The sequence below is a fragment of the Lepidochelys kempii genome, chromosome 1, assembly GCF_965140265.1.
Source record: "Lepidochelys kempii isolate rLepKem1 chromosome 1, rLepKem1.hap2, whole genome shotgun sequence".
NCBI lineage: Eukaryota > Metazoa > Chordata > Testudines > Cheloniidae > Lepidochelys > Lepidochelys kempii.
Genome location: NC_133256.1, coordinates 80,403,131 through 80,531,122, shown reverse-complemented (window position 1 = coordinate 80,531,122; position 127,992 = coordinate 80,403,131). Strand labels below are relative to the sequence as shown.

The following is a 127,992-nucleotide window of genomic DNA, read 5'->3' as shown; positions in this document are numbered from 1 at the left end:
TATTCATATTTAAACAGTATGAGAGGGGAAATATTTAGTTTATATTATTCTCACAGCAAAATGACTAATTTTAAGTATTATTATATCAATTACAACTGGTTAATAACATAGGGAAAGCATCCTGATTGGTTAATAATTAAATCACAGTGTTTTAATATCATGTGTGGCAAAGGCACAAATTAAATGTAAGATCATTAGTGCTATTTTATCCTCATCCTTTTTTTTAATATATGTCAACACAATGTTGACTAGTTCTGAATTACACAATATGGTTTATTGGTCCAATAAAACATTACCTCACCACCTTCTCGCTCTAGATCTGAATTCCTGGCTCTGTTAAATAGTTTTATAAATATGTTCTTTAAGAAGACTTTCAGTTTCAGTTTGTGTGTATCTTTCATTTGTAGAGCTTGAAAGATTTGTTGTGACTTAAAGACATCAAATAAAACTAAAGAGTTTGGATAGCCTTTAAACTACTTAAATTGAATGTACCTTCTACTCAGAGGCTACACCTGAATATTTTATTGACTTAATGACTAAAACACTAACCCACAATGTCAAATTATAATAAAGGACAGTAAAAATATCATATGATATTTTAAGTTTTTTCCCATTCCCACAAAGTGTGAATAATTAAACATTTTATTGCAAATAACGGAATATAAATAGTTTACAAAAAATTGAGTATTTTGATATTCATAAATGAAAACTCTAACTGAGATTATGTCCGCCTCTACTTTAAAAAGCTAAATTAATCAACAACATAAAAATGTGCTCTGGATTATTAATGATCAAGAAAATATTGTAGATGTTCAAAGAAAGATACTGCGAAAGAAAAATAGATATAACAATTGTCAGAACAGAATCTCAGGGATCTTACATTGCCAAAACAATCAGTTGGTATGTTTGGATTTCAACTTGACTTTAATTGCAAATGAAAGACTTGAAAACCAGTATGTTCATCCTGATGCAACAGATGCAAACAAGTATAATTGTATTCCAAATCTTTCAGCTCATGCCAAAAAAAAAAATCACAAAATTATTACTTAAAGAATAATTAAATCCTTAATTGGATTTATTTAACATAATTTGGTATATTATAGCTTTAGGGCCAACCTCAGCACAATTACAGCTGCTGTAAAGGTTGTGGATTGATGGACAACTACAACTGATAATTAGGGCTCCGTCACAGATTGCTTGACTTTCCGTGACCTCCGTGACTTCTGCAGCAGCCAGTATGGCTGACCCCAGGGACACCCAAACAGTTGGCTCCAGGGCCAGCTGCTCCAGCCCTGCTGGAGCAGCCCCGCAGCCAGACACTCGGGCAGCCCCATAGCCAGCCACACCGGCCACTGCTGGAGAGGCCCCAGAGCCAGCCACTGCTGAGGCAGCCCCGGGCAGCTGGCCCTAGAGGACCACCCGAGCAGTGGTCCCCAGGGGCAGCCGAAGCAGCTACTGCTCGGTGGCCCCTGCAGCTGGTGCTGCTGGCCCCGGGGCCCCCCCAGCAGCAGCCCCCTGGGGTGCCTCGCCCTGCAGCAGCACCTCCCCACCCCTAAGATTTAGTCAGGGATATTTATAGTATACATTATGGATAGGTCACAGGCAACAAACAAAAAGTCACAGCCTGTGACCTTTACTAAAGATGGAGCCAACTGTTTGGGTGTCCCTGGGGTCAGCCATACTGGCTGCTGCAGAAGTCACGGAGGTCACGGAAAGTCAAGCAATCTGTGACGGAGCCCTAATTATCAGTTGTAGTTGACCATGACTTTTACTAAAAATACCCGTGACTAAATTGTAGCCTTACTGATAATACACTAAAACTATACAGAACAATACTCCTCTGGCAACCAGATTTAAGTCATAACTATTTCTATCAGCTTCCCTGACTTTTCTTTCCTTTGGTCTTGGGGCAAGATCCTCACCCTCGCTCTGGTCCCTTTACACTGGTAAGAGGGGCAGAGTAGTGTAAAGGAGACCTAAAACCTCCAAAGCTAGCTGGGTGAGGATTCCTCCACTACAGGTAGAAGACATCCATAAAGCTGTCCTCTGAGGATAACTTCACAAGCCCTGGCATAGCAGGGCACATCAGGGCAGAGCCACAGCAAACAGCACTGTAGAGATTCTGGGCAGCACTGCAGCTCATACGGCATTTTAAGGTGTCTGCTGTAACGGCTGTCTAAGTTATGCCAGGGGCCTACCTAACTCTCAGAGCAGTCCAGGAGCTGGTGGCTGCAAAGATGGGTTAAAGCCATCATAGACTACTCAGGCTGTGGGTTCTGTGCTGCACCTCTTAATGTCACAGGACAGAATCTCATCTTTATTCAGATCCTTTTCAGCAGTGTTTGTGTAAAGCCGACAGACCCTGGTTGTCGATCAAACCTGGGACTTCTGGAGCTTAATGCATGAGCTTCTACGGCAGGAGAAAACACATGTCACTTAGCCCAGGCTGTATCAGGCTCATCAATCGCTAGCTGGTATACGAGCCACTAGAGGGGGACAGAGTGCCACATCAAACAGGCATGGGTTCCATTTGCTCAGCCATTTTCTACACTGCCCCTGATAATTTCTTTATTTTCCTCTCTTCAGTATGTGCTCAGTGCATTTAGAGCCCATTGCAGGCTGTTGCCCCAAAGTTTTCCCCCCAGTAAGAGCTGTCACATGAAGACATGGAGGCAGGGTTGTCAAGTATTGTAAATCAATGAAGCACCACTGTGTTTATTGACAGGTTTCAGAGTAATAGCCGTGTTAGTCTGTGTTCGCAAAAAGAAAAGGAGTACTTGTGGCACCTTAGAGACTAACCAATAAATTGGTTAGTCTCTAAGGTGCCACAAGTACTCCTTTTCTTTTTGTGTTTATTGAGTTCCACAAACTGAGAATTTGGCCAGGCATTAATGGGATGATGTAAAGCTTCAATCTCATTTTTTCTTGATGACTGACTTCTCGAGAGCTGTACACTGGCATCCCTAAAATAAAGCTGAGATGCTCAAGATATTAGAAATACTGATCCTGTTTATCACCTCACAGGAAATGCTCAGCATTTCGCAGGATCACTCCTCTGTCCTCGTAATGTTCTGTAATTGGTAGAACTGGTCAAAAAAAAAATTTGGCCAAGTAGTTTTCTGTCAGAAAATTCAGTTTTGTCAAAGTCTAAATGTTTCACAGGAAAGTGTCAATTTTAACAAAATTTTAGATGTGAAAAGTTTAAACGATTCTTTTTTTACTTTCTAGTTTAATTTCATTCATGTTGAAATGTTTTGTTTTGATAACATTGAAGCTGTCCTGATTTTATCATGGATTTTGTTTTAACTTTGATAGTATTTTAAAATATTGATGTTAGGTTTATTTCATATTTAATGATAAATATAATCTTTAATACTTTAATGTAAAAGTCAAAACAAAATTAATTGAAATTATCCAAACAAAATGTCAATGGTTCTGAACAAAAAAAAAATTCACAATTTGTGTTCCATAGGAAAATTTTGGCTTATTTGTTCCAATTCAGAACAATTTATTTTCAAAATTTTGGAATTTCCTGTGGAAAGGAAATTCTGGTTTCCAACCAATTCTAGTATGGTGTTAAGGATTCCGATGAGATGGGCTTGTACTATCACCTTTAGTTGCTTGACAGAGTCTGGAAGGGTGGTTATGTGTAACAGGATTGTAAGATACTCAATTATTTTATCTATATCTAAACTATATTTAACTTTCTAAACTGTCTAGATCAGCATGAGCATATGTTTCCTGCATCCTCATATCTGCGCTGGCTGCATGTTGTTTCCAGGTGGAGTGTGTGGTGTTGGGTTAGACACTTTTAAAGCCCTAAATGCTGAGCATCTACAACTCCCAACAGAAGTCAGTGGGAAATGAAAATTAGAGCTAAAGTGTCTGAAGTTGGTACCCCAAAACTGAGGCAACCAAAATTAGTGCCCATGTTGGAAAATGTGGCTCTATATCACTTAGGATCTTTCCTACGTAAAAGACTAACTTGCTCCTGTGTGACACTAGTACAGCTGAAATCAGTGGAGGGGCTTGAAGAGTCTTTTTGGTGTGCAGAAGGAGGAGTCACTGACAAGGGTTTTTTTTTTGTAAAGATCCTTCATGTTTGTACTTTTGTGCAGGTCACTAGGGAAGTTGAGCTGTGGGAGACTTGAGGATTTTGTGAGAGATGAGGTGGAACTGGGAAAGTTTAGTTATATTTCTGCTGACTGTCTTTTGTGTGCCTGTTGGCTATTGTGCTGCAAATTGTTTTTGCTACAGATACTGCTTTTAATGACATCTCAAAACCTTGAGTAGACTTTTAAAAATGTTTAAATAAATAAATAGACAAAGACATCATCTTCTGTTCCCGGGGAGCTTTATCTGTTGCTTCTGATCTACCCTACCACCCGTAAGAAAATCTCCCTGGATTTATGCTTATTACCCGCTGATGATGTTAGTACACAGATAAGTATAGAGCAGGGATCAGCAACCTTTGGCACGCAGCCCATCAGGGACATCCGCTGACGGGCCAGGACGGTTTGTTTACCTGCAGCGTCCGCAGGTTCGGCCGATCACAGGTTCCGCTGGCCCCGGTTCACGGTTCCAGGCCAGTGGGGGCTGCAATCAGCTGAACCTGCGGACACTGCAGGTAAACAAACCGTCCTGGCCCACCAGCGGATGTCCCTGACGGGCTGCGTGCCAAAAGTTGCCAATCCCTGGTATAGAGAGATAATTTAATAAGATTTCATTTATCAAAGGATTTTTTCTGTAATTTAACTTAAATAACATGAACAGAGAAGATATATATTCATAACAGGGAAAACTAGCAAAATAATACATTTGGAAGCAATAAACACCCTCATCTAATAAAGAGATGCAGGCATTTACAGGGACCTTCAAATAATAATTCGAGTGTTTGTAATCCTTTGATTTTACCATACTTCATGAAAAGCAGGACGGCAGCTCTGAGACACATGGTTATACCTACAGATGTCAAAAACAATTAATGGAGATAAGGAAACACATTCTTTACCATCAATTATACAGGTGGAGGGAACAAGTTGTCCATTTTAATTAAGGACTTCCACCTGAAAGCCTCCCTACCTGACAAGTGATATCAATTCCTTCCCCTTCAATGTAGCAGAACTTTTTAACTGTGTCCCTACACATAAGCCACAAAGGAAACAACACCAGCACTCTGTGTGTGTGTAGACTGGCAGTTCCAATGGCAGTTCAAGATCCTTTAAAAGAAGCACATGAATTATTCTGTGGTGTTTGTTTTTATACACACAAATCATGAAAAAATGGGTGTTTATCACTACAAAAGGTTCTCTCTCCCCCCACCCCACTCTCCTGCTGATAATAGCTTATGTAAAGTGATCACTCTCCTTACAATGTGTATGATAATCAAGGTAGGCCATTTCTAGCACCTATCCAGGTTTTCTCCATGGATGTAGAAGCCCTCTACACCAACATTCCACACAAAGATGAACTACAAGCCGTCAAGAACACTATCCCCGATAATGTCACGGCTAACTTGGTGGCTGAACTTTGTGACTTTGTCCTTACCCATAACTATTTTACATTTGGGGACAATGTATACCTCCAAATCAGCGGCACTGCTATGGGTACCCGCATGGCCCCACAGTATACCAACATTTTTATGGCTGACTTAGAACAATGCTTCCTCAGCTCTCGTCCCCTAATGCCCCTACTCTACTTGCGCTATATTGATGACATCTTCATCATCTGGACCCATGGAAAAGAAGCTCTTGAGGAATTCCACCATGATTTCAACAATTTCCATCCCACCAACAACCTCAGCCTGGTCCAGTCCACACAAGAGATCCACTTCCTGGACACTACAGTGCTAATAAATGATGGTCACATAAACACCACCCTATACCGGAAACCTACTGACCGCTATGCCTACCTACATGCCTCCAGCTTTCACCCTGACCACACCACATGATCCATTGTCTACAGCCAAGCTCTGCGATACAACTGCATTTGCTCCAACTCCTCAGACAGAGACAAACACCTACAAGATCTCTATCAAGCATTCTTACAACTACAATACCCACCTGCGGAAGTGAAGAAACAGATTGATAGAGCCAGAAGAGTTCCCAGAAGTCACCTACTACAAGACAGGCCTAACAAATAAAAGAACAGAACGCCACTAGCCGTCACCTTCAGCCCCCAACTAAAACCCCTCCAACATATTATCAAGGATCTACAACCTATCCTGAAGGACGACCCAACACTCTCCCAAATCTTGGGAGACAGGCCAGTCCTTGCCTACAGACAGCCCCCCCCAACCTGAAGCAAATACTCACCAGCAACCACACACCACACAACAGAACCACTAACCCAGGAACCTATCCTTGCAACAAAGCCCGTTGCCAACTGTGCCCACATATCTATTCAGGAGACACCATCACAGGGCCTAATCACATCAGCCACACTATCCGAGGCTCGTTCACCTGCACATCTACTAATGTGATATATGCCATCATGTGCCAGGAATGCCCCTCTGCCATGTACATTGGTCAAACTGGACAGTCTCTACGTAAAAGAATAAATCGACACAAATCAGATGTCAAGAATTATAACATTCATAAACGAGTCAGAGAACACTTCAATCTCTCTGGTCACGCGATTACAGACATGAAAGTTGTGATATTACAACAGAAAAACTTCAAATCCAGACTCCAGCAAGAAACTGTTGAATTGGAATTCATTTGCAAATTGGATACAATTAACTTAGGCTTGAATAGAGACTGGGAGTGGCTAAGTCATTATGCAAGGTAACCTATTTCCCCTTGTTTTTTCCTAATTTCCCCCCCTCCCCCAGACGTTCTTGTTAAACCCTGGATTTGTGCTGGAAATGGCCCACTTTGATTATCATACACATTGTAAGGAGAGTGATCACTTTAGTTAAGCTATTACCAACAGGAGAGTGGGTTGGGGGGTGTGGAGAAAACCTGGATTTGTGCTGGAAATGGCCCACCTTTAGCTTATGTAAAGTGATCACTCTCCTTACAATGTGTATGACATTGTAAGGAGAGTGATCACTTTACATAAGCTATTACAAGCAGGAGAGTGGGGTGGGGGGAGAGAAAACCTTTTGTAGTGATAAACACCCATTTTTTCATGATTTGTGTGTATAAAAACAATCTTCTGTATTTTCCACAGGATGCATCCGATGAAGTGAGCTGTAGCTCACGAAAGCTTATGCTCAAATAAATTGGTTAGTCTCTAAGGTGCCACAAGTACTCCTGTTCTTTATTCTGTGGTGGTTGTCATCTGTCTATACAGAGTGCCTAACAGTCAATACATTATTTGAACACAGTGTAACCCAGGAATTCTCAAAGATGAGTTCTGTGATACCCAGGCAATCATTATCTGTAATTTTAATTATGAGTTTTCATTTTATTTTTATATACTGACTTTTTATGTGGTCCATGTGACTATAACATCTGGAAACCCTGGTTTGGGCAGGCAGAATAAAGTAAGATGAAACCAGAGCATTAGAGCTGGAAAATTCCAAGGAAACCAAAGATACTTAGCAGGATGAGATTCCCATCCTGTAAACAATTCCTTTTATGTTATCCAACTGTGAAGTGGACACAATCAGCTGCTGAAAGGGAATGAGAGAAATATCCTGGTGCAGTCTCTTATCTACAGATGTTTGCTACAGACAACAAATGTGCAAAGGATTTTGTTTTTTTAAACCATTACTCACAAAAGAGTTGGCCATTTACATGACAGTTATTTCCTCTAGAATACAAGTGATGTGGCCCCATCAGCTGCAGTCTCTCTTCAAGTATTTCTCCTAAACTAATACTTCCTGGAAGTAGGAATATCACATTTATCAGAGCCCAAGTGCAATATTCAGCTAAGAAAATTAGAGATAATATATCAAAGTGTAGCTGATGTATGAAGGGAACAATATATGCTCTACTGCTTAAGCCTTCACAAAGCATCAGATACATAAATCACTTCAAAATGCTAAAAGTCAAAATACAGCAAGGAAAATACAGCATCTCAGCAAGGATGAGATTCTCCTTTCCTTAGGAGAATCAATCACTTTGTGGAGTGTCCAATTTATTTTAGAACAAGCAAAAGGCACCTGCACGTGATCTACAGTGAATTGTACATTTGACAATCAATGATAAACCGCAGTGTTTGCACCCAAATAAAACAGAGAAAGCCATGCTACATTTCAAGGGTCATGACTCTCAGATGCATCAGGCATTCTGCCAGTTTCATGATTCTGAAGATGAATGTGCTTTTGCTCAGCCCAATGGGGGCTGAGAAACTGAAAATATCCTATCCACTGTTACTCTGCATAGAAAGGGAAAGCAATAAAAAGAAACATCATTGTCACTAAGCAACGTATCGCACATGCTCTAAACCAGGGGCTCCCCTAACAAATATTTTGGTGGCCTCAGAGTGCGACCACCAATTCTTGCTGGTGGCCACTCTAACAGTTTTTCCAAGCTGGAGTCTCACTGCCCTGGGCTGAAGCCTGGAGCCCCGTAGCTGGAGCCAGGGTGGGAGGAAGATGAAGCCCAGAACCCCAGGACTGAAACTGGAGAGGAAGGGGCTCTGAAGCCAGAAGCCCAACCCAGAAGCCCCTCCACCCTCTGGAAGGTGGGCCAGGAACTCACCTGCTGCCTGCAGAGCTGAGGGTTCCTCCCTCACTGAGCACATACCCTGGCCTCACATGTCTGCAGATGTGCTACCTGGAGCCCACAGTGGGCTGCATGGTGAATGGTGCCGATCCCCTGCTGATGGTGCCAGCAAACATCAAGGCAGCGCATCCAGGACCAACGGTTGGATGCGGCAGGGAGGGGCCACTGCTTTGTCATGGTGGCAGCATTTGAGAAACACTGCTCTAAATAGCCAAAAACTTATGTGAATGTACTGCTAACAATGAGAAATTAAGCCCACAAAAACCCTGGCATTCAAGAGTTGAATTTCTAAATCACCATTAACTAAACGATGTAACACCTATATAGATTAATTTTGTACCTGTTAAAGAAAGGTATATGGGTACCTTAATATATTGTTCAATAATATATCATTTGTGCAGCATGGATGAGTAATCATCGCTGTAAGAAACTTTGGCTTGGGGTGCTTAGTTTCTCAGATCTGATGTTTGATTAAAAAATTTTTTACTCCATTTTCCTAAGTAGCTATGAAGGAATTTGTAAGAAAAGAAGAACAAAATAGGATACCCTTTTGCACCGAAGGACTCAACTATTTTGTGGTGGCCATAAAATGTTGCAGCCTAAAAGAAATGAATAATAAATCTTCTGTTGTAAATGAGCGGACACATAGGGCCAGAATCGGACATCAGTAACATCACCATCAATCTAGAATAACCCCATTTATTTAAATGGCTTTACTCCTGATTTACACTGGTGTAAATGAGATCTGTTGCTAACCCATGATTTCATAATGGTAAAATACAAAACTGATTTTCTTAAATTGTGGCTGGATTTTCATCTCTCAGGGAAGACTACAGTTGTGCTTTGTTCAAACGTTAGAGCTTCAGCAGCTGCAATTTATTCTAAGTCTAAAAGTTTTATTTTTGAGAAAGAGATGAGGACACATATATATATATATACTTTTTCAAGTCTTAGAATACAGTACCTTTAGTAATAAGTGCTACTATTAAGGTAATTGGGCAACTAGCTGATGAGAAGCAGGGGTAAGAGTCAAATTAATATAAAAGCTTGCTCGCCTCCAAACAGTTCAGTTGCAGAAAGCTCAGGAAACCTGGAGAGGAGAGGAGGGGATCTCGGGCAAGTGCCTTCACCATAAGATTATCTTCTCCCTGCAACTGAAACCACCACGGATCTCAGCAGGAACAGTCATGGCACTAATTTAAAGCAGTGGCAGCCTTGGGTTTCTGTCCCGAGATCCAGTTTGGGTCCCTCCTCTGAACATCTCATGTATCCAACTGACTGACAACTGCGTTGTTTCCTGGCTAATAGCCATTGCAATGGGGCACTTCTGTAACACTTCCCTTCTGTTGTCAGAGGCCTTCAGAGCTTGTCATGAAAATTCCTCCACTAAGCCTGGGAGGACGGTTAATATCATTGTTTCATTGCTGCCATACTACTTTTATTGTGTGTGTGTATATATATATTAAAATATTGTGCAGAGCTTTTACAAGTCATCCATAATTTCCACTTCTTCTGTCTTCCTTGTATCTCTATGAACAGACTACATAAATTTGCACTTTTATCCTCCTACAATGCGTCTTTGTTGTATTAAGGTTTCTGTTTATCTGCTGATTTGGGAGCTCATTGGACCTGACAAAACACACACCTGCCTATTTTCAAACTGACTCGGCAGGTATTGTGACAATTGTATTCAATACAGAAGGATTTCAATGTAAAACATGTGTCTGAGAAAGTTTAGAGAATGAAATCAGCCAGTGCTGGAATCTCTCATTGTGGACTTGATAAGCAGACGAATTGTGTGTAATTTGAAATATTTCTGTACTCCTTCCCCTCTTTCAAAAGGGATGAATGTTATTGATACAGGTGACTGGGGACTAAGCAGGGCTTAAAGTCTCCAGATTTCCTTTTGTAAACGAATATACAAAAATCAGAAGTGGCATATTTTTAATAAGAAAGGAATGTATTGCCTGTTATTTTTAAACTTTGTCTTGAAGAGAAAATTTGCCTTCATAAGACTGACCCTTTAAACTGCCCCCAGATACAGCTGAAACATACAAATAGTGTTTTATATGGGAGCAAGATGTCTATGGAAAAACTTCCTTCAGCCTCCGTCAGTTTTTTTTATCAGTCCTACTAACTGCTTTATCTACAATACCTTTAACTTATACTCAGAGATCTTGAACATACATCTATAATATGTTGTGAACTAACTGACTTCTAACACTCCCCACAAACATCTCTTCCCACTCTATAATTCCTGTCACTGATTTCCTCTTATCACACACCAAATTTCAGTTCCTGGTCCCCACATTAAAGACTCTACACAACTCTTTCCCCGCTTACATCTCTGCTTTAATTGTTCCCTACTCCCCTTGTTCCGTGACCCTGCTAAGCTTCCATTCTAGTGTTCTTTACCCAATCTTGTCATCATGCTTCTTCCATACTTAGAACTGTCTTCCACTTCTTGTGTGTCAGGTCAACTTGCGTTCCTTCTTCAAATCCCTTCTTAATTCTGTTCTTCCCAGGTTCTTATAATGCACTAGTCACCATTGTATCCAAGTATACTTATTTTACAATGCCTTCCTATGCTGACCTCTTCAATAACATTTGCATGTCATTGTTTTTGAGCTGTTATCAGTTGTATAGTATACCATAAGAGTTAAGCTGCAAGTTCCTTAGGGCCAGGAACTTGTTACTTATGTTTGTAAAGCCTGTAGTCTATCTATTGATAGCACAAAGTTCCCAACCTTGTTTCACTTGTGGTCTTGAAGCTCATAATATTTTTCTCCACATCCCAGAATCCTTTGCCATTTATTTTAAAAAGATCAGAAAAGCAGCTCTTTTGCTGATCTTTACCCATAAGACCATATCACTGCTGGCTGCTCCCAACATGGTCCCTTTATGACTACAACCAGTCATGGTAGTTTAGAGTCACTGTTAGGCAATGCCAAGACCAGAGACAATGTAGAACCAGCCCTCTCAAAATCAGGAGCTCCGTCTAACTCCTTTGTACCCATACCTTCTTCTCTTCTCCCTCATCACATGCAGCCTGTGGATTCTCTAGTTCAGCATGTATTATCATGGCCATGAATTTGGTGATCAGCTTGTTTTCTTTTAAGATAAAGAAGTCCGGCAGTATTTCAGGCTATATTTGCTACCTAAACAAAGTCTTTTTTTGTTTTTTAATTTGGAACCATATTGTACCATCTTTTTTAAGTCATAGCTTCATCAGGTTCAATTATAATTTTTTTTTCTGCTTAACAAAAAATATTACTTCTTCCTTTAAAAAAAAAAATTAATGGCCTGGTATGCTCCCTTATTTTTTTTTAAAAAATCTCAAAATCTCTGCATTCCCAGCATTCTCTCACCCCACCACTTTCACCACTAGAAAAAAACAAATAAAAAAACCCTGCTTTATGCACAAAGATATGTAAAGGGACATCATTCCAGTTCAATGTAGAGATTTAAATCATTCAAACATCAAGTTTCATACCTGTTTAACTGGATACTGTCATCTCCTGTGTCAAATACAAACAGTGAGATCAGGAGAAATATTTCTCTGTGGGAAGCATTTCTACTGTACAGGCACTTCCAAATGATTAGAATCCCTTTATTACCTTTCTGCAGTCTGTAGATCAGGTCTGGACTTTATAAAGTGCTAGCAGGAGTATTTAATGGCTGGTAGGTATTCAGGGGTCATGCAGCAAAGATAACATGGGGAGCCACTATTTCGTATAGGAAAGTAAATTAATCATTTCTTAATACAGACTGTGGTTAACCATCGCTTGGCTCTAACTTAAAAATAGGATTCATTTGTATTTCTTTAACTTTTTCCATTTTTCTTCCCCTTGGAGAAAACCCAGATGAAAAAAATGTTATTCTGGGAAAGTGACAGGCTCAGTACTGTGTCATCCTTTATAAGATCAAAATTTCTGATAATTATCTCATATGTTCTCTGTGTGTTTCTTTCAAATACACTACAGCAGTATACAAAAGTATGGCTGCAATAATTAGGGCAATATTCTTATATAGAGAAATTATATTTATTATTAATTCATATTTATAGTGCAGTAACCTAGAGGTCCCAGTCTGGGCCCCCGTATGCTATGCACTGTAAAAACGTGCAGAAAGACATAGTCCCTGCCCAAAGATTTTATAATCTAAAAGCCTGACCCTGAAAATACTTATGCATGTGAGTAGTCCCATTTTGTTCAGGGGGACTACCTACATTTTTAAAGGTACTAACAGTTATAAATCTTTGCAGATTGTGACCTGAAAAGATAAATGACAAGTGAGGAGAGAGGGTTATATACAGTTTTATATGCACATATAATTTGTTTTTATTGCTGTTATTATAAATACTTAAAGGAAGTGTCACTCAATAGAGGCACACAAACTGATTTTGATCCAGATTCTGTTTTATCCATTCCATCACTTCTAATTTCTTTACAGTCTACTCAGGGCCATCCTTACCCATATGCAAAGTACGCAGCTGCGTAGGGTACCACGAAATTTGGGGCACCACATTCCCTAGTGCCCTGCGCAGCTGTGTGCTGCTCCAGCTCTTCCCCAGGGCCTCTGCCACTGCTCTGCCCCGCCCCTTACCACCCCAGCCCTGCACTCCTGCTCCCCCAAGCCACCCCCCCCACCACGGAGACCTGGGGCCCACTCTACTCCTTCCCCCGCAGAGGCCTGCGGCCTGGCACCCACTCCCCCCCCCCCCCGCAGAGTTCTGGGGCCTGTTCCCCCCACGGCCCCAGCAGAGGCCGCGGGCCAGCCCACCTGCTCCCCCCCACACACCCCGCCCCTACGGGGGAGCTGCATAGGGCCCCAGAATTGCTAGGGACGGCCCTGAGTTTACTTCATCATTAATATACTATGCTACTCTACTACCTTTAACCTTTATTTTGGTCTTTCCTGAACAGCACATAGTCATGACTGGACTAAGGTACTGAAGAGTATCATTTCACCATGTTTCTGTCACCCTATCTAGTTTCACTTCCTGCCGCAGTATCTAGTTTCACTTCTAGTTTCACTAGTTTCTAGGGTCCTGGTGCCCCGCACAGCTGCGTGCTGCTCCAGCCCCTGCTCTGGCTCTTTCCGAGGGCCCCCTAATATCTAGAATATCTAGTTTCACTTCCTGCACCAGTAGTTCTAGTTCCTCCATTTTGTTACCCAGCTCCTTGCATTGATATACAGCCATCTTAGTGGTTTCTGCTTGGCTTCACCCAGATTCCTTGCCTGATTGGTTACAGTCGTTTTACTGCTTGTATTGCCTACCTGACTGTTACTGTCAGTGGCATTAGCACTATCTTTTCGCTTGTTTTCCATTCTCCTACTTTTTGTGGATCCTTTCTCCATTCCTGTATCCTTTTTTACTTGATTTTCCTCCTGTTCAGTATTAGAATCAAGCGTAAAGATTACAGGAGCGTCTCCCAACCATCTCCTCTAAATTCCTAGTTTAATTTAGGAATGTCAACCTACATCCCAAAAGTCTATTTCCCTTCCCCCTCAGGTGTAGTCTACCACATTAGAACATCCCAAAGACCCTAAAGCACCACTGGAGATCACCTGAGCCTCCATTTATTGAAGCATCTCTGCTAGACTGTTGTAATATTCTTTGATGCATCCCAGCAAGAATCTATCAGTATCATTTGTTTCCACATGAAGATCAAACAGTGAATTCTTTCCTGCTCCCATTATGATACTCTTCAGTCTCAGGTCCACAACCCTTATCTCATCTCCAGGCAGATAGCATATCCTTCTGTTTTTCAGATTAGCTCTGGTTAAAGGCCTGTCTGTTCTTAATAGGAAATCCCCAAACATGTAGACCTGCCCTTTCCTGGTATTGGTGAGATTCTCTGGCCTTCCCCTTATTTTTTTTTGATGGCAAGTCTTCTTGTCTTCTGTTCTTACTTGCAGTCTTCTGCGATTCATCCTCTATCCTGATTGGGCTCTGAATTCTGGGTATTTCCATTATCTCTTCCCCTCTTCTTGTAGGACTAGCCACTCTTCTCTTCTTCCTTCATCTCCCCTTGTCTGTTACAGCCTGCTTCTCCCCTACAGTTTTGAACTCAGTGAAGGTGTTCCAAAGCTCTATTTCTTCTTCACTAGCTGCTCTTTTCCTCTGCCTTGTTCTCAAATTCACATATTTCCACTGGCCACTTTCCTCATCCAAGCAGTCTACCCTCACTGTTCTCTGGTCCGGCATGCATATACAAGTCTGAGGTTTCTCTTCAGCCTCCTCTCTCGTTCCCTCCATCATTTGCTCAAATCCCCTTCAAACATCAACAACAGTTTCTAGCTGCATCTCCAAATCTCAGATCTTCTCTTCCATCAGATCCTACAGGCAGTTCTGTATACACATGAAACACCTTTCAGGTACCCTCTTTGGAATAATGTACATCCCAGAGCTTCTACTTCCAATCATCTTCATTATCTCTCCCATTCTTTGGGTCACTATCACTGTAGCTGTCACAGCCATGCCTTCTAAGGTCTTGTCAAGAATGAAAAGAAAAAAACTAAACACACACCACCACCCCCAACTTTTCTTAGGGCCTGGCTACACTTGCGAGTTAGAGCACATTAAAACAGCCCAGTGCACTCTAACTCATGATGCGTCCTGTCAAGGCACATAGAGCACTCTGACTCCGTGGCTAGAGTGCTCCTGGTACTCCACCTCGGCGAGTGGAATAACATTTTGTGCGCTCCCGCTGGAGAGCCGCAGTGCCCGTGTGGATGCCCTAGTCTATTAATGCACTCTGACTGGCCTCCAGAAGTGTCCCACAATGCCTGTTCTAGCCACTCTGGTCATCACTTTGAACTCTACTGCCCTGCCCTCAGGTGACCAACCGTCAGACCTACCCTTTAAATTCTCTGGGAATTTTGAAAATCCCATGCCTGGCTGAGCAAACAGGAAGGGAGTGCTCTCAACTAACTTTTTCAGGTGACCATGCCTCCATGCGCCAGGCGATACCCGGTATGGAGCAATGGCGAGGTGCTGGACATCATCAGTGTTTGGGGGGGAAGAAGCTGTCCAGTCCCAGCCGTGCTCCAGCCGTAGGAATTACGATACCTTCGGGCAGATATCAAGGGACATGATGGAAAGTGGCCATGACTAGGACGCTCTGCAGAGCAGGGTTAAAGTGAAGGAGCTGTGGAATGCCTACCGCAAAGCCCATGAGGCAAACCGCCGCTCCGGTGCTGCCTCCGCAACCTGCCGTTTTTACAAAGAGCTGGACACGATACTTGGGAGTGACCCCACATCCACTCCGAGTACCACCATGGACACTTCAGAGCCCAGTCCAACAAGGCGGGAGGAGGAGGAGCAAAGCAGGAGCAAGGGTGCTGAGGTGGAGGAAGACACCCTGGAATCCCTAGATGCATGCAGCCAGGAGCTGTTTTCAAGCCAGGAGGAAGATAGCCAGTCATGGTGGCTGGTGCTTGGGGAAGGACAAACACCAGAGCAGGTTCCCAGTAAGTGGCTTTTATTTTGGGAAGGAAGTTATTCGGTGTGGGCTCTTGGGGCGAGGAGGGTTAGGGCTGCATGCATGCCTAGATGCGGAATAGGGCGCTGATGTCCTCTCTCACATCGTGGTAATTGGCCTCAATGATCTCTGCAAAGGTCTCATCCAGAGCTTGGGCAATGCGCTTGCACAGGTTTCATGGGGGAGCCACTGTGGTCCTTGTCCGAGTCAGACTAACATGTCTGCGCCGCTGTGCTGTGAGGGGTGGGGAGACCATTGCTGCACACAGGCAAACTGCATATGGGCCAGTGCGGAAGCCGCATTGTAGTAGAAGACCCTCCCTTGCTTCCCAGTCACCCTCAGCAGCGAGATATCTTCCAGGACGAACTCCTGTGGAAAACATGGGGACAGTGTTCAGCATAGGGGTCCCCTGCAGCTCTTGGGTCTCCCCAAGGCACAGAAACCCAGAGGACAGTACAGCCATGAAAGAATCAGTCCCCCTTCACCCTGTGCTTACTCACCATTTTGGGGCTCCCGGGGGTTATGTGCGCTCGCTTTGGGACACGCAAATTATGCGATTGTGTAGACTGTGCTTGCCTTCCTTAAGTACAGGAGAATCATTGCTCTGTCTGGTGTGAACAATGCTGCCTCTGTTAAGTGTTGCGTTTTGCCTTTACAGATGTAACCTTGAGATCTCAGCCGTCTGTGTTATCACCGGCCAAGAAGCTGCAAAGAATCAGGAATAGGCCACGAAGAAGCAAAGAAGACATGCTGCATGAAGTCATACAGCACTCCCTTAATGAAAATCAAAAAGTGCAGGAGTGGCGGGAGAGTGAAAGGAGGGTCCGCCAGCAGAATGCGGATCGCCAGCATCAAAGCACAGAGCAGCTGATAAGCATCATGGAGCACCAAGCAGACTTGATCCAGGCACTTGTAGCCATGCAGGCGGAGCACCACCCCGCCCACCCCCACCTGCAGCCCTTGTCCCAAAACTCTTTTCCTTGTGCCCTTATGTCACCTCCAACCCACTTTCCCCAACATCCGGATTTTTATCACCACCAGCTGCCTCCAACACCTGTAGCTTCATCACCCAGCCCTGAAAACTATGACCCTTACTCACTGCACTCAACCCCCATCACCATGCTGTATAGCCATCCTGAAGTACAGCACTCATTGCACATCACTCCAGACAGGAAGGCTGAATATGATAACAGGATATATGCAAACCTGTGATTGTACCGTTCACCACCCCACCCACTTGCCCTTTGTGTTTACCAAGCAGTTGTGTTTCTTGTCAATAAATGCATTTTCTTTTCATTAAATGGATTTTTTTTGCTTTGAAAACATTCTTTATTATTGCATAACATAAAACATACCTTAGCCCAGGAAAGCAATAGGCACTGCAAGTCAGTGTATCACATGTAGCAAACACAGATTCCTATTAACATTAGAACCACTGCACTTCACTCCCGTGCAGGGCACCAGACATTACTGTTGGCTTTCAGCCTCAAATTGTTTCCTCAAGGCATCCCTAATCTTAGCAGCCCCACACTGAGCCCCTCTAATAGCCCTGCTCTCTGGCTGTTCAAATTCAGCCTCCAGGGGTTGAACCTCTGAGTTCTATGCCTGAGTGAATCTTTCACCCTTCCCTTCACAAATGTTACGGAGGGTACAGGACACAGATATAACCGCAGGGATGCTGTCATTGGCCAGGTCCAGCTTCCCATACAGAGAGCGCCAGCAGCCCTTTAAACGCCAAAAGCACACTCCACCGTCATTCTGCACCGGCTCAGCCTGTTGTTGAACTGCTCCTTGCTGCTGTCAAGGCTCCCTGTGTAGTGTTTCATGAGCCACTTCCCTTATGGTGATCTTCTGGTCTGGGAAAAAGTCCTGCTTGCAGCTTTCTGAACAGGCCAGTGTTCTGAAAGATGCGTGCATCATGCACCTTTCCAGGCCAGCCTACGTTAATGTCAATGAAACCCCCATGGTGATCCACAAGTGCCTGGAGAACCATAAAGAAATACCCCTTCCGATTAATGTACTCGGAGGCTAGGTGGGCTGGGGCCAGAATTGGAATATGTGTCCCATCTATCACTCCTCCGCAGTTAGGGAAACCCATTTGTGCAAAGCCAGCCACAATGTCATGCCCGTTACGGAGTCACGGTCCTTCTGAGCAGGATGCAATTAATGACCCTGCAAACTTGCATCAACACGATTCCAGCGGTCGACTTCCCCACTCCAAACTGGTTAGCGACCGATTGGTAGCTGTCTGGAGTTGCCAGCTTCCAGATTGCAATAGCCACCCAGTTCTCCACTGTCAGGGCAGCTCTCGTGTCCTTGCACTGCAGAGTGTGGAAGAGCTCCTCACACAGTCCCGTAAAAGTGGCTTTTCTCATCCGAAAGCTCTGCAGCCACTGCTCGTCATCCCAGACTTGCATGACGATGCGATCCCACCACTCAGTGCTTGTTTCCCGAGCCCAGAAGCACCATTCCACAGCGGTGAGCATGTCCATGAATGCCACAAGCGATCTTGTGTCGTATGCATTACTCGCGTCGATATCATCGTCGGAGCCCTCACTGTCACTTGGGATCTTAAGGAGTAACTTGACTGCCAAACATGACATGCTGGTGAGACTCGTCAGCATACTCCTCAGTAATTCAGGCTCCATTCCCGCAGACCGAAAGGGCAGACAGTGCGCAGTACAAAAAACGTTGAAAGATGGCGCCAATTGTGGACGGAAGCAGGAGGATGCTGGGATGCGAACCGATGCATCATGGGCATTGGGACAGGACCCAGAATGCCTCTCACCCCCCACCCCCTTCCCACAAGCCACAGCGCCAGAATGGGAAGAGGTGCTCTGTGGGATAGCTACCCACAATGCACTGCTCCCAATGCCACTACAAGTGCCGCAAACGTGGACATGCCAGTGCGCTTGCAGCTATCAGTATGGACAGACTGCAGCGCTTTCCCTACTGTGCTGTACGAAGGCGGGTTTAACTCAAAGTGCTCTACATCTGCAGGTGTCGCCATGCTCTTACAAACCTCCACTCAAACTCCCCTGTTTTCAATTCTATTTGCTGTCTCCTGCACTGCTGGCTGGCCAGGCAGCTGCCTTCACAGGCCTGCTGATTAGGTTCACCCCCTATCAAGGTTCAGCTGTAATCAAAGGCTCTGCCTCTCACATAGCACACTGCCCCCCGTCAGACTTTGCAAACTGAAAACAAACCAGTAAGCAACACACACACACATACCCAAGAACTCATTGCCCTGAAGGAACAGAGGCTTACCTCCCTTCTCCAGCTGATTGCCACTCAAACACCCCTGGTTTTCAGCTCTTTTTCCTGGTTCCTGTGCCATTGCATTCAGTCAATGGGAGTGTTGCCTGAGTAAGGACTGCAGAAAATGACCTGTTAACAACAGCTGAACATCTGTGCATTATATTTGTTAGAGATTTCCATGTAGTTCAACCACAAATAAATTATAACCAGCAATGCTTTGAAAAACAGTTACATTTCTCTCTCAATTCTAAATATACATGCTTCCTTTTTCACATCACAGCCTTGCTAAAAAATGTTAATGTCCCCTCCATTGTTTGTTTTCACATAATGACTTTAACATTGTTAATTCTCTTCCCTGTTACTGGAAACTACCTTTTATTTTACCCTCTCTTCAAATATCCTCATGTGCAGACCAGCAGGATACAGAAAGAGACACACCTATTTGCTTAATTTAAACATACCAGAGTTATCATCCCATCTTGAAAGTTCTCCTCTTCCTTCCACTCTGCCTCTCCCACCCCTCCTGTCACAAAAAGACTTCTGTTCTGTTCCCTTTGATGTCAGTGCATCTGGATTACTGGTTTTAGTGTCAGCCAGGATCTAGTACATTTAAAAGAAAAATCAGAAGAGGAGCTACTCAAGCTCTCCAAACACTTAAGCACATGCGCGACTTTAAACACATGAATAGTCCACTTGAAACATGCTCTTTTAAATCATTGGGATTATTGTGAGAAAAGTTATGCAGGAGCGGGGACTAAAAACCTCAATCCTGCAAACATTTAAGGATGGGCATAATTTTACCTACCTGATTCAGAACTGGACATGTGAGTCAGGGTTGCCAGGGCAACACTAGGGCAGTTTCATTACAAAGCTTAAATCAGTCGTATCTTCCAATACTCCAGATAGCACGTTACCCGCTTACTAAAAATCATCTCATAGGCCATTCCTATTTCTACACGATACTATGGGAATCTTTTCCTGAACATTTTAAAATCAATTTTTAATATTTTACAAACTTTTTTATATTTTAGAATGTCTCTGAGATGAGAAAAATAATTCATAACAAGAGTAAATAGTACAAAAAACAAATAAAGCTTTGTATTAATTAATGTGTATTTTAATGTTTGCTATAATAATAAGACTACAATCAGAAAATCTTTTCGGACAGTGGAAGCAACTAACAGAAAGGGTATAAATTCTATTTGCACAGCTGACTAATGGGGTTCCTATGTCTCATAGCCTGAAGGTCCTTTTAGCTCCCAGAGACTATCGGGACTCACAGGTCACATAGGGAGGTTATTTTTCTGCATTTGGCAAAATATTCTTTTCTTTTTGATAAAAACTTCACCGTTGTTAACTATACATTTGTCACCTCAAGGTTAGATTTATAGCACTGTTTTGATCCTGCCATTTCGTGAATGTTGAAACTCCTTGCTCCCTCATCAGCCAGTGAAAGTCATATCCCCATTTGCTTCATCATCTTTTATTTAATATTTATATTACAGTACTGCCCAGAGACCATACTTAGGATGGGGCCTCCATTGTGAATGGTGGTGTTCAAACACATATGAGAATAAAGTTCTTGTCTCAAAGAGTTTACAATCTAAACTGACATGAACCAGGATTATCTGATGCAAACATGATTGCCAGCAATAGAACTTCTAATTGGACTAAAGTAATAAATGACATATCAGATTAAATCCATTAAACCAGGGGTTTAAATAATACCACTAGTATTGATTTGAAACGGAATTGTTCATTCCAACTCCTGTTGATAGGAAGAAGCTCCAGAACAACAAAACAAGGAGCAAAATGACATAGAAATAGGCCATTGTGGTCAAGCCTTCCATGACTCCATACTAGTCCCCAAGGGGAAAACAATCATCAGTTTCCAATTAAGTTCATATGACTTGCACCTTGGCCTGAGCAAGATCATACTACAGATTACACTTTATTCACAACTTCTTAGAACTCCTGTTTTTAGAGCTGGTCTGAAAACAAATTTTCTGTTTTACAAAAAGTTTCGAGATTTTGAAAAAAAATTGGCTTGAATGGAGATGAAGCCAAAATTTTAAAATTTTTCACAAAACAAAATACCAAAACAACTTTATTTTGGGTCAACTGAAACTTTTTTTCTTTTGATAAATTTGAAAATTTCATTATAATTTCAGTCTTTTTTATTTTTAATGTTTTTATATAGAATAAAATAAATTTCAAAATAAAAGCCATTTTGAAATGAAAAATCAAAACTAGGGCTGTCAGTTAAGCACAGTTAATACTTGCAATTAACAAAAAACAAATTAACTATTTTAAAAGATATTTGCAATTAATCGCAGTTTTAATTACACTGTTAAACAATAACAGAATACTAATTTAAATTTATTAAAAATATTTTGGATGTTTTTCTACATTTTCAAATATAGTGATTTGAATTACAACACCGAATACAAAGTGTACAGTGCTGTCTTCATATTATTATTTTTTATATTTGCACTGTAAAAAGATAAACAAAAGAAATAGTATATTTCAATTCACCTCACACAAGTCCACTCAGTCCTATTTCTTGTTCAGCCAATCACTAAGACAAATAAGTTTGTCTACATTTATGGGAGATAATGCTGCCCACTTCTTATTTATGTCACCTGAAACTGAAAAGAGGTGTTCTCATGGCACTGTTGTAACCGGCATAGTAAGGGATTTACTTGTCAGATATGCTAAACATTCTTATGCCCTTTCATGCTTTGACTTGTAGGCTCTAAAGTTTTACATTGTTTTGGTTTGGAGTGCAATTATATAAAAAAAATACTAATTCTACATTTGTTAGTTGCACTTCCAGGATAAAGAGATTACATTACAGTATTGTATGATGTGAATTGAAAAATACTATTTCTTTTGTGTATCCTTTTTACAGTGCAAATATTTGTAATAAATATAATCATATAAAGTGAGCACTTTACACTTTGTATACTGTGTTATAATTGAAATCAATATATTGAAAAGGTAGCAAAACATTCATAAATATTTATAATAAATTTAAATTGGTATTTTATTTTTGTTTAAACAGTGCGATTAAAACTGCTATTAATCGCTTCTTTTTTTACTCTCGCAATTAATTGCAATTATATTTTTAATTCTTTGACAGCCCTAATCAAAACCATTTGTTTCAAAAATGTCAAAATGAGACACTGCAACATTTTTGAAATGTGTTTTCCAATTTTTTTCTACACAAAATTTCACCAAAATCGATGTGACTTTTGTGAAAAAAGTTGGTTTTGTCAAAATGTTTGACAAAAGTTTTCCCCCTGGTTCCACCTGTTTTTTCTTTTTTTGCTAAAGGGAACATGCCATCCTGAACAACCATCAAAGTGAGGGAAAGTAGATAATGCAAATATCATCATAACAAACACAGTTTTAAATATCAGATTTAGCAAAAATCAGTACTAGTGCTGCACAAATACATTATTTATGCATCACTGCACACCATGGTGAGGTAAATGACGGATGAAAAATATTTTGATTTAATATGTTGGACTTTGTCTATCGGAAACTCTGTCGTAGGGAAGAGATATAAACAATTCTGGTAACTATGGACCCAATTCCTGTTCCCAGTGTTATCAGTGGCATAACTCCACTGGGAATTGGATCAGGCCCCATTTCATATAATGTTAAGAAGTATTTTTTATACCTCCAGGGTAATAACGGGGAAGAAAACACAGTAAATGTGAACATGACCTCCAGTCCATCAAAACATTTTCCCTCACAAATCATTATGTACCATTAGTCTTGACATTTAGAGCAAGACTGAGCATTTGATTACTCTCATGATTTCCATTTTCTTATTAACTTGTACACTCTAAGCCCTGAATAAAATAAAATAAAAAAGACAATAATTTGGAATACTTCTGTGCAAGAAATACAAAAAGTAATGAAAAAATCAGTTCAGTTTTCAATACCAAAATAGCACCCACTCAAGGATTCATTTAAAAGTAATATAGTAAGGGCATCATTAATCTGTTAAAAACATTTAACTCTGAAATCAATTAATAATCTACTGCTATTGATATTCCTATCCATACATTAATTAGAGCAAACTTCATTAAGTAGCAAAGTGTAAGGCATGATAGAAATGAGTTCTAAATACACATTCTTAATGTGTAACATTTATTTGAGCATAAGCTTTCGTGGGTAAAAACCCCACTTCCTCAGATACTTATGCTCAAATAAATCTGATAGTCTTTAAGGTGCCACCGGACTCCTTGTTGTTTTTGTGGATACAGACTAACACGGCTACCCTGTGATTCTTAATGTTGTGTAGAGAGCAAAAGACTCATGTTCATATCTGGCATCAATCTACGGAGAAAGAGAATTGCTAATGGACAAATTTTCTTTTACTCTCTTTTTTTAATAGATTATAAATGGGACTGAATTCACCAAACGCTAGAATATGCTGTGGGAGGCTGCTTTGAAGTTCGGAATTGTCTGGCTTTAACTACAGCAAAATAAATAGGTGTGATGTAAAGGTCCATTTTATATTTTGTTTTGAGATATTAACATGAACATTCTACAAAAAATGATTTAAACCGGGTTTTTTATTAAGATAGTAAAAAAACGTAACGCTTGAAATGTTTTACCTGCACTTTTGCCAAACTCTATACTCAAAAATGACAAACAAAATATGGATCAAATGTTTTAAGGTAAAATTGCAGGTCCAGGTTGTATTTCATTAGGTTTTAGTATTATGAATGTAACAAAAGGATATGTGTTTGTAAAGAAGCAGATATTTATGTTTGTAAATTAAGAACATATGAATTGCCATAGTGGAATAGATTAATTGCCTAGCTAGACTGGAGTCCTGAATCCAATAGCAGCCAATATCAGACGCTTTAGAGAAAGTGGCCTGAATGTATGATATTATAACTTGGGGGCAAATTTCATAGGCCACCTAGGCAAGAGCAGGGTATTGTGGGATGTGTCGTTACATGACAATATTACAATTCTGTTTTCTGTGTATTGCACTTTTAAAAGAAAGATGTTCCCTTGACTGACTGGCTACCTGCTGGGGCAAGGCTGTGACTGAACTCTAGAGGCCTGGTTCTCTACTCTGTTACACTAGTTTTACGCTAAAAGAAAAGGAGTACTTGTGGCACCTTAGAGACTAACAAATTTATTTGGGCATAAGCTTTTGTGGGCACACACACACTCAGAACATGAAAAGATGAGGGTTGCCATACCAACTCTAATGAGACAAACCAATTAAGGTGGGCTATTATCAGCTGGATTTCAATGGAGTTGCACTGGTATAAAACTGGTATAACTACTGTAATTGTCAATCAGACACCGGTTCAATTTCCAAATTCATATGGAGCCAAAGCCTGCTGCTTGATACTGTTAGCATTTCTGAGATTCCTCATCAACCAGGATTGAAGTTTTTCCCTCTGTGTAGTTTTGGAAAACAAGGCTGTTCTTTCTGCTCATGCTGATTTGATGATTTTCAATAGCTCCATCATTGTGAAGCTAGTGACAGAGTACTTGGTTTCTACAGTTGTACAGGTTTGAAGCACAAACCTACTTTTGACTAAGAATACAGATGTAGCTTTCACAGAGTCTGGATTCTCTCACTGGAAAAAGAACAGGAGTACTTGTGGCACCTTAGAGACTAACAAATTTATTAGAGCATAAGCTTTTGTGGGCTACAACCCACTTCATCGGATGCATAGAATGGAACATATAGTAAGAAGATATATCTATATACACACACACACATACAGAGAAGGTGGAAGTTGCCATACAAACTGTAAGAGGCTAATTAATTAAGATGAGCTATTATCAGCAGGAGAAAAAAAAAACACGTTTGTAGTGATAATCAAGATGGCACATTTAGACAGTTGGCAAGAAGGTGTGAGGATACTTAACATAGGGAAATAGATTCAATGTGTAATGACCCAGACACTCCCAATCTCTATTCAAAGCCAAGTTAATGGTATCTAGTTTGCATATTAATTCAAGCTCAGCAGTTTCTCATTGGAGTCTGTTTTTGAAGCTTTTCTGTTGCAAGATTGCCACCCTTAAATCTTTTACTGAGTGGCCAGAGAGGTTGAAGTGTTCTCCTACCAGTTGTTCAATGTTATGATTCCTGATGTCAGATTTGTGTCCATTTAGTCTTTTGCATAGAGACTGTGCAGATGTCCACATATTTATTCAAGTGAAACCATCGTAGGTCCAAATCACATTAGCCACACCATCAGGGGCTCGTTCACCTGCACATCTACCAATGTTATATATGCCATCATGTGCCAGCAATGCCCCTCTGCCATGTACATTGTCCAAACCGGACAGTCTCTACACAAAAGAATAAATGGACACAAATCTGACATCAGGAATCATAACATTGAACAACCGGTAGGAGAACACTTCAACCTCTCTGGCCACTCAGTAAAAGATTAAAAGCCACGGCCAGGGTCAGGGGAGGCTTAGCCTGCCCTGGCCTTTAATATCCACCACCCATGGAGAGGAGAGGAGACTCTGCTTGCTGGGCCATTTCCTACCCAGGGAAGAAAGGAAACAGAGCCTGCTGCAGGACAAAACTTCAGCCCAGTCCTGGCAACCAAGATGCCAGCTAATGGGAAAAAGAGATGGGTTTAAAGCTGTCAATACCATCAGATGACTGTACCCCTCCTGGGGTGAAGAGAATAAACTGATAGTGTAAAAACTATATTCAACAGCTCTTTTATTATTATTTTTAAATCTAGTCCTCCTCCCGCGCCACCCGCCCCCAAATCAGTTAAAGTTGTCTACATCACTGTTGCTTCAATGCATGTTGAAACATAAGATCTGCATTGCAATTAGTCTTTTGGAACCATTCTGACATAAACCTTTTGACAAAATTTTGGACATTTAGAAGTATTTGCAAATACTCCAATTTATATCTTGAGGTTTTTGTATTATTATTATTATTATTATATTTTGGCATGCTATCTGTGTTTATATGCATTAGTGTAATTTTGGGCATGGTCTTAAGATCTTTCCTTAGGCATAATTACCCACTGATTTTGCTATAACCATATTATAGATATATATTTGGAAATATTATATCATCTAGAAAAGGATGATGCTGAATATTCAACTCTGGGAAGGAAAATTATAAACTGAGATCCTAATCCTGAATTCTTTGGGTAGCCTAAACTCCTTTCAATATGTTTTGCCCAAGTAGGGGCTGCAGGATGGAACTCCAGATGTGCAAATGAGATAGTTATATGACTTGTAGCTAACTGAGGTCAGATAGGGATTAAGTGATGATGTGACTCATATATTGTAAATTGTAAAATGACACACTGAGGAAGTATTACAGTGTTGTTCTTGCATCTGTTCCATATTTGAGGAGAACAACATGTTAAAATAGCATAGAGACAGGTCTGACTTTTCATTAGGTGGTGAAAATGAATGCTACCCAATGTCTTCTTTTGAAAAGTATAATGAAACATGTATCTTGGACTAAATTCCTCTTTGGGTAACCATGCACAGTAGCACCTCTCAGATACTGTAAAGGCCAGACATAAACCTTAGATTCACATAGCAAATGTATGGCTAAGTGTGGTGAAGATTAAAGCTTTTATGTTTTGTAGGTGATAAGTTGATGGTAATATGTATTGACTCAGATGAAAAAAGATTTAGCATGATAGAGAATGCTGAAAAGCTTAGACAATTTTACTGGAAAAAAAATATTTAGACCGATACAAGATGTTGTCTTAATAACACTCAAGTTATCCCAAAAAAGAAAAAGTCACGCAGTAAGGGTGAAGTGACTCTGAATCATGAGGCTAATTTGTTTATGAAGTCATTGGAGCGCTTATGGCTCATCACAGTTATGCTCCTGGCAGATATAACCACAGTGTTGTGTCTTGTCATTACAAAGCTTCCATTTGTTTGATGGCTGCAAACCTTTGACAGTCATTAGAAAGTCACTAGATCCTTGTAGTAGACTATTAACACTGGGCTTTCTCAGTAATTCAGCCTCCATTAGCAAAAGAATGGTTTCTTACAAGCTGCATCTGCCCTTAAGGGTGCTTTAAAATGAGCACAGTAGCTCTTTGTTGTTACTCTTTCACACGTTAACAAAGGTTTAATAGAGATAGGAGTGGCCCTTACATGCCTACTGCAATTTGTCTTTTGTCAGTTAATTCAGATCTTTATCATGTCCAACCAGAAGACGGATTAATCAAGATGCAAATATTGCTTCCCTATGAAATAGATAATGCACTCAGAACCAATACATCTCTACTACAGTAAACCTATTATGGATATTCATTGAACAATATTTTGATAAACCAAAATGCTGTTAAATGACTAAAAACAAACCCCAGAGATACTCCCCATCATACATTTTTATCCTGATAGTTTGATAATTATTTTTGCCAATTGATGAAGAGGTTTCGTGTAATCACTGTTTTTCCCCCACTGCAAGTCTGAGCAGTGATATTCTTCCTACTGTATTTCTTCATCTCTATCCTTGGCCCCATCTACTCAGCCACTTAAACCTAACTGTAACAGTGCTTTACAATTGTTTATTTTAATTTTAATTCTGTTTAGTCATCTAGCTATTGGGCCAGACCCTCAGCTGTCATAAATTGTCATAGGTCTATCGATATCAGTGAGGCTGATTTACACTAGCTGAGGATCTGTCTCACCAACACTATTTCTGGCATAACAGTGTGCCACCTGTGTCCCATATATATTATATATATAGAAATTCTGGGTAGCAATTGAGCAGTGTCTCTGTTGTTCGTATTTGGGGCAGGGGATTGTGGATGTTTTGTGTGTGTCACTTAACATTCTGGGAAAATTAATGCTCATCTCAGAATCTGTCAAGTGATGATAACCATGGAAGGGAATTTCAACATGGAAGCCAATGTAGCAATCATGCTACTGTGCAAAACTTCCCAGAGACTTCTTGAACATATTGTTTAATTGCTTTGTAAGTTAACGATCCTAGGAATAATCATGACCAGCTAACAAGTTTGCAAAAGTGATACATCCTCTCTTACATTAGGTGCCAACACATTTTTAAACACTACTTAATTAAAAAATGGTAGCTAACTCACATTTGTCCTAGTTTAGACAGGACCAAAAAGTGGACAATACACAGTTTTTTAATACAAAGGATTGGCTGGATCAGCAGTGTCAATAGTAGCATCCAGTTCATTATAAAATGAACGATGGTTCATTAATTACCAGGGTTTTGGTCACTGTCCAATGGTGAATGACTATTCACCCATCAGTGAATTTCTCTCCTTACAGATACAGTCCTTATAGAAACATTTTATTAGCCTGGAAGATCTTTTCACCCCAGACCCAATGAGAGGCCTCACACCAGCATGGACTGGATCATAGACATGTTCACAGAATGTTTCATGGATGAGAACTCTTACTAACACAACAGTTCAGCCAGAAGCGGCTGTTGGCAGTGAAGCACATAATAGGTATGTCTACACTGCATTCTAACCCCAGGTGGAACCCAGGCTTGTGGACTCCGCGTTTCCAAGTCCATGCTTGAGCATCCACATTGCCTTGTCCAGCAATTGTAAGCCCAGGTTTACGTCTCAGCCACATTAATGCATCCATACTGCCCTGCACAGACATTCTGACTTGAGTTTGCAGCTTGAGCTGCATCTACATTGTAAAACAACAGGGCTTAGACCCTTGACACATCAGGACTCGAGCACCGACCACCCCCTTAGTGGGGTCCTAGGACCCAGGTCCTGAGTGCTTGCTGATCCAAGTCAGACTGATTTGTGTGTGGAGAGAAGGGAGGCTTGGGGTCAAATTTCAGTCAGAGCCAGGGCTTAGCATGCAGGATATGCATACCCATAGCAGCTAGCTCTAGCTGCAACAAGGAATAGAAAATACAAATTGGCAAAGTCCTATTTGTTTATACAGGCAGAATTCCCTGTGGCATGGCTGACACAGGGGATCGAGTCCTGTGGGAGGACTTGTTTATCAAGCACTCTCCATAAGAAGCATTTCACAGTGCTATGGGATGACCTCTCCTAGAAAGAGAAGGCAATTAGAAAGACCATCTAGCCCTTTTACACAGAAATGGTGTTGCATTCCCATGTACATAGAAGTAATAGAGTACAATAGTAGCACAAAAACTATTGTACAGATCAGAGTTAAAATATTATTTTAATGCATGGAGTGTAACCATAGCAGAACCATGATGTCATAGATTCAACTTATGTTTGTCTGCAACTATGCTCTAACTTGGCTATACCATGGCTAAAGGCTTCTGTGTAGATAAGGCCTGTGATTCCCTTTCTCACATATCTCCAGTCCAATAACTTTTCCACAGCACAATGCCAGCATCTCAACAGTACAACTCCGTTTCTGGAAAACCCACAAATGCATTTTCTTGAATCGCTGACTAAAGTGCAAGTCTCATAAGAAGCAGATTATTTATGTTCAGAAAGTTGCTTTGTATCAATAATACTTTCTATGCTGGAAAAGTACACGCAGGTCAGATTACATCTTTACATCTTTATATTGAACAAAATAAAATGTAATTTTCAATAATCTGGGAAAATGTTGTAGAGTCAGCGAGTATCAACAATATTTTATTGTTACCAATGGTTACAGTTCACATGCAATCGATGTTCATGTGGCTCCCAAGGAGACTCGGATTAGCTGCCCGAGCTCTGGTGCAGAGCGCCACGTGAGCTTGAGAGCCCAAGCTGCTTCCTGAACTGTAACATCCACACTGCTATTGTTAGTGTGCTAGCTAACACCTCGCTACCCAGGCCGGGAGACTCACTCTCAGCTGCACTGTAGACATTCCCACTGAACGCAGCACTGACAATTTGTTAGATGGGGACACAAGTGATCTCAGTCAGCTTCCTCCAGCCAGGAAGCATATGTTTACAAGTTGCAGAGGATATAAGAGATTTATTTTTTTCAGAAACAAAAAAGTTATATTATTCTCCTCTAACTAAAATGAGTTACTTTTTTAAAAATGAAAATAACTGGTCATCTTGTATGCTAACCTCTGTTACCATTTATTTCTATCAACCACCAAACATATCATTACAAATACAGTGAGAGCAGTAAATTACATTAACTAGTCATAATAATCACTTTAAATACAGAAGAAACAACATTTTTTATACAATTGCCTTCTTATATGAACTAAACATATAGGGTCCAGTTTTGCCACCTTGACTCATGCTGAGCAATACCTTACTCCACATGGAGTCTCACTGAAGTCGAGGGGATACTCCCTGGGTAAGGTACTATTCAATATGCATATGCGGGGGGGAGAAGAGACTCATTCCCACAGTGAAAAACAAAACCGTGCAAACACGTGCAGTGTTTGTTATAAGACAGTACGTTGAAAAATAAAAACAGGCCCGCATACCAGGCACCGAATGTACAAACCCTGTAGAATATCTAGAGCACACAGATGTGTAATAAGAGGATTTCTTAAAATAGGAGTTATTCAGTAAATATTGAGTACCATTTCTGCATCTTAACAATATTTCTGGGTTTTTCCCCCTACATTCAGAATTACACAGTTTCCACTTTTCTGCTCTTCACTTAGTAGCCCTTCTTGAACAGCTTACATAAAAGTTTGTATACACTATTTACATTAAATATATGTATATTTATTTATTTTATTATTACCCCTGCAAGAGTAAACATAATGCAAGCAGAAGTCCAGCAGTAGAGTGGGAGCTATCCAGTTTATTGCATTAAATGCAGCATAGGTATGTTTACCTCATCCGTGTGCATTCGGTGCTTACAACTTGTCAAGATTCCTTCTCCACTCTGAACTCTAGGGTACAGATGTGGGGACCTGCATGAAAACCCCCTAAACTTATTTTTACCAGCTTAGTTTAAAACTTCCCCAAGGTGCAAACTATTTTACCTTTTGCCCTTGGACTTTATTGCTGTCACCACCAAGCATCTAACAAATATATAACAGGGAAAGAGCCCGCTTGGAAACATCTTTCCACCCAAAATCCTCCCAAACCTTACACCCCCTTTCCTGGGGAAGGCTTGATAAAAATCCTCACCGATTTGCATAGGTGAACACAGACCCAAACCCTTGGATCTTAAGAACAATGAAAAAGCATTCAGATTCTTAAAAGAAGAATTTTAATAGAAGAAAAAAAGTAAAAGAATCACCTCTGTAAAATCAGGATGCTAAATACCTTACAGGGTAATCAGATTCAAAACATAGAGAATCCCTCTAGGCAAAACCTTAAGTTACAAAAAGACACAAAAACAGGAATATACATTCCATTCAGCACAGCTTATTTTATCAGCCATTTAAACAAAACAGAATCTAATGCATATCTAGCTAGATTACTTACTAAGTTCTAAGACTCCATTCCTGTTCTGTTCCCAGCAAAAGCATCACACAGAGAGAGCCTTTGTTTCTCCCCCCTCCAGCTTTGAAAGTATCTTGTCTCCTCATTGGTCATTTTGGTCAGGTGCCAGCAAGGTTATCCTAGCTTCTTAACCCTTTACATGTGAAAGGGTTTTTCCTCTGGCCACAAGGAATTTTAAAGGTGTTTACCCTTCCCTTTATATTTACGACACAACTCATGGTCTTCAGAGACCAAGTAGCACTCTTAAAACCAGAGTGACTGAACTGGAGAAGCTACAGGAGACAGAGACGGGAACATAGGCGAGACTTTCTGGGACACAGTAGAGGGATCCCACCCACAGTCTGACAGCCTCTGTGCTGTTGAGGAGGAGGAAAGTCTTGGGGAAAGAGAATATCAAGCTGAAGCAGACAGAAATGATTCCATAGTTGGGATCTTCCTTCCAGATGATGTCATGGTTTCCTCTCAAACTGAGGATACCCCTTCAAAAAAGACCCCAAATCCCAGTTATTAGGAAAAGTCAGGTAACAGTAATGGGGGATTCAATTATTAGGAAAATAAATAGTTGGGTTTGTGATGACAAGGAAAATCACATAGTGAATTGCCTGCCAGGTGTGGAGGTTGTGGACCAGTAGAGACATCGAGATAGATTTATGAGCAGTCCTGGAGAAGAGCTGGTGGTCATGGTACATGTAGGTATCAATGGCATATGGATAGGTAGGAGAGAAGTCCTGGAAGCCAAATTTAGGCTCCTAAAAAAGGAGAATACAGTCCAGGATCTCCATGGCAGCATTCTCTGAAATGCTTCCAGTTCCACATGCAGAGCCAATTAGATAGTGTCTCAATGAGTGGACGAGACTATGGTGTTTGGAGCAGGGACTTATGTTTACTAAGAACTGGAGAACCTTCTAGGAAAGTTGGAGCCTATAGAGGAAGGATGGGCTCCACTAAACCAAAATAGAACCAGATTGCTGGTATGTAACATTTAAAAGGTCAAAGAGGAGTTTTAAAACTAAGAACTGGGGGAAAGCTGACAGGTGTAGAGGAGCACATGATTTGGACAACATATCCTCTTGATTAAAGGGAATACTCTATATCCTAGTAAAGAGGAAACAATATAAGTTGATAGAGTACAGGTAGGAACTGAAGAGAAGCAGTCAAATGAAAAAGAGTCCTATTCAGTTATATTACTGAAAGGCAGACTAGTAAATATTCACAAATGTTATGAGAGCTTATATACAAATGCAAGAAGTCTAAATACCAAGATGGGTGAACATGAGTGCCTGATATTAAAAGAGGATATTGATGTAATTAGCATCACGGAAACTTGGTGGAATGATAATAATCAATGGGACACAGTGTGACATACCAGGGTACTATTCAGACTAACAAGCAGCTGTGTCACCCCTACCCTGCAACCTTGGGTGCCTTACAATGCCTTGCTGATGTAGCTTCCACTTGGGTTGCTCACAAACAACCTTCCAGCATGCAAGCCACACCCTGAGTGTGCGTGCGCAACTGCAGCCTGCCAGCCATAGTCATGTTAGACTCAGACTCTCTCCAGCTTCACTTATACTTCAACACACCCCCAGTTTTAGATTTCCCCCCAGAAATGTATGTCCTGTACTGCACAGCCTTCTCCAAGACAATACAAGTTATATTAGGCCCATTATTTCTTTAAAAGAAACAAAATGCACACAACTGGTCACCGCAAATGAAGTTTCCCAGTCAGTTACATTTAAATACAGTGGATTAGATAAAACAATACAACAAGTTTATTACTTACAAAGAGAGAGATTTTAAGTGAGCACAAGTAATGAGGCATAAAAGTCAGAAATGGTTACAAGACTGGTGCCTAACTTAAGAAACAAGGTTAAATTAAAAGCAAAGTTTTCTAACCACATGCTTTTAGCAGTCTTACTGAGAAAAATTCTTAGGTCAGGACCTCTCCCCCAACCTAACCACTGCTTCCTTTTGTCCCTTCAAGTACAGTGAATCGATGGGCAGAAAGAGAGAGAAAATGTCCCTTGGGGTATCTGCCCCTTCTTTTTGTAGTAATTCATAGAATATAGAATATCAGGGTTGGAAGGGACCTCAGGAGGTCATCTAGTCCAACCCTCTGCTCAAAGCAGGACCGGTCCCCAATTAAATCATCCCAGCCAGGGCTTTGTCAAGCCTGACCTTAAAAACTTCTAAGGAAGGAGATTCCACCACCTCCTTAGGTAACGCATTCCAGCGTTTCACCACCCTCCTAGTGAAAAAGTTTTTCCTAATATCCAACCTAAACCTCCCCCACTGCAACTTGAGACCATTACTCCTTGTTCTGTCATCTGCTACCACTGAGAACAGTCTAGATCCATCCTCTTGGGAACCCTCTTTCAGGTAGTTGAAAGCAGCTATCAAATCCCCCCTCATTCTTCTCTTCTGCAGACTAAACATCCCCAGTTCCCTCAGCCTCTCCTCAGAACTCAGTAATTATTATTGATACTGCTCATAATCAATATGAGTAATACAATAATAATCTAGAAACACAAATCCCTTATTACAAGTTAAAGAGCATTTTAAACCATAACAACATACAGCTCAAATGATTCTAAGCTGCACTCTGTCACAGATGGCCAGTCTGTTATAGATCGCTGACAACAATTCTTAAGTATACTTTAAATTTTACATGTATTTTACATTATTTCCCTTTTAACTCATACATCTTTATTAACGCATACATACAAATACTACATTACACTATACCATACTATGCTAGAATTAAAATTATGACTGGCAGGCTTACTCTATCAGCTGACTTCACGTCTGTAGCAGGATTCCCTCCGCTGCAGTTCTAGTCTACTGCTGCTGCTTCTCCTCCATCAGCTTCTGTCAGCTCTCTGACCCTGACTCCAACTTCTCATGGTCAGCTCTGCTTCTCTCCCAATCTTCCTCCAGCTCCTCCTTGGCTTCCCCCCGCCCAGCTACCTCTCAACGTCTGCCCTCCTAACTCTATAGGCTGCCCACTGACTGTCTGCCTTTTACAGTGTACTGTCAGAACCTTCGAGACACCTATCTCTACTGCACATGCTACCAAACATTCCACTGGCTACCTATTTTTATCTTCCAATCATAATCCATTAACAATTATCTGTCAATCATTGTTGACCATTTTCATGACCTTTCCCCTACCTGTGATCTGTAGCTTCCAATCATGGTTTACTTCAGTGTTATGATCTGTTTACTGCAATGCCCTTTAGCCTACGTTCAGTAACTATGTAACCTTTAGCCTATTTTTGACAGTGTAACCTGCAGCTTCCAATAGGGGTGTGACTCTTGCTTATTCAATACGAAGGTCAGGAATACAAAATGGAGGCTGGGGAATTTCTCTGGTATCAGTCCTGTCCCATCTTGAGAAGCATTTCCAGCTGGAAGCAAGGGGTCAGGCAGTTGGAGGCTTTGTCTACACTAGCACTTTTGTCTGCAAAACTTTTGTTGGTCATGGAGTGTGAAAAAAAACACACCCCTGACCAACATAAGTTACACTGAGAGAAGCATGGGTATGGACAGCGCTGTATCAGCAGGAGACACTCTTTCACCGACATAGCTACTGCCACTCATTTGGAGTGATTTAATTATACTGTCAGGAAAATGGCTACACAGGAGACCTGACAGGGGCACAGGTGCAGCGGTACAGCTTTGCCACTGTGACACCCATAGTGTAGACATAGCCTGTGTGGCAGGATGTTCCCTGCTGCTTTTTTCTCAACTGTTTGTGCTTTCTTTGTTTCCCATCCTGCTTGAGGACTCTGTTTACTGCTTAAATGCAAATTAAGCAGTGCATACATTCCTTTGTTTAGGACAGACCGGTTTGCCAACTTTTGTTTGGAACATGTGTTATTATCATCACCACACAGTGAAATCTGATTTCACATACAATGTTGCCACACATATTTTAGAATGACCAGCAAATTACAAGTTTTAAAATCATACCACACAACACGTATTTTGTATAAAGATTATTACAATAGCGGTAGGGTGCGAATACAGGGATACATTCTGTCACACACAGTACAAAAATATACACAAATGACATAGTAGGTCATGCTGTGGAGACGGGGGGGAGTGGCACTATATCCGAAAGAAAGCACAGAATTATATACAGCAAAAATCTTAAAAGATCTCTATGGATAGAAGTTCCATGCTTGAATAAGAAGAGTATAGCAATAAGAACAAACTACCAACTACCTGAGCAGGATGGTGACAGTGATTATGAAATGCGCAGTGAGATTACAGAAGCTGTAAAAACAGAAAACCCTATAATAATGGGGGATTTCAACCATCCCAATATTGACTAGGTACATGCCACCTCAGGACAGAATGTAGAGATAAAATTTCTAGACACCATTAATGACAGCTTCTTGGAGCAGCTAGTCCTGGAACTCACAAGGGGAGAGGCAATTCTTGATTTAGACCTAAGTAGGAGCACAGGATCTAGTCCTAGAAGTGAATATAGCTGCGCCACTTGATAACAGTGACCATAATGTAATTCAATTTAACATCTTTCTAGGGGGCAAAATACCAAAGAAATCCACCACAGTAATAATTACGTTCAAAAAGGGGAACTACACAAAAATGAGGATGCTAATTAAATGGGAGTTAAAAGGAACAGTCACAAGATTAAAGTGCCTGAAACCTGCATAGAAATTCGTTGATGTGAGCTATATCAGAGCTAGCCAAAAAAAAAAAAAAAAAAAAAAAAGGACAAAACTCAGACGTCTGAATTCCCCAAAGCAGAATTTAAAGGTTTATTCTTTGATCTTCTAAAGCAGATTTAGTGCTTAGGAAAAGTGCTGAAAAAATATTGAAAAATGGAATCTTCTGTCCATAGAACAGCTACAGCACGCTCAGTGGCAGTGCAATCTCCCCCGTGCCACTAATGGGTCTCATTTCTGAGGCGGAAGTACCGTTGGGTGTTGGATTGGTGGTTAGCTCATTCCTGTGTCCATTCAATGTATGTCCAATCTACAGAAATTCTGTTTTAGAAGGATGCAGTTTAATGCCATTGTTGATCAAGCACCAATCACCATCTCATGTCACATAGGTCACTGAAAGTCTACCAGATGTCTACCAAAATGCTTTTTGATTTCTTACCAGGCTGGGCCAAGCTTAACCAGAGACCAAGAGGTGAAAGCCACTATGTGCCGTTACTATTTCCCTAAATCCAATTCCTTCTACAAATAATGATTTTATATTATGTATTTACTCAGTAAAACAAAAGATAGTCTATTGTTTGTAGTGTTGGATTAGACAAACTTTGGAGTGAGAGAGAGAGGTCATCCACATGGCGGAATGCAGTACATCACTATGGAAATATAGGGCCAGACCCTCAGCTAATGTAAATCAACATAGCTTCATTGAAGTTAATAGAGCTATGCCAGTCTACAACCACTGAGGATCTGGCCCATACTGTTTAAGAGTTCGCACATTTCAAGGATGGTTGTGGTTACGGCATGGGGCTGGGAAGTGGGAAATGTTCTGTAGGTTCTATTCCTGGCTCTACCACAGACTTCCTGTATAATAATGGACAAATCGTTATGGACTGCGCTATGTCTCAGTTTCTCCACCTTTAACGTAAGGATAGCAATCTCCTGCATTGCAGAGATGTTGTGAGCTCAGTTCATTAACATTGTGATCACTTTGAGATCCTGTGAGGGTAGGTGCTACATACATGCAAAATATTATTGTTAATGAGAACAGACAACCCTTTGTGGTTTCTCACAATGGTGACTCGTATATTGTTGAACTGGCTCATGTGTCCAGAAGTTTCCAGATGGACCTGTCTTCCTCGTCTAACTCTCATTATAGTGTTTTATTATTACTCTTTTATGTTTCATCATTGTGTTTCCCAGCATCTATTTCCCAAGTGAACTTCTTGCAGTGCAATCCAGTCTGATGAGTACCACCTCTACGCAGATTTTTCCCTGCATTTATCATTGCTGATTATTTGGCACACCTCAGATACTACATAGCGAGAGATCTAATCTAATCTTTCTTGAACAAATTTAGTGGATGCGCCTTACTTTAAGTTTCCATTTAGACAGGAAACATGGTGAAATGTTAACAGTTTGTGCTTTTAGAAAACAACCTAAAAGAGCAAGGAAGGTAGAAAGTCAGTCATAAATTGGCAAAGACATATGTTATCCGAAAAGGTTTATATCTAAACCTGGTTGCTAAGTAGATACATAGGTAAAAGCAGATACATAGGTAGCCCAGCTGTCTGTAATAGGACAGCTCCATGACAGTTAAACAGATTGACATAAAAGATGTTTACCTCCTCATCGGCATCCAGGAGCAGCCCATGAGTGCAGTTCACTGTGTCAGCCGGACACACGTCAAATATCTGCTTTTTTTCTAGATTGCAACAAATGTGTGAGAAGAGAGAATATGAACGATATGATGCTACAAAAACATACAGTGTGGAAATATATTTGTAAACATATGGTTTATTTAGCAAAGTCATTTCAGGAGACTTCGAGACATCTGTAATTTCTAGTCTCATATTCAAGGCAAGGAAAATTGTGGGATAACTCAGTCAGTAGCATTTCAGAAAGAAAGCGAGGACCACACACAAACCCTGCCCCATATTCAGGGGGGGAAAAAATCTCTCTCCCTTTCCTCAAAGTGTGGTGTTCACTACAAGAGGGGCACGTGTAAACACAAGATGCTATTGTCCACAATGTCCCTCACAGCCAGTTCTCTGTCTGGAAGAGTTCTTTCACAAGATGCAATTCTATCACAGCATGCAGAAAAGAATCAAGGGAAAAAATGTAATCTATATTACTGCATGGTAATCTAGATACTACAACAATGGATACTTTAAAGGCTTAAAGATAGCAGGATTCCATCTTTTCATTGTAGTTTACATTTCTCACATGAGCTCATTTTATTTTCATGTCAGTTAATTTGACAAAGTTACTTTGGGGAACAATACAAAAATGCGTGTCTTCTTTGTATCATTCCCGCATCCTGAAATGAAATGGCTAATTAAACCTCAAATTACATTTGCAAATTACATTGTTCCCAATCTAGTGGGGAAATGGTTGCAATATTTCATTTCTCTCAGTGTTTGGAGATATTAAACACTGCATATATTAACATAAAAGATGTATTTGTTGACTTTCAACTATTTATTTGCCTGACTACATACAAAGATACAGAGAAATGTAGTTCAAAATCTAGGCAAAATTAATGTGTAATTGGTTTATATGTTTAAATGATGAATGAGCTGAGGGAATGTTGTTAATATTATTGGGAGTAATTCCAAAAGACAGTAGTTGAAAAAGTTGAATGTAAAATGAAAAATTATTTGATTTATGTAGATAAATTAACCCTTTGTTATTCATTAGGATCGGACAGTAAGCTCCCAGCTGCTGTTAGAGCTGATTGATGTGGGAACTCCAGCAACATGGACTGATGGTCATTCAAGGTTGAAATTAATCTCTTGAAATCAGGAATCAATGTTTTTCAGATAAGTAACATGCAGCTACTAAGACCATATTCCTGGCCTGTCACTCTGAGTTTGTCCCAAGCCCCCATTGATTAATCCACTAGGTTCCATTTTTCACAGTATCAAGCACAAGCTTCTCCCCACCTTCAAGACCTTCCACAACTCTGCCCCTATCTATTCCCCTTCTCTTGTCTCTTATCATTAATGCTATTTATTTATTTAGCTGCTCTCTACACTGGCTTCCCATAGAATTTCAAATCAAGTTCAAGAGCTCAGTCCTTATCTTCAAAGCACTCCATGGCCTGGGCCCAGGTCAGGATACCTAAAAGACAGTCTAAAACTACAGGATGAAGACTAAAAGTAAAGGAGTACTTGTGGCACCTTAGAGACTAACCAATTTATCTGAGCATAAGCTTTCGTGAACTACAGCTCACTTCTGCTCACGAAAGCTTATGCTCAAATAAATTGGTTAGTCTCTAAGGTGCCACAAGTACTCCTTTTCTTTTTGCGAATACAGACTAACACGGCTGTTACTCTGAAAACCTGTCAGGATGAAGACTGTGATCCACAACTCCCCTCCTCTGGCACAATGGAACTTTCAACAATAAGAGTTAAACTCATCTGTGCAGGAGGCAGAACTTGCTTTGGGAAAGGCTGTCATTAACTGTAGAATGACCCGGTCCCGCCCCCGCCCCCCCAAAAAAAACCAACTAAGGCCCATCACTAATCTCACCACTTTCTACTCCAAGCGCAAGGTGCATTTCTTTGACCTTTCTTCTCTAACAAACAAATTCTAACAAAACCTTTCTTCTCTAGCAACAGAATACTTAAACAAAGAAAAACCCTACCAAAACAAGACACTCCACTTCACACACTTCTCCCCTTGGGGAGAAGATGAGAAAACAAACAATCCATGACAGATATGAAGTCACGTTGCTTATTGCACTACCAGAAGGCACTCAGATACTCTGATGATGAGCACAGTGTAACAAACTATATAGAACAGAACAGTGTCCACTATTTGCTAGGCACATTTCAAAACATTTAAGAAGGATGATGTCTGTCCAGAGACGCTCACAGCATTATTGTGTTGCCCCCTTTGCCACCAATGATATCAGCCTTGAATGCCCACTTGTCTAATTCTCCCACAAATATGTCTGCACTTGCTTCACTGCTGTTGAAAGGGTCACCAGAGAGGCACTCCCAACACAAAATCAGAACCCCGTGCTCCTCTCTTTTCTCTCTCTTCACTCATGCTTTGTCCAGGCATGGCTACCCAACTGTGCCCAACCACAGTCTCAGGATGACCCCTCATGCTGGGCATATTTGGTGCAGTTTTCTTGTCCTTTCATTTCCCAGTAGGGACAACAGCATTTCATTGCACCCAGACTCACAACTTAACTGTAATTTAACCAAAATACCCAAATTGTCACATAACTGAAATGTGAATGAAGCCAGGCCCATTCAGTCATTTCCCATTGCTCGCCAGCCCCTTCTACTATAGAATCCCGGCCCAACTGGAATGCTCAAGAAACTCTGGGTCACACGTCTCCCATTTCACCAACAGGTGTCAGTAGTGAGCAGAAATCGCTACTCTCTAGGAGGGTTTCAGGTCACAAGATTTACCAAAGTCAATGGAAATCTTTCCATTAATTTCAGTAGGCTTTAAATCATGCCACAGGTATAGAAAAGACAAAAAGCACTCGACTATCACTGCTTTGCAGTCCTCCAGAAGCAGCTGAGATCCAGTAAAGCTCTTACATTATAGATCCAAGTAAAACAAAAGGGTATCAAATCTGCTAGGCAAAGGCAATGGATATAACTTTCAATATTTCATCAGGTTGTTTTCCCCAGCCAACAAGCATAACCCCAGACTTATTATTTAGATTGATTTTTAGCCATTTTACCCTAATCCAAGCCCCAAACTCAGACAGAACAGGGTTTGAAAAGGATTTGTCTGAAAAGATATTCCCCTCCTTTAAGAAAATGTGATTGATTTCAATAAGTGGATATGAAAGCATGCAGCTCACATTGGGCCAAATATAACCCTGCTGCATACTTATTGAAGTTAATGGAATGACACCGTGTCCTTTATGTCTAGAAAAGAACTTTTATTTGACATTATGAGTTTCACTAAAACAAAGAGGAGAGGGAATTTATAGTATAAGTATCAAGTTTGAAATATGCTGGCTTGTTGGAACTATAGGTTAAGATCCTGGCACTGCTAACTTGGCCCTTCATCTTTCTAAGATATACTATAAACTACATAGAACTTTCAGTGTATCTGTTTGAGAGAGTGTGTGAGGTGTCTTGTGCATGAGACATTAAAAACAAGGTCCTGTCTATTCCAAGTGGACTGTAAAGATCCTGTGACACATTTCACAAAAGTAGAGCTTTGTTCTTTTAAGCTTGGCTTGGTAAAATCCTCCCCTTACTGCTCTGCAGCATTGTATACATCAGCTTTGGGATCCTTCAGGATGAAAGTCACTATATAAATGTAAAAAGCATAATGAGGATGAAGAGATTTGGAAGTCCTGCATAAGTTCTCTGGTTTGTGTAAAAGGACAACCATAGCTCAAGTGTGAGCCTGGGAAGCAACTCTGTTTAGAGCAAATCAATTCTAATTAAGAAGCAATACCCAGCTGTTTATATTTTAAGACCATAACAACAAACCTTAGCAGCACAAATACAACAGTAGAAAATGAAGCACTGCAATATCAATGGGTCGTATTTTAGTGTGACAACTCCTGTTTATCTTAACTTTCAGCAGCTTTAAAAATGAAATCTAAAAGGGAGGAAGCAGAAAGACAATTTAGTCATCAAGAGTAACTGGTGTGAAAGGAAGGGAGGTTCCCCTTGCTCTGTGAAAAGATAACTTGCAGTCTTGTTCTCGCTCAAAATGCACTTTAAATCATTGGTGGTAACTTACTAAATACCCTGACCCTGATGTTTTTTAAAAATATATTTATACCAATAAAAAAGTTATGTACAATTTTTTAAGTACCACCACTTTGAATAGCACTGCTGTAGAAGACACTGTCTGTGGGGAGGGAGCTGGAGAATTCCTGGAAGCTGCAGTTCCTGGCACATCCTGGAGGAAGGAGCTGGTGATGTGCAGGAAACTCCACACAAGCCTGGGACCCAGCATCAGGCTCTTTCTCCCTCTAGCTCCCTGGGGGGTGAGGGGTGCAAGTGTCTGGGCTGGGGGGCAGACCCGTAGCTGGGCTCTGAGGGGTAGAGGGTGTGAGTGTTTGGGCTGGGGGGGGGGCGTAGCTGGGCTCGGTGGGGGGAGGAGGGCAGGTGTCTGCCCTCCTCCGCCAACTAGGCTCTGTCAGGGAGGGGGCAGAGAAACAGGAACTGGGTTCTCGTAGGGGTTTCTTTAACTCTCTACTCTTGGGGGAATTTTTGTGTGTGCCTGTATTGTTACAGACATAATTTATTTCAAAGTACTTGTCAGCAACTATCAAAATAATTGAAACTGGCATGATTATATAGTGTTATTTTGCCAAATAAAATATGCAGAATTTTAAAATATTGTGTGCAGAATTTTTAATTTTTTGGTGCAGAATTCACCAAGGAGTGAGTTCAATCCTTGAGGGGGTCATTTAGGGATCTGAAGCAAAAATTGGGGATTGGTCCTGCTTTGAGCAGGGGGTTGGACTAGATGACCTCCTGAGGTCCCTTCCAACCCTGATATTCTATGATTCTATGATTCTTTTAAAGAAGGTGTCCCATGACAATGGGCAATGTTATTGTAGATGGTTCATACAAACATGGAGACAGTTGATTGAGTCACATGCACATGAATTACTTGGTTGCTTTTCTGTCCATTTTATTCCATCATCTGTTTTGTGTGGAAATTTTCAAAAGCCATAGTTTCTATAATGCATCATATTTTCAAACAAAGGAGACAGGCTTGTATTTCTACTTCAAGACTCTTGGATTTAAAGTTTATCATCAATTTCTTAGGGAGCAGATTTTCAAACAGTGTAGAGAGACAATTGTGCATATGGCCAATTCTGGTTATTTCATGCATAATACCAGTAATTATGAGTGCATTTTAGGCATTCAGTTTACCAATCTCATCAACAATATCTAATTAACTAGTACGTAACAGACTCATACACACACAAGTCAAAAGAGTTATCCAAATAATCTTTTCCTTCATTGTAGTAAAAAAAATTGGACATTTGTGCTACAGTTCAACTCAAACATTTATTCTCTTATCAGATCAAAATTAAGCCAACACTTTCATCGCAAACTATTCCTGAAAGAAGATTTGAGGCAACTTTTTAATAGCTTTCCAACAACTTTTCTCAGAGGAGAAGAAACTATTTGGCTACATCAATACCATATTTGTGCCAGGGACACGTTAACATTTCCTGAGAACCTGGCTTTGATTCATGAACAGGAAAACAGGTAGATATTATGCATGCATTTGATCGCAACATATGGTGTGAATACAGCTTTTGCAGGACGCAGAGTGCTCAGCACAGAGCTGGGAGTCATAAGACCAGCATTCTGTTCCTCCCTGTCACTGATTCACAGTATGATGCTGGACAAACCACCTCTGCACCTCTGTCCCCTATCATAAAATGGTAATAATACCCACCTCTGTCACTCAAATGACTGTTGTACACCTTAATTCATTAATGCTTGTAAAGCATTGTGAGGTCCTTCAATGGCATCGGTAGTTCTTTCTTCGTGATAAAAAAACCTCACCAATCAAGTATCATAGAATCATAGAAATGTAGAACTAGAAGGGACCTCAATAGGTCACCTAGTCCAGTCCCCTGCACTGAAGCAGGTCTAAGTATTATCTAGGCCAGGGGTAATCAATTATTTTTTGTCAAGGTCCAAATTTCTTGGTCAAGGTACAGTCACAGTCCAGTCTCCAGAGAAAATAATTTTAAAAAGCAATAATAATAATAAGAGTGGTCTAAAACAATTAGCATCAGCACATTGTTCAAATTTCACCCAACAAAACTAGTGTAATATCATCTGTGCCATAAGTAGGCCTAAAAGCAGATTGAAGGGTGTCAAGAAAATTTGAGGACTCCACTTATTGCCAGAGTTGCTTTGCCACAACCTTCTCCATAATAATAGTGCCAGTTGTGCTGTTATTTTTTGTAATTTGGACACCTGCCCATGGAGAATTAGACTGAGCCCATTACATCAGTTCACAGAGTCCACAGAACATGGTAGTGGCTCTCAGGATTGTTACCAATGTAGGGAAATGCTCCGTAAATACTGAGTTGAATTCACCACATTCACCAAAATCAGGAATGAAGAACCATAAACAATATTTTAGGTCTCAAAAATTCATTCCCATGGAGCAGTAGAAACAGATTTTGTAGATGAAGAGGTATGTTCTTTAGCATGGTTTCCACTTGGATCATCCCATCTCTAGAGTCATGACAGGGTTGTGCAGCAGTGATAATGGTACCATCAAGAATTGATAGAGGACTTTGTGGAGTTCAGTTAAGGTTCAGGAAGTTGAAACATCAAAATCTGGGCAGAGACACAGACGTAGCAAAGAAAATGAGAATTTGGGTTAGGCTCGGTGAGCTCTGAATGCTCAGAAATGAACCATGCCTGCCAATAGTGGGAGGGCAAAGTGAGGGCAGCCAGTTTCAGCAGGTTTATGGCTTCCGTCCATGTGAGCATGCTCAGTACAAGCCAAGCAGCAAAGTGGGGTGGTGGGGGGAAGGAGGAAGACACATGACCTCCCACGCATTGCCTCTGGCTCAGAGACAGGACAATTACATTAGGACTCATCATATTACAGCAGCCACCATTAATTCTTGCTGTGAGCTGAAAATCAGAATTTAGCATATCAATTGACAGTTGCCTGTTTGAATTAGCTAAATATTAACTGACAGTTTACTCATCTAAATTGCAGTTCAGTACCATAACAGCCACTGTGAGTTTTCAACTGAGAACATTTGTCCCCACCATAATTAGTGCTGAAGTCAGAAGACAGCAGTTGTCAGGACTCCTTTGTTCTATTTTTTAAGGCCCATTGAGAAGTGGTAGTGATATGTAGACAGGGCACATTGCTGAGGATAGAAGGCATTAGTGTCTTAGAAGGAAGAGAAAAGTAGAAGAAAGAGCCCTAAAAGGAGAAAAGAATAGCTGGTGGCAGAGACTTCAGAAAAGGGGAGGAGGTTAGTAAAATATGAAAATGTGACAAGTGATATTGTGGATATTGGATATTGTGGATCATGAAAGCTAAAGAGAAACCTAAACAAAGGATGCTGACTATTTAGAATAGACAAAATTCCATTGAGAGAGAAAAGGTGGGTGAGGTAATATCTTTTACTGGACCAACTTCTGTTGGGGAAAGAGACAAGCTTTTGAGCTCCACAAAGCTGAGGAAGTGCTCAAAAGCTCCTCTCTTTCAGAAGTTGGGCCAGTAAAAGATATTACCTCACCCACCTTGTCCCTCTAATATCCTGTGACCAACACAGCTACAACAACTCTGCAAACAATAATGAATGTTCCACTGTCGTGCAATGACTAGAGATAGTGGATCTCCCCAGCTGGGATTCCCAAGACATGAGGGAGGCCCCGACTGGCTTCGTAGAACGGGCAACTAGATCACCCCATGTTTTCAGGAGCTTGTAAAGGGGACTCAAGAGAAGGGTTGTGGCTGGAGTACTGTTATGTTCTAGCAATCCTTGGCTGACTGATAGAACTGATAGGCACCCAGGCTACCAGGCCATAGTTTAACCAGGTGGTTAATTGCCCCTTCACTCACCCCAGAATAAGGAATCTGAATAAGGAAGCTTCTTTGCAGCTCCTAACCTGAGCTGTGCCCTGTGAATACTGGATGCAGCTCATGATTGAGCACAAGTCTTTTAAAAGTACTTTTTTTGAAAAGGCAAGGTTTTTCAGATGATTGTATTTGCATTTTTCTATAGCATTTCAATTGTTTACTATACAGTAGAAAGCAATACAGTCATTTGGCATGCAGATTTAAACATAGCAAAATCAGACCATTAATGCTGTTGTTTAAGACTGTTAATTTTTCCTTTTAAGCCCTATCAATCTTCCCCTCAATCACATGTTGGAAGAATAATTACCATTCCTGTAAAAGGATAAGCCATGTTCAGGACAAGAGACTGGACAGAAGCCACAGAGTCTGTCTCCTGGTGCTAGTTATTAACATCTCTGTAACCTTTCTGTCAGGTGGAGTTGGCAGCAACAAGGGCTGGGGTCAATATCTAGGGAAAGAGTGGGCAAACTTTTTGGCCTGAGGGCCACCTCTGGGTATGGAAATTGTATGGCGGGCCATGCATGCTCAGAAAATTGGGGGTTGGGGTGCAGGAGGGCGTGAGGGCTCTGGCTGGGGATGCAAGCTCTGGGGTGGGGCTGGCGATGAGGAGTTGGGGATGCAGGAGGGTGCTCCAGGCTGGGAGCAAAGGGTTCAGAGGGTGGGAAGGGCATCAGGGCTGGGGCAGAGGCACAGGAGAGGGTAAGGGGAGGAGGCTCCTGGTGGCGCTTACCTCAACCAGTTCCCAGAAACAGCAGCATGTCCCTCTTCCGGCTCCTATGCAGAGGCACGGCCAGCCGACTCTGCGCACTGCCCTGTGTGCAGGCTGTGGTTCCTGGCCAATGAGAGCTGCAGGGGCGGCGCTTGGTTTGGGGGAAGTGTGCAGAGCCCCCTGGCTGCCCCTACACATAGGAGCCGGAGTGGGGATGTGCTGCTGCTTCCAGGAGCCATGCAGAGTGGGGCAAGACCCTGACCCCACTTCCCAGCAGGAGCTCGAGGGCTGGATTAAAACATCTGGAGGGCTGGATGTGGCCCCCGGGCCATAGTTTGCCCACCTCTGATCTAGGGCTCCTCTTAACAATACATAAAAAACCAAACAGCTCACACCCCCGCCTAGAAATCTGGGAAAAAATTAAACATCTCCCCTGGGAGCCTCTAAGAGGCAATGCTTTTACTCCTGGAAGCACTGAGTCTGTGTATCACAAAAGAAAAAAACAACTTTTATTAAAAGGGAAAGAGAACCCAGCCTTAATTTGGGAAAACGTCACAACCACGATTCAAAAGCATCTAGCCATAAACAAACACCCACACCACAGTACATTGGGCAGTGTCCTTTGCCTCAGTTTCCCACCTTGCAGTGTGATAGTCCAGTGAACAGATATCCCTTTAACATACCACTCCCTTTTTCCTCCACTGCACCCCCACTCACAGTTGGTTGTCCTTAATCAGTAAAGACCCAGGGTTCAGAGGCGCATTCACATGGGTTCACCTCCTCCCCCAGAAAGCTGGGGGGCATTGAGCAATGCCTCCTCTGCTGCCACCGCCTCTGCAATTGGCTCAGCGCTGCAGCCACTGTTATTTCTGCTGCTGCTGCTGTTCGCTTGTTACTTCCACTGTTACATTTGCTGCTCACTGCCACCATTACCTCTGCTACTGCTTGCCACTCACTGCCCCATCTGCGACGCTGTAGTCTGAGGTTCCCCCACTTAGCCCAGCGCTTAGTGATTTCAACTTTCAGCAATTTTGCTAGGTTGAAGGGCACCTCTGGGCTACTGCCCCTCTTTGTTGTTTTTCACTGCACTACTCTCTCTACACCAGCTCCAAGGCTTAGCCCACTGCAGCTGCTCATGAGTGACTTCAGCTTTAGTAATCACTGAACAGGAATTCTCAACTGAGTCCAATCAGCTCTATCCTTAAACAGAGAATAGGGTCAAATGGTACCTTGGGCTCAGGGGCAGCAGGTTTGTGTAATTTTTGGTGGTGCCCAGAATGGGTCCAAGTCATGCCCCCACTCCTTAATGGTCTGGGAGGAAGTTTGGGTGTGGGAAGGGGGAGGTGTCGGGCTCTGGGAGGATGTTTGGGTGCAGGCTCTAGGCTGGGACGGGGGTGGGCTCTGGGATAGAGTTTGGGTGAGGGATCTGGGCTGGGACAGGGGTCCAGGAGGGGGCTCAGGGCTAGGGTGCAGGGGGTGAGGGCTCTGGCTGGGGTCACAGGCTCTGGGGTGGGGCAGGGATGCAGACAGGCTGCCCAGGGCTAGGGACAGAAAGGAGGACTCTCCCCAACCCTCTCCCCTACTGCTGCTGCCGCCCCTCACCATAGCCTAACTGGGGGTGGGGGATGGGGCTTCCCCTTGCCCAGCATAGGGCAGAAGCAGTGACTGTGGGCGGGGGTGCAGGGGGTCACTACACTCACCCAAGCCCCAGCTGCTCAGGTCTAGGAAGCCCCCTCACCTCCCCTGTGGTGGGTGGGTGCTGGAGGAGGAGGGGGGCTGCCATCACATGTGGCTTCCTCCCCTGCTGCAGCCTGCTGCCCCACACCGTAGCCTCACGGGGAGGGGCTGTCCCTTGCCCCGTGGCTGTGGGCTCAGGATTACAGGATCAGAGACACTCGAGGAAGCCCCAGCAGCTGCTCAGGTGAGTGAGGTCCAGAGGTGTCTTCCAGCGTCTCCTCCTGGTGGGTGCCAGGGGAGGAGAGGGCTGCCAATCATATGCGCACTTCCTCCGGTGCAGCAGCAGCCAGCTGCCTCACCCTGCTCTCGTGCTGGAGCCGAGCCTTAGGCTGCAGCGCAGGCAAAGGAGAGCAGCATGGAGCTGCAGGGTAGCTGCCCGTGTTTAATCAGGCAGGGACGCTCCGGGGTTGGGAGGAGGCATGCGGCATGGGGGGCCAGGGGAGAGACTTGGCTCCAAACGTTGGGGGAGCTGGGCCTCCAGCCCTGAATATTGCTGGAGCCCGGGCACCACGGGCCCATGTAACTTGCCGCCCCTGCTTGGGCTATGGCTAAATAGCAATGTAAGCCAAGGGCTAGTGGGACTTGAGTCAGCTGACCCATGTCTGGGAGCCCTGGGCTTGAGTGTCTACATGGCATTTTAACCCTAGGTTAGGGCTTTTCTGACCCTTGCTCAAACCTAGGACTCTGGCATCCATGCTGCAGTGCGCAGACCTGAGTCAAAGTAATCCTGTCCCACATTGTCTAGTGCCCGCCCCCCACCTCAAATGTCGACACTCTAGTCCTAGAAATGTGGTGCACTATGGGCAAACTCTAGGGCCCACCCTGTTTCCTAACTGTAGCAGTGCTATTGATGGGACTCGGGCGCCAGAAGGAGCCCACGAGTACACAAGCTGCATAGTTAGCTCCTTTAGTGGCTGTCTCAGTAGAATGAGTGCACTTTGAGATGGCTTTATTCTGCACTACCATCTAATCTGAGAGTTGGGCTCTCCACCTTGAGGCTGAGTCACATGGGCAGGAAAATGCCTCTGTGCACCTGTTCTGAGAATACTTAGGACATCAGTCTCCAGGGCTGTCAAACTACTAAAATGAAACTTTGCGATTCTTAATTTTTCAAATGGGCTGTTCAATGAAGGTGTGTTTGGTTTTATCTGTTTGTTTTGAAGTTTGACATAAAATGAAGGTATCGGAGGGAAAAAACACACACATCCTAGCCTGGCTGCTGCTGACTGCAGAATAGTGGAGTGCATCCTCAGGGCTTTGGGTAAGGGTGCTCCAGCACCCATCAGGGATCCCTTAGTCCTGCCTCTGCTGCACCCCAGGAGGCTGTGGGGGAAGTTCTGGGGCTAGCTCCCACTCACGGCCCTGACAGTGCATGCACATGCAGACCCAGGGCGGGCAGAGGAAGCTTGGGAGTAAGGGCCAGAGATGGGAGCAGGGACCAAGCACTGCCCTGCAGGAAGTGGGAGCAGCAGAGCTCTTAGCTCAGCCTTGCCCATGGAGAGATGATGCCCCAGCAGCCAGGAGTTGCCTCCTGTGTTGCAACTTTGGCAAGCTCCGTGCAGCAGCGAGGAGGAGCCAGAGCTGCTGCCATCACCCCAGGAGGAGCTGGAAGGGAGAGGACGCTCAGCCAGGCAGTAATGGCACTTCCAGCCTACTGCGCTGGCTGCCTGCAGCAGTGCTACTCTGCCGCCAGGAATTGTGGGATTTGCTTGGAGGACTCCCAGGACCAGAGTCAATCTGGGGCCACGTGTACACAGGAAACCAATAGGACTTGGACCCTAGGTGTCGACTTAACATGGGCTTGCACCATCCAGGCCTAAAGGGTCCTGGGACTCTGGGTCTGAGCACAATTGCAGTGTGGATGAAAGGGGGGTGATGCCCTCAGCCCAAGCTCAGATCTAGGTTTAAATTCCTATATGTAGACATACCCGGGGACTCCTTCAGCAGCTACACCCGAGACCATTGCTGGCCCTTGCCTCGGGTACCATTTAATCGAACGCACAAAAATCATGACCTAACACAGAACAAAGCAGGTCCCTTGACTAAAGCAGGCTGCATTCCCCAGTGGCTTTCCACCTTGCCTCTTAGCCCTGGCTGTTTTACCCTGTCACATGTTCCCTAATCTCATTTCCGGAGGTGTAAATCTGAAATAAATCAGCTGAAGTCAGTGGAATTATGCCAGATTTACACCTGCATAACTAAAATCAGAATACGCATCAGCGTACTTTGAAGATCCAAGAGATTATTACAATAGCTAGAGCGTAAACAACTGCTAAATAATTACTACACAGTCCCTCTAGATGGTCCCCAAGTTATGATTTTGGCAGATTACCCTAGAGCTGTTTCGTGTGCGGAGACTACATTGATTTCAATCGGAGTTCTGTAGACAGGCTAGCTCCTATGTGCATAGTCAACAGTTTTAGTGCATTTGCACATGAAGAGAATCAAATTTAATGAGGGCCCATTGTGGGTCTTGAAAAGATAAAGGCCCAATTTTCAGAGTTGCTGAGCACTTACAGCTCCCATTGCATTCAGCTCAGCACCCGTGAAAATTGGAGCCTAACTACTTTTTCTTTTCATGCATTCTGTTACCAGACGTGTAGAGTAAGATCTCAACATGTATTTCACAGCATAATGTTCTGTCAGGGCTGTGACGAAGCAGGACTGTTCTTAATGTTTCCTCTGAATCCTGTAGGGGTGCCTCAGTTTCCCCAATGCATTTCTTTAGTCTCTAGGTGGTGGGATCAGGGGGTGTAATTGTTGCAGAGCAAAGGGCCAGTGTACATAAATGGCCGACACTCTGTCTCTTGGCAACTGATGGCCTGGGCCCTTCCTCCCTGTAAGGTGAGAGCTAAAGGTATTGGAGAACAAAGGAATCAGGTGACCTCCAGGCCTGGGAAAGGGACAAAGCCGCGAGGAGGAGGGGCCGGAGAGTGAGTCAGTTTTGGGCTGGCTGGGGCCGTGGAGTGAAGTGAAGTGAAGATGTGGTGGTCTGGCTCACTGCCCCCCAAAATGGACCTGGCTGAAGGGTCCTGTTCTCTGTACCTACAAGCTCTGTTTTAGACCATGTTCCTGTAATCTAATAAACCACCTGTTTTATTGGCTGGCTGAGAGTTACATCTGACTGCAGAATTGGGGTGCAGGACCCTCTGCAGGACCCTCCCAGGAGCCCCCCCTGTGCAGATTCACTGTGGGAAGCGCACTGTGTGAAAGGGGATGCTGAATGCTCTGAGGTCAGACCCAGGAAGGTGGAAGCTGTGTGAGCTGCTTGCCCTGGAGACAGTCTGCTCACAGAGAGGAGGCTCCCCCAGAGTCCTGATTGGCTTCATAGGGAGCATCGCCCAGTGACTCCATGACAAGGGCTTTGAGTGAAATTATTAGAAACAGCATTCACCATGTGGATAAGGATATTCTTTCCTGAATCAGACTTTTTCTGGAATTCAAAATATTTGTAGTAAAAATTCCAGTGCAGTTATCCTTTCACATTTGGTTTATATTTTCAGTGACATCTTTTCCATGAATGTTAAGACGAATACTTGACTTTTTGACAAGCTATTTCAAGACAGCTAGTATGACAAGTTCCCCCAACACCCTACTGGTCAGAACAAAATTGAGTGTCAGTGCAAATATTCATAAAAGTCCCTGTTAACTATTAACTGTTAACTAGTGAGCTGTAGCTCACGAAAGCTTATGCTCTAATAAATTGGTTAGTCTCTAAGGTGCCACAAGTACTCCTTTTCTTTTTGCGCATACAGACTAACACGGCTGTTACTCTGAAACCTGTTAACTATATAACACAATACCGTTTGCAGGTTGCAGTGGGGCTTACCCTGGTGGGCTGTGTGCCAAAGGTTGCCGATCCCACCAGGGTAAGCCCCACTGGCTGCGATTTGCCTCTCCAGGCCAATGGGGGCTGTGGGTAGTGAACCACGGCCAGTGGGAGCTACAATCAGCCAAACCTGTGGACGCAGCCAGTAAACAAACTGGCCCGTCCCGCCAGGGGGCTTATCCTGGTGGGCTGTGTGCCAAAGGTTGCCGATCCCTGCCCTAAAGTAACATTAGCAGCATTATATTAAGGAAAATTCATTGGTTTAATATTTTTGAGATTGGAGTACCTCAATCTTAAAATCAACAAAGCCTTATACAGAGATTAGTATTCACAAATGATTTTCCTAAAACGGAATTCCAATAATTTTTGTTAGCCCAGAAATATGAAAGTTCAAGTAGGAATAAGTACATCTCAGGAATAAATTGCCAAATGTATTTGAAAACAAAGTCCTTATAACATCCTCTAAGCAAGGCTAGACTAAACAGCGGAGAAAACACCAGGGTGCACTGTCTATACTACAACCTCAGCTACTACAGAAAAACGCTTCCAAACATTCCTATGGTGCAGACATCACAGCACGGATCCAGGTTCAGATCGGTCTTTGCCACTTGAATCTCTTCTCTACATCATGGACTGAATAATGCTAATGCTTTTCTATTTTGGGAAGTTCACTGAGCGTCCAGATCTCAGACTCCCAAGCTTGGGAATATTTGTGGAGCCTCTGACTGAAGTTTGGAGGTGGATCCAGAGTTCCACTCTGGGATTTTGCTTCAGGCCCATCTCTAAAACAAATCCAACAGGGCAGGTTATGAGGTGAAACAATATCACTTTATTTACATATGCCAACGAGAAAAGCTAATGATGAAGTGGGTGGGGAAAGTAAAAAACAGGAACATTATTAAAATAAATTTAAAAATCAAGACCATATGAACAGGAGAAAAAAACCCTTTAAATATGTAAACATGGAGAGTGATCTCTATGAAGTGGAAAGAACAAGTGATTGACGTTGCAGTATGTTATCCTTTGGTTATGACCATGGAAGAAAAACAATATGCTTGAGTTATCTTTATTTAGAAACTTGTTCTCTCTGGCCCCGTAATTAACCCTTTCCTAATTTTCACTTCAGTTTTTACATCATTATTGGGTCTGCTCCTGCAATTGGATCCAGTAGAGAGAGACTGCACTAGTGTGGAGCTTAACTCTCTTTAGTGGAGCTCTCCATAGAACAGGGTCTGAGCTAGTGTATCCAAGTAACTGCTGGATCAGGATCATTATCATCACTTAGATGGTGCTAAGACCCAAAATACACCAAGTACTCGCCAAAGGCAGAGGAAGACACAGTATCGACTCTGAAGAACTTACGCTTTAAAAAGACAAAAACACCTGAAGGGTGTGGGAAAGGAATATATCATAAAAGCAAAAGATATATAAGGGTACATCTACATATTAAAATAAACCAACCCTGCAACATCAAGTCTCAGGGCCTGGGGCTACTTACTGGGGCTCGCACTGCGGGGCTAAAAATAGCAGTGTAGATATTGGACTCAGGCTGGAGCCCAGGTTTCCAGAGCTGGGTCTCAGAACTCGGTCTCCAGCCCAAGCCTGAACATCTACACTGCTATTTTTTGTCCCGCAGCATGAGCCCTGCAAGCCCAGTGCCATGACTTGGGTCTGATACTCACTGCCGCAGGGTTGGTGGGTTTTTTGGCGCTTTGTAGATGTACCCAGAGTGAGAATGTATACACATATTGTTAGTTCCATGGATTTTTTTTTTAATTAAGGTTTTGTGGGTATTTGTTTCAAGTTGGCTTTGTAGAGACACAAGCTCCCTTCGATCCTTAAAACTGCTGGATGGGTTATCATCAGCAGGGATGGACATCTCATATCCTCCACATCTTAAGGTCATTTTACATTATGACACCATTTTCCGTCATTCACTTCCCAACCAGCTTGCAATCGTCTATGCAGCCCAGCCTCCTCCTGACAAAAAGTCATTTTTTAAAGACCTGCATCTGCTTCTACTCCCACTTGGGAGCGTATAAAAATAGAACTACTCTCTAAGGGTTTACACTTGGAGCTCAAAGTGTGGTTCCAGCTTGAGGAGACATGCTCATGCTAGCTCTCAGGAAGCTGGCACCTCACAGAGCGTAGCCATGGCAGAGTGGGTGGCAGGACAGGCTAGCCACTCTGAGTGCATGGCCAGAATCTCAGATGGGCTTGTAGTGGGGGAGGCTTGCCTATCCTGCAACGGCAGTATTTTATTTTTAGCACTTTAGGTCGATGAGAGCTAGTGCGAGTACATCGACTCGAGCTGGGAGTCGCACTCTTCTCCCCCCCAGTTTGAAATGCAGACATAGCCTAAGATGCCAACTCCTCCAAACTGGCCTTAACTCTTATTTTATACTCTAATCCAGGTACTGTGTAAACTAAGAAAGTTACTTATACATAAAACAAAATCAACTGAAAACTAGTTGGTTCTTTTATTTACCTGTCAAGATCTAAGTTCACATTTTATGCTACTTCTATTTACAAATCTTAGAAAAAATAAATCAGTAGCAGATTTTGTTCTTTTCACCTATTCAATCTGACAGGATTCACACTCACCACCCTCCTTAGCCCAGCTCCTTCTTCCAAGCCTGGGAGAACAATGAGGCCTGGCAGCCTGCCACAAAGGCCAGCTGACTCAGGCTTTTTCAGACCAAAGGAGAGTGAACATATCCAGCCACTGGCTTTGTTCCTTCTTGGGCTGCTCTGTCAAGGCTGCTGTAGCACACAAGGAGAGAACAATCTCTCAGGTAGCCAAGAGACACATTTAGGGCTTGATAGATCAAACCCAATACCTTGAATTGCACCCAGAAGCAATTGCCAGTCTGGTTATATCACAGAACACAAGTGTGTTCCAGATGATATCATCATCTCTGAACAGAGATCATAGTATGTAAAAATCTTTTCAAGTTCACTTTTAACTTTAGTTCTGCACAGATTAATTCAATACAGCTCTAACTGCTTAATTTTTGAGGGAGCTGCCGTAAGTCCCATTGGCTGTGGCACTAAGGGGCTCTCCTTTCTTACCAAGGATTTCCCACTACTACAGATATATTTCCCTGCCCTGCGATTAAATATAACAAAGATTTTTTTTTTAAAAAAAGAGTGTGCGCACTACCCTAATTTGCCTAATTGTACATAGAGGCAAGTGGGGGAGGTGATATCTATTACTGGACCAATGTCAGTCAGTGGGAGAGACAAGCTTTAGAACTTCACAGAGCTCTTCTTCAGGTCTGGAAAATTTAACCAGACTGTGACAGCTAAATAGAAGGTGGGACAGATTGTTAAGTATAAGGGGTTAACATATGTTGCAAGAAACCACTTAAAATGAAATGGGCAATTAACACATAAACCACATAATTGTACACACACATCTATTCATATTAAAATGTAACATTCATCAATATTTACCATACAAAGATGCCAAACTATTTCCCCTTACCTGGAATAGGCAATAGCTGTGGTATCTTGGTAAATGTCGACTTTTTAAGATAGCAAGCACTGTACGGTCAAGCTGTTAGCGTTCTGCATTGCCTGGGGGGAGATTCTGACTCCTGCAAAATTAAGAGTGACAGAGGTGTTTTAGAGTAACAGCAGTGTTAGTCTGTCTTTGCAAAATGAAAAGGAGTACTTGTGGCACCTTAGAGACTAACCAATTTATTTGAGCATGAGCTTTCGTGAGCTACAGCTCACTTCATCGGATGCATACTGTGGAAACTGCAGTAGACATTATATACACACAGAGACCATGAAACAATACCCCCTCCCACCCCACTGTCCTGCTGGTAATAGCTTATCTAAAGTGACCACTCTCCCTACAATGTGCATGATAATCAAGGTGGACCATTTCCAGCACAAATCCAGGTTTTCTCCCCCCCCCCCCCCCCCGACACACACACAAACTCACTCTCCTGCTGGTAATAGCCCATCCAAAGTGACCACTCTCTTCACACTGTGTATGATAATCAAGGTGGGTCATTTCCTGCACAAATCCAGGTTCTCTCACCCCCCTCCAAAAACCACACACACAAACTCAATCTCCTGCTGGTAATAGCTTATCCAAAGTGACCAGTCTCCCTACAATGTGCATGATAATCAAGGTGGGCCATTTCCAGCATAAATCCAGGTTTTCTTACCCCCCGCCACCCCCATACACACACAAACTCACTCTCCTGCTGGTAATAGCTCATCCAAAGTGACCACTCTCCCTACAATGTGCATGGTAATCAAGGTGGGTCATTTCCAGCACAGATCCAGGCTTTCTCAGCCCCCCCCCCCTCCGGGAACACACACACACACACACACAAACTCACTCTCCTGCTGGCAATAGCTCATCCAAACTGACCACTCTCCAAGTTTAAATCCAAGTTTAACCAGAACGTCGGGGGTGGAGGGGGGTAGGAAAAAGCAAGGGGAAATAGGCTACCTTGCACAATGGCTTAGCCACTCCCAGTCTCTATTTAAGCCTAAATTAATAGTATCCAATTTGCAAATGAATTCCAATTCAGCAGTTTCTCGCTGGAGTCTGGATTTGAAGTTTTTTTGTTGTAAGATAGTGACCTTCATGTCGGTGATTGCGTGACCAGAGAGATTGAAGTGTTCTCTGACTGGTTTATGAATGTTATAATTCTTGACATCTGATTTGTGTCCATTTATTCTTTTACGTAGAGACTGTCCAGTTTGACCAATGTACATGGCAGAGGGGCATTGCTGGCACATGATGGCATATATCACATTGGTGGATGTGCAGGTGAACGAGCCTCTGATAGTGTGGCTGATGTGATTAGGCCCTGTGATGGTGTCCCCTGAATAGATATGTGGGCACAGTTGGCAACGGGCTTTGTTGCAAGGATAGGTTCCTGGGCTAGTGGTTCTGTTGTGTGGTATGTGGCTGTTGGTGAGTATTTGCTTCAGGTTGCGGGGCTCCCTGTAGGCAAGGACTGGCCTGTCTCCCAAGATTTGTGAGAGTGTTGGGTCATCCTTCAGGATAGGTTGTAGATCCTTAATAATGCGTTGGAGGGGTTTCAGTTGGGGGCTGAAGGTTTGTGTGTTGCAGATCTCATGCATTAACTTCCAGAGTGAAGTATCTGTCACACGTGTGCACTCTTCAATACCTGAAAAAAGAAAAGTAATACTTGTGGCACCTTAGAGACCAACAAATTTATTTGAGCATAAGCTTTCGTGAACTACAGCTCACTTCATGCATCCGATGAAGTGAGCTGTAGCTCATGAAAGCTTATGCTCAAATATATTTGTTAGTCTCTAAGGTGCCACAAGTCCTCCTTTTTTTTTGCGAATACAGACTAACACGGCTGCTACTCTGAAACCTCTTCAGTACCTGGTTAGTCATTACTAGTTCCACAGGAGATGCCAGCTACAGGGGGAGAACAGTAATGCTGGCTTCTGTGGACTGGAACAGGGTGAAGATTAGAACAGATCCAACTCTTTGTAACCTGGATTTCGTGGTGAGTATTATTTGGCAGTATCAGAAAAGACTTTGAAGGACTAACTATGACTAGGAGGCAATAGTTTTATAAGGGTAGAGAACCCTTACATGAGCAAGGGATGCATTGCTAAACTGTGGGTGTTAAATAAACCTTGAGCAGTTCAAGAAATAATTGAAAAACAGTGCCCTATTCCATTTTTTAAAATTTCATAATTGTGGTGATGCTTGTTTCTTCAGTTCTCTACACATACTCTAATGTGATTTTTTAAATCCAAATCATAATCACCTGGGTAATTTGATAACATCATATACAACAATCACTGGAAAAAATGCATAAAGTTTAAACCAAGAGTCTGGGAAACACACAAGGTTTACCTAATAAAAATAAAGTATTTTCAGAGTGCATACTGTCCTCTTGTGTACAACGGAAGTATTACCATTTGTAAAGCAATTTCTACTACTTTAAAAAAAAGAGAGATATTTTATTTGTCATCCACTACTTTAAAATAAACTCACAAAATGGTTTCCAAATGTTCAGTTGTCCAAAACATGTACCTTTGAAGCCCAAATTTTCCATGCTCCATCTTATCTTCTGTAGGATGACTTTAAAAAAAATTGAGTGAAACTCAATGAGTGAGTGAGTAAAAATTCTATGCTCATCCATTTGGGATTTGTAATAGATAAAACGCATTTTGCATGTCTGAGCTATTGTATTTGGCTGTGTGAAAATATGACTCCTTTATACAGCTTTATACACGCACTTCACATTTGGTATATTTTACTCACAAGTATAAATTTCTACCTTTTAAAAGCAAATTAAGGAAGCCAGATATTTGGATGCACATTTCTGAGACAAATTCCATAGTAGCAGAATCACACTGCATAGAATCATAGAATATCAGGGTTGGAAGGGACCTCAGGAAGTCATCTAGTCCAACCCCCTGCTCAAAGCAGGACCAATCCCCAACTAAATCATCCCAGCCAAGGATTTGTCAAGCCTGATCTTAAAAACTTCTAAGGAAGGATATTCCACCACCTCCCTAGGTAATGCATTCCAGAGCTTCACCACCCTCCTAGTAAAAAAGTTTTTCCTAATATCCTAAACCTCCCCCACTGCAACTTGAGACCATTACTCCTCGTTCTGTCATCTGCTATCACTGAGAATAGTCTAGATCCACCCTCTTTGGAGTCCCCTTTCAGGTAGTTGAAAGCAGCTATCAAAACCCCCCTCATTCTTCTCTTCCGCAGACTAAACAATCCCAGTTCCCTCAGCCTCTCCTCATAAGTCATGTGTTCCAGTCTCCTAATCATTTTTGTTGCCCTCCGCTGGACTCTTTCCAATTTTTCCACATCCTTCTTGTAGTGTGGGGCCCAAAACTGGACACACTACTCCAGATGAGGCCTGACCAATGTCGAATAGAGGGGAATGATCACGTCCCTAGATCCGCTGGCAATGCCCCTACTTATACATCCCAAAATGACATTGGCCTTCTTGGCAACAAGGGCACACTGTTGACTCATATCCAGCTTCTCGTCCACTGTAACCCCTAGCTCCTTTTCTGCAGAACTGCTGCCTAGCCATTTGGTCCCTAGTCTGTAGCGGTGCATGGGATTCTTCCGTCCTAAGTGCAGGACTCTGCACTTGTCCTTGTTGAACCTTATCAGATTTCTTTTGGCCCAATCCTCTAATTTGTCTAGGTCCCTCTGTATCCTATCTACCTCTCCTCCCAATTTAGTGTCAATTGCAAACTTGCTGAGGGTGCAATCCACATCATCCTCCAGATCATACACATAGGACTCTGACTCTTATTATGATAACTATAATAGTGTACTTGCAGACCTTGCTTTGGCTCAAGAGGTTTTATATCTTCCAAAAGTAATTTTAAGGCAATAAGAAATGTGTATGTCTTCTAAGCAACATTTGGCTAAAAGAGATTCCATTTTTATTGTTCTTGGAGATTTGCACATTCTTGCAAAAAATTCAATGAGTTCTGAAGGCTGAATAGTAAAATCTTCAGTAGCTAAGTGTTGTAATAAAAAGTTATGCCATGGATAGGGGGGAAAAAAAACAGATACAAACACAATGTTTACATTGCACACTAAAGAACAGCATGATATTGCTGAAATAGATTCTTTATTTCTGAAACATCCAAAACAGCAGTATACACAGTTGTAATCAAATATTAAATCATATGCCATTATAAGAAAGCATTGATTAGTGCAATTGGATTTTGTAAAAGGTCTATCAAAAAGGTTTATTTGCATTAAAACTCATTCATTTCCCATAAGCAACCATTATTAAAACATTACAATTTTATTTTTTGTAATAAAGTATTGAAAAACTAACTGTAGTTAGTGACCATTGCACCTTTTAAGTGAAATGTGGTTTATGCTGCCATTATAAATACAAAACACTATGATAATAAATTAACATTTGAACAAAATGACAAAATTATGTTGACCCAGCTGTATGGCAGTTTCCAGTGAATGCTACTCTTTTGTGCTTTGGAACATAAAAATTACTGCTTTCATATTGCCCATGGTTTGTTTTTGAAGGATATGTTCCTAGTGCTAAAAAATAGTACATGACCACAAAAATATTATTTATGGCACACACAAAAATTTAATCTTCTCTCTGTGGTTTAAGCAAGTGTGAAAGAAATTAAGTGCAAAAAATTAAATTCTTGGAAACACTAAAAAAAAAAATTCCAAGCATATAACATAGGCCCCAAATTTGCAACAAAATGCATAATATCTTTACAGAGTACACTGAATAAATTATCCTACTATATGGCAAAGCTGTTTGAAAAAGTGGCATTTCTTACCTCTCTTGAAGGAAGTATGTCCGATATTTTTCACATATATAAAAATTTCTTAAGTTCTAAATGACAGTACCGCAACTGTTAGTTTGATAACACTGCAGTTTTCCAGGCAAATGACTAAGTGCAAATGAACAATGGTTTTTTTTTTTGTTTTTTTTTTTTAATGACAGGGTATAATGGATATTCTTACATATTAAAACAATGAAAATAGTGTGGTGGGACCTTCCCTTCCTGTAACATAGTTACCCAGCCAGCTGGGTAATAGAAACCACATTATTTTTTTTCCGTTGTTCAGGGGCATCCGACATCAATAGCAGCCGTCTCTCCAATTTCCATCTCGTAGAGTACTAAGAGAAGAAAGAGGCTTTGGAGGCTGAAGAAAACTGTTTTAAAAAATAAGACACATTTCAGGTAAGAGAACAATAAGACATGCATCAGTCACATATGTAATGAAGCTGGTCTTGTAGGTGTTCCCATATACACATGCATGTACACTCTTCCCTGGCATATTTACAGCTCTATGCTAATATATTATAAATGGCATAATTAAGGACCTGGGGTGAAATCCTGACCATACTGAAGTCAATGGGAGTTTTGCTATTGACTTCAATGGGCCAGGATTTCAATCCTAAACTGTAGGATGTGGTTCTGATCTGACGCAGGAACAATGTGGCCTGGCACAAAATGTAAAACTCCAATCCTTCTTTTCCTCCCTACCCCCACCAACTCTTCTCTTCACTCCAATGTTTTGCCCTGCTCATCCCATTCTTCTCCATACAAAGAAAAAAAGCTCATTTCTTGTTTTTCCCCTCTCCCCACTGTTCTGCCCGCCAGCCCACAAAAACTATTTCCTTCTCACATAACAGCAGTAATAGAAGTTCTGCAAAGGAGGCCCTCGGTGAGACCTGTGAAATCTCACCTCTTTCAATAGGTTCACACAGATGGCACAGGCGAGGGATTTAACAACAATTCTGTTGACGATGCACAAGATCAAACAGAACCTCCCTCCCTCTCCCTTAACTGTTTTGGCTCTGCAGGACTAATGGGATTATAAAGCAGTGCAAATACATTTCTGTCACTAAAAATAGTAGCTATGTCCCAATACAAATAGGCTGCAGAAAATAATTTCATCTTAAAAGGGGGGTGGGGGGAATGGACATTCCCGCACATGAACTGTTGCACCCAACATGAATTTGAAAAAAATAAATCAGTGCATTCTAAAAATAGCACCTTGTTTTTTTCTGCCAATGGCAGCATTAGTATTGTCCAGGAGAGAGAAAGCCTTCCTGAAATTGGCCTATTCCATGTTTTAAAAACATAAACTGGGAAACATTAGCACAATAATAGAACAGCCAGTTTAATTTTTATTATAAATTCCTTAGCAATTAACTATCCCCCAAACCTCCAAACGCTACTGAGGATAGCTGTTTCAAATGAGATTTAAAGAAAACCTGCCTTGGACAATTAGTTTGACACTGTATCCAACTCTGCTCCATCTGCTTCTTTAACAATTTCAGGAGGGCTACATACATTTTACAGCCACCATATTTTAACTACATCACTTTGCTTAAATAAAATGGAGGGCCAGAGTCAGGCTGGAAATGCTAGTGGATTTTGTCATATGAAATCTGCGAAGAGAGCCACCAGCAGCCATCAACAGGCACTGGGGGAGCCATAGCCAGCTCCAGTTCCCTGCTACTGCTTCTTGTAAAGCCAGGTTTCATCATCTCAGGTCCTAGCTCTCTCCCTTCCCTGCTCCCCCTCTAGCCACAACTACTGCTGATTCTGCTGGCTCCTCTCCCATCAGGAATCCTGGGCTGGAGGAGGAGGGCAGCCTGCTGGAAGATGGAACCAGTAAGTAAACAGCAGCCACCAGTGCTGATTCTTGCATTTCTCTGCAGTCAGTGGCTCTAGTGGTTAAAAGTAGATTGAAACAGCAGCAGCAGCTCTCCCTATACCATTACTAGGAAGTGGAACTGGACTTCCATCAGTTTCCTTTTCTTTCGTAACCCAGTTGGCTCCCCTCACACACTCTTCTCCTTCTCAGTGTCCAACCCCCTAGGATTCCATGCTCCCTCCTTGTTCCCATGCTAGAGCCTTAGGGCACCAGACAGAAGATATGTCCCTTACACACAAGCAATGTCACCCGTGACTCTTCCTGGAAGCTTAAGCATTTCCAGCACCATAATTTCCAGTCCATGTTGCAACAAGGCAGCAAAGAGGGGATGGAATTTAGAGTGAATGATGTGAACTATTCTTTTTTAATGAACCATTGGGGTTAGGTAGAAGAGAGAGAAATAATTTATTTGGTGGGACTCAACCTTTAACTACTGATGTGTACAGTTTAGCAACACCACATTACTTAAGCTATCAGCACTATTAGAAAGCATGCAGAACTATTAAATGGCACTTTGTGTAATGAAACTAATCACTTAATCAGAATTCTCTCAAAGGAAAAATTACAGCCTACTAGCAGCTCTCAAAACATTTTCATTTTTTGTAAGCAGAAAAGAGCTGCTTTCATTTTCTCAAAATTGCTGCATGTATTGATCTCGCTTATAACATCTGTACCCCAGGGCATAAAAGTTATATTGAGTGTTTGCACCGTAAACCTCTGTAACTGTGTAATTCACCAAATAGGAAAGAAGCATTAATTAATGTAAAGTGCAGGTCCTGCACACAACAAGGCCCACTGAAACCAAATGAGCCATTGTGAAATATCAAAGGACAAAGACTTTGTTGATTGCCTTCCCCCCACACCTGCCCATGAAGACCACAGGGGCACAAACACTTTTCCCATCAGTTTAAATTCAGGGCAAAGGGCATAACAATTTGTGACTAGAAGGAACTATATCACTATGCTGCTTGGAATTTGAAGAGGGCAATATTTCTTCGCGTAAGTAAGCGATCCCAAAGCTGCTTGGATTGGGTTAGCTCTAGAGACATAGAAAGCTTGCATATTGCAGCAGTTTCTATTACTTTTGCTATCTAAGATTAACTCATTTGTGTATGTTTACATGCTTTAACCTTGTAAATAACTCATTTCTTTTTCTTAATTAATAAATCTTTAGATAGTTTATTATCGGATTGGCTAAAGCATTGTCTTTGGTGTGAGGTCTAAGGTGCAATTGGTCCTTTGGGACTGAGAGTAACCTGAATATTGTTGTGATTTTTTGGTGTAAGGGACCATCCATTAAAAAGGCAAATTTGTCTGGGTGGCAAGATAGACCAGAGCACCCAAGGAGACTGTGACTCCATGTATATAGGCTGCTATAGTGCTTGAAGTATTCACACTTGTTACTTGCTTGGTGAAATCTAAAGTATAGAACTCTCAACTAATTTGGGGTTTGTGCCCTCCTTCTTGAGCTACTCCAGACAGCTTGACATGTGGCTTCTCTTACTTTTCTCTATAATAAGTTGTTTGAATATTTATCAAGAGACATGGAAGGAAAGTATGACTAACTATTCTAGAAAGGAGACAGAGACCTTGGGACAGGTTGTACTTGCCCCAGACGGGGGACAAAAGGGTTAACACAGCAGCTCTTGGTGGCAGAAGCCATACCCCCTCATCCCCAATGGGCATGCTCCAACTCCTGCTGCAGTATAAAAGGGAGCAGCCTAGCTCAGTCTGTCCTGACCACTGAGGAGGAAGGATGCACCTTGCCGGCTCCAGCTGAGGAGCAGCCAGGATCCCGGACTGTGACAGCAGGAGACGCCAAGGCCCGGACAAGTGCTTAGGTATCTGCAAAGCCCCACAGAGATTGCAGTCACTAACTGATAAGCCCGGAGACTCCGAAGACACCCCAACTTCAACTGTAGAAGTCACGGTAGGAATTAGCCCAGGGAGGGCTAATGTCCCTGCAGCAGGCGGTGTGTTATGTGCAGATTCCCCGTCGACTTAGTGGTGAACCCATTTGCCATTACCAGGGCCCTGGCTGGGACCCAGTGGACCTTGGTCCCCCTACCCAGCCACCCCCTTTGGGGAGCAGCCCAACAGACCTCCTCCTATTGACTTTGGCCATGAGGCCGCACTTCCCTGCAGCCAAGGGGAATCCTATTGACTCTGGCCATGAGGCCGCACTTCCCTGCAGCCAAGGGGTAGTCCTATTGACTCCAGCCACTGGGCCACACATCGCTGAGGGTAGCCATATTGATTTAACCATGGGGCTACTACACCCTTGCCCAACCCCCCCAGGGTGATGGGGTATACTTGCCCTGTGACAGATCTCTACAATAAACAGTTTCTATTCCAGAAGAGCAAGAGTTCCATCAGGGAACAAAAACAAAACAAAAAAGTTATATTGGAAATCTAAGATTACACACTTCACTAAAGAGGAAACGGGCAGTTGTTTTTTGAAGTCCCCTTTGTACCAACACACTGGGCCAAACTGTTTTAATTTACACAGGTGTAAAACCAGAGTAACTCCACTGAAGCAAAACTGTGAATCAAAAGTGTTTTTCTGGATCTAGCCAATATCTAGTTGAGATTTGGGCCTGGATCAGTTAGGTGGCCAAAGCTCAACCCAGACAAGACCAAGGTGATATAAAGTGAGTTGGAGGAAGAAGCTGGAAGTATTTTTGAGGGAATCCATCCCCCATCAGTCAAAAGAGTTCATAACTTATGGTTATTTTAGACCCCCAGCTGCCGTTATAGATCATCACATCACAGTCTTTATCACCTCAAGCTTGCCCTACATGGGCTATACCTTTAAACCATTTGGAAACTAAAGTTAGCGCAGAACGTAGCAGCTCACTTGCTAAACAGGACATTTCTCTGGGAACAGATGACATCAGGGCTCTGGATCTGCACTAGTTGCTTATTGGTCTCCGGATGGAATTTAAAAGGTATTGGTCGTGACCTACATAGTCCTACATGGTGTGGGAGCTGCCTACCTGACACACTTCCTCTCTCATTGGGCCATTCTGCCACAGCTGTAGTCAGAGGTGCAACCCTCTTGTTTTAAAAAGGAGGGGGCTCTCAGCAAGCCATTCTCTGCGTGGAACTGGGACATTTGAATTTGCTACACCATTTATTCAAAATAACTGGAACTGGATTACCTTTGGGGCACATTGCACAAACTATTATTTGACAGGGTTTGTGGGGAAGGTTGAGGTAAAATGGGGAGTTGGGGAGGGGAGGTAAAATGGGAGTTGTTAATTTACTGTTGGCTCACTGAATTACATTGTTACCTGTATGTGATTATTTAACATTGCTGGGTGGTTATCATTAATTATTAAGGTTCACTGGGGTTTATGAATGGGCAGTTTTCATGTCTTAGAGAGAAGGACATGTATAGAGAGGACAGAATTCAGCCCAGCATCAGTAGCCTGTAAAAGTGTTTCTGTTTAAAAGCCTTAATTCAGACTCTTCTAAAAAAGAAAGAAAAAAGAGTTCTCAAACCCAACGCTATCCATATGTAAAGGAGGTGCATTTAACTCTTTTCATTAATAAGAACATTCTCTTACCTTCGAACTGGCTGTGCAATTTTACTCCTGGGTATACTACTCCCACTTAGGGCCAATGATGGTCTTGGAAGAGCACTACGTCCTACAGTCCCAGGATTTGCAGTCTTGTTTGGCATGGGGATTCCACTGTTAGAATATAATTGTAAGGTGCTGGATAAGGGAATACTATTGCTGCCTTGTACAGTTGGGCTTACATACGCTGTAGCTTTGAGAGGCTGTCTGACAGACACAGGAAAATGTCCCACACTATGAACTCTGTGCTGAAGTTGTCCTGGAGATGGAACTGTAAAAGGATGGTAACAAAAGAAGTATACAACATCAGCACACAACACATAGTACCAGGTATTAACACTTATTTCTAAGTAAGTCTGTACAGTGCTGAATGCACTTGTCATTAGAGGAGGTGACCTTTTGTTTCAATCAAACCAGCTGTAAAACACGTTAAATATTTAGATCCAGTACGAATACAGACTGCATCTGTTAGTCCAGTTTAAGTAAAAATTTTAAAACATCACTACCAAACAAAAATAAGATCATCAGACAAAAATCCCACCCCTACTTCTCACTCCTCTTTTGCTCTGCAATGATTCAATATTTATCCTAGGTAACTATAAGCCAAATTCCTCTAATGTAATTATAGTTTTAACATGACAGACTTGCTGAAATTATAACTTATTCTTTTTCCCAGATCACTAAAAAGTCAGTCATTATAAACCACATGATACTTTTTCCATAGTAAGACAATTATTTTGGCATTACAAAAAAATGTCATACAGGTCTATGCTTTATGTATAAAAACAGCGAAAAGCTATAAAAAGTCTCCTGAGTATAACAACCCATTCCACATACAATGTTACACAAACTATCATTTCAAATCAGTGCTGGAACATCCAAAAGCTTTACAGAGCAATTCTCTACACTACCCTGTCCTCTGGTGTGCATCAACTGCATGCATTTTATGATCCACAAGATAGAAACTAAACACCCAAAGGGCCTCATGTATTTAAAACATCTAAGGCAGTGGTTCTCAACCAGGGGTATGCATACCCTTGGGGGTCCAAAGAGGTCTTCTAGGGGGTACATCAACTCATCTAGATATTTGCCTAGTTTTACAACAGGCTACATAAAAAACACTCGCAAAGTCAGTACAAACTATAATTATATTCAATGACTTGTTTACGTTGCTCTATATAGCATACACTGAAATGTAAGTATAATATTTATATTCCAATTGATTTATTTTATAATTATAAGGTAAAAATAAGAAAAAGCAATTTGTCAGTAACAGTGCTGTGACACTTTTTTTTGGTCTCATTTTGCAAGCAAGAAGTTTTTAAGTGGGGTGAAACTTGGCATATGCAAGACAAATCAGATTCCTGAAAGCAGTACAGTAGTCTGGAAAGATTGAGAGCCACTGTTCTAAGGTATGTCTATACTTCATATGGGTACAAGCCTCCCAGCCTGGGTCCACAAACTCATGCTAACGGGGCTCCTTCTAGGGCACCAAAAATTATTTTCTAACAGACAACCTACCCTAAATTTTCAATTACTGAGGGACAATCTTCACTCATTGGTATATCTGCTCTCCACAACCAACTCTCTGTAACTTTTCATGAGAGATGTACCTGAATACTTGCATGCTAATATCTAAACTGTATTGTTAAATTTGGGTTGTTGCTGATTATGTATTATATGCATCTTACTACTTCTAAAACAAACTTTGTACTTGAGGATAATCTAAGCACTATACCCATATGTACATACACTCTTTTCTTAACCTGTGTACTATACAATTTTTTAACATTAGCTTTAATAAAATCTTTAAATCTGCAGCTCACCCTCTGAAGCCTGAGAGTGTAACATCAAAGCACTACCCACAAAGCTTTGGGTAAAATATTTCACAATTGCATAAGGCAGTGAGTTTCAGCACAACAATGAGCAGTAAAAGATGTATACTTACTACAAGATTGTATTCTTGAAATCCCATTACCGGCTCCATGTAAACTGGAATCAAAGCTTTGACTGTTCCTCACAGAGACTGGTGAGCTAGCATTGTTATTAATGGTAGGAGTACTTGGCATCCGAGCTAGGTTAGGCATGCTTCTTCTGAGTTTATCTGAAGCAAAAGCAAACCATTTCCATAGTCACATCAAGATTTCCATCACAAACATCTGACTGACTTCTGCAGACCATTAAAATTAGCAAAATTATTTCAACAATGAGAAATGTGTTGTCTCCATGGGAGAAAATAAAAATTAAATATTATTTGTTTACTGCTTGAACCCTTCTGACTAATATATTAACATAGCAAGCCATTCACATATCATGCCAAATCAGCTTAAAGAGATTCCCAGATAAAGAATTTTAGGATTTACGGTCAAGCCCAGGTCACAGTCACAGTGAATTGAGTTACTTTGTCATAGTTCAGTCTCCACTGATCACTTCACTTAAACACAGATCCAATTTAGCTCAAGCATGAGCACTTCTAATCCTCGAAGCTGCTAACTGGAGACAAACAGTGACAATGGAGTTCTGTCTAACCACTTTATTAATAGTCACTAACTGTAATATTATTGCCTTTATAACTACAGTACACAGACCTATAACAGGTGCTATAGTATCAACTATTAATTTACCAATTATAACAACTTCAAAAACAGGGCTCCTTTACTCTTCCATGTCTCCCAATTCCTAGGTCTTTAAATGATATATTAGCAGATCAAAATGCACTAATTATAAAGAGGAAGGGGTAGTTCCACTGAAAAACAAAAATGTCTCAAGAAAGTTACATTAAACACAACTGATTTGAAAGAAACTAATTTAGTTTCATAATAAAACATTCCCAGGTAGAAATTTGTGTCACAAATGGAAGCATTTCCCCCAAAAAACTATGTGGGTTTGCTCTGAAAGTTTGTTCCAGAAGTCACAACAGATCCTCTAGCTCCCCACCTGTCTGAACCCACCCCATAGGATCAGATATACCAAGGCCACACCTGAGGATGGGTTCTCACATTAAGCAGAATTCTAATTCAATTTTCCAGAAGTACAATCCTTCCACAGAGTAGAAGATTTATGTTTGCACACAGAGCATCCTCATGTTTGTGCAAGTAAAGAGGGCAGGAGGCAGTGAAGGTGGAGGTTCCTGTGTTTCTTTTTGTGCTGTTGGCAAAAATTCCAACACTAATTCATTGATTTTTGCAAAAGTAAAGATCTAAAGTTAGACCAGGTATTTCAGTCTGGATACTAAAATCCAATCTTTAGGTAGGGCAGCATCATCTCTGCTTGTCACCACCATCAATCATGCTGAAGATCCAGCCAACTCCTGGTGAAACACTGGATTGAAGGCTAAATGCCATCAGTCACCCCACAGCTCTCTTGTCAAGGGGAGGGAAGGCAACTTCGCCGACCTGCCGCAACATGGCACACTGCTTATTTAGTTTTGATAAATTATGCGTAGCACTGGATCTGCCACATTCCCAAGTGACATGTAGCTGGTTTACCAGCTCCTGCCTCCCTTACATCGCACTCTCCCAATGTTCCTGGCATCCAGTAACAGCACCAACATGCCACATACTGAGTTTGATACTGGTTTGACCCTGACAAACACTTATTTGGACCACTACTTGAATTTTGAAGACTTGGAGTTCTGGTAAGAGAATGAAACCATGGCCAGGATTTTGAGAAATGCTGACAGAAATCTGTGGCCACAACACTACTACTAAACTCTTATATATTGCTTTTCAGCTATGTATTTCAAATCAAATTACAAAGGAAGGCAAGTAACATTATCCCTTACTTCTTAACAGAAAACAACCAAAAGGTAAGAGCCTCTCAGTACAGCTATTTACTCAATGTATCTGGACTATAATTGCCTAAGAGTCATAAGCTGAAGGATATACCAGTTGAAACAGGAGTTAGAGTTCCACACTATACAGGCTGCAACAGATCTACAGCTCTATGAGACAGTAAAGCATTCTACAGCTGATTGAAGCTGTATCTTATCTACAGGATGACATCTGGTAGATCTTGCAGCATGTCAACACTCTTGGACAGGAAGGACATCCAAGTGGTAGTCCTGGCATCTGCCAAGTGAGTTTTCACATATCAGCTGGAAGGCATAGAGGAGCCTTTGCTATAGTGTCTCAAGAGTAAGTGGTTTATGAGACGTCCTTAACCTTGGCATGGAACATGAAACAGACATTGCCAAGGGATCTGGGGAGCATACATATTCAATATGCATAGCACTACATCCCATGCACATTCATCATCGATTCCAAACACTCTTCCTCTCCATCTCTGTCACCCTTTTCTGTTAGCCTTTCAATGCTGACTCCTACTCCTGCAAGTCCTTAACTATCAAAAATAATAAAACTGAAATTAACAAGATGTGTTATGTTGCACAAACACACCATTTAATAGTGTTGTAATCCTTCCCTTACACTCTCCACACTTACCTGTTACCCTTCCTGTGCCATGTCCAACTTAAATGTAAAGTGCTTTTGGCAGAGACCTGTCATGTATTATTTGTCAGTAAAGTAACATGTGTACCTGTGGCACTCTATAAATAACCAACTGTTTTGGATACAATGTCTGTTTTCTTACCCAAGGGAGGGAAATAATCTGGGATGTTACAAATAAGATCCTGACTAGAAACTGGACACGGATTATCTTGAAGCGGGGTGAAGGGGACACAACAGCATCATGATAATGATGGAAATTTTAGGGGGGAGGGATAGCTCAGTGGTTTGAGCATTGGCCTGCTAAACCCAGGGTTGTGAGTTCAATCCTTGAGGGGGCCATTTAGGGATCTGGGTCAAAAATTGGGGATTGGTCCTGCTTGAGCAGGGGGTTGGACTAGATGACCTCCTGAGGTCCCTTCCAACTCTGATATTCTGTGTGATTCTGTGTGAAAGAAAGGGGAGAAGGAACAACAGGGAGTTTCAAAACTTAATACTGCAGTAGCACCAGAAAAGTCTCTTTCAGAGATTCTGGAGGACATCAGCCTTAGGCATGGTACAAAAACAGTGATGGCTGCTGGCAATTTGGGAGTAATGAACACCACTTACCTATCCATTTATCAATGCTCCCCGGCATGCCTGAAACTCAGAGTGAAGAGCAGAGGGCTGAACAGAGAGGTCTTACGATAACACTACGCAATTCTGAATGACAGCAATAATAGTGTTCCTCATTTTAGGCAGAGTCAGGAGGTAAGGAAAGTGAGTAATAGAACTAGAGGAAGAAATCGAATCAAAGGGGAACATAAAAATCTCTCCCAGCCTCTTCCCTGGTGCCTATACGTCCAGCATTTTAAAACTGTTTTAGACAACAACCACTTTCACACAACCTGTTCAGGAACTAGACTCTACATGAAGTTATTTAACAATAATCTACCTGAAATGATTCAAGGTCACAATGATTTTAAAAGATTTAAATTTCTGTCCACAGAGATCAAATATCATATCACAATAATTCACTGACATATATCACTGCTGCAATTCGGTCACATTTCACTGATTTATTTAATCTGACCTTTAAAAAAGTATTGATAATTGTGTAAAGTACAGAGGGACAAAGAAAAAAACACTAGTCAGAAAGGCATGTAACCTACCTCCATTAATCCTGTTTGGTTGCTGCTCTGGAGTTTGGGCTTGAGGAGAGTAATACTGCTGCTGATAATTATTTGGAGGGAAATATTGTGAAGTGGGGCTTCTCCTGCACTCCCGAATACTGGAAAAAGTTTGAGAGTGTGGAATTCCTCTTTGGAATGGTGAACAGCGAGTAAGTCGGGGCTGTGGAGGTGGCAGGTGATCAAACTCTTCTTCATCCTCAAGACTATAGCGATCATATTCCTGATCACTGGATGTCCCTTTCTTTCCTGAATGTAGAGATATAGTTGAGCTGTGTCTTGATACAGATGCTGAAGTAGAAGCATAATCTTGTCTGAGACCTGTAAATTTTAAGCAAATGATATTTGTTTTTTAACTAGACGATCAACACTTGTAACTGAACTATACTTGGGACCAGAGCCTCAGCTAGTGTAAACTGGCACTACTTCATTCCAGTTAATGGGGCTACCACTTTCCACTAGCTGAAGAGCTGGTCCTTAATGTTTCAAATGGTTATCATTGAGCTGTATAATTAAGATAGTGTAGCCACATTGTTAACAGAACAATAATATTTCCTAAATCTGTAACCAAATGAGTACTCTGGAGCAGTGGTTCTTGAACTTTTCCATACCATGATTCATGCCAGGAAGCTGTACACATTATGGGTAGGACAAAGTAGTTGTGAGCCCTTGACACTTTTTTGCAAGTGTCAGGTTGAGAACCCCAGCTGTGGAAAACATACCATAATACAATTTTGGAAGTCAAGAAGTTCTGAGAATGGCTGGATGTAAATGCTCCTTAGATTATTAGGAATTGAAAAGTACTTTTTCCTAGACTTATGAAGAGCTCTCAGATTTGACATTTGACTTTGATATCACAACAACTCGAGCATTCCTCCTCAAATGGGAGCTCTGTAAATGAATGTGAAAGAGAGTGTGAGAAAGTGAGTGTGTGTGTTTGTGCATGCGCATAACATCTCCTGTCTCCAAAGGATTAAAGGAACAGCCATCAATATAAAAACCCTCTTTGTCTGAAAATTTTGTACCTACTATTGTTACAACTAACACTTAAGATAATTATAATTGAAGTAGAGGGAAAATATATTCTTCCCTTTTCCAGTATGTTTACCTGTGGCCTGATTTTGGAGGAGTGACTGCATTCTCCTATTTTCACCACTCTGATTATTCTTGCCTGTTTAGTCTCATTGCTCCAGACAGATTTAATTGAGTATTGTCATCTGTGTTACATGAGTGTTCTCATTTAGCCTTTCTTTACTCCCATCTGGCTTTCAACACACCTCTTCCCTATATTACGGTCTCCTTTTTTTCTCTCATTACCTTTTACTGTTTCTATCTCCCCTTTTCTCATCTACCCAGCTTGACTGACACAAAAAAGGGGGTGTTGCAAGGCTATGTTTATTATCTCTCAATGATTTTCATGTAAAATTTATTATTATTTGTGACTAAAAATATGCATATTTTCCAAACTGCTAGTTATTCAATCTGTGGCCTAAAACTACCAGGCTGTTCTCTGGGGCTTATGCATAAATCACCACAGTGCACTCAACCCAGAACTTCATCTCTGAATACCGCAAACATTAAGGTCAGGGGAGCATCTATTTCAGAAGCTCACAAGGTAACCAAAAATCCGTGAAGTATATTTTCCCCCTTTCCACAGATTTTGTGCATGAGGGGGATGATTTAGTCCTCCCTCAACTCCCCCCGTCATAAAAACCCCAACACTGTGTTGCATTAACAGAAAGAGAAGGTAAAACACCTACATTCAAGTTTCTTCCAATGAGACAGAGGTGCCAGCCTCCACTCAACACATACAGATCAAATTTGAAGTTCTAAAAGATTCATTTCCAGTTATCCAAGCACAACAAAAAATTCAAACCATTTTCTCACTGGTGAAAAACACTTCTCCTCCTGCCATTCAAATAAGACACTTTTTATTAAATTTACACTTGGATGTTTTTTAAGTACATCAGAAGCAGAAAGTCTGCCAAACAACCAGTGGGGCCCCTGGAGGATGGAGATACAAAAGGAGCACTTAAAAATGACAAAGTCATTGTGGAGAAACTAAGTGAATTATTTGCTTCAGTCTTCATGGCTGAGGATGTTAAGGAGCTTCCCAAACCTGAGCCGTTCTTTACAGATGACAAATCTGCGGAATTGTCACAGTTTGAAGTGTCACTAGAGGAGGTTTTGGAATTAATTGAGAAACTTAACAGTAACAAGTCACCAGGACCAGATGGCATTCACCCAAGAGTTCTGAAAGAACTCAAATGTGAAATTGTGGAACTATGGTTTGAAACCCGTCCTTTAAATCAGCTACTGTACCCGATGACTGGAAGATAGCTAATGTAACGCCAATATTTAAGAAGGTCTCTAGAGGTGATCCTGGCAATTATAGACCGGTAAGTCTAACGTCAGTACCGGGCAAATTAGTTGAAACAAAAGTAAAGAATAAAATTGTCAGACACATAGAAGAACATTAATTGTTGGACAAAAGTCAACATGGTTTCTGTAAAGGGAAATCATGTCTTACTAATCTATTTGAGTTCTTTGAAGGAGTCAGCAAACATGTGGACAAGGGGGATCCAGTGGACATAGTGTACTTAGATTTCCAGAAAGCCTTTGACAAGGTCCCTCACCAAAGGCGCTTACGTAAATTAAGTTGTCATGGGATAAGAGGGAAGATCCTTTCATGGACTGAGAACTGGTTAAAAGACAGGGGACAAAGGGCAGGAATAAATCGTAAATTTTCAAAATGAAGAGGGGTAACTAGTGGTGTTCCCCAAGGGTAAGTCCTAGGACCAAACCTGTTCAACTTATTCATAAATGATCTGGAGAAAGGGGTAAACAGTGAGGTGGCAAAGTTTGCAGACAATCCTGAACTGCTCAAGATAGTTAAGACCAAAGCAGACTGTGAAGAACTTCAAAAAGATCTCACAAAACTCAGTGATTGGGCAACAAAACGGCAAATGAAACTTAATGTGGATAAATGTAAAGTAATGCACATTGGAAAAAATAACCCCAACTATATATACAATATGATGGGGGCTAATTTAGCTACAACTAATCAGGAGAAAGATCTTGGAGTCATCGTGGCTAGTTCTCTGAAGACGTCCACGCAATGTGCAGCAGCAGTCAAAAAAGCAAACGGGATGTTAGGAATCATTAAAAAAGGGATAGAGAGTAAGATGGAGAATATCTTATTGCCCTTATATAAACCCATGGTACGCCCACATCTTGAATACTGCGTACAGATGTGGTCTCATCTCAAAAAAGATATACTGGCATTAGAAAAGGTTCAAAAAAGGGCAATTAAAATGACTGGGGGGTTGGAACAGGTCCCATGTCAGGAGAGATTAAAGAGACTAGGTCTTTTCAGCTTGGAGAAGAGGAGACTAAAGGGGGATATGATAGAGCAGTGGTTCCCAAACTTGTTCTGCCGCTTGTGCAGGGAAAGCCCCTGGTGGGCCGGCCGGTTTGTTTACCTGCCGCATCTGCAGGTTCGGCCGATCGTGGCTCCAGGCCAATGGGAGCTGCTGGAAGCGGTGCAGGCCGAGGGACATACCGGCCGCCACTTCCAGCAGCAACCATTGACCTGGAGCAGCAAACTGCGGTCACTGGGAGCCGCAATCGGCCGAACCTGCGGATGCGGCAGGTAAACAAACCGGCCGGCCCGCTAGGGGCTTTCCCTGCACAAGCAGCGGAACGAGTTTGGGAGCCACTGTAATAGAGGTATATAAAATCATGAGTGCTGTGGAGAAAGCAAATAAGGAAAAGTTATTTACTTGTTCCCATCATATAAGAACTAGGGGCCACCAAATGAAATTAATGGACAGCAGGTTTAAAACAAATAAAAGGAAGTTCTTCTTCACATAGCGCAAAGTCAACCTGTGGAACTCCTTGCCTGAGGAGGTTGTGAAGGCTAGGACTATAACAGGGTTTAAAAGAGAACTGGATAAATTCATGGAGGTTAAGTCCATTAATGGCTATTAGCCAGAATGGCTAAAGAATGGTGTCTGTAGCCTCTGTTTGTCAGAGGGTGGAGATGGATGGCAGGAGAGAGATCGCTTGATCATTACCTGTTAGGTTCACTCCCTCTGGGGCACCTGGCATTGGCCACTGTCAGTAGACAGGATACTGGGCTGGAGGGACCTTTGGTCTGACCTAGTATGACCATTCTTATGTTCTTAGACCAAGCATGAAAAGTTTCAACTCAAATGATAAGTTCTCTTGAGAAAGTTGTGTAACTGAAATTTTAAAAAATAATTTAAGAAAAAAAGCCACATACTCTCTTCCTGCAGTCGAGCCATGATCTGAACATCAGTGAGGTCCTGTAGTTTATATCCCATGGAGATGGAATCATCCTCCAGTTCGGAGGCGCTCAGTTCACTGTCTATTGATGACTGGGGGCTGAGAGGAGAACTTCTGGAAATGTAACCTATGCAATAAAATAGATTCTTTAGTCAGTAAATATGTACATTAGCTATGTCACAAAGGGTCTGCATTCCAAATATTTTTGTACAGATTGAAACCTTTTGGAAATTTACTACAAAAAGCTTTCTACTAACATTTGCTAGTTAATTTAGTGCTCTTGAAAAGGTGAAGATACAATCCTGGAGTGCAAATCCCTGTTTGTTCCCAAATTAGGTACAGCAAAGACAACAAACAATTAACACAGCACAGTTTGATTGACTGGGCTAGCTTTCATCCCCAAACATTTCGAACATTTGAGCCCTTCTTACTGAAAGTGTAGTTCTAACCTGAAACATAACCGTGTAAATACATCACCAGTTTCAACAGATCGGCTCCTTGTATGGATTCCAAGTCACATTCATGTACTTAAATTTTATTGTTCTTTAAATTATTTATAATTACAGTAGCACCAAAAGACAATAAGAACTGGGAACCCATAGTGCACTGTACAAACACATAGGACAACACTCCCTTCCACAAACACTGTACAATGGGAGAGGAAGCTGGATTCTATTTCTTCTGGATTCTATGGGGTGGCTGGGGTATACTCAATGCTTCTACGTGCAGTCTGGCTGGAGTTTGTGAGGGGGTCTATTAATCTCTTTGTAGTCACAGCTTACACATCATAATGAATTTTGTGGGGGAAAGCTAGTTTATTTGCCACTGTGTAACAACAATAGTCAACCATCACCACTATGTTCTCAGCCTCAAACTAGCTTCTCTTGTTCCAGCTTCCCAAAATTAGAATTTGAACTTACACATTTTCTTGACTAGTTTCCTCAGAGGAAACTATTACATGGACTATGAAGATCAGAGGAGAAAAAAACCCCACAAAAGATCTTACAGTAGCAGATCTAGATGGTAGTAGGGCCAGAGGGGAGTCTACTACAGCTGAAGCAGCAAAGGAGGTGCCTGAATCAATTCTCTCTGCTTGAATGCGTGCCTTAGCCACCCACAGGACATCTGCCTACAACTGCACAGCAACAGAATGGGCTACTGTCTGTCCCTGTGTAACCATAGGTGTCAGTTATCTTTCTAGGGCCCACTCATGGTTCTCCAGCGCCCAGTCATGAAGAGCAAGAGAACAAGGTCACTCTCTGGAATGCATCATGTTTCCATTCAGTGTAAAGAACTACTGCTCCCAGTCCCCTTGTGACAATGACCAAGTTTGGCTCTCTGCACTAGCTGGATCCTGATTTGGGGGATCTTAGGGAAGAGGAGCCAGTGCAGATCAACATACCCTTCTGGTGCTAATACCCTTGGACTGCAGCTATCACCACCTACCAGTAACATGTGAAATTTCTCATTCCAAGGGGATTATCTCCTCCACCCACCCTGCAGTTTTGCAGAGGAAGAACTCCTGATCCCTGCACCGAAAAAGGAGCAACACTAGCATTTTGCCACTTGCTCCTTTGGCTACTTGGAAATGCAATTATGTCCTTCCCAAGCTCCTCTTCCCCAGCCACCCACAATTATCCATGCCCCTTTCAAGGGGGCAACAAGCGCGGACAAATTTTTTGGTCAGGTAAATCTTCGCTAGTTATAGTGACACTCTGCTTATGATAAGGAAAGCTACCTCATTGTATAAAATAGAGGATGAACTCCACTACACGATCATTTTATAATTAAATTAAACGTTAGGCCTAAAATCCTTGAAATCTCACCAGTAAGCTAATAGTTTATACATCCTAAGCAGGTACAATGTATTGCAGTTAAAGTACAGCAAGATAAGATTTAGTAAAGCAATTTTGTAAGCATCATACATCACTAAAAAGTTAAGGATTACCTGGTCTTTCAGGTGTTAGTATTGCTTTATTGGAGGTTTTAGAGAAGCTGGGAGTATTAAAGCCATTGCTATATGGAGTGAGTCTTGCAACAGGACTATAGGGAAAGGCCAAGGAAACAGGTGTAGAGAAGAGGCTCCGCCATCGGCTAGCTGTTACAGATGTAGAAAAGAACAATTTTAGGTTATAAATAGAATATTGTTTTCGGGAGAGAAAATTGTCAAACCATAATCTGTTCACTCTCTTTTCTTGGTTCAGGGTACGAGGAGAAAATGGTCTGAAATTCAGTAGCAAAACAGAGAATTGGCAAAAGCCTTCAACATCTAATAATAGGATTCAGAGTAACAGCCGTGTTAGTCTGTATTCGCAAAAAGAAAAGGAGGACTTGGATTGTGGCTTCTGAAGAGTTTTTTTAACAAACGTATCACAAATTAAAATTTTCTAATACACCATTTTTAGTAGATATTTAGCCGACTGTATGTCAACACACTAACAGCATGAGAAAATCAAATCCACTGCAATTAATAAAGCAACTGAAATTTACTGAAGAGATTTGTGGAGTTTCTGCAAGAGATTGCTTCTGGTAATTGCCATGCAACTAAGCTATTAGCTATGAGACTTCAGATACAGAATACTAAACCACACTTACCCATCAAGTGTTAAAAACAATTGTAATCCCTTTCCAAGCTTTTAAGCTTCTTGTCATACATTTTTCTTCCGTTTACTGTATTAAATTCCTGGTAACATAAGCATGACTTTTTTTTTTTTTTTTTTTGGAGGATCAAGCAAATTACAAAACAGGCCACCTATTTTTCAACAGATTTCTTAACAAAGATGGCAAGGTACTGTATCTGGTCTGCTCAGCAACAAAAGAGAGAGCCCACAATAGGCAAAGGCAAAAAAGGCTTATTCAGTACACTTTAAAAAAAACAACAAAAAAACGTAACCAGGAAAATTGAATTAAATTGGTTTGGGGGCAGGGTTGTTGGAAACTGAAGGGAGGCTCAGTGGGACTGAGAAGGGGAAAAGAGAGTACGAGGGGCAGGTCTGGAGTGAAGCTGACGTGAAGAGACTGTGAAGGAGCGGTGGGGGAAGGAGAGGGCTGGAGCAAACAGCCAATCAGCCCCGGGCAGAGAAAATCCAGTCAAAACTGCAGAAAAGTTTCTGAATGGCCAGAGGTCCCTGCCTTGGCTGTTTCTGCTCCTACCAGCTGGAGTCTCTGGCTGGCTTCTCTCTGCAGTTTTCTCCCATGGCCACATGGCAGGGATAGGGGAGGCACTACCATGATCATATGCCTTTTAAGTTTTCACAGGCCTCTGCCTATTGTGACTCTACCAGACCCACTGAGGAAAAAGGGCCTTTTGACACTCAGAAGGTCTGAGATATATCTATGCTCTATATTGTGTAATGTCTTTACACACTATTCAGCCCATCCACCCATTATCCTTGATAGATCCATGCAGCTGGAAACTATTTTGCAGGGTAGATAAGTAGTATGATGAAACACCAGGTCCCCCTTCTCAGCATAACCATTGTGGATGGTTCATTGGGCGGGAAGAAAGTGTACCAAGTCCCCCTGCTCAACTCTACAGGTTCAAGTGGCTTGTCAGCTGTCCAAAAGGATTCCCCTCCCTCTTCCTCCTCACCCCCGGTTTCCCTTCTCTCATCAAAGGGTATTCTTGGGCCATGTAGGGAATTTTGGTCCTTTTGCACCACCCACTGGGGCCAGTACTGAACCGCTCCCTCTAGGGCTGCTATTGCACAGAACAGCGGCAGCATTGCTACAGAGAAAAAAGAAACAGCTCATTATTACCAAATGACGAACAAAGCAGTCAAGCATGGAAGTGAAGGATTTGCAATGCCCAAGAGTCCCTCTCTCAGTAAGCGAAAGCTAGACTGGAGAATGATCAGGGCATAATAATACAAAGTGAAAACCTGCCCCCCTCTCCCCTAGGAATTATCGCTACTCTCTCCATTTTGCAAGATTATACACTTCCTCCACCCCTCAAAAATAAAAAAATAAAAATAAAGTTCTGAGGTCATAGGTGCACTGGCAGTGTCGTATACAGACCACTGAAAAATGCCTAGCAACATCATTCCTAGCTCTAGATAGGTCAGTGCTATCAGTCCTTAGCATTAGTTACTGAAACCCACCAATTTCACCCAAAAGGAGTTAAACTATGCAGTACATCTTTTAAAAAGGCACAAGGCAGCTGTATGTGTAATTTTTTAACTCTAACATTTAGCACCTCTAGTTAAAAGTCATCATTCAATAGCAAAGGACTATAGTAACAATTCTTATGATTTTATTCTCTTGCCTAACAAAAGATACTGTTTTGTAAGAGTTTGATCATTGGCCAGGCCAATTTGCTGCCTGCATGTTCTCACCCACAGATGCGGTCAACAATACAGCACAAACAAACAGCATTCATTACTTTGTACAATAACTACTGTGAACAGGCCCACCAAGGACAAAGCTACAGTTATTGTAACTCTGAGAGTAGAACTCACATTAAGAACACAATTAGTATTTATGGCAAACAAGATGATTCCACATTACTCTTTCAGTATGTGATCTCAGGAAAAGCTGGGCGGGGTAACAAATATATTTTAGATGGAAATGGGTCAAAAACTTATGTTGCTTGTTTTGAAAGGTTTAAGCACCATATGCTAAAAAATCATTTTATAGCCTTTAAACTTCACTAGGGTTATATTTATTTAGTAAACACCACTGTTTAGAATCAAATTTACAAAAAGTTTTCATTACACTTGAATTTAAAAACAAATCAAAACAAAGCACACAAAATAAATATTTCCACAGTACTCACAAAGACAACAGAGCAAGGTTCAGAGAACTCACATACCAAGCTGAAGTCATAAACAGATGGATTGGAGGAAGGGAGTATGTATGTGTGAGAAAATGTGAAATTAATGTAAAAATTTATAAACTCACCAAAAACCTGGAATAGGTAATGATTTTACCCTAGACTGATTCTGAGGCTGCACTGATTAACATAATAAAAAGCTACTACAGCATGCAAGGATTTGCACGTCATTAACTGTTGCCAATAGACAGTCTTCCACCCCAAAATATAAGATAAAATGTTAAATAAGGAAACAAAGAATGCTTAGGCCTGATCCTGCATTGACACAGTGTGGCCAACACATTATTTTATCATGAGTCTTACACTATATTTGGTATTTTTCTTAAAGCCCCAGATCCCAGAGTAAAGTAAATTATGTGAGAAGTGCAGCTTCCATTTTAAAAAATGAAAGCAAGTGTCCAGCCCTCATAGCTATAGAGAAAAGCTTGAAAAAAAATGACCTGAGTATACTCTCTAAAGATTCAGAAGATGTGTTGACAGATTAAGCTGTTTGCATGGCACACAGAAAAAGGAGTTAAAGTACTGTAACTAGATAATAACCTCAGATAGCCTCAAACAACAAAGTTCAAATCAAATTGGAATTTACAAATTTTTTGGATTTGAGGTTTTGGTCTTGGGCTATATTTAGTAAATGGACAACTTGTGGTATGCTACGTCTATACCAGGGATCAGCAACCTTTGGCACGCGGCCCATCAGGGAAATCCGCTGGCGAGTCGGGCCGGTTTGTTTACCTGCAGCATCCGTAGGTTTGGCCAATCACAGCTCCCACTGGCCGTGGTTCACCGTTCCAGGACAATGGGGGCTGCAGGAAGCGGCGGCCAGCACATCCCTCAGCCCGCACCGCTTCCCGCAGCCCCCGTTGGCCTGAAACAGCGAACCGCTGCCCACGTCTTATTTGCAATGTCATTTGAGCCAAAAATTGAAGGTACATTTACAGTATTGGCAGCCCCAAGAATTCAAATGTCATGAGTCAAGCCCCCCAAAATCATAAGTTTACCTTATATCATGAGATTTAAAAATAAAATAAAATAGTAATAAGATAAACAAATATTTGCCTTCTATGATAGTTTGGGGCTATGTCTGTGTCCCCAATTTGATTCTGTGAAAACCAGGTCGTATTTCAGGCTCCATTTTGGATATAACTTTGATTCGTCCTTCACTGTACACTGTGTAACCATCCTCTTGGATTGCATCATCTCTCTTCTGTTGGGGGGTGGAAGAGGCTGGTGCCTAGCTGTCACTGACCCTGAATGAGAGAGTCATCCAAGGGCTATCAACAATTGACTAGCCTTGCCCTGGTGGGACAATGGGGGCAGAGCCACTGACTGTTAACAACCCTCTATGCCAGCAGCCCACAGTGGAGAGGGGGTGGGGATGGAAAAACCCCAGCAGAAGGATAGAAAAAGAAACGGTGTCTCAGACTAGTTTTAAAAAAAAGAGACAGGCTCTCTAGCAAGAGAAGCAGAACAGGCAGGAGTTTCATCAGAAAATTCCAATTCATCAAACCCAAAAAGTTTTGTGGAAACATACCAGGTTCTATGACCTAATGACACACCACAAGCAGGATTCCATCAGAACCGTCTGGTTTTGGTCAGATTGTCTGGTGGACTGCTAGGGACTCCAGGCTTCCAAGGTCTGTGGCTCTGAGCAGCCCAGCTATCCTAACTGCTCCAAGGCCAGAGTCCTCAGTGCTTCCAGACTCCCAGGACAGTACTTTCCTGCTCTACTTGACTCCCACAGCCTGATGAGCCAGCTGCCACGAGAGCCACGCAGCCCAGGAAATTCTGAATTTCAGTCAGCTCTAGGCAAGGGGGACTGGGCCCTGCTGAAGGACACCAACCAAATCTCCCAAGATTTCAGGGAGCGGTTAGAAGTCCAGAGGAAGGGTCGTAGTCAGGTGATTGTTTTTTCATAGATCTAGAAATATGTTGTGCTGTCTGACTAAAGTGTATATATTGTGACAGGGTCGGGCCAGATGGCTATAAGAGAGTAATAGAAGGCAGATATATAAGCCCCAGGCTAAGTAGGTCCCTTTTCCCTGGGTAAGGTAACAGGGAAGGTTCCAGAACAATCAGGAACCTTCTGGAGACAATTAAGACAGGCTGATTAGAATACCTGCAGCCAATCAAGAAGCTGCTAGAATCAATTAAGGCAGGCTAATCAGGGCACCTGGGTTTTAAAAAGGAGCTCAATTCAGTTTGTGGGATGCATGTGAGGAGCTGGGAGCAAGAGGCACTAGGAGCTGAGAGTGAGAATTGAGGTGTACAAGCATTATCAGACACCAGGAGGAAGATCCTGTGGTGTGGATAAAGAAGGGGTTGGGAGGAGGCCATGGGGAAGCAGCCCAGGGAGCTGTAGCTCTCGCACAGCTGTTCCAGGAGGCACTCTAGACAGCTGCATTCCACAGGGCCCTGGTTCCCCCTAAATCCTGGTCAGACACAGGAGTCGTCGACCTGGACTGTGAATTCAGAAAAACGGCCAAGCTGAGGGCTGCCGTGAAGCTCCAAGGCGAGCAAATCCGCCAATAAGCACAAAACCCACCAAGGCAGAGCAGGCACTTTGTCACAATATGTTTAAGAAGTTCGTCTGCAAAGCATGTGTGTTCCTTACAGTATCTCTGCCACTTTATCTCCAAAGAGCTAACCTACACACCAGAGGTCACGGAGGGTGGAACTCTGGGAAAACATGCATAAACTATTTGGGGGGGGGGAAGGAGGAGAGCTTGGGAGGGCTGAGCACTAGTTCCAGGGTCAAGGCAACTGGGTTATGTTGTTTTGCAACCAAGAGAGGTGTCAAGGCATGGGGTCTGTACCTGGGAAGCACACCTGAGAGAGGTAGGGCTAGGAGCCATAAACATCATTATTAATTATTATTATTATTTGTATTGCCAGAATGCCTAGGAGTAAGACCCAGGGAGTGTGAAATCACATGGAATTCAAAGGTTGGGTCCAATATAGCAATCTGTTCACCGTCCACAAGGGGGACAGCCAGGACTAACACCTTCTGGGTTTTTTTTGTTTGTTGTTTTTTAAATTTTGGGGTACACTCAAGCCATGTTTTCAAGCTTTTCTCTGGAACCATGAGTGCTAGAAACTTTTTTTAAATGGAAGTTTAGATTCTCGCTAATTAAATGCCTCCATGGGCTGGGGCTTTAAAGAAAAAAAAAAAGCATTGTGAAACTCATGCTAAAAATTACTAGAGTTGCTGTTTGCAGACACCAAATTGTACCTGCAAAATTGGAAGTTGGGCAGAGGCACTTACATATACTAAATTCATCAGGTGTAATATGTTTACACAATCAGTATCTTGACTTTCTAGCTAGTGCAGTGGTGTTTCCAGATTAATAATCTCAACTATCATCAGATGAGGTAGCCTCTATGCTTTGTTTTAGAAGTTTATTCAGTACTTTTATAACCATAGCAACAATTTCTTCAGCCATCTAGTTAGCGGTAGGAACTTTGCCATCAGCAGAGAGCCACATTTCAACTGCTTCACGCACATTTGCAGTCACTTTGAATCTATCATTGTCTCCAACTCTCTCTCCACCCCACACAACCCTCTTGCGGCTTCCTTGATGTTCCTGTCTTTTCACTTTTTTGTTCAGAAGATGCAAAGTGCCTTTTTTTTTCCTGAGTGCAAAGCTAACAACTAAAATAACCCCAGCATAAATCTCAGCTGCTCTATCTGATAGTCTGATGTGGGTCTCCCTCCATCCCTTTTGGTGAAGCTGTTCTGCTCTGTATTAAATAACTGAATGTTAATTGGGTCAGCAGAGACTGCGAATGACTTTATAGCCCAGTGATTAGGGCACTCACTTGAGAAGTGAGAACTGCCTGTTCAAATCCCTTCTCCTCATCAGGCAGCGGAGGAGAGAACTGGGGTCTCCCACATCCCAGGTGAGTGCCCTAACCCCTGGGCTAAAGGTTATAAGGGAGGCAGCCTCCTTCACCCATGTTGTGTGGAGTTAGGTGGCCCCTCAGCACACCTACTGAATCAGGCTCTGCCAGAGAGCTAGGCAGAGAAATGTGTATCTTCATCCGGTTTAAGGATCACACAGGGCCTTACCTGTGAGACAGGCATCCATGTCCCTGCCTGAGGCAGCAGTGCATTTCCCCTGAGGCAGAAACTTAGGTGCCTCAGGAACTTTTACAGCAAAAACTGAGGTGCCACATGAGTTTAGGCAACAGTCAAGCAGTGAGTTTTGTGGATCTCAGTGCCCCCTAAATCTGCGGCCATGTCCATATTACAAGCTTCAGTCAATGCAAGTTACATCAGCATAAAGCCACCACAGTCAGTATATCACTCATGCAGGTACATACTTGCCTCTTTGCACAAGCATTGCACCTGCTTGCCAGGAGTGCTGTTGTCAATGCACAGTGCGGTGCACCATGGGTCGGTATCCCAGTGGGCCACTCGCCATAATCCAGCACACGGTCTTTTGAGAAGTACAGGCAATACATAGTGGGGCAGAAACAAGTGTGCAGGGGTGACTGGGAGGGAGAAGTCAAATCTGCATCATGCAACCATCTCATAATGCCATCCCAATCCCATAATTTTCGCTCTTCTTTGTAAAATCCCACAAAGCACTTGTCGCTGTCTGCCATGCTGGACAGAAGCATGGATCGCACAAAGCTCTGCATCTTTTCATGAGTGTTTCAAACAAAGGACGCATGATCCTTCAGTATTTGCAGAGCCACAAGAACCGCCACAGCAGCGAGGAACATGACAATTTCTCGGAGGAGAGAGCACTGTGGGATACAGCAAAAACCACTTCCAGGTTGTTGGTGGCATTAATGGAGCAGCTGCAGACAGTGGAGTGCCACTTCTGGGCCTGAGAAATGAGCACTGACTGGTGGGATTGCATCGTAATGAAGGTTTGGGACAACAAGCAGCAGCTGCAGAACTTTTGGATGTGAAAGGCCACATTCCTGGATCTACGGGCTAAGGTCGCCCCAGACCTCCAGCGCAGGGACACCAGAATGAGGGCTGAACTGACCATTGAGAATTGAGTGGCCATTACACTCTGGAAGCTTGCAACACCAAATTGCAACTAGTTAGAGGGAAATCGTTTTGGAGTTGGAAAATCCACAGCAAGGGCCATTGTTCATGCAAATGTCCAGCATGTCCTGCGATGCAGGATATTGACTATCAGCCATGTGCAGGACATAGTCAATAGATTAGCAGCAATGGGGTTCCAGAACTGCGGTGAGGCTATAAGAACAGTCATACTGGGTCAGACCAAAGGTCCATCTAGCCCAGTATTCTGTCTTCCGACAGTAGCCAATGCCAGGTGCCCCAGAAGGAATGAACCTAACAGGTAATGATCAAGCAATCTCTCTCCTACCATCCATCTCCACCCTCTGACAAACAGAGGCTAGGGACACCATTCCTTACCCATCCTGGCTAATAGCCATTAATGGACTTAACCTCCATGAATTTATCCAGTTCTCTTTTAAACCCTGTTATAATCCTAGCCTTCACAACCTTCTCAGGGCAAGGAGTTCCACAGGTTGACTGTGCGCTGAGTGAAGAACTTCCTTTTATTTGTTTTAAACCTGCTGTCCATTAATTTCATTTGGTGGCCCCTAGTTCTTATATGATGGGAACAAGTAAATAATTTTTCCTTATTCACTTTCTCCACACCACTCATGATTTTATAGACCTCTATCATATTCCTCTTTAGTCTCCTCTTTTCCAAGCTGAAAAGTCCTAGCCTCTTTAATCTCTCCTCATATGGGACCCGTTCCAAACCCCCAATCATTTTAATTGCCCTTTTCTGAACCTTTTCTAATGCCAGTATATCTTTTTTGAGATGAGGGGACCACATCTGTACGCAGTATTCAAGATGTGGGTGTACCATGGATTTATATAAGGGCCATCTACCTATTAATTTTGCAGTGCTTCCTGTACCTTTAGAATTATTAGTCTGTGTGTGTCACTAATCCCATGAGTTCTGTTGACCTGTACAATATCAAGTAGTGGGTTATTTCAGTAGCGCTAGGCATTCTGTATCATATGTTGTGAAATAAAGACAAATTACATTCCCAAAAATAGATTTTTTTTAGTTGCGTACCAAAACCAGTGCATAGAAACTATGTATGATTAAAAAAAAAACAAATACAATCAAAACTTCAGAAATAAATTAAAGGAACAGAACTAAACAAGACAAAAGAATATTCATGTCCACTTCAATCCATTTTCGCTATACATATACCAATCTTCACGCTCAGTGGTCAGGTTATGTGAAACTGTGATTGTCCTTTCTGTCCACTGGTGTGGAGTAGTAGAGTTAGAGATGTGATCCCTGATGCCACATCAAATGATGGGGATTGGGTGGAGTGTAAGGAGGCGCTAAAAGGGAGTTCTCCAGTGACTACAAAGGGAATCAAACCTGTGCTTGTTGAACCCGTAGATGCACAAGAGTCTACAGCATCTGTTTGCTGCTGAAGAAGCCCCATTACATCCTGGGGCATCTCCCTCTCTTTTTCCTGTGTCTGAAATATTCTCCATAGCGTCTGAAATATTCACCCTCCAGGCCTTCTGTTCAGCAGCGGTGTTCAGTATCTCACTGAACAAGTCATCCTGAGTCCGCTTCTTTCTCCTCCTAATCTAGCACAGGCATTCGACGAGTAGGGGGGGGGACCCCTCAAGGCCACAACAACATCAGCTATAGACAAAACAAACAAACAGAGGTATCATTTTAAGTATAGTCATAACAGAAAGTGAAAGTTAACATTGCAGAATTCTGTTCCCTTGATCCTGTAAGTTTTAATCAAGAGATGCTTATTCAGGGCTGTCCCTAGACATTGTGGTGCCTTACGCTGGCCCCAGGCCCCTGCAGAGGGGCGTACCCAGGCCTCTGCGGGGGGGCAGGAGTAGGCTTGGGGGGCAGGGGGAAACTGCCCCCAGCACAAGACGGCGGAGCGGTTTGGGGCCAGGTCTCTCCACTTCCCGCCGCTCAGTGAGTGCAGGGCGTGCCCGACCCCTGCTGCAGTCCCCCGGGACGCAGCCCAGGGGAAGGGCTGGAGTGGGGGCAGAGGCTATGAAGAAGGGGTGGAGTGGGCACGGGGCGGAAGCAGCTTTCCTGGATGGCTCAGCCGGCCAGGGGGATTGGGTTGGCCACTGGAGCAGCAGTAGGGCACCAGGAAATTTGGTGCCCCAAATGTCCTGGTGCCCTACGCAGCTGCGTAGTTTGTGTATGGATAAGGACAGCCCTGTGCTTATTGACAGTTCAGCTATGGAGCGCTTGCATACCACACAACTCACAGTACCAGCCATAAGTATGGTCCACAAAAGGGGAGGAATTGGAGGAAAAATGAGGAGGGAATTCTTCAGTTGCATGAAACAATACAAGTATAGGGCAATGGTTCTGAATACTGGCACTGTTTTCCATAGGCAGTGATGATTTTAGCAGATCTCTCACTCTGGAGGGTGACAAAGGCACAGAGAGCACAGCTGCTGCTGGTGTCCTGAAGGCACTTGAGACCGTATGCCACTAGCCTGTTTACTGCAATGGTGCCTGCCGAAGTTATCATGTTGTGTTGTGGAAAAGTGTCCTACCACAGAGGAAGTAGTAAGACTTCCATCCCCAGAAACCTTCAGGAAAGGACTGCAGAGTACCTCCATGAAAGTTTCATCGAGTTCCCTCAGGATGATTCAACGGACATTCCTGTATACATAAACAACCTTCCCTGTATCCCCCACCCTGCCTAACTCTACAGGGGAATGAAAAGCAGATAACAGCTCTACCTTTCTTTGTTGTACCACTACATCTTCTAGTACAAATAAATTAATGAAGAAAAAAAATCAATAAGTATGTCATGCTATGTGCCCCATCATTACATTTAAACATTGTAATGGGAAATGCATACACCTACTTACCCAAGGTTCCTTCCCCTGCATCAGGCTTGCCAGTGTTAAACTGCCAGGACTAAGGTCCCAAACAGGTCCTGGCTTGCGGCATAGCTGGACCCTTTCAGTGGCATGTACCCCCATCCTCCTCCACCTTGCTATTCATGGCGGTGGGGGGGTGGTTGCATTGTGTCTCGGGTTCCTCTGAGGTATCCACAGTGCTCTGAGACGTGCTGGAAGAGTCTCCACCAAGTAAAGCATGCAGCTCATTGTAAAAGCACCAGGTCTGCATCTTGGCACTGGATTCTGGTATGCCTGCCACAGTTCCTTTGCTTTCACACAGCACTGCTGCTGATCCCTGTTGTATGTCTTTGCCTGCAACTCCTGGGCAATCTGCTCATAGATGTCCACGTTTCTACCACTGCTTTGTAACAGCACCTGCATAGCACTTTCCCTCCACAAGCCCAGGAAATCCAATACCTCTTGTCTACTCCAGGCATGATCATATCTGGACTGTGTAGCTGGCATGGTCGACTGGGCAGCTGCACACAACAATGGAGAGCTTCTAGGTTTGCTTGCCAAGCCAGGCAATCAGGAAAAGGCATTTCAAAAATTCATGGGGTTGTTAAAGGAGGTGGCGGGCATCTTCTGGTCTCTGGGACCCCTGGGCAGAGTGGAGTTCACGATGGAGGAGCAGCCTGGCCAAACCTGAGTGGCATTGCGACGCTGCACACCAGGTCACAACACCCAGAGTGTGGAGCCTGGTCCAGCCCTGTAAGACAGAAGCCAAGCTGCCACTGCCAGGTCAGTGTGGGTTGAGCTCACTCTCCAATCCACCCACTCCCCTCACCTCCCTTCAATAGTGGGGGCGGGGGCAGTTTCATACTTTGTCCCAGGCCCCCATAAATGTCTGTATGGCCCTGAATAGTGTTCTAATTACTGAACCATCCTTCCTCTTCTATGCCTTAATATTTTTTTTTAAAGAGAGAACCACCTAGCAATTGCATACCACCTATAAAATCCAACGTGACCGTAAACATTGTCAAAGAAACAGCCTGTAAAACACAGTGAGAAAATATTTGACACATTTGCATTTTATTTTAAACAGACAGCGTAATTCCCATTAGATTTAACTGCAACAATCTTTAGTCAGTGCAACTTACACTGAAGAGTACTTTCTATATTAAAAGGCCTGGTCTAAAATAGTTGCCCAGTCAAAAGTTGTTTTGTTACGCACAACAGGTTAAGTATGCCTACATTTAAAGCCTGCTTTTGTTGTGTTTTTTTCCCAGAACTGTACTGCAGTTGAATACACAAATACATAGTTATCAATGGTCATAATGACATAATGGAAAGCAAAGTGTTACAGAACATTTTCTCAAATATCAAACAAAATTCTTGGCAGTAATTATCAAAATAATTGTATTCCCAACGCACTTTTTGTATACTCAGATGAAAATAATATTATCGTAGCCTAAACCCCAAACTGAAAGCAGTTAAAAATGAAACTATTAAGAATAAACTCTCTCCAACTTTTATATTGCATCGATCCCTGTGGTACCCAAGTACTGTGACTTCCCAGGCTCTCAGATCGTCTGATTACTGAGGAACCATACAATAATCCCTGTACTTGTTTCTCTCATTTGCAACAACATAAAATTTACCTCCAAAATTCTAAGTACCCAGGGTAGTTTCTATCAAAGCAAAGTTAAAGGTTGCTGGGGGAGGTGGGATGGGGGGGGGAGTTAAATCCTCTTCCCGCATTAGTTTAATATAACCAAGAACAGTCAAATACAACTTCAAATACAGTAGAACATGTTTGATTAAATGACTTTTCAACTTTAGTTTAGCTAAAGAATATTTGTTAGAAGATACCCGAGAAAAAAGTTTTCAAAAGAACAGTTCAGTTCTAACTCTACAAAGTCATTTTTTGAAAAACAAAACTGCCTGTCCTAGAGCAAATAAGAGATGGGAGTACCTGAAGAAGTTTGTTATTTCATATATTACACACCAGTCAACTTCTTTATAAAATTGTTGTATAAGGCCTCAGAATTAACTGAGTCTCAGCTGGTGTACCTCCATTTAAGTCCCTGGATATACCCGCTGAGGATCTGATCCAATATGCATAATATAGCATTTCTGGAAAGGCATAATCAGAATGTCTGACTAAATTGTTATATTTGTGCACCTTTATTTAGTATTGCATAGCAATACATTCAGTGGTGTTTCTGGAGCCGTTCTGTTATTACAAAATTCAAACATAATGAGATCCAGTCTATCACTTCCCAAGTAACTACCAGCAGTCAGTTACATGCCCAGCTTAAGGTTCTGTCCTCCCTCTGATCCTTTATGACATCTGTCTCTCTGGTCAGAATGTCCCCCTCCTGTAGGAGGGTTAACAGGGCCTCGTAATTAAGACGTCCTGCTGGCGGAGTTTCCTTGTGGCTGGATCCCCCTTCTTCAGAGTCCAGTTCTCACCTACGCCAGCCAATGTCATCAGCTGTGGGCTCCCATCTCCCCAGGTCTCCTCGGCTATTTCCTCTGGGGTCTTAGGAGATGGTCAGTACTTCAGAGAAATACTCCCAATCCTGACACAAGATATTGGCGTAGGCTAGTGTTGAGGCCAGCCTCACTACAAGGGACTTAGTGTTCTTCCCAATAGTCAACAGCACTCATGCACTGGGACAGGATTTAACGTCCTCATGAATACATTGCAGGAAGATGGTTCCAGACCCTGAAGGCCCCTGGAAGACTAAGTTGTCACAGACTAGGGCATGCTCACATCTAGAATCCACAAGTCCAATAACCTCAGATCCATTTATCTGCACAGGGACAGTTACTTTCGCTGGGGTGGGCTTATGGGCATGGCTTTCTGCCATCCACACCTGTCCACAGTCACACTCCCTATAGAAGCATTTGTGATACTGGTGACCCAGGCACCCATGTGAAAAGCATACCCCTGCAGTTGGCTGAGAAGCCACTGGCCAGGGGCCTGATATCTGGGGGCACCCTTCCGTAGCTGCCTTGTCTAGCTCTCCCTCCTGGCCTTCATGCAGGGGAGTCCACAATGGTCCCAAGGTCCTTTGTCCGGGCCTGGGTCAGAGAGGCTGGGGTTTCCTATGGGTGGCAGGCTTGGTAGCCAGCTGGGCTCCTTAAGAGACTGGTCCTTCAGGCACCACCCTGTCTGCTCACCAGTTCCCAAGGTTGGACTCTCCCTTGAGTCAAGGGAATCCCATGGCCTCCAGCAGCTGCTCGGGCAAGGCAGTTAGGGCTGTCTCTGCTGCTAAGTAATTCTCCATTAGTCATACCATGTTGGCTAGGGACTCTGGCTGGTGTTTAAGCACCCAGCCCCTACCCACAGACAGGTAAACTGCTTCACCAGAATGAGCTTGGCCACCTTGAGTCCAGTCTGCATCTCTCACTTCAACCACCACCAGCACAGGTCCCTCAGTTTCTAGGCACCCATGCAGGGTCTGGCTCCCCTGGGGTATTTCTCCCTCAGAACTTCTTTCAGGTGGTCTCCTCCATGATGTCGAAGTAGTCCAATATAGCTGCTTTCACCCAGGGACAGATGCTGCAAGTGGACTGGTCCCATTAGGTACAGTGCCAACACGTGACCAAGCTGGCTAGGTGTCCATTGGGCTGCCATTGCCACCCATTCAACTGTTACTAAGAAGGCCTCTGGGTCTTCCTCAGGGCCCATCTTTGTGAGTTTCATGGTTATGGGAGGGGGTCCCCTGGCTCTGGCTTATAGCCCCTGCAGAGGGGAAGCCCCGGCAGGACCTTGGGGCTGCATTAAGGCCAAGACTTGTTGTGCAATCGTTGCTGCTGCTCCTGCTGTTGTGCCCCTAAATCTCAGACCAGCTGTTGCTGCTGGGCAGCCATTTACTGCAGGAGCTGTTGCTGCTGCTGGGCTACCTGTTCCTGCTGCTGGTTCTCAGTCATCCACTTAAACAGACGCTCTAGGTCATTTCAACTGATCTCCCAAACCCAGGTCTTCTGATCTGGGATTATCTGACCGTTTGGATCCGTCAGTCCACCCTCTGTCCAGGGGTGGGAAAGTTGCCCACATTCTCCACCAAGTTGTGATAGTCTTTGCTCATGGGGGGCATAGGCCCTTTGACCTGCAGAGGTGTTTGTGGTATGGGAGCCAGGATCCTTCCATTTCACTAGGCTCCAGCCCAGGGTCTAGTAAGGGTGACAAAAGGGTCTGACACCCAATTTGAATTTTAGCTACATGAGGCCCAGTTATGCAAAGTGCAGGATACCCTCCAACTTCTGTTCAACTTGAGGGCACTAAGCTGCTCTCATAACCTGTGGGTCAACCAAGAAAGCATGAAGGGATTGTTCTCTGCATTCCTATTTATGTGCTTTTGTCTTCAAGCCAGGAGAGGTCTTCATCTTATCATCAGTTTGCTTTTTATATCTAAGAATCAAGTGTCCCACATTTCATTAGCCATAGTTTGAGAAGTATGTGGCCTCTTTTCCTTATCTATACTAGGGGTTTTTGTTCATTTGCTCTTTCCAGACAGAAGCCTCATTAATCTCTTGTGTCTGTTTATTGGATGGGTTTAGTTTAGTCGGCCAAAGAAACAGTTTTTAGACCTACAATGATGGCACTTTGTCTGTAATGGCCTTTTCCATAGTTTTGGCAACATTATTTATCATCCCCTGAGAAACTGTTCCTTCATGATCCCCAGAGTATTCATATTTTTCCCAGAGTGCTAGTTCTAGAGTTATCAGGGCCACCATTACTTATTTTCCTATTAATTTTCTATATAGTACATATTATTCCTTTTGCATTGTAATGCAACCATGAGTAGCCACAATACCATTGATTTGGGGAAGTCCTTTTTGCAGCAGCTTTAATCATGGGCATTGAATAGAGAGCAGGAGAAGTCAGGAGTAGCATAACTAGCAGTCTCAACATGTCTGTTACTGGGAGTACTAGTAGGGTTGCCGACTTTCCAGTTTTTCAAAACCAGACACTACATGGCCCCCCCATCACTCGCTTCCACCCATTCCCATCACTCACGCCCCTCAAAGTCGTTTGCTCTTCTGGGACTCACGTGCTGCCTGCAAAGCTGGGCTCAGAGGAGCTGATGGGGAGAGCAGGGGTCAGGTCTCTGGAGCAAGGGGCTGGAGAGAGCCGGGGTTCCAGGAGGCTGAGAAGGCGGGACAAGCTGTCACGGGCAGTGAACCCAGCTGCCAGCCCTGCTCCTCAAATGCCATGTACTGTCAGGATCCCTCCTCCTTCAGCAGCAGCAGCAGCTGCTCTTCCCACCCTCCCAGCAGCAGAGGCCAATTGCAGTTACTGCAGTAACCGTACATTTGCTGTCTGGTCAGCTGTGCTGACCATACATTGCACAGGTCCTGTCAAGGTTCTTTCCCCACTCTGAACTCTAGGGTACAGATGCGGGGACCTGCATGAAAAAACCCCTAAGCTTATTTTTACCAGCTTAGGTTAAAACTTTCCCAAGGTACAAACTATTTTACCTTTTGCCCTTGGACTTTATTGCTGCCACCACCAAGCGTCTAACAATTATAACAGGGAAAGAGCTCGCTTGGAAACGTCTTTCCCCCCAAAATCCTCCCAAACCCCACAGCCCCTTTCCTGGGGAAGGCTTGATAAAAATCCTCACCAATTTGCATAGGTGAACACAAACCCAAACCCTTGGATCTTAAGAACAATGAAAAAGCAATCAGGTTCTTAAAAGAAGAATTTTAATTGAAGAAAAAAGTAAAAGAACCATCTCTGTAAAATCAGGATGGTAGCTACCTTACAGGGTAATCAGATTCAAAACAGAGAATCCCTCTAGGCAAAACCTTAAGTTACAAAAAGACACAAAAACAGGAATATCCATTCCATTCAGCACAACTTATTTTCTCAGCCATTTAAACAAAACAGAATCTAACGCATATCTAGCTAGATTACTTACTAAATTCTAAGACTCCATTCCTATTCTGTCCCTGGCAAATCACACAGACAGATCCTTTGTTTCTCCCTCCCTTCAACTTTTGAAAGTATCTTGTCTCCTCACTGGTCATTTTGGTCAGGTGCCAGCGAGGTCATCCTAGCTTCTTAACCCTTTACAGGTGAAAGAGTTTTTCCTCTGGCCAGGAGGGATTTTAAAAGGTGTTTACCCTTCCCTTTATATTTATGACAGGTCCCCTTTTGACTGGACTTTCCAGTCAAAAACCAGATACCTGGCAACCCTAAGTATCCGGTGAATTTCTAGTACTTAAGTTCTAACCACCATTTAAGCCATGGAAAAAAAAGCAAATCTTTTTTTCCCCCAAAACCTTTGTCAGAAAGAAAATTTGTAAGGAGACTTGTTCAGATTCAAAAAGTTATGACTGTCTGTTGTATAACAAGAGTACATAGACTGGAGCACAGTGTTGGGTATACTACAGAAAGCATTAGTCTACTGTAGCCTCTTTTCCAGGCAAACAATTTTCACATATTCCATAGGACAGAAACAGCCCCCACTTTACATTGTAAATGAAATGTGTATTAGAGCCCTTTTCTAATACTTTCCCCAGGAATTTTGGCAACTGTTTTCCCCCTGAGAAAATTAATCTTCTCTTTTTTAATCTCTTTGATTTTGTAATTAGCAAAAGCCCGGGGATTTTATTTTCAGTACTCACCATCCCTTCCCACCCCTGAACACCCCACCTAGATTTTGTTTTGTTTAAAACCATGTGAATTAATTCTATGTCTCTCTCTCCTTCCCGCTCCCCTTTTTTTGGGCAAACTTAGGTTATTATATTGATTTTAGGATTATAAATGTGTCCTGCCAATGATCTAGGAACATGCACATCAAAAATCTCACTGTTATGAATGTGGGAGTGCTTGATAATTAACACTGATCTGTACCTCAATATGGTTCATGTATCTAACTTCTGAGATTGTCTGTTCCACTCTCAAAGACCAAACACAAACACACTCCCCCACATGTAAATACTGTCACAAGGCCACTGATCACAAGCCATTAAGGCTGAATGAGTCTAACTGTCTCACGGGGCAAGGTCCCAGATGGCCTGCCTGGCTGATTAGGAAAAAAACAGTCTGATACAAAAGGAAGACATTACACCTGGGCCTTATAACAAAATCTATTAGGTGATATATGGTAATTGGGTCCAGACATGCACTGGGTGAGGGTGAGGACTCAGAGGAAACAGACTGGGAATAGAGTATCTGGGAGTTAAACTGAGACCACGCTGGCTCTGAAGAGCTCCTTGGCTTCCTAAAAGAATGTAAGATAATGTAAGATACAAGGTAGGGGAGATAATATTTTTTATTGGACCAGCTTGGCTCTGCAAAGCTCGAAGGCTTGTACCTTCCACCAACAGACGTTGGTCCAATAAAAGACATTACCTCACCCACCTCGTGTCTCTCATATCCTGGGACCAATGCAGCTACAACACTGCAAATAAAAGTTGGTTCTGTTCTGCACTTCTTGTAACTTAAGAGGGCAGCCCATCTAACTTAGCTTGTAGTGAAGCATAAGTTTAGATGAGACTAAATGTGTGTCTGTTTGTTGTTTTAAAATCCTTTGTTCAACTGCTAAATAAAAAATTATTTGTTTTAATTAAGAAGGCTGTTGTTCACTATATCACTAGTCATAGGCCACTGAAAGGAAGAAACACAGGTGCCTGAAATCCAGTTGGACCTGGACGGTGATAACAGGCTGGTATACACCAGGTGCTATACCCAAGTCCCAGTCTAAGAGCAAAAGAATTGCATGATTCCACCCAGAGACAGGAAAGAGAAGAGGCCCTAGACCTGAACTGGGAGAAGTTTTTCAGGTAGGCAGGGCTTAGGCTACTACCAACTCAGACCGAAGTTAAAAGTGAATAACGTAGCTGGAGTCGACATAGCTTAAGTTGACTTACCCCGGTGTCTTCACTGCGCTGTGTTGACAGGAGACGCTTTCTGGTCGACTTACCTTACTCTGGTCAGGGAGCTGGAGTATCAGGGTCTCAAGGGCAGAGCGCTCTGCCCTTGATTTAGTGGGTCTTCACCAGACCTGCTAAATCGACACCAGCTGCATCGCTTGCAGCAGCATCCATCTCCCCATAGTGAAGACAAGCCCTCAGCCTCACCCCTTCCCCTGCACATCCAGAGAAAACTGTGCCACAAGGAAGGGTGACAGTGAAGATACGCACATGATCACATACATATCTCAGCCAAGAGGTGGCTCTCCTCATCTCTATTAGCACTACAACAACATTAGCACTAGTAGCTTTAGCAGTGCTAATAGAATTACTTCTTCTGCTAATTTTAATAGCATTGTTACCGTTAGTATTGCTATTGGCAGCCAGACCTGCTTGCCCCAAAAACACAGGAGCGAGATGGGAGACAGTACAGGATCTGGAGCCCAAGGTAAAATTCCTGCATTATAGAATGAACCCCAATATAATACTGTAAGCAGGTGGAATTCCCATCCTTCTCTTAATATTTTCACATACTGCATCTAATCCAAACTCACCCCTTCGCTGGGGTTTAGCTTTCTTGGTAATTCCAATAGTAAAAGTATCATATCTTAGCATAAGCTTTCTCCCTTAGCATAGCTGTTCCTAGAACTTCTGTGCAGGTCAGTCCCAAGATCCCTCCACCTTCAAGAGACACACTCCAACCACAAGATCCAGCTGCCCTTATGGCTTAACAATGAACCCTGCATAAAGATGCTGGGTAATTAAGTCCCTGACAGCAAGAGAGTCCTGAATACTCTATGCAGGGTTTTCGAGTCTGCCACCCTATTTCTCACATAATTTGTTTTTCTACACAACACTTGATGTCTCTGCTGAACCAAAGTGCAAGATTTAGAAGTTAAACTCAAATCCAGGTTAACACACAGCAGTGCCCTATGGTACCCTCAGGGCTCCTAGGCTAAATATAACTGGTGTCCCAATGAAGCACTTAAAAAAAAATCTCAACACTTTCTCAAAAGACTCAAACCGGGCAGCGTGCATAAAATGCACATCCGCTCTAGAAATGTCAGAAATAAAGTCTGTAAAATCTGATTTTCATACTTCTAAACACCAAACAGTGAAAAATCATGAAAGTCTAAGATAAAGAAAAGCCTTGATGGCTAAAATGACTACTAAAGTTAGTGAAAATGTATTTGAAATACCAGTGGGTACAATCAGGTTTCAATCTCTCTCTCTCTCTCTCACACACACATACACACGTCTCTGAAAGGCACCATTTTCAAGTCTTAAGTATGGATCTGTTGGCATTTATGGAAAGAAAGACAACAGTAGATCAGAGAGATGAGATATGGCATCATCATGATTTGTATTGTAGCAATGCCCAAAATGCCCATCATACCAGGCACTGCATAGAACATATAACAAAGACACAGTCCCCACCCCAAAAAGCATGCAGTCTAATCATAGGACAGCCAAGAGGTGGATAGAACAAATAGCTGGGGAGCACAGCATAATCACCAGACCATTAGAGTATCACAATAAGCAGTGGTAACAGCACACTAGCTACTGAATGTTGTCAACTCTTTTGTACGCATTTGATAAAGTTACATTTGCATATTACTGTTTCTGCTGTCCAACTCCTGAAGTATATCAATATAGTTAATGCACTGCTGCTAAATCCTCTTACTCCAGTGACATTTGCTGAGATAAAAGCCACTCTGCAGTTTATTTCAAGGTAACTTTTAAAAGTTACCACCACCACAGTCTTTCTAGACATTTCCAATATTACTAGAGATGGGCCTGAGCTAAAAACTTTATAGATTCATAGATTCCGAGGCCAGAAGGAACCATTGTGATCATCTAGTCTAACCCCTGTATAACACAGGCCATGGAAATTCCCCAGAAATAATTCCTAGAGCAGATCTTTTAGAAAAACATCCAATCTTGATTTAAAAGTTGCCAATGATGGAGAATCCACTATGAGCCTTGGTAAGTTGTTCCAATAATTCAGTAGTTTTCTACCTTTTTTCATTTGCGGATCTCTCAAAAAATCTTAATAGAGGTGTGGACCCTGATAGAAATCTAAGGTATAGTCTGCAGACCACCAGGGGTCCACCATTGTTTGCTTGTATACAGGCTATCAAGGAAGCCTGATTGCTCTGTATCAGTGGTCTACTTCATTATTAACCACTCCCCTAGTTTTGGGGTCACCTGTAATCTTTATCAGTGCTGATTTTATATTTTCTTCCAGGTCATTGATAAAAATGTTAAATAGCATAGGGCCAAGAAAAGGTCCCTGTGGGACACCACTAGAAAAACACCCCCTTGAGGAGGATGATTCCCCACTTACAATTACATTTTGGGACCAACTAAATAAGCCATCTTTTAATCCATTTAATATATGCCATGTTCTTTTTATATCATTATGGAATGTTTGTTCAAATTCATCTCTACAAAAGTATCAAGCGATATTTACATTAAATCACACAACCATCTAACTTCCTCACATACACAGGTCTTAAATAAAAGGAGTACTTGTGGCACCTTAGAGACTAACAAATTTATTAGAGCATAAGCTTTCGTCGGCTACAGCCCACTTCATCAGATGCATAGAATGGAACATATAGTAAGAAGATTTTTACAGAGAGAGAGAGAAAGTTTCCATACAAACTGTAAGAGGCTAATTAATTAAGATGAGCTATTATCAGCAGGAGAAAAAAAAACGTTTGTAGTGATAATCAAGATGGCCCATTTAGACAGTTGACAAGAAGGTGTGAGGATACTTACCATGGAGAAATAGATTCAATATGTGTAATGACTCAGACACTCCCAGTCTCTGTTCAAACCCGAGTTAATGGTATCTAGTTTGCATAATTAATTCAAGCTCAACAGTTTCTCGTTGGAACTACTGTGCTAATAAGCAATGGTCACATAACCACCACCCTATACTGGAAACCTACTGACTGCTATACTTACCTACATGCCTCCAGCTTCCATCCAGGACACACCACACAATCCATTGTCTACAGCCAAGCCCTAAGATACAACTGCATTTGCTCCAACCCCTCAGACAGAGACAAACACCTACAAGATCTCTATCAAGTATTCTTAAAACTAAAATACCCACCTGCTGAAGTGAAAAAACAGATTGACAGCGCCAGAAGAGTACCCAGAAGTCACATACTACAGGACAGGCCCAACAAAGAAAATAACAGAATGCCACTAGCCATCACCTTCAGCCCCCAACTAAACCTCTCCTGCGCATCATCAAAGATCTACAACCTATCCTGAAAAATGATCCCTCACTCTCACAGATCTTGGGGGACAGGCCAGTCCTTGCTTACAGACAGCTGCCCAACCTGAAGCAAATACTCTCCAGCAACCACACACCACACAACAAAAACAGGAACCTATCCCTGCAACAAAGTCCGATGCCAGCTCTGTCCACATATTCATTCAAGTGACACCACCACAGGACCTAATCACATTAACCACGCCATCAGGGGCTCGTTCACTTGCACACCTACCAATGTGATATATGCCATCATGTGCCAGCAATGCCCCTCTGCCATGTACATTGGCCAAACCGGACAGTCTCTACGCAAAAGAATAAATGGACACAAATCTGATGTCAAGAATTATAACATTCATAAACCAGTCAGGGAACACTTCAATCTCTCTGGTCACGCAATCACCGACATGAAGGTCACTATCTTACAACAAAAAAACTTCAAATCCAGACTCCAGCGAGAAACTGCTGAATTGGAATTCATTTGCAAATTGGATACTATTAATTTAGGCTTAAATAGAGACTGGGAGTGGCTGGGTCATTACACAAATTAAATCTATTTCCCCATGTTAAGTACTCTCACACCTTCTTGTCAACTGTCTAAATGGGCCATCTTGATTATCACTACAAACTTATTTTTTTCTCCTGCTGATAATAGCTCATCTTAATTAATTAGCCTCTTACAGTTTGTATGGCAACTTCCACAGTGTGTGTGAGTGTGTGTGAGTGTGTGTGTGTGAGATCTTACTATATGTTCCATTCTATGCATCCAATGAAGTGGACTGTAGCCCACGAAAGCTTATGCTCTAAGAGACGAACAAATTTATAAGGTGCCAGAAGTACTCTTGTTCTTTTTGCGCATAAAGACTAACATGGCTGCTACTTTGAAACAGGTCTTAAATAAAAAACTCTTAACTAAATCCAGCACAGTGGATATATGTTTATCCAATTACAAACAGAAAACCAGGTCTTCAAAATATATATTTAATTTAAAGACTGACTTTCAAGTACAATAAAGTATATCATGCCCATTGCTGAAAAAGAAATAAAAACAAACAACTATGAAACCAGATTTAAATATTGGATGTGCTAAATTCTAGAACAACCTAGGGCTGAAGTGACAAATGAGACAACACAAGCTGTCTAGGAACAGATCAAAGCAGACTCTTAAAAAGATTCTCTTCCTTACTCTTTTCATGTCCTTTTATCTTATGTGCTTAATTATAACTAATACTTATATTTCCCAACTCTCTTTTTCTAGTGAAGCAGGAGAGGGTTCCCCCCCCCGGAGTTTACACTTAGAGTCTGCTGCTACCTCTTTTACGACATCCAGTGCCCACATACCTTAACCCTCATCCCTGGACAAATTAATATATATCTGGCTGGCTCGAATAAAACACACATGTAGAGCAATGCTGGCTATAACAAAACATACATATCTACAATTGCTGCATAAAAATTAATACCCAATTTAGATCATTAACACCACAGATCATCCATTCACAGAACTTCCTAAATAGTACAGAAAACCATCTCACCACTGCTATTTTCAACATTACACCTCATTTACTTACACACCTCAATATAAATCCATTTAAGAATCATGTGCACTGTAATTTCTGAAAGCTGCGCTAACCCTGTATTAATCCCCCAAATACATGAACATATAACTAAACTAAGGTTGAAATCGGGGATGTGTGTTAGCTATTGAGAAGGAGTATTGAGATATGGGCTGAGGGTGGTGGAAAGGAGATAGCTGAGGCTGAGAATGGGAACCGATTAGTGGAGATGAGAGGATCCTCAGTAACACAACTCTTTATTTCCTTGCTTTTGACCCTGTTGGTGGGAAACAGAGTCCAGCAAGCCTAATTCAAAGTAATTGCAGTTCTTTTGGGAGACTATATAAAGGAGTACTGCCAATCCCAAGCATTCAAAAGTCATATGTTAGCCCCCCAGTCCCACCCCAACACAAGAGTCACTTGATCTTTTTTAAGCCAAAGTTTCTAAAATAATTTACTTGGGACTCGTTTTATTTGCCTTTCATGTGCTGTCAGGTCACAATTTCAAGCTTCTCTCTCCAACCATGAGGGCTAGAACTTAGCTTTCATTAAAAAGTGAGTTTCTCAGGTAATCAACTGTATGTAGGACACTTTAGGATAAAAGCCAAATATCGCAAGACTCATGATAAAAATCAAAGTTTTACAATACTGTATAAAAATAGTTTGAAGCATTCTGAAATGAAAAAAATGTTTGTTGTACTTTCCTCACTTTATTTTGCCTTGTCTTGGGAACTGAGGCGCTTAGCATCTTTTGGGAGGATTCAGGATCTGACCCCTAGTGCTTTATAGCAATACATTTTTGCTTCACAGAAAATAGCTGTGCTTTTAATTTTCCACTATGACAAAAGAAGTGTAAGTCCACGTCCAACTAGGGAAAACGATCAATCACTTTGCTGGGAAGTGGATTTAAGTGGGTGAAGAATAGGTGTGTGCAGAGAGGATTCACTAGTATTCCCACAAAAGGCTGAGTTGGCTGATGGAAATAGTAGGAAATCTTAGGTCAAACTCACAAATATACACATACATACACAAATTCCAACTACTTCTAAAAATTAAATAATAGCTTATGTTGCAATCATGCACCAAAGATTTGCGTAGAAGTTTTATATTATTTCAGACACATTTAACATTTATATTGTAGTAGCAACCTACAGGCCAACAAAACTAAAGGTCCTATTATGACAAATAATAATATAATATTAAAGTTTTAAGTAAGCAACCAAGATCTTCCCTTTACGTAGACTTTAAAAAAAAAAAAAACAAACAAACACATACACACATAGCCTTATGTCAAATTCTGGTACACAAAAATCTTGACAACCATATGCCAATGTACTAATAATTAAAGAGCTTTTAACCAAATCCAGGACTGAATAATTAGAAAAAATTACAACTTTCCCTTCAAAAACTCTTAAAATGCTTTCCCTTAAACTCACACAAATAGAAGAGGCATTCAACAGCTACATGCAGTGTAAGTGCAATTAAATTCCAGAGACATATTCATTCAACATTTGATTGTAAATTCAAATGCTTATTAAAAAATTAAATACAGACATTTGCTTTTCACAGAGACAAGAAAATTATTTTCCAGTCAGAGAAATTACAGCAGGTTTCTCCATCAATATACTAACTCCCTCAAGTGAAGGCACCCTATAGCATGCAATAGTAAACACATACAGACTCCTGTGAATTTGCATAAACACACACATGACATCCAAAGACAAGGAGCTTCCAGCCAGACATGGAGTAAATTGCTCAACAGCAATATTTGGTTCTGATAAATGGACATTTAGATCTGGGTGCCATCCATACACTGAAGGTGCCACAGCTCACCCAGCCCTACCATTTTTATTGCCAACAGCCATAAAACACACTGATCAAGAGAAGTTATAGCACAGAACCAAAAAAAATCCTCTCTCAGTCTTCTCTTCTCCAAACTAAACATACCCAATTTTTTCCTATCTTCCAACATAGGTCATGTTTTCTAGACCTTTAATTGTTTTTGTTGCTCTTCTCTGGACTTGCTCCAATTTGTCCATGTCTTTACTGAAATGTGCATCCAGATGTAAGGGGACTGTTGCCCCCTTACTAACATTCCGTAGGGGTGTTTTAGTTGCTAGCTCCCAGTACTAAAAAGGGGGAAGGGTCGATGGGGAATCAGGACCCTGAGACTGACAGCCCCCAGGAACAATGGGGAGAGGCCAATGCTCCAGGTCAGCCTGAATGACAGGGTGGGCAGGCTAATCAGGGAGTCAGGAGGCCAGGGAGGTCCCGTCCTCCATGGGAGCTGGATTTGCCTGGGTCAGACAGAGTGGGGCCGAGCTAAGGAGAAAGCAGGGGCCCAAGCTAAGCTGGGGAGCAGAGCTGTGCCAGATCCAGAGGGACTAGAAAAGCAGCCCAGAGAGAGCAGACCCTGTCCTGGGAGCAGAGCTGCAGCCCCAAAGCCAGAAGCACAGCCCAGAGAGAGCAGACTTGCCCTGGGAGCAGAGCTGCAGCAACCAGAGCCAGAGGGGCCAGAAAAGCAGCCCACGAAGCAGGTCAGTGCTGGGAGCAGTCACAGAAGCAGCCTGCAGAGCAGACCTGTCCTGGAAGCAGAGCTGTAGCAACAAGAGCCAGAGGGGCCAAAGAAGCAGCCCAGGGAGCTGGAGGCAGAGCAGCAGCAGCGCTGCGACAGAGTGGTGGAGCTGGGGCTGGAGCAGTCCGGAGCTGGGTGCGGTGAGCAGCTGGGGAGAGCGAGGGGGACCCTGGGCAGCGGGCCCAGCACAGGGAGACGCCTCAGCCAAGGCTCTGCAGGCCAGGCTTGGATCCTAACCCCGACAGGGCAGGGGTGACACTGGGAAGAAGGGTCCTACCACTTAAAGCCTGAGAGCGTGTGGCCACCACCAGAGCAAGTGTCCAACCCACAGCATCCCTGCAGCCCAGCCAGGGCCTGAGAAGGCGGCCTGGGACTTACAAGGAACAGATTGTGAACTGCCCTGACATTCCAGAGACACTGTTTGTGATGTTCCCTGCCACAGACCGGGTTGATGTGTTTCCTTTAACCTTTCCCATTTTTCCTTATTCTTTTTAAAATTAACTGTTGATTAAATAACTTGTATTTGCTTTAACTTGTATGTAATGGTCAGTGGGTCAGAGAAGTGCCCAGTGCAGAGAGAGTACCCCTGAGTGGGGACACCCTAGCCCCTGTCCTAGGTGACCAAAGCAGGGTCGGGAGTCGAGCTCCCCCAGGAATCTGGGCCCAGTCTTGTTGAGGTTACGAGGACTCTGCAAGACAGGCGAGTGGAAGGGGAGTCCTCAAGGGCAGGGAGGCCACTGGGTAAAGGAAGTGGGAGCCAGGACTCAGATCCTTTCGCTAGCCCACTTCACCGGGGTAGTACAGAAGCCAGGAAAGTTCCCCACAAGAGCGGGACTATTCCCCACTTACACGGAACTGGACACAATACTCCAGTTGAGGCATAATCAGACTGGAGTAGAGTGGAAGAATTACTTCTCATGTCTTACTTACAACACTGCTGCTAATACATCCCTGAATGTTATTCCTGTTTGTGATGGGGCATCTGTCCCACACTGGCCCATAAGGAGTTAATAGAGCCCTAGGGAGCTTGCGCAGGAGGCAGCCAATTAGAGAGGGGCTGCAAAGAGCAGCCAATCAGGTCCGGACTTGCCCATATAAGAAGGGCTGGGGAGCAGAGCACCTTCAGTCACACCCTGGAGCTTGAGGAGGAGGACTGGCTGCCTTGCAGTTGGAGGGTAGCAAGCACCCTGGACATACCAGTGCTGCAGGCAAAGACCCAGGGAGCTAAAGGCTGCTCCTGGCAGGCTTCAGGAATCTGAAAGCTGAGGCCCTGAGGCAAGGGCAAAGATGGTGCTGGGGGGGCCGCAGGGAATTGGCCCAGGGAGGTCTACAGAGGAGTCAGAAGGGACGCAGCAAGTGGCAGCCATCAACAGGGTCCCTGGGCCAGGAACTGGAGTGCGGGCAGGCCTGGGTCCCCACCTCCACTCACCACTGAGGGACTGCAAATGGACTAAGAGGGAAGCACAGAGTGTGGCACTGCCGGAGGTCTGTGTCACTAAGAGGAAACTGTAGTCCTGGGAGTGACATGGGTTCCTGGAGCAGAAGTGACAGCAGTAAGATGCACCACCAGAGGAGGGCGCACTGGCATACAGAGCTGATCTCCAGGACAGCCAGCAGGTGGTGCTGGAGTGGTGAGTCGTACTCCATCAGTGTTCTTTGCAACAGTGTTGCACTGTTGACTCACATTTAGCTCATGATCCACTATGCCCCTGAGATCCCTTTCCGCAGTACTCCTTCTTAGCCAGTCATTTCCCATTTTGTATGTGTGCAACTGATTGTTCCTTCCTAAATGAAATACTTTGCATTTGTCCTTATTGATTTTCCTCCTATTTACTTTAGACCATTTCTCCAGATCATGTTGAATTTAATCCTGTCCTCCAAAGGACTTGCAACCCCTCCCCAGCTTGGTATCATCCGCAAACTTTATAAGTGTACTCTCTGTGGCATTATCTAAATCACTGAGGAAGATATTGAACAGAACTGGACCCAGAACCAATTCCTGTGGGATCCCATGTTATAAGTCCTTCCAACTTTACTGTAAACCACTGGTAACTACTCTCTGGAAATGGTTTTCCACCCACCTTACAGTAGCTCCATCTAGGTTATATTTCCCTAGGTTGCTTACAAGAAGGTCATGCATAATGTGACACAGCATCAAAAGCCTTAATAAAGTCAAGATATACCACATCTACCATTTCCCCCCACACCACCACTAGCTTGTTACCCTATCAAAGAAAGCTATTGGGTTGGTTTGACATGATTTGTTCTTAAGAAACCTATGCTAACTTACTTATCACCTTATTATCTTCTAGGTGTTTGCAAACTGAATGCTTAATTATTTGCTCCATTATCTTTCTGGGTATTGAAGTTAAGCTGACTGGGTTGTTGTCATTCCCTTTTTATAGGTGGGCATTTTATTTGCCCTTTTCAAGTCCTCTGGAATATCTCCTGTCTTCCATGACTTTTCGAAAATAAGCACTAATGGCTCAGATACATCCTAGAATACTCAAGGAGCTGATTGAGGAGATATTTCATCAGGCCCTGGTCACTTGAAGATCTCTAACTTGTCTAAGTGATTTTTAACTTGTTCTTTCCTTATTTTAGCCTCTGATCCTACCTCATTTTCACTGGCATTCACTATGTTGGATGTCCAATTGCTACTACTACTAAACTTTTGGTTGAAAACTGAAACAAAAATCATTTAGATCACTCATGGGACACAGGCTAGCTTGTGCCAAGGTGAAGTCGTCACATTGATAGTACAAAAATCTGAAGAGAATTTTCTAGTGGTCAAACCCAATATGACATTTAAAATGCTCAGTGTCGTAGAGCGTGGTGCCCTTTGGCACCTTCTCCTGACCTAGTGTGGTGCTGCAGGCACTCCCTGCCTTGGCTTCTCTTCTCCTATGGCTCTTTAAGAACTCAACATAGTCCAAAAGGACATAAGACAAAATTCCCCTGTTTGGGAGATTCTATTTTTATCAAATCCAAAATAAACTCGAAGTCTCTTCCCTTCGGCTTAGAGGTTGCACAGTCTCAAGAGAATCCTGGATTCTGATTTTTTTTTTTTTTAAATCCATCACTTGATATTTTAGAATTTTCACATCATTGGATGAATGATCACTGCCAAAACACTTCACTTCACATCAGAACTCAGAGTACCGACAAGTTAAATCCTAGGTTGCATGCAAGACTAATAGAAAGCAGGAAATCAACACTGCCAATACACAAAAGGACTGGTCAAATGAACCCTAGGAAAACTTTAATTCCTCTAGAGATGGTAAAATCTCTCATTCATCCTGAGTTAGATTGCATTTACAAAAGCTAACTTCTATGTTCAAGTCTCTTCACTTATCACAATACGTGTCCTTTTTGCCAACTATATGCCATGACTTTTTTTTTAAATGAATGATAAAACAGCCATCAATCAACTTCTAAATCTGCCTAGAAATACTTTTGTGCTTTTTATAGCAAGGCCTTTAAATATATTTTTATTTCTTTATCTCAAGTGTTTTCAAATGCAGTTTCTAAACTGCAATAGCATCTCTGTTCTGCATAGTTATGCTATAGTATTATTGTTAACACTCTCTAAAAGTTCTATAGTACTCGAATAATTCAGTCATAGTCCCAAGGTAGCACTATTTAGCACCCCACTACAGAATACCAAGGTTCTATCAAGGACTGGAGAAACATGTAGCGTACTAATGAAGGCCTAGCAGAAAGGCAAAGAGAAGTGGATTAGGAAGAAACCAGTATCAGACAAAGATACTGAGAAAGAGGACAAATAGTTAAATCATCAACCCAACACCCTACTTCCATGGCTGTACAGAGGAGAACATAACTTCAGACAAAAGCAGAGCTAGTTATGCAAGGTAAGGAAGGTGGAATCTTCTGCAGCTACAAAAGGTGATTAAAACCTCCTGCTGTCACAAGAACTAGAATTAATGGATCAGATTCATCAGTGTACTCTGCCTGCTTTGAACTAAACTGGAGTTGCAAGCCAGACACAACATCTTAACCAGCCAGATAAACTAGGTTTACAGGTGCTTAACTTTCCTGGAGAGCTCAAGTGGTCAGAGTGTACCAGTAAATCTAACCCACTGTCTTGACTGACATGGCTTTGCACAACCTTTCATCATGGAAACACAAAATAAGATCTAAACTATCAGCTTTGTATCAATGTAAGACAGTCATATTAGATTTCTGCGGCCTCCCACAGCAAAATGCCCAAATAGCAATTCCAAGAAGGCTTTTAAACTTGAACTTTTGATTTCTTATTAGGTAAAGATCCGGTTTTTGACCAGAACATCCGGTCAACAAGGGACCCCGGTGGCTCCAGTGAGCACCGCTGACTGGGCTATTAGAAGTCTGGTTGGTCGCCCTCAGCAGAGCAGGCAGGGTACCTACCCAGCTCCGCGTGGCTCCTCGGAAGCTACCAGCATCTTTCTCTAGCTCCTAGGCAGAGAGGCAGCCATGGGCGCTCCGCGCGCTGCCCCTACCTGAGTGCTGGCTCTGCAGCTCCCATTGGCCGAGAGCTGCAACCAACGGGAGCTGTGGGGGCGGCACCTGCAGGCAGGGGCAGTGCATGGAGCCTCCTGGCCGCGCATCAGCCTAGCAGGCAGAGGGACGTCGCCACTTCCAGGAGCCACCTGAGGTGAGCCATCCAGAGCCTGCACAACAAATCCCCCCTCTTTCCTGAGCCCCCAGCCCTCACCCCCTCCTGCACCCTACTCCCTCCGGGAGCCCGCACTCTCTCCTGTGCCCTTGCCCCAGCCCTGAGCCCCCTCCCACACCAAACTCGCTCCTGGAGCCTGCACCCTGACCCCCCAGCCCCGAGTCCCCTCCTGCACCCCAAACCCCTCATTTGTGGCCCTTCTCTGGAGCCCACACCCCCAGCCCAGAGCCCGGAGCCCCCTCCCACACTGCAACCTCCTGCCCCAGCCCGGAGCCCCCTCCCACACTCCAAACCCCTCAGCCCAGAGCCCCCTCCTGCACTCCAAACCCCTCATCCTCAACCCCCAACTTCCTGCCCCAGCCCGGTGAAAATGAGCGAGTGAGGATGGGGGACAGGAAGCGACGGAGGAAGGGAGGGATGGAATGAGTGGGAGCAGGGCCTTGAGGAAGGGCAGGAGCGAAGCAAACATGTTCGGTTTTCTGAAAGTTGGCAACCCTATTTCTTATGGATGTTTGTTTTAAATAGCAATTTAATCCTTAAAATTGCCTCCAACGGTCTTTTCATAGCAGGAATCATGTGGGTTTCTCTTCTAAAAAGCAATTTTTGTATCACAGGTGTATTTACATTAACTCCTCCCCCTCAGTCATCTCAAAAGTGTCAAGTTCTTAATTCAGGCATTCAGTGATGTTGGAGAGCCACATTTTCAACAGACAAAGTCATCAACGAAGAGAGAGTTTAAAGTAAATACTTGCATTGTAAAATGTGTTTTATAAATTGAAATGTTTATAACTGCTTTCCATTCTAAAGTAAAATTAAGAAAATTACCTTTGAGAGATGCATGGAAAAACAAGAAGCTTGATTTTAATAATTTCCTACATCTTACTCAGCTGCACTCATTCACCCTACTTATTTTGCTTGCTATGCAAGCCAGCCTCAGTATACTCCCATCAAAAAATATTCAGGATGAGAAGTTACTGACCAGACAAATAAATAAACTTAACATTGTATTAAAGTAGTTTCATTTGAAATATCAGGCACAGGAAACTTTCACACAAAACAACATTTAAAGAAGTTGCTATAACTGTGAAAGAAAGAATCCCATTGCTTTCAGGGCTCAATTTAACAACGTCAGTACGGTTAACCCAAATTCCCTATGGAAACTAATGTTTCCATGCCCTCTAGCAGCAGGAAAATGACAGATGTTCCGGATCTCGATCACTTGGAAAATTGGATGCAAGCAAACATTGATTTAATATGGCCAAATTCAATGTCTCACATCTAGCAACAAATGCAAGTCTCACAAGATGGTGAACCATATCCTGGAAAGCAATGACTCTGACAAGAATTCGCGGTCATAGTGGACAACTAACTGAACATGAGCTCCCAGTGTATGAAGCTCAGTTTTGGAAGGAACCATACCAGCTGAATGGCTTCTCTTGCAAAGGGATGAGCCACCAAATGCATCTGTCTCCCAATACAAATCCACTTTATCTCTCCATAAAAGCTATTTGTAGATTTTGGAAACAAAAGTCATAGTTTGATATTATACAGTGTAGCACATACTTCTAGACAGGATGATTGATAGGCTTGATCCTATTACCATTGCTTTCCATTGTCTGCCCTATTACACATTTTGAAAATACACAGCATGCGTACATTCTTATTTCAAAGAAAGTGTGCAACAATCCTCAAACTAAAGAGGTGAACAAAACAGTGACTGCATAACCCAATGATAATACCAAAGATCTTTTCAATTTCTGGCTGTCCTATGACCTACTCATGGTAAGATGGTAGTCTCAGCTCAGTTGGCAGTGGACACTACATAAACACCTTCACTCAAGGATTGGATGGGCATGGTGTGAGGTAATTTATAATGCCGCTTGTATAACACGCGGTAAATATAAGACTATAGTCTGCAAATCCAACACCTTTTTTAAACACATTCAGTTGGAAAAATGTAGGGTTAAGAAAACATTTTCATACAAATTACCTACCTGTCAATCTCTAAAACAAGAAATAATTTGTTTGTGTATTGTATTTATAATTTTCATGAAAAAGTAGTGTGATATGCAAGAACGATTGTAAGATCAGAAGAAAAGGTATCTGCGAATAAAGTAGGGCTGTCAATTAATTGCAGTTAATGCATGTGATTAATGCAAAACAAATTAACTGGATTAAAAAACTCATGATTGATTGCAGTTTTAATCTCACTGTTAAACAAAATACCAATTTACATTTATTAATGTGTGTTTTTCTACATTTTCAAATATTGATTTCAATTACAACACAGAATACAAAGTGTACCGTACTCGCTTTATATAACTTTTGATTACAAATATTTGCACAGTAAGGAAGATAAACAAAAGAAACAGTATTTTTCCAATTCACCTCATACATGTCTACGAAGTCCTACTTCTTGTTCAGCCAATTGCTAAGAAACAAGTTGCCTGCTTCTTATTTACAAGATATCTTGAAAATGAGAACAGGCACCCGCATCGCATTGCTGTAGCTGGTGTTGTAAGGTATCCACATGCCAGATATGCTTTTAAAAAAAAAAAATGTATGCCCCTTCATGCTTCAATTTGTAGGCTCTAAAGCTTTAAATTGAGTGCAGTTATGGAAAAAAATAATTGTTCATTTGTAAGCTGCATTTTCCTAAAAGAGATTGCACTACACTACCCGTATGAGGTGAATTGAAAAATAATAATTTTTATAGTGCAAATATTTGTAATAATATGAAGTGAGCAATGTACACTTTGTATTCTGTGTTGTAACTGAAATCAATATTTGAAAAGGGAGAAACACATCCAAAATATTTATAGTCAATTTCAATTTGTTGTTTTACCGTGTGATTAATGACTTTTTTTAAATCTCATGTTTAATTGCAATTTTTAAATAATTTCACAGCCCTAGAAGAAAGATTTTTAAGGTCAGTATCTCTCATTTTATACACATTCACTGCTGTAAGGTTTTGCAATAGAATGTTTCGATCTTGCAGCATGTTTGCAAAGTAGAAATGTTTTACTGCTGGAGAAAAAATTTCTATTTTAAATACTGGAAAAAACACACGTCTAAGTAGAAATCAAAGGATAGAGTTTTTTTCATATAAATAAAATAAGCAAAACAGCTTGTCATAAATATAAAGGGAAGGGTAAACCCCTTTGAAATCCCTCCTGGCCAGGTGAAAGCTCCTCTCACCTGTAAAGGGTTAAGAAGCTAAAGGTAACCTCGCTGGCACCTGACCAAAATGACCAATGAGGAGACAAGATACTTTCAAAAGCTGGGAGGAGGGAGAGAAACAAGGGGTCTGTGTCTGTCTATATGCTGGTCTTTACCGGGGATAGACCAGGAATGGAGTCTTAGAACTTTTAGTAAGTAATCTAGCTAGGTATGTGTTAGATTATGATTTCTTTAAATGGCTGAGAAAAGAATTGTACTGAATAGAATAACTATTTCTGTCTGTGTATCTTTTTTGTAACTTAAGGTTTTGCCTAGAGGGGTTCTCTATGTTTTGAATCTAATTACCCTGTAAGATATCTACCATCCTGATTTTACAGGGGGGATTTCTTTATTTCTATTTACTTCTATTTTTTATTAAGTCTTCTTGTAAAAAACTGAATGCTTTTTCATTGTTCTCAGATCCAAGGGTTTGGGTCTGTGGTCACCTATGCAAATTGGTGAGGCTTTTTATCCAACATTTCCCAGGAAAGGGGGGGTGCAAGTGTTGGGAGGATTGTTCATTGTTCTTAAGATCCAAGGGTCTGGGTCTGTAGTCACCTAGGCAAATTGGTGAGGCTTTTTACCAAACCTTGTCCAGGAAGTGGGGTGCAAGGTTTTGGGAAGTATTTTGGGGGGAAGGACGCGTCCAAACAGCTCTTCCCCAGTAACCAGTATTAGTTTGGTGGTGGTAGCGGCCAGTCCAAGGACAACGGGTGGAATATTTTGTACCTTGGGGAAGTTTTGACCTAAGCTGGTAAAGATAAGCTTAGGAGGTTTTTCATGCAGGTCCCCACATCTGTACCCTAGAGTTCAGAGTGGGGGAGGAACCTTGACAAGCTTCAACAGTTGCTTTTAAAAATCCAGTAATATAGCATTTTGTGAAAACTCCAATTATGCACACGCAGTAAATGGGTCTCCCAAATTAATGAAGTCTAAACAGAGAACTTAGATGTTTGAAAATATACTGTGTGCCTGGAGAACAAGACCTTGCATTTATACAGGAGACTACTACAGGCCCAGTTCTGGAAGATGTGGAGTGCCTCTGCAAGACTCTGAACTCCGGTCCTGATACTGATAGGAGTTCAGGGCACTCAGTATCTCTCAGTATCAGATCCATAGAAATAAAGTAACTGCATCAGTCTTGCAGCTTCTTCAATTGCTTCTAGAGCTTTACAAATTATATTCTCTGTATTCTTTATGATGGAAACAACCATCTTGACAACTGCATATTTCAGCACACTACTCTTCATAATCTGAAAACATTTTACGCAGGATTCCAAACCCCATCTCATATGAAAAATATGTATGATAAAATGGCATTAAATCTCAATCAATTCCTGAGTTCCATAAAATTTTACACCCCTGATGTCTCAAAACATCAGTTAAATCTATACCAAAATGGTTTGCAATTCAAAACACCATTGCTTCAGTTCAAGCATATAAAACAACTCTCGCGCTCCCTGCCAATATTTTCTGCTCTATTCTGCTCTCAAAGAGCAACTATATCATTAAACTGTTTAATACAGTGGTTCCCAAACTAGGGGTGCCGCTTGTTCAGGGAAAGCCCCTGGCAGACCGGACTGGCTTGTTTACCTGTCGCGTCCACAGGCTCAGCCGATCGCGATTCCCACTGGCTGTGGTTCGCCGTTCTTGACCAACGGGGGCCGCAGGAAGCGGCGCGGGCCAAGAGATGTGCTGGCCGCCTTTCCCGCAGCCCCCATTGTCCTGGAGCAGCAAACCGTGGCCAGTGGGAGCCACGATCGGCCAAACCTGCGGATGCAGCAGGTAAACAAACCAGCCTGGCCCACCAGGGGCTTTCCCTGAACAAGCGGCATCCCTAGTTTGGGAACCACTGGCTTAATAGCTCACAAATACTGCCTTGTTTTTTAAAGAGTCAAAATTATATGAAGTGCAGTGTGATTACCTGAGTGTGGTTTCCCAAAACTGTAAAGAAGGGATAATGGTGAGAGGAGGGGCAGAATCTGTTTCTGTGGTGTTAGGAAGTTTGATGAATTTGAATGCCAACCTTTCATCCAACTAAATTATGGTTGTGGTACATTATGGTTGTGCTAGTCATGGTAAATTGTCTGGTCAGTTGTATATTTGTCGCCTGATGGAGGAGTAGACGTTACATATTCTTAGACGGCTTAGCTTTTCATTTCTTTGCTTTTGAAGTCTTGTGCTAGGTATGTTATGCTCAAGCCAACCTCAACTAATACACAACATAGTGTTTAACTATATTTATGCATGTAAAGTCTAATTTAATTGAGAGGTTCTGGCAGGCTCCTGAATAGTTGTTTCAGGGTCATAATATGCCTTCTCTTCAAAAGAATATACAGGCAGTATTTTTTTAGTTTGGAGGCACACTATTCATTATAATACACTAAGTACTGTTTCTATCATTTAAAAAAAGTAAAACAAAAAACCAGAGACTATAAAAGAAGACTGTGGGCAATGGCAAAACTTCCACAACAGACTTCAGTAGAACCAAGATTGGATCCTATTATTTTTAAACAGCTGAAACAACATTTCTTAAAAAAAAAAACAAATCTAGGATGAACTGTGTACTTTAAACAGTATTTTATATTTTGACAAAGTGGGAATTTTCTATAATTTTGTGTGCCTCAGTTTCCCTCTGTACTTTGCACTGTTCCCCTTTGGATGCAGTGGGTTAAAAAGCTGCACTTGGAGCACAGAAGGAGACAGGAGATGTTGTGCCACAACTCTCTGGGATAGAATGAATGGGTCATTAAAGGACTGGCTGAAACTGACCCATATCCATGGAGGATCCAAAAGGCAAGGACAATGAGAACCCCAAAGACTGAACAATTAACACCTAACAACAAGGAAACTTCAGCAAGTGGAACATGTGAACTCTGTACAGACCTACAGGAGTTGAACAATGGACTGAAAGCTGTCAAGTGTCTGGAATACAGCTAACTTTTGGAAAGACGAGCTCTCACATGGGACTGACAGAGGGCCAAAAACGGATTCCACAGCAGCTTGGCTGGGTGGAATGGTGGCTTGGCTGGGTGGAGTGCTGGCTTGGCCACAATGGACTATGTCTTAACCTTTAAGAACATAAGAACAGCCATACTGGGTCAGACCAAAGGTCCATCTCGCCCAGTGTCCTGTCTTCCAACAGTGTCCAATGCCAGGTGGCCCAAACCTTTATTTCTCTATGCTAACCTAAGAACTTCCTGATGCTGTGTTCCAGTTCACTAATAAAACCTACTCTATTTTGAAAAGCCTCCTGATGTCACTACAAATAACTGCAGAGGTGCACTGGTCCCTGAAGTATATAAGACTCCTGGTCAGAGACTGTCAGCTGGACTCACGTTGTGAAACAGGTGTTCTGGAGTCTAGAGGCTGAGTCTCAGAGGCACTGAGGCTGTCTGGCCTACCCTTAAGGAAGAGTGAGACCCCCTTGGAGGTCTGGCACACTGAAGGGATTCCTCCAAGTGTAAAGATCTTGAGGTTAATCAATAAACCAGTGAAGGAGAAAGGAACAACACTTTTAATAAAAACCAAACTAAGAGCATTTCTGTGGTGAATTGCTGTGCACAGCTACACTGTGTTCTCAACCCCAGCTTCCAGGGCACATCTTTAAACTCCTATATTAATAATACTGTCCCTTATCATAGAATATCAGGGTTGGAAGGGACTTCAGGAGGTCATCAAGTCCAACCCCCTGCTCAATGAGGGAGCATCTCCAAAATATAATCTTCCACAAACATATCACTATACCAAAGGACTGTTAAAAACTGGGGCATGAGACAGATCCTGTGGGCTCTGCTGTCTGGAAGGCTGAGTTTCAAGCCCTGCACAAAAATTAACTGAACTCCTGTAGATGGACTCCTTGCTATGGCACTTAGTTCCTCAATTTATCTACTTGGCTCTTCAATGGCATGCTACTGCAGTATAGCTACATGCAAAATCCTCAGCTGGTGTAAATCAAGATAGGGAATGGGAAATTTGCCCATCAGATCTCTCTCCTTAGAGGATTTGGTACTAAACAGAGTTTTCCAAACCTCCCATAATTACTAACAGAATGTAAAACAGACTCCATCACCCTATTAAGGCTAATATGTGGTCCTGCTGACTTGATAGTGTTGGATCATATCAAAAGTTCTGTATTAAAATCACAAATGAGTTTGATTCCCCATAGTTTAAATTCCAGGGTATTACTAATTAAGAGGTCTCTTGGTTTTTTGGTACTGTTTCTCTCCCTCTGTGTGAAACTTGCAAGCTGCTAATTGCATTGGTACATTCTAAGAGTCTGTTCTCAAAGCAATTCACAGAGAGAGAGAGAGACTCAAAGCAATACTCTGTAACAACAGAAACAGCACCCAGAGACTCCCCGCCCTTTTATTGTATTCATCTCGCTTTATTAACAATTGTGATTAAAATAGAGATAGAGGATGTATGTGGATGGATGCTTGGTGTGGATAATAACTGAATGATCAGGGAGGTGCCAGCCTAAGAATCCAGTGTCCATTGGCTGAAGAAGGCATCAAGTGGAAATAACCAGAGGACCCCCCCCAGAGGGCAGACTGGAATCCACCCAGCAGCCTCAAGGATGGGAGAACCAAAGATTAAGATAACATCTAGCAGTACGGAGCCGTCAGGAATGTGCAATCTGCAGATTGATTCAGCAACAGCATGATGAAGCAATTCCCATAGACTGGCATAGGAAGAAATTCCTATAAAAATGGACTCTACAAAGTGAGAACTTTAGGGTCTGATTCTGCAAACCAACTTCCAGGAGCATCAGATGAGCATCTGACAAGGCCCTGCTCCCTCCTCATGTCCAGGCCACCTGGCCAGTGGCTTGGCATGAGCAACTCTAAGGCTGGTAAATATAACAACCTTGCAGAACCTGTGTGTGTGTGTGTGTGTGTGTGAATAAATGTGAGATTGAATGGAATGTTATAGCTAACTGCTTACTATGATTCTTTCTGTATTCACAGTAAATGTGGTATTTTACCTTTTTCCCTTTAAGATCCTGCTGGTTTTTGTTTTTATTGGTACAACAACAGAATGAAAAAGGTGGAGAGCAGTGTTAAAAATGCGGGTACAAATTTAGGAGTAGATAAATTGCTGTAGACCAGCCAAAAGGAAACCCTCAGACAAGCAAAGGATCAAAGAGGAATAGTTTTCTTGCAAAAACATGACACTCGCCCTACCTCTTCCTAGCTTCCCTGAATGTCTCTTCCTTGCTTATCTATCCTTTCCACCCACTGCAGCAAATGGACAGTCAAACTCTGCTTCACCAGCACCATGCAATTCACTAGAATTGTTCAATCCTAATTTGTTTCATGTTGTTGCTCTTTCTGTGCACTGCACTGTATGTGTTGTATGCCACTATCTAGGTTAGAAAGAACACTTCAGGGTTCTCCCAATTAGGAAACACACACACACACACACACAATAGAAAAAGCAAAATGAATGGGAGAATACAGGATTCTTATAATTCTGCTCCACATGTAAACTTCCACTAGAAATCTGGCCCCAAATTCTAACAGTCTTTGGTTGGAAGTCTTCCATTGCTAAGCATATCTCAGAGAAATAGAGCATAAACATTTGATGACATGAGTGAGGCTCAGCAGTCTTATCTGCATAGCTTGAAACTTATCTTTGATCTACTGCCAATTCTTAAGTTTAGGCCTCCAAAAGATTGTGCAGTTTGAGGGCTTAAAAAAAAAATATCAATCAGGGAAGATATGAAACATCAGCAAATACTATAGAATACATCCTATGTCATGACTGCACTACTGGCCTTAGTGTCTTCCGAACCGTACATTTCTCTCACTCTTACACACTACAGAATTGGGGCATTTGTTTTTTAGTTGTACTTTGGCTACAGCATCGCAGTGGCAAATCTCACCTGGAAAGGTATCGTTCGACCGACTCCACCCACGTGGCACAATTTTCTGGCTGATAAATCAAATTTATGAAATGTGAAAGGTAGCAAGGCTTGGAAGCACAAAAGGAGTTAGGTGCCTAAAACAGAGGCTTAGGAACCTAAGAATCAGTTTTGGGACCACTGTGATGCACAAAACTCCCACTGATCCCTGGAGCTGCCTAAACTCACTCAGAGCCTAAATCTTTGCAGCAAAAGTTCCCTAGCTGCCTAACTTTTGCCTCTGGGCATGCCAACTGCTATCTCACTGTAGGCGTCCAACCACCTACCCTCTCAGAAGCCCCAGAGCGATTCACAAACCAGGGGAATACAGACATTCTTCTATCTAAATCACATTTAGGGCCCAATCCAGTAGGCATGCTCAGAGGGCATCAAACAGAGTAGGCCCCAAAGGTGAGTTCACACAAAATAGCTGGAGTGGGGAAGAGGACTTTCCTCTTACCCTAACCACTGTGCCATAAATTATTCACGTGGAATATGGGTTCAAGTTCCCCCCAGGGGAAGAAGGGATTTAAACAGGGATCTGCCACCTCTCCAGAGAGTGCTCTAACCACTGGGCTATGCGCCATTCTGATATGCTGCTCCCTCAATCTCCCCTGTTGAAGCTGATGCATTCTGGATAAATAGAGAGTTACTGTCAAAGGGAAAATGGATCTGGTCTTTCACCTCCCAAGTGAGCACTCTAACCCCCAGATTATTGAGAGAGTCTCTCTCTCTCTCTCTCCCCCAAATGGCTTCTTAAGAGTCTTCCTCCTCTCCTTTCCTCTCCCCTAGCTTCTTGCTAACAGCATAGGTGCTTACCGCCAAGAGAGCGTTTGCAGCCGAGAATCCCAGGAAGAGATAAGCAGCCCAGACTTAGGCACCTGTTGTGGGCAGGAGGGTTTAGCATGCATCCCTCTCATTGGCATCTCCCATTGGCTAGTGTAGGCAGCTCCCTTCCTAGCATGCTGGCGTTTGTGAATCACAATCTCCCCATTCATTGTATGGGAGCCTAGACACCTAACTCAGGCTTTGTGAATCACAGTGATATTCTAGGTGTCTGAAAGTTAGACATTAGGACACTCAGCATCACCAGTCCTAACTCCTTTTGTGCATTCAAGCCCAAGTGCCTATAAAACATCATGAGCACTATTTCCCCTCAATATAAAGTTATAAGGAGGAGCTGCAACCACTGCACCCAGAATAGAAGAGAGACTGCTACCAAGCCTGAGTGAGATGCAAACTCAGGAAGAGAAGCCAGGAGCTGCAGTTGGATCTTGTGCATTGTATTCACCAAGGTACACCAGTCTGGGTAGTTTTTGCTTCAGTGAAACTACTCATGCATTTAAAATTGGGCATGTCCTTAAGTAACTTGCTGTACTGGGGCCTGTATGAAGAGCAGAAGGAACAACTGAGCCAAGGCAAAAATAAGTTTTTGCTGCTTTGCATTCCTGTTACCACTATAATGCTAAAATAGCTAGGAGTAGCTAAGATAGCTACACTGGATTCCTTTCTAGCTCATGGATCAACAACAAAATTATTAAGTAAACTCCAACAGCAAACTTTATCTCAGAGTACAGATTTGTACATTGTTACTGCACATGGAGTACACAATAATATTCATCAGCTGAATCAGGGTTACTGGTGGTGACGCACAAGCTAGAAAGAGCATAACTAGATTTTCTGGAACCCGGTGAATTTGAAGGGCTGGTAGCTGAGGGGGAAAGACTTTTTACCTTTAAACTGAGTAAACTGTATATGTTATCACTTGAAATACAACTATTATGGAAATCCATAATGCCACTTTTATAGTCACTTTTTAAGGAAGAATCAAATTGTAATATATAAATAAAAGGGATCATCAATACACGAGGATACAAAATAAAATGAGAAAGGACACATTACAGAAAGTTAGTTTTACTTTATAAAATAGATTTACTAAATTGTTCCAATTGTCCCATCCTGCTCCAAAACAGGGGGAAAGACTCCTATAAAACCTAATCCAACCTTATTACAATTAGAAATGAATGTTAATATTTAATACCTGACATTTGTTGATTAACTATTACATATAGGGGAATGGCCAAATTAAAAAAATTCATATCTGAGCAAAGGTAGTTAATTAGTAACAACAAAACAATTCTATTATAAAAACTGTTGCAATAAAAACATTTGAGACAATTCTCTCCTTTAACACATAGCTCCCAAGATGAGATTTACACGTGGCCTTTGAAGAGAATATAAATCTTCAAATTATTTTTAAAATAATGGAACTTCATGGAGCAATAACCATAATTAGATTATGTAGTAAAAATCACTGTCACAGGTAGCCTTGACTAAAATATTACATTATACATTAAAATTTTCTATGATCTCTCAGATGTTGAAAAATGTACAAACTAAAACCAAAGAGATAGCAATACACTTAAATTTTAAATATACAGGAAAATGTGAAAGCAAATTGCTTTCCTAGTAAATGTAAACAATACCTTGGAAGAAAAAAATAAATAAATTACCCATCTCTGACAGGTTTTAAACACATTTAGTGAATGACATTTTTATAAATTTGCAGTCTTGCCTTTGAGCACCGCCTCTGTTGCACATTATTATTTAAAATTGAGAATGGCAGCAGAAGATAGTTTGTATTGCATCTGTATTTTTAATTTAAAAAAAAAATAAAACTATTACTAAAATCTGCTCTGTTATGCTTTTTTTCCAAAACTGGAGTCTAATTGGATTCCTTTCCAGCTCATACATCATCAGTAGAATTGTTAAGTAAACTGTTGGGCAGGGTACAAACTTCCTGAACTAATCCATTAGAACACTACCCTCTCCTATTTCAAACACTTCCCCAAGACTTATTACTGCTTTGGTACGCACATGTGTGTGCACACACACATTCAATCAGCAACTAAGTATGGCTAGGTTGAAGGATAGTCAGGAATAGCCAATATTTAATTTTAAGAAGTATATATTTTCAAACAAACTGGAAAACGCCAAGATGTAAATGTGAGTCCCTATCCTGTTCCCACTGAAGTGAATAAATAAAACTCAATGGACTTCAGTAGTACAGGATCAGACTCACAGACTCCAGTTCAGCAAAGCACATAAGTACATGCTTAATCTTAAGCATGTGCTTAAGTGCTTTATAAGTGCGTGGCCATAGCTTGTTTACACAACTATATGGCTATATTAACATTAAACTGGTCTTACTTCTCCTCTCCTCTCTGCTTCCCCCCAATTGTTTTCTGAAGTCTCATGTCAAGTCTTGCTCGAAACTGGATTATTGACTGTTTGGGGCAGGAACCACACAACTGTACAGCATCTAACACACTGGAATCTTAACTGGGGCCTGGGGGTGATACAACAAATGAATAAAATAATTAAATAATAATGTAGCTGATTTCTATTTAGAACTGCAATATACCCAGGGAGCTAGACTCACCACAAATAGACATAAAAAGAAAAGGAGTACTTGTGGCACCTTAGAGACGAACCAATTTATTTGAGCATAAGCTTTCGTGAGCTACAGCTCACTTCATCGGATGCTCACAAAAACTTATGCTCAAATAAATTGGTTCGTCTCTAAGGTACCACAAGTACTCCTTTTCTTTTTGCGAATACAGACTAACACGGCTGTTACTCTGAAACCTGTCACTGTTAGACATAACTCCATACAAAGTTAATTGGAATTGAACAACCTTATGCCAGCAATGAACTCGGCGCCCCAATATTCGAGCAATAGAAAGTCCTACACAGTATTATCCGTGATCAAGTTAGATTTCTTGTTGTATTTCCTATAAATAATAAAGCCCTGAACCTACAATGAGATGTGTGCAGTTAGAACCCATCCCCTGTGTAGAGTCCCACTGCAATGTATGAGGCTCTGTGCAATTACAGAGGTGCTTTGTGCACATCTCATTGGAGGATTGATACTCTAAGTTAGGGCCCAAGATTTCTCCCATTAAAGTCTATGGGCCCTTATTTAGAGGAAATGGGGACATCTGAAAATTAATAAGATAGTTAAAAATTAGGGTTTGGAGAGTGGAGGAAAAAGAAGAGGAGAAGGAAACGGAGATTGCTTAAAAATGCACGCTAAGCAAAACCTAAAAATATAGCTGCCACTCATAACAGAGGGAGTTGTATATACTTATATTACAAAACTATGAATCTACCATTTGCTAAACACAGAAAGCTGCTGAAACTGATCAGCATATAGAACTTCAAACTTGAATGCCAAGCACAGATGCTAACTGATTAGTTATGAAATTCAAAGAAATATAACAAGTAAAAAGATCATAGGATTACCTTGTTCCAGTCTAAAGCATAGGGAACGTTTTGCAGCTTCTATCTCAGGAGTTGGATGATCCAGAATATGTCTACACCATTGCAGAGGACTCAGTGATTTCTCTTGCAGTGTGAGGGTCTTAGTAGGCGAGACATACAACCTCAATTAAAATATGCAGAAATATTAGCATGTACACAGTACATAAGCTTTATATTTTTGGATACTTGATTGACTGCATATTAAGAATTTGTTTCTAACACTAAAGTAATGTAATACTACAGTTTTCATAGACAGTACACATACCCCAGAGACAAATATTAACAGAAAATATTATAAAATCTAATACTCACTGTAGATTAAATCATTGCAGTGCTTAACTTTGTATTTAAGAACCTCATAGTAACATCTTTTACATTCTTACCTTCTATGATTTACCCAATCATGTCAGAATTGATATAATATTACAGTTTTCACAGGCAGTATCTTTCCCACATGATACAAAGACTTTATATATTATACTGTACATTATGTACAGATTTTGGAAATTTAAAAAGTTTGCTGGATGATGATGATGATTTTTACACTCCTGGTTCTAGCCAAATGAACCAACGTGCAGAAAAAGAAGTGTAGGAGAAGCTATTCTATTTTGTCTGGGCTTGGAATACAATAAGCAGCTAACCACAGAGACAAGAATATTTGAGTATCTGGTCATCTCCTGTGCCCCTGGGGTAGAGTTTACTTTTCCACGGGTGTTTAAACCACCTCATGGTAGGGGGCTTGATGGCTTTCACAGCTAAATTCTCTAAGCCGGTGTCCACTGTTATTGGAGTCCTCACGGATTTTGACATGCATGTAGACATAGGTTCACCTGGGAAAGCACACATCTTCCTGGATGAACTATCATTAGCTCTCAGCTTCCTCACTGAACATCATACCCTGTTTGTTTCTAAAGCACAGTGTGGTTAAACAAACTCTTAAGTAGGATATCAGAAGTTGGGCAAAAAGGCACACTGGCCAGGAAGCGGAATGCTAATAGCAGATACAAAAAGGCTAAAGTAAAGACAAAGGGACTAAGTCTCAGATGATTACTAATTAGAGACAGAGCTCTTCACATTTAGGTTATTGTGCAAAACCTGCTCTGCTCAATAGCGAGCTATTGCTACGTAATGCCTGCTTAGTAGTCTATTGTTTGGGAGATAAACTGGTACTTGCGATCCAGCTCCGAATGGACAAGTGTCCTCATCACAACTGGTACCCTTGTTTGCAATCCCAGCAGAGTTCCAGGACTGAATTTGTCTGACAATAGGGCTGACCTCCTCTCACTTAATAGAATGGTTGGCTACACAATTAATGCTCAGAATTAAAAACCATGATGAGCCGCATATGTACTGAAAATAACGTCTCAGATCCACTGTTAACTTTCAGCAGTATTTTGAAAGTAAAATATGTGACTGATGAGTTCTAAATAATTTGATGTTTATGCAGAAAGATGACAACCAAGGGAAAGTTTTTACTTTTTTTTTGTAACATGGTTTTTTTTTTTTCCTTTTTTGAACTGCAATTTTTTAGAACAATATTACAAAAGCAGTTAGGGCCTCAATATTAAAAAGTCAACAATTAGTACTGGATTGGCCTTTGGCTTTCTAGATTTGACACATTATTTAAAAAAAGATTTAACAAGTCATCAAAAGCATCATAACAATAACCCCACAGCAGCTAACAGAAACTACCACTGACCAACAATGCAGTTCATTAGAGATTCATCCCTGAAGGAAATATGTAACGCATCTTAGTTTTATTAATTTTAAGAAAGTAACTGTCCTTCAGATGAACACCAAGGGCCAAATTCCGCACCTCTATACATACGTTCAGTCCCCAGTGATACCATACATAGGTGGAATTTGCCCCCAAATAGCAAGATTCTTCCCGAAGAGCAAACCAAACCTGATAAATACTCACGACTGACATTTGTACTGCAAGACTTGCAATAATACTGATCCAATACAGCCCTAAAATGTAAGCATGTACAAAACATTATTAAATGCAACTGACCAAGCAAAGTGGTCACCCCAATCAACTAAATGAGACCAGAGAAACAACACCTTACACATTATCTGTCATGAGCAATGAAGAAAGTTTGAAATTATAAAACTGATTCATCCCAGTCATGTTCCCAGAACAGTCCAGCACAATCTAATCATCTGCAGAATCACCTGGTACTGATAAGTCAAGTATGATAATCACTAATAAAATATCTATCTACAATTGTTAGTGATTTCCAAAAGAAGAGTTTCAAAACTTAGGCCAGTTATCTAAAAAAGCTTTACAGAGAGAATCACATTTTGATGAGTCTTAAGACCCTACCTATACTACCACAATAACCATGTTTAAACATGGTTCTGGCTCAACTGCATTATATTATGATATGCTCTTATCAGCATGGATTTTAAAACTATATTAGAACATGTTAAGGAAACATCATCACCTGGATAGACACCCAGGCTAAAATATGGCTCTTTAGCATAATTGTAACATTCTTTTTCTCACTGACATATTTTAATACAGTTGAGCTACAACCACATTTAAATGTGGTTAGTTCTGTAGTACAGATCAGGCCTTCTGGGTCATTTTCCGTAGTATTTATTAGCACACTTGAGGATTATTATACAAGCTGTTGAGATATACAAGTTACAAGACACTAGACAATTCTGAATATGTTTGGTCTGACAAAGTGGGTAAGGTAATATCTTTTTCCAGACCAACTTATGCTGGTGAGAGAGAGAGAGAGAGAGCGCACGCGCGCATCTTTGGAGCTTACACTGGGCTCTTCTTTGATATTATCTCACCCACACTGTCTCTCTAAGATACCGGGACCAACACTGCATATCTTTGTCTATAAGTTTCCTTTCCTGGGCATAAAGAAACAGCCACAAATATTCCCCTAGTTCAATTTTATTTTCTGCTTCTTCCAGTTTATGACACATGTTCATACATTACTCTGGAACCATGTACGTATTTGAACAATATAACTGCACAACAACAATGCTCAAAAGTCCAAAGCCCTCCTATACTGCTGAGGGCTGAAATTCAACTTGAGAGAGGGTAGCATTTTAAGGAGAGTATAGCCAGTACAAGGAAAACTGAAAGCATTCCTTATTTTTTAAAGAAGGCTGTAATCTCTTTGTTAGTCCTTCCTAAAAATGACTGTAGTAAATCTATTCTAAAGGAAGCAACAAAAGCCTCAGTATCAAGACTAAAAGCCAATATACTTATCAGTCATGTTGCTCTTCAGTAACATCTTTTCATTATTCTTTACCCAATTATGTTTTAACCTAAACCAGATTTTTCACCTTAAATCTTCCTTCCTGACATCTACCACTTCATAATTGCCACATTTATGACAGTGTTAATTTAACATCCTGAATGAATGGCTAGTGAGGTCACCAAATCTTAGAAGCTCAGTCAAGCCTGAGAGATGAGCACGAAGATAAATGTGCTTAGTAGGAACAATAAAATTCAGTGCAAAATATTGCTCCCTGTTTTTTGGATCATTACTGAGTAGATACAGTAGCAAAGACAGCCTGTAGTCCTGCTCTTCCCAAGGGATATAGAAAGGCTTGAAATTAGGCATGCAGAGGACATGGAGCATAAAGGGGCGATTACAGGATAAACTCTGGATTTAAGAAGCAGGAGACAACAGGGGTCTCAGAAATGGCCCTTTTTCATTGAGAAAGTTAATCACACAAACCAGATGACACGTTTAAAAAAAGCAGATTTAAGATTCAGCAAAACAAGATCAAGCGGATTTTAGGGTTAATGCTAATCAGTGACTTGAAAGGACCAGCTGTGTAAGAATTAGGGAAGACGGGGGGGGGGGGGAATTAGCCAGGCTGCATTACTACAGCCGGGTTCTCCATGCCTAACGGGGGGCGAGGATCCCGTTGCCGTCCCGTCCCCCCCAAGGCCCCTGGTGCTTCCGGCTAGGGGGATTTGCCCTGGGGCACAGGGGCGGTCAGCTCCGGGGCTGGGGCGCTCAGACAATACGGGGGTTACGTACCATGTGTCTTCGTCCTGGCTGCAGTCACCGTCCTCCAGGTCCAGCACCTCCACCTCGTCCAGCACCGTGGCTGTCCCGGCCGCGGGGATGCTCCCGGCCTCATGCCCGCCTCCTGCTGCCGCGGCCAGACTAGCCAGGGCGGGCTTGAAATAGACGAAGGGCTCCGGCGGGCCCAGGCTAGCGGTGCACAGGAGAGTGGGCGCCGGGCTGGGCATGCACAGGGCCCCGGGGCCGCCGCTCGGGGCCAGCCCGGCCGCTGCGGGGGAGCCGAAGGCCGGGGCCGGTGGCGGCAGCAACAGCAGGTGTGGGCTGGCCGGGGCCGGGGGGACGGCGGCCGCCGCCGCCGCCGCGCGGCTCCGCAGCTGCTCGTTCTGCTTCTCCAGCTTCCTCACCAGCTCCTGCAGCTTCTTCACCTCCAGCTCGGCGCTCACCACCGAGCCCGCCCCGGGCCCGGCCGCCTGCACCTCCGCCATCGCCGGCGGCTGCAGCCAGGCAGCCTCCATCCGCCCCGCCCCGCCGGCACCTGCTCGCCGCAAGGCCGCGGCCAGCCGGGCTCCCTCGGCCGCTCGCCTCCTGCCCTGGTCGCGCTCCTGGCGGCGGCGGCGGCTTTGGCGTGTCCCCCTTGCAGCTCGCGTTCAGCCTGCTCGGCGGTAGCCGCCTCAGCTGCTCCTGCGCCTCCTGTCAGCCGCGACAACACAGCCCGGGGGCTCCCCTCCCACTCTGGCACGGGAGAGGCACCCGCACAATGGGAACAAAGAGCGGCCCGGCTCCACAGCCATGAGCCGGGGAGGGGGACGATACAAAGCGAGCGCCTGAGGGGGAGCGGGGCTCGCGAGAGGCGCGCCCCGCGTCGCCGCGCAGGGGAGCGGGAGCCACGCCCGGCAGCAGCATCCTCGCCCTCAAGGCGCCGGCTGCAGCCCCATTAAAGCCGAGGTGGGTGCCTCGGGGGAGGGGGCTCCTCTATCCCCACCCCCTCCCTAGTCAGACACCAGTCACGGACATCAGCTGTTGACTCCTGGGCACAAAACAATATCGTGAGGAGAAGGGGAGATTTGTCTGTGACCCAGCTTCTGTCCCGCCACGCCCCCGTTCCCTCGTAGCTCGCCCCTGAACCTTCCACTTTCAATGGACCTGCGAAGGAGGACACCACTTTTTTAAAATGATTATTTATTTTAACACGCTGAGCCTGCAGCCTTCATTCGGGCCAAACTACCTGGTAGTTTAAAATACAATTAATCCCCGTGGCCATGGGGAAGTATTAAAACCCGAGTCTTTCAAAAAATAGCCTGTCTACCCAGCTGTGATAGCTACTGCCCGAGTCTGATTCTGAATGAATTGGCTACGCATCAGTACTGTTACATAGGGTGGCTCCTATGCTGGCATTTCCTTTTTTATAAACTATATAATTAGAGTCTGGTAGCGTAGGGGGTTATAATTATGCAGATTTAGCTTGGTAGGGATGAAAAAAATCACACATAGAAGCCTTTATTCTGAAATAAATGCGTTAACCAGATGTTCATTTGTCACGCTATAGCCATGTATATGTGTGTGGGTGAGTGGGAGAATATATGTATTTGGGCGCCTGTAGTGCGTTGGGGTCTTTGAGTTGCTAATAAGGAATGTGCAAATATGTGGTCGAGAAAATACAGTAGCCATAGATAAAGCTGGAAAGAAATTTAATCGAAACTGAGTGAAATACTAGATAAACAACTGTTTATACATTTCAGAGTCACTGATTTTAACTCCCCTCCCCGC

The 127,992-nt window shown here is 42.4% G+C and overlaps 1 protein-coding gene across 4 annotated transcripts; it reads right to left on the bottom strand.

The window, feature by feature from the left end:
* Window positions 1-60,793: 60,793 nt before the first annotated feature.
* SLAIN1 (SLAIN motif family member 1) lies at window positions 60,794-127,243 on the bottom strand. Of its 4 annotated transcripts, none has more exons than XM_073347261.1 (8): window positions 126,238-127,243; window positions 122,201-122,340; window positions 78,004-78,153; window positions 76,033-76,182; window positions 71,730-72,068; window positions 68,082-68,237; window positions 66,122-66,404; window positions 60,794-61,038 (listed from the first exon to the last, which is right to left on the bottom strand). In XM_073347261.1, the coding sequence occupies exons 1-8, from the start codon at window positions 126,738-126,740 to the stop codon at window positions 60,963-60,965; spliced, it is 1,797 nt and encodes a 598-aa protein (XP_073203362.1). In that variant the 5' UTR covers window positions 126,741-127,243; the 3' UTR covers window positions 60,794-60,962. The 4 variants fall into 4 exon arrangements, with proteins under 4 accessions (XP_073203362.1, XP_073203386.1, XP_073203378.1 ...); XM_073347285.1 differs by having other exon boundaries at window positions 122,201-122,318; window positions 126,238-126,314; XM_073347277.1 differs by lacking the exon at window positions 126,238-127,243 and adding an exon at window positions 123,049-123,622 and having other exon boundaries at window positions 122,201-122,318.
* Window positions 127,244-127,992: the final 749 nt, after the last annotated feature.

Excerpts from the sequence above, each read along its gene's own strand:
- SLAIN1 (XM_073347261.1), bottom strand. The coding sequence starts at position 126,740 with ATGGAGGCTGCCTGGCTGCAGCCGCCGGCGATGGCGGAGGTGCAGGCG. Across the intron at positions 78,154-122,200 it reads ATGCTTTAGACTGGAACAAG|CTAGCCGATGGCGGAGCCTC; the intron begins GTAATCCTATGA and ends CATCTGTAACAG. Across the intron at positions 66,405-68,081 it reads TTCAAGAATACAATCTTGTA|TTCCATCTCCAGGACAACTT; the intron begins GTAAGTATACAT and ends ATCCTTTTACAG.